The sequence below is a fragment of the Equus asinus genome, chromosome 20, assembly GCF_041296235.1.
Source record: "Equus asinus isolate D_3611 breed Donkey chromosome 20, EquAss-T2T_v2, whole genome shotgun sequence".
Classification (NCBI taxonomy): Eukaryota; Metazoa; Chordata; class Mammalia; order Perissodactyla; family Equidae; genus Equus; species Equus asinus.
Genome location: NC_091809.1, coordinates 53294057 through 53438235, shown reverse-complemented (window position 1 = coordinate 53438235; position 144179 = coordinate 53294057). Strand labels below are relative to the sequence as shown.

Genomic DNA, 144179 nt, shown 5'->3' with positions numbered 1-144179 from the left:
GTTTGTAAGCTCTTGAACCTCTTTCTTTTGCAATCTTATTTTCATCATCTCTTTTTTCATTTTATCGTCTTGCAACAGATTAACCAATACTTACAAATATTTTAGACTTTCCAGTATTTCTGGGGAAATAGTTTTACTACAACCTTCTGTCTCATTTCACCAGTAACTCATTTATTAAAGAAAAGGGATTGGTACAATAGTTAATTGCTACTTCGACACACCTCATTTTCTTTATTTCTCAGAAACAAAAAGCTAATAGACTAGAGCATAGCCTCAACTTTTTGGAAACATGCAACTTTTACGACTTTAAAATATAATTGGTTTCTTTGTTTCCTGCATTAAAAACAAGGAGGAAAAGCTGAAGTCTGCCCAAGCCAGGTGTTTCTTGTTGGCAGCCTGCTCCCTAATGACTCTGCTCTCCAAGAGCAGCTGCCTACTAGTCAGCTTTGTATGGCCTATTGTTGCCGCACACCCCTCGTTAATACACATGCTGCCCCGGGCAGACCCGGAGAATGACATCAACTTGCTTATCTTAGAAACCTACGAACCTGACCGAGTGCTGAGGTTGGCTTGCATCTGCCTGGCCAACTAATTGTGAGCTTTCTGGCCTATGATTGGCTGTTATTCCACTTGGTAATAGGTTAAGCAAAGACATTGCCATTCCATCTGCTCAACCATTCATTGTTCTTCTCGCCTGCCTGGAAGTCTGCAGCTAAAATTGTGTTAAGGAGTTACTGCTGAAGCTGCTACAGAAACCAGTGTCTTTGTATGTTTCTGCTAATGTGAGTATCTGTGCTACCTGGTGCCTCGGAAGGTGAACTTTGCTAAATATTCAGAGTATGAATTTGAACTCTTGTAAAGGATAGAAAGCACCTCAAATGAAAGCCTACATGTTATTACATAGTGCCAAAATATTAGAAAAAATTATTTCTGTAAACTATGTCTGTGAAGCAGATTTTTTACATTTTTATATTCTGGAGTTGCACTTTCAGCTTCATGAACATTTTCGAGGTGTTAGGGCATGGCATGTAATCACGTGGTACTTAAAGATAAGTTGTAACATGTTCTGATATTTTGATAAACAATGAGTTTAGATTTTTATCTTGTCACATTCTTAATGTTTCTTAAGGTGTCACTGTCAGATCTAGTGCTGTAAAATGATAGTAAGATTTGATAGGTTTTTCCATTGTCTTAAAAATCTAGCCTGGGGAGATGGATTGATACGGGTAGGTGTTTGAAACAGCTCGTTTTAAATATGATTAAGCGTTCAGTTGCTTTGTCAGCAGTTTCAATATTCATGCGTATTTTCTAATTTCTTCTCTCCTGCCTTTTTTTCCCTTTGCGTTAGCTTCAGTTATTAGATTGAAGGTGTCATTCCAGGACCTCCTGCTTTCAAGAGTTCTGTAATGGGGGAGGGAGGAGGACACAAAGACTTTCATGTATCTGTTGGGAGGGAAAGAAAGAGCGTAAAGGGTTAAAAAGAGGTTTTCATTTCTACCACATGCCCTATTGTGTGAACATATGCATAAGTCTATTGAAAGTTTTCAGAAGATGGGCAGGCCACCAGTTGCTGGTCTCCTGCAGTTCCAGTAGACATCTGTTGCCCCAGAGCATTAACCAATCTGTTCAAAGGGCCATCCTTCCTTTGTTGGCTAGAGGGATGCAGACAACAGCACTCACTGAAATACAATGGTAATTAAATACACAGAGACTACAGCAGTAGGTATTTATTACATATTCATTATTTTATTTTCATTGTTCTCATAGTATTGCCATTTGGATAACAACCAGAACCCAATTTATGGCATTGTAACTTTACATTACAAACAAATAAGTTGATTTAACAAGTTTATGGTCTAATACTCCTGATTAATATGAGGCTCTTTAGAATATAAAAAATTGTTTTACTTGATTTGGGGTGAAGGATTATCCAGGTCATCTAATGAGAACTTTTAGAAAATCTGCTCACTAAACAGGGGAATTTGTGTGTATGCAACAAATTTCTAGTAAATAGCCATTATATCATAAACCTGCTTTCAGCTAACATAAAGTGTTTTTGCCAGTTAATATAATTAGTTACCATTGATCGTCATCTACAAAATTACCATGAAAATTTAGTTCTTTATCAACAAATAGTATTATTGGATTTTTAACGTATTATGCTTTTAGCAAGAAAAATTGTTTTGGTTTCCAATACAAGAGAGAATCTATAGGTTTGTAAATGTAGAAATCTGTTTCAGATTATATTTTTGCCCAATACTTTTTGTTTTCATGAATATTGTATGTAAAGGCCAATTACAATGGATCCCTGATATAAAGCTTTAAAGTTAAGCCATATTTATTGGAGTTTTTTAATAACTATGGGAGTATAAACACTGACCTACTTTGTGTGTGAAACATTGTCTATGCTGCTGCTTTATGAAATGAGGAAAAAAGTTAATAGTTGATTAAAGATTTATATACATTTGCATCTGAGTCTATGCAAAACTTAAAAGTCTAATAAATGGTTTAGAAATTAGGGAGAAATTATTTTCTACCTTCCATGTAATAAATTTTATGATGTTATTGGAGTCTTTGCTATCTTTTCTGTTTCAAAATTATATTGATCATTTTTAAGGCATAAACAAAAATAAAGATCATATACCATTCTTTGTCCTAAGATTTGTTATAATAATTCCATGTTAAGTTTTACACACTGAATTACATTAACAAGTACTATAAAGAAAATGTTTTATCAGTTTTTAAATCTTAAGACTAGCACTTAATTTTTTATTGAATGATCTCAAGATACTGCCAAATTCTTTTTTTCTTATGTGCCATATTAAGTCAGGGCAACCTTTTACTAATTACAAGTGGGTAAGGAAATATTCTAGAGGTTAAAGTTTTAAAAACCAAATCTTTGCCGTTTGGCTCAATACAAGTAAGGTTATTTCAAATTTGGACTATGTAATTGAGAAAATATATGTGGCGTACATGCCTGGTAGTTGAACCTCTTCATTCTTATTTGTACTATTTCATATTTAGTCTTGTTGATTTCTAGGGACTAAAAATTATTTAATCCCTGCTTGTTTAGTACAAAATGGCATTGGATAACTTTCTCTGAGGTAACCAATGAAATCTGGAAGATGAAGAGCGGCCTGTCACTGTGAAAAAAAGTTCAGTGAGAATATTTTAAAAGAAAAATTATTTTGTCTAACAAAATTAGATGTTAATTTTTTAAAAAGTAGGGTAGATCAAACTTATATTTATTTTTAGTATTAAAAATCATAGTAGCCCAATTATTATAAACTTTTTATTCAAATAGTATATATAAATTATATGAATTATCATAAGTTGAAGGTGTGTGATATTCACTAAATACATTTGTATACAAATGAGTTTTATTAGGTTTAATATCATGAAAAGCAAACAACAGATGATCCCATTTTTTCTCCCTGTTTTATCGTTTAGCCACATAATCACATTGCATAGCAGAGCAGATTTACATCAGCACTTTTTTGTGTTAGACTGAAAGTGATGTAGAAAGGTTTAAATACTTTTTTGGTGTGGATAATTTTCAGTTTAAAAACTTTACACTATCTGGTTTTGTTTCTTTGAAAAATGTGAAAATTAAGAATAATTTTACTTATTCTTTAAACACAATGTTTCATTCTAATACTCTCCACTGGCTGTATTTTTCATAAAGCATTCATCTTGTTTGAAACAGGCCAAAAGAAAAACACTACAGCTCAATATTAAAATAATATTTCCTAGTTCCATTCATGGATTCGGTCAGTCAGTGAGCCATTATCTTGAAGAATTATCTCACAACAGCACTTATGCAAAACCCAAACTTTTCAGGGGAGATCAAAAATGTTGCCCGTTAAATACGCTTCCTGCAGTCAGCGCAGATTGTGGGGTTCACAGAACAATGATGTCGGAGCTTCCAGATTGGTTTGGCAGCTGCATTGTTCTCGGAGGGTAAACCAGACGCACTTAAGTCCCAGTCTCTTTTATAGGCTTTTGTTCATACCAAATTATTCTTTCACCGCTAGCATTCACGATGGCATGTTAAAAGAGTGCAGCTTAGCAACCAGCTTCTGGTTGCCAGGCAGCCCAGCTTCCAATAGGTTTTCCTTGTTTAAGATACTTTTGGTGGGAGCTCTATGAAGGCCACAGTGCAGATTTTTCTTTTAACTGTATCCCTTTATTAGGATGCTGTTGTGATTTGTTACTTGCATTATGGTGTCAGTATATTACAGTAGTTAATAAATCACGGGGTGCAAAGATTTGCTTTCAAAATCCCTTCCTTTAATTCTGAATAATTTGGCTCATGCATATCCATATTAATAGAAAAAAACTGAAATGAATGCAGATTCATAATGGAGCAGATGTATGTAGAGCTCTCCTAAAGAACATTTCTTTTTATCACTTGTGCAATCAGGAACCAGGAGAGTTTGATGGTTCTTAAAAACTAATGAATGCTATATTAGTAGAACAATGGAATTAAAGTTATCTGTCTTCTCAGGAATAAAACCTGAAGAAACTCCTGTGGAAGTGTGTAGGAGTTCTACACTGAAGGAATTTTAAGTGTATCGTTATCAAGCTAAAGATTCCATGTCTCTTCTCTAGTATTTAGCATAGTTAATATAATTTATTTCATTATGTAGAAATACTTCACTCTCTAATAAGTTCACCAAGTATGCATTCAAACGTGTGACTTCCAGAAAATCACTTAGCATTTTCTCTTCACATTTATATAATAGCTCCTTTCTAGTGTAAATAAGATGTTGAAGAGCTTTAGAAGAAAATGTTTTTCCGATTTTCTTTTTTGCGTTATTTAAATAGGTGTTTTATGACAGTCTCAAATTGAGCTACCACTGGCTTACTCGTGTTATCCGTGGATAGATCACTGGAATTGCCTTAATAAGTAAACTACTGCTGTGAATTTAGTTCATACAGTAAAGCATAGGAGAAATAATTTTATTTTGCTAACTTGTTCGTGGTAGAGAAATAACAATTATTCCGAACAGACTTTAAGGAAAATAGTGAAACAGCAAAAGCATTTTAAGCAGTAAAAGCATTCCTGTAGGGAAAGGTAGGAGAAAAGATGACTTGTTAAACAAATGCAAATAATAATCTGATAGGATATAAAAATATTCTCTACTATAAAATTTAAGAAATTAAGATAACATTATTGAATGTACTTGTTTGCTGCTGATTTTATGTGAAATACTTCGTTTCTCTGCTTTCTATAAATGTGCATAGAATAAAAGAGCTTTTTTTTCCCCCTAGAATGAAATAGATGCAGTGTCCCTGGCCCTTAGTAAGGTAGCTTAATGTTAAAATTTGTATTCTGTTTGCGTTCAGTATTCACAAAATAAAGATTATTAGGACAAAACTATTCTTCTTTTAAATGGAATATAATTCACTTTGTAATTATTTTATTCCTTGTTGGCTATTGGAGAATATGTGCTCTTCATCGCAATGCCTAAATTATTTTTGGAACATCTTTAGATTGTTGTTAAGCTTGATCCAAATGAATAATTTTTCAGTTATAAGTTAATGTTTTCCTTTCATTTCACATGACTTTTTCTTTAAAAGAATTTTTACAAATTTGTATGTGTTCTTTTAGAGAAAATGTATAACCTGTCGTAGGGTATCTAAAACAAGCTTTTTGATAATATGCTACGTGTCACTCTAGAACCATAGCAGTGGGAAAGCCTCTTCCGTCAAGGTTTGAGAAGGAGCATGGTATGGTGGGAAAAGCATGAGATTTTTAGTCAGAAAAAAACTGGGTAGAAAAAATCCAGTCTCACTTCTTATTTATTTTGTTGCCTTGGATTACATAGACTACGTGGCCTTTCTTTTTTTTTTTTTTTTTTTTTTTTGAGGCATATTAGCCTTAAGTTAACTGCTACCAATCCTCCTCTTTTTGGTGAGGAAGACTGGCCCTGACCTAAGATCCGTGCCCATCTTCCTCTATTTTATATGTGGGACGCCTTTCACAGTGTGGCTTGCCAAGCAGTGCCATGTCTGCACCTGGGATCCGAACTGGTGAACCCCGGGCCGCCAAAGTGGAGCGTGCAAACTTAACCACTGTGCCACCAGGCTGGCCCCATACTTGGCCTTTCTAATCCCAAGCTGCTTCATCTGAAAAACAGGGCATGATACTGTCTTGGCAAGGGTGTTAGGCAGGATGAGCAGATGTAGACAAAACACAAAGTAGGTATTCAGTAGTTTGGTAATTTCCTTGCAACTTCTCTATTGAAACAGTAAATATGAAATTCTAAATATTTTATATTTTTTCTCTAGGAATACGGGGTGCTTTGCATTCAGGAATACAGAAAAAACAGCAAAGTGGAGTCAAGCACACGTAGCAGCTTCATGGGCTTGAAGGATCATCTGGGGCATGACCGAGGCCACCTTTGTGTGGAGAGCACTGACCCACATTCAAGCACATCTGTACCTTGGTCGATGGTAGAGAAACCAACAATGGATAAAGCTAATTCCGGGAAGGAAGAAAAAGAGGTGTCCGAAGAGAATGTGAGCTCTGGGGACTCTGAAGAAAGCACAAATTCTGATAACGAGTCAGAACAATTGGGTAGCATTTCAGTAGAGCCATGCTTATTAACCAAGACTCACAGGCAGCTCTGTCGGTCTCCCTGTGTAGAGCCTCACGTTCTCAAACGCACTGAAATTTTGCAAGACTTTAAACCCGAAGAGTCCCAGGCTACGCCCAAGGAAGTGAGGAAATCCCCTGACGTGCGAGAATACCAAACAAAACTGGAGTTTGCACTTAAGTTAGGTTATTCTGAAGAACAGGTGCAGCTTGTGCTAAACAAACTTGGTACTGATGCTTTAATCAATGACATTTTGGGAGAACTTGTCAAACTTGGAAATAAAAGTGAGGCTGAACAAACAGTCAGTACAATTAACAGTGTGATGCGGGAAACGTCTTCCCTGGAATCTCAGCGGTCCGAGTCTCCGATGCAAGAGATCGTAACAGATGACGGGCAAAACCTGAGACCCATAGTTATCGATGGCAGCAACGTGGCAATGAGGTGAGTGGGGAAGTCTTCACTAATCCTTGCCAAAATGTCTTGTAAAAGTATTTCCAATTTTGTGACTATTTCTCTCTTCTAACAGCCATTCAAGTCAAGATGATTCTGCATTCCAACATCAGCTTACATATTTCTGTGTGTTTTAGTTTTCCGTCTCTTCGCTTCCAGGGCGGTCAGCCATTCTCACCCCATTCATCCCTAAATAGAGACCCCTTTTCCCCAGATGTCTCTTTTTTTCCTCATCTGGCTAAATTACTGTGGTATAAAAATTAGCGTATGTTCCTGGTTTAGTGTTATCCACTAGTTTTAAATGAAGAGCTTGAGTGTGGTAATATTCAACAATTTTAGTATCTAGTCAGATAAATAGTTTATTTCTACATGAAGTGAAATAACCATAGGGGAAAAAACCCAATTCTTTTAGAAAATAAACTATTTGTATTGGTTTGGGAACAAGTCAAAGCTATGGTTTCAAATTTTTTGTTCCATTTAAGAAATGTAATTCAAAAATAATTATTTAGGGGGCCAGCCTGGTGGCGTAGCGGTTAAGTTTGCGCTCTCCACTTCAGCGGCCCCGAGTTTGCTGGTTCAGGTCCCAGGCGCAGACCTATGCACTGCTCATCAAGCCACACTGTAGCAGGCGTCCCACATATAAAATAGAGGAAGGTGAGCACAGATGCTAGCTCAGGGCCAATCTTCCTCAGCAAAAAGGGAGGATTAGCAACAGATGTTAGCTCAGGGCTAATCTTCCTCAAAAAAATGAAAATAAAAGTAATTATTTAGGAACTGGAGGAAAAAAAAGCAAAAGCAAAACTTCTAATGAAATATTTTCTTATGAGTTTTGATGGCTCAAAATTTAGAGTGCATCTAAATTCAATTAGTATGGCGTTAACTGCCCACGATGTTCAGAACACTGAGGGGATGCGAAGATATATAAAGGCATCAGTTCTTCCTTCAGAAAGCTTAGAATTTGATACATTGTTTCTCAGAAGGTGATCTGAGGATATCTAGCACAGAATCATTTGGGAAACTTGTTAAAAATGCATGTTCTAGAGCAGCACTTTTAAATGGAAATATAATGTATGGCACATATGTCATTTAAAATTTTCCATTATCTACATTAAAAAGTTAAACAGGTAAAATTGATGTGAACAATATATTTTATCTTGGCTAGTATAGCCAAAATGTCATTTCAACATGTAATCGATAAAAAATTTTATTACTCCTTTCATATTGTCTTAAAATTAGGCACCTTACACCTACAGTACATCTCAAATCGGACTAGCCATTCTTCAAGTGCTCAATAGCCACATGTAGCTAGTGGCTACCATATTGGACAGTGTGGTTCTAGAGACCCAGTAAGTCCACACAGAGACCTACTGAGTCCAGATCAAGGTGTAGCCCAGGTATCTCCTTCTGTAACGGTTATGCCTGCTAATGATGATGCATACTGAAATTGGAAAACCAGTGTTTTTAATAGGTGATGGCAATAGGGTAGGAGAAGGACCAATTTGTAATCCTCAAAATAACCTTTTCAGGTGGAAGTAGTATTGTCTTTCTTTCATTTAAAAGCAAATGAGACTTTCAGGATTTAAATTACTTGCCCAAGATAAAACTTAATTCAAACCCCAAAATGTCTGACTTCAAAGTCTATACACTTTCCATCATATAATGAAAGATAAAAAACAAATTGAAAAGGTTCCTGCCAGATCTTACAAGGCCTTGAATGCCAAGCTAGAGAATTCAAACTTGGCTCTGATTTCAAGGTGATTGAAGATTTTTGAGGAGGGGAACGTCTCGAGTAGAGTTGTGCCTTACACTGATAATCCAGCAGTGATGTTTAAAGTGGATTATAGGAGGTAGGAGATCAATTTGGATGCCAACAGCCATTTCTAATAGGATAAAGAGGGCCTTAAATGTCATGGAGGTATGAGGCGTACACGTGGCCTTGAGAAATCCTTCAGTACAGTGACCTCTCTGTTGTTTAATCTTTCCCCAACTTGGCCACAGAGTGATGATTTTTCTTACAATAATCCAGAACTAGTGAAGAGTTACCTTAGCAGAGGGATAATATGTAAGGGCACAACGCCATGAATTCCCCCAGGGAGAGAGTAAAGAAGGAAGGTACGAGGTCCCGGAGGAATGCTTACGACCATAGCCATGTTCCAGAGTCCCCAGAGGGGGCCCTGAAAATACCCCTTCCAGGGTTCTACTCTGGGAGAATCTGATTCTAGGCAGGCTGTGGTAGAACCCAAATGACTATATTTTTTTTTAAAGTGCCAAGGTATTTCTGATGCATCGCCAGTGTTGAGAACGATTCAACACAAAAAGTGTGGGTATCTACAGGTCGGGAGGTAGAAGAAATTGATGATCCAGGGAACGAGTAGTGTGGAAAAACACTAGTGTTAGAAACAACCATAGTGCTTGAAAAACCAAGAAACACACAAATGCCATCAAACCCAGAGAGGAAGAGGCTTTAAGGAAAGAATCTGCTGTGGGTTGTACTGAAAAAAGATCAGAGGACGTGACAGCCAGGAAGTCATTGTCTGCAAGGCTGCCATATGGTATTAAAGACAGAAGCCCAATTGCAGGATGTTAAGAAATGAAGGACTAGAGCCCAAACTATTATTCTAGAAAGTCCACAGAGGAAGGGAAGAAAGAGGAAAAGGAAGAATGGGGAAAGCATTTTGTTTAGTTTTGTTTTTAATCATGAAACAGTATAAGCTAAGAGGATGGGGAAAGAGTCTCCACAGGAGAGGAAAAGAGCAATAGAATGAGTTTTATTTTTGAAGCAAAATTCTGAAGGAGGAGACAAGAAAGGCACAAGTGGAGAATTTCATGTTGGAGGTAAATACACTTTTGGATAGGTAGAAACAGGCCTTGGAGGGGAAAAAGTCAGCATGAGATTTATAAGACCTGGAGCCCATAGAAATGAATTCTTAAGTGGGTATCACTTAGATAAATGATGTCACAGTTGAGTCAGCCTCACATCAACTCCCGTGACTGAAACCCAGTTCCCACTGCAAATGAAAAGCACTTGGATAACTGAAAATTCACACAAAAATTTAAACTTTACTCATTCTACCTGGTGAGAATTAGCCACGGGAAAAATAGATGGCATGATTAAGAGATTTAAAACAATCTATTCTTACATAATTATGAAAACAAACTTCCACCCCTGCACTAGTTTGGCATCATCTGGCCTTTCTTGCTGTAAAGATGGGAGAATGCAGATCCAGTTCTTCTCTCCATCATATATTTTAATCTGACACTTAAACTGAAGTGCTTCAGGCATTTCAGGAGAGAACAAGTTGACAGGAAACTTTTATTATAGCAGCATTATACTGTCAGTCACAATCAAAATTGTACCACATCCATAACTTTGAAAGTACCAGAACTCATGAAAATTCATAGTAAACTTTTACATTCTGCCATTTATAAGATCTACATAAAGTAGCAGTCTTTCAAAATGCATATCTACTTCAGATCCAAAAATCTTAATTTAACAAAAATGCAGAGAGATTTCACCCATTTCATGTTGCATAAAATACAACATGCTTTTACTTTTGAAATTAATTTCCTACTCATGATAAGTTTAGCAAACTTATTATATAGTAAATTTATATGTATAATAATAAATTATAGCTAAATGTGGGGATGAGTTAAGAATATTTTATTTCCTTTCTGATCTCTCAGGTGGATATATTCTCTATATAAGATGAATATGTTTTAGTTTCATTTAAATGCTAGCCATGGAACTGATATAAATGATTCTTTAGATATGAATTAAAAAGCAAAGCGTTTTGGGGCCAGCCCTGTTGGCCTAGTGGTTAAGTTTGGCACACTTCACTTCGCGGCCTGGATTTGGTTCCTGGGCGCAGACCTATGCCACTTGTCTGTCCATGGTGTGGCCATGCTGTGGCATCTGCTCACATACGAAAAAAGAGGAGGATTGGCAACAGATGTTAGCTCAGGGTGAATTTTCCTCAGGGAAAAAAAAAAAGCGTTTTTATTAAAATTACCAAAATAGACTTTAAAAAAAATTTTAATTCTCCACATACTAACTTAGTGATTCTGAGTAAATTGTTTAAACTCTCAAGCCTCAGTTTTCAAAGTTGCAAAAAGGGGAATTATATTATAGGCTTGTTATTAGAATTAGAGATAATACCAAGTGCCTGGCATATAATAGTTGCTCAGTGACTTACAGTTATTATTACATTAAAGAGCTGGAATATAGTAACTAATGTAATGAAAACTTAGTTATCCCAGGTGTTGTATTCAGTATTTAACAAACATAGCAATTTTGCAGTCCATCTTTTTTTTTTTTTTTTTTTTGAGGAAGATTAGCCCTGAGCTAACATCTGCTGCCAACCTCCTCTTTTTGCTGAGGAAGGCTGGCCCTGAGCTAACATCCATACCCCTCTTCCTCTACTTTATATGTGGGATGCCTACCACAGCATGGCTTGCCAAGTGGTGCTGTGTCCACACTCGGGATCTGAACCGGCGAGCCCTGGGCTTCCAAAGCAGAACGTGTGAACTTAACTGCTGCACCACCAGGCTGGCCCCGCAGTCCATCTCATTCTTATGACCTATAGGTATATTTTAATTTTTACTTCCAAGTCTATGTCCTCATTGGTTTTCAGTGATGATTTCTACAGGTTCATAAAGGAGAGTTGGGCCCTTAGATCTGGGTAAGTCCAGAATTGCCCAGGGACGAGCCATGTAACCAGACTGTGAAGTGTAGGCCCCCAAATTGCAGGGGTCATGTGTTCCCTTGGGGGAGCATGCTGCTACTTTCAGCTCTCTAGTATCCTTTTTAAAATGTGCCCCATTGATAGAAGCTCTGGGTAAGTTTGTTGAATGAGCAATTCACCAAAAATTGACAGACAAATACCTGAAAGTTAGTCTAGCATAATTTGTGCCTGCTATTTCACTGCTAGACATAAGTATGCAAAAATAGAAGAGGGGAAACCAAGTTTAGAGAATGCTCTAGACTTTTGCATGTGAAATATTAAGCATTCAAAACATGCTTAGGGGGGCCGGCCCGGTGGTATAGTGGTTAAGTTCACATCTTCCGCTTCAGCAGCCTAAGGTTTGTGGGTTTGGATCCCAGGTGTGGACCCTGACACTGCTCATCAAGCCATGCTGTGGTGGTGTCCCGCATACAAAATAGAGGAAGATTGGCACAGATGGTAGCTCAGGGACAATCTTCAAGCAAAATGAGGAAGATTGGCAATAGATGTTAGCAGCTCAGGACCAGTCTTCCTCACCAAAAAAAAAAAAAAAGAAGAAGAAGAAAGAAAAAGAAAAAGTGCTTGGTTTCTCAAATATGAAAAGAATGAAATTTATATTTAGTGGAGCTGGACTAACAAATCCTGACAAAAAGCTGCAGTTAATTTTAATTCTTTAAAAAAAAAATCTCAGTAATTTGGCAAATTGGTCATTTAGCAAATAGACCTCTGTCGTTTAGCAAATAGACCTCTTTCCTTAATAGGGCAGATACTTGATGATATAGATATACCATGAAATGTATACTCCATACATAAACACAGAAAGAAAGAAGACATAATTAATATCCATATTCCTGAAATGAAATTCTTATGCTACTGCAATTTTTATTTCCTTCAAGTAGCTTTATTCTTCCAAATCTGTGATTCCATTAAACTGGAGGTAGTTCCGCACTGGGGTATGGAATCAGTCTCTATGCACATGTATCCAGTAGTTTAAAGCCATGTTTTTTCTCAAACTAATCCCGTGCTCTTTTAATTTACCTGTGATTCTAGGTCCAGATGATTTGTCACGTCATTAACAAAGTACAATCCTGTGACCATCAGGGACGGGGGTACAAGTTAGTGTCAGACCCCTTTGATTCCCAAAAGTCCTTGCTTTCTTCAGGGTGTTTCCATGACCTAGTCACCCAACTTCGTTAAAGTTAACCGTGTCTCCACATCCTACTTTAGCCTCTACCAGATATTATGTAAACTAAGAGTGGGAATAAGACAAACACCCGGGGCCTCCTCGTGACCGTCCCGTTGTCCTGTAAGTGGACTGTTGAGTGGAGTGGGCACTAAGCACACGGCCTTCTCTCTGTATGGGAACCAACTATTGAAAGAACCCTGCCTGCCCTCCGGCCTCATCGCGAGTCCTCTGTGTTGGTCAGTGAGCCTGGCCTTCTGGGTTTCGATCAGATCTCCTGACTGGGGGGTGGGCCTTTTTGGTGCAGAGTATTAGGATAAATATTTTCTTTGCTAATAATCTCAGCTGGGCCACTTTTAGCCAATGGGATACATGCTTCTATCTCCTCTCTCTTAGTGATAGGGAAGCACCAAAAGAGTTTAAGTGAGGGAAAAGTGGTATATCAATTTGCCTTTGAGAAAGATCACTGTAGAGAAACTGAGGGAAGAATTGGAGCACTAAGATTGGAGACAAGGGGACCTGCTTATACATGAAAATATACGCACAGGTTAAATTGTGAACAACTCCTGGAAAAAGAGATGAACTAAGAATATCATTGCTTTTGCATCCCAATCAAAGGCAGAGAAGAGAGAAATAAAGCAACCATTTACTTGACTATTTACACCCCACCCCAAAAAAGGTTCATGTTAGAAACCAGCTGATGTTAGTACAAATCTGAGTATTAACTGATTAGGGTGTAGAAAAGCATTCCAGGTGGATCGTTGAGGTCCTCTCTTAAAGTTTGAACAGGAGTCAGAGATTTTAGAATCAGAATGTGAACAGAGAAAATGCCTGTTGTGCTAACTTTCCTTTATGCTGAGAACAGTGGGCTAAGCCCAGATATTTATAAATTACAAGCAGAGGTTGGCAGTCTATATAAATAGGATTTAAGCTTCTGGTTAATCTTTTAAAAAGCACAAAGCCTTTCCTGTATCTGACCTGTTTTGTGAAGTTATATGAACTTGAGAGCTCTTTTCAATGTCAGTTTGAGTATCAAAGGCCATCCGGCCTCTAAAATTTACCTGCCCTTGTTTGGTGGGTTTGCTGTCCTATTGGCTGTTTGCCGTGTAAGTCCAGCACTGCCTTTTACTTAGTAAAATCCTCCGAGATGCCTCGTCCATGCATTTCGTTTAGACTGCAAGAGAGACTACAAATTGCCAGAGTTTACTCAGATTTGGTTTTGGTCCCTCACCAAAAGTTTATCAAAATCATGTGCAGTGGACCTGTGTGGTCCAGTACAGTGCCCACCAGCCACACGTGGTGTTAAGCTCCTGAAGTGTGTCTAGTGCAAATTGAGATATTCTCTAGATGTAAAATACATACCAGATTTTGAAAACTTAGTACAAAATACGTGAAATATATCCATAACTTTGATGTTGATTAGGTGTTAAAATAATTTTTGATACATTGAGTTAAATGAAATATATTACTAAAATTAATTCAACTGCTTTTTACTTTTTAAATGTGCTATACTAGATCATTTAAAATTATCCATGTGGTTCACATTATATTGGATAGGCCCTCGGTGGAATGTTTTTAAGCCCCAACTTAGTAGGGGCTTAACACTAATTACAGAGCAGCTTAATTTCCCTCTAGGTGAGTGTCATAGGTATTACTTATGGGTTAGTTGGCAGTGTCCCGTTTCTCTGATTTGAAAGAAACTCTTTAGAGACTACGAGAAGAATCAAAGAATCCGAACTAGTTTTTTCTGTTGTTTAATTACATCAGTGTGGAATCTTCCAAAAACAAATAATAGTTCTCTTCCACTGCCTCTCTTTATAACCCTGCGTGCATAATTCTGGTTGACATCAGTCATGCATTTTAGTAGACTAACGGTCAGTAAACTTTCCTATTGTCTGAAATGTGCTTGTTTAAACCCTAACCTAGGAAACAGCAACGTTAGCAATCCTATTACATGTGAATAAAGTTAATTACAGATCACCTAAGTGATCCAATTATAAGAAATGAGAAGAATTACCCAATTATCAGAAATAGGAAAAAGTGATGAGACCCTATTTTTTTCTACTTTTGGTAATATTGAAGACATTTTTACATCTGCTTAACAGAGATATTCTCTTCAGCATCTTCAGATTAATGACCCACTTGGACCCAGGTTAGCTAGATGTGCTTCCTGTTGTTAATTTTGGCTTCATATTAATGAGAGAAAATCTTTCCCTTTCTCTTTTTACTTACCCTTTTGCATTTTCACCTCTCTCTCAGCAACACTGCTGTTATGTCCATAACCAACTGGAGAGTAATGTTCAACTATTTCACATTAAGACTTCCATTGGAATTTCGGTTTTGAATATTTTCATTGTCCTAAATCAGCAATTCTTCAGACTCTTATTTTCCTTTAAAGTAGTACAATTCTGCAAATCTTGCATGGAAGCCCAGTATTTCAAACAAATAAAAACAGAATTCTGTTTGAATTGGGGGGTATAGGTAGGGCTGTGTTTCCCCCTTGTGCCCTCAAAGGGCCTGTGAGCCACACTGTGGAATTTCTGTCTGGAGTACAACTTGATAAACAGTGGTTAAATGATCTGTAACAAGGGAGCGTGGGTTTAGTTTTCTGGTGGTATGTTCAGTATTTAGCATCCAGTCAACTAGGTTCAAAGTGATCTTGGTTTATTGGAAAAGAGATCAAAGATAATAAAGTTGAGTAGCCATAAGAGTGACAAAATAGGCATCAATCATTCCATCATTATGAGGCTTCAGTATAAAAAAAATTCTAGATGCCCATGAGTCAGCACGTGGAATTAATTGTAGGTTCTCAAATAGAATATGAGCTTGAATTAGACTACAATGATAGGAAGTAAGATGTTCTTTTATTTCCATATTGAAGATGATATCCAGCTGCAGTCCTTTCTCCCTGCTTAAGGAACATAGGATAGGATAGATGTAAGAGAATTTCTTTTTAACAATGATTAAACATTGAAAAATATGTTAGTGAAGAAGGTCTTAAAGTCATTTTGTTAAAAAAAAATTCTTTAAAATCTATTTTCATATGTCCAACATGGTTTATATATAATCAGGCCTAAAAAATGAGGAAAAAAAATAAAATCAAGGGGCTAGCCTGGTGGTGTAATGGTTGAGTTTGCACACTCTGCTTTGGCGGCCCAGGGTTCCCAAGTTCAGATCCCGGGTGTGGACCTACACACTGCTCATCAACCCATGCTGTGGCAGCATCCCACATACAAAATAGAGGAAGATTGACACAGATGTTAGCTCAGTGACAATCTTCCTCAAGCAAAAAGAGGACGATTGGTGACAGAGGTTAGCTCAGGGCCAGTCTTCCTCACCAAAAAAATAAATAAAATAAAATAAAGTCATCAAATATTTGCTGAGCACCTGGGTATATTAATAATTTAGTGTTCAGTAAATATTTATTATATTACTATTATTCTCTGATTAACATCAAGTGCACCCTGACTTTCTGTAATATCATTAAGCTAACTATATCTAAACTTGAAGGACTTTGATATTGAAGATTCGAATATGATTTTTTAGTATAGGAGGATACTTTTTACTCATATTTTCATTGTAGGCACTTTACTGACAAACCTTGCTGACTTGTGTCCTTATCATCATAGTTACTTTGATGTAGTGACTCATTAAAGTCATAGAAGTTTTATAGTCACACTTGAATCTTCCAGTGGAAGGTATAGCAAACTTATAGGTTGAGGTTTTTATTTAAGTGACAGATGATCTATAGAAGCTTATAGGAAAGTCATTGATTGCCTTTTTGAGTCCCCTGATTACCTGAATCTCTTTTTGGTTTCTTTTAAAAACTAAAACTGTTTAGTGATCTCCACACATCAAACTTATTGCTGTAAAAATCACAGTTTACTATCAGTGGTGAGGTTAAAGCTATTAAAGATTGATTTTATTGGTTTCATTTTCATTCCAAAGCAAGCTTTTTTTCATTTTCTAAAAATTAGGACTAAAGGGACATGAGAAAAGTGAAGGAACTAATTTTTGTTGGAGCATCCTGTGTGCCAGGCACTCTGCTGGTGCTCTCTTCATGTTACCGTGTTCAGTTCTTACTACCCTGTAAGGTAGGTGGGGTCATCTCCAACTTAAACAGGAGAAAAGTAAGGTTCAGAATAAGTAACTTGCCCAAGGTCACAGAGAAGAGTGGTAAAGAAGATGCTTAAACTCATGTCTGCTTCCAAAGACAGCGTTGCTTTCACTGTGTTGGCCTACTCATGAAGAACCATCTTTTTTGGTAGTGGTACTAGTTAGTAGTAGTAGTAGTACTCATACTATTCTAATAATCAGTAGTACTAAGTTATTGTTAGTAGTACTAAACATGCCATTCTAGCTATAACTTTATAATTAGGTTTTAGATGAGTTATGGAAAGACTTTAAGAATAGCTTTTCTTTGATCCTATACGTCATACACCTATTACATATATTTTAGAAAATAAGAAAATAAAAATCGTCTATGATTTCCAAGGCCCTTTACAAGCATTATAAGGAATATGCTAGTTCCAAGCAAATACTCAAACTATAGCAAAATCAAATTTGAGGAAATAAAAAGATAATTGAAAAGAGACTCCTTGTTCTCCTTTTTTTTTTTTTCTCAGTTCCATGAAAAGAATCAAAAAGTGGCAGTCCCCTGTAATAGATGCCTCATGCCCTTTTTCGATTTCTCTGTGTGTTTTCTACTCCTTGTGTCTCCCACGGGAAGGTAACAGTTACAATTCTAAAATAGCCCTTCCTGTCTTGTGGTTAACCTAGTTAGTGATATGTGTATATATAACTTAAGAAAGTATAATGTATGAAATTATATTTCCTAGGTATGGCAGATGAAATGGTTGGCCCCTTGTCCCCCTTTCCTAGGTCCTGTATTCAAACTGTGTTAAAATATGTGATTCCCTGAATTTTTCTCAGCATTACAAGATAAACTTTTATAATCTATTAACTATCATAGGTCACTAATTTAATGGCACATTAATAAGCAAGCATACTTCAGTTCTCCAGTGAGAAGTATATATAGTGTTTTTCTAAGATAGCAAATATCATCTTATTTTGACCGCTTGTGGAATTGTCCTTCTGTTGAAGACAGAAAAGTAGAATTTATGTGCTTTTCAAATTTGTTACAGTAGTATATATGAATAAATTAAAGATAATCCCATCAGATATGACACAAAGTGAATTTATGGAATGCAAAGTTACGATAGTGAAAGTCTTGAAGAATATGTTTGTCACGATCAATCTGAGTTCATTTTAGCTCCCCTTGGTTTCCAATTTCTAGTTCACGGGGAGTTGCATATGTCTGAAACTATGAGTGGGAGTCCCTGGATAGGAATAACGGGGCGTCAGTGGCCCCCTCCAAACTTACTGCCCTTTTCACAGCTTGGGCTGCAAGTTAATTTCACCTTACTGTCTGGTATAGGCTCTACAGTGGTTTACAGAAATCTGTTGGGGAAGTTGCAATGACTCTAATATATCAGCAGTTAGTTTCCCATGTGATATATTAGTTGCCATTGATGTTAGAAAGCCTCTCCTCTTCAAAATTTGGCCCATAGCATGGCACACCCCCAGCACATACTTGTTATCAGAATAGATAAACACATATTCATTAACTCAGGTGCCTTGTCTCCCAGGAGCTTCAAAAATACTCGACTTGGAGTACAGAATATGACAGCCCTTAGTTGATACAGCAGGTCTCTTCCCAACAGATTAACAACGTTAAAAGACAAGAGAGAGGACCTCTTTGCTCAGGAACCTCAGAGGAGAAAGAACAGGTTGTCCAAAGATACCCACCACTTGTATGTTTTTCTGGGTCTGGGTGAAACAAGAAAGGTCAGCAGAAATTTCATAATGCCTGGCTCCAGGATCCACAAGAAAGTACAAGGAAAGATTAAGGCGGGAGAAGGAAAGCACATACAGGATTCTCCCAAGCCCAGTTCTGAGGCTCCCCTATGTCAGTTTCACTCATTATTTTGCACCTTTTGCCAATTATTTTGTGTGATTTCCTGGGAGGAAGAGTCTCCTGATGGAGGTGGTAAAGCTTCATAGGTTGCATCCCTCGCATCTTCCTCAGTCTCTTCCAGCGTTCCTTTTTCTGGTGTCCTGGCTTCTTACAGTGGTGACATACTGACTTTTCATTAGGGAGTCCTGTTGTATTTATTGGTAGCCCCAGAAAAGGGTTTGCTCCCTTTGTTAGTAATTCTAACTGGGCAAGTAACACGGCATGCAGTCTTGATTTTCTTTTTGTCTTCTCCTTTCTCCATTTTTTTTTCAAAACTGGATTGCTGTTGCCAATACCTAATAAACTGTATAGCCTTGCCATCCAAATACGTTTTCTCTTACTTGTGCTTGAATTCCAGCAACAAGGCTACCATGTAAGTGGAAAGGATTAAGGGTCTAATTCTGATCTGCCCCCAAATCCATCCCTATTAATTTAGAAAATGCCTCCATGAGTCACTGATGAAAATCAGTGGGAGACTCAGCCATCCAAGGCACTGCTGCTTCTTCCAGGTCACCTTTTGCAGAAAGGTGTCAAAGACTGCCATCAGCAGTGCCTCACAGTGGGTGTCCAACGCGTGAGGAGCAGCCTGAGCAGTTGGAAGAGGTGCCTGAGGCCTCCTGGTGAGGGGGTTATCATTTGCCCCATCATGCTTGTTCCATTTGTCGAGCAGAGTCATCCAGAGGCAACACTCCATGCAGCAGCCAGTCTCCAGCCTCGTGCACAGGGCCGTAGACTGAAGACATGCTGCAGAGCACCTTGGCACATTTTGCAGATCTTTCCTGAGTGCTGGAAAATAACTCTTAAGATAGATAATATCAGGAAAAGAGGGCATTTCTACTCTTACCACGTCTGATCACCCAGCAGTCCTGGGTAACTTCTAAAAGGCGTTTGAGTCCCTGGAGCCCCAAAGGAATAGGGCTGATTTTCTTCATGCTGAGATGAAAAGTAAGTTGGTTTGTATGGCTCTATAGTTTGAATCTCTTACTCTTTAGTAGCCTGACTCTTTTTGTTTCCCTTTTCTTCCAGGTTATCCAGGCAACCATTTGCCAACCTCATGCCTTAATTCTAGGACAGTCTCTTATCCAAGTTTTCAGACTCCTTCTTCCTTCCTCTTAATCATTTCTGCTTCCCTGGCTATGTTTTGTGTGTCAAGTATAGGGGGAGTCTTGGAGGTGGACTCTGAACATTTGATAAGGCTGACAATCCTCCCTCTTCCAAAGGAGAGTCATCCCCAGATCCTAAAGCTATTGGGAACCATCCCTCCAAGAAGTCATCATCTCCTTCTGCTAGGTCTCAAATTGAGGCAAAGAAGGGGGAGGGGGAGTGGAGGGAACAGAAGGAGCAACAGCAGAGAAGGGTTGAGAACCTAGAGAAAGAGACAGGAGCTTTCAGTTTCTTAATCTCTTCCTTCAGTTTCTTAATTCATTCTTTATGGCTGTCCAGTTCATTCCTTCATTTATTTCCTGAGATCCAGAGATACCAATAATCCCTTTATTTTAAATAGGGTTTTCCTAAAAATCTCTGTAGATAAACTCATTTGTCGACTTCCTATGAGCCTTCCTCTGGCCATTGCAAAGCAGGATTTTTATAAGCATGCCTATTCTAAACACGACAGAGTAAAATCAGCCTTTTAAGAAAGACACCTGCTGGCAGGCTTCTTGTATTTTTCTACCATCAAAGCCCATGGTGAATCATACGTGACTTTCGAGCCTGTATTACCCATTTTGCTCACTAGTAACTCAAAATTTGCAGTGAAGGTATGGAATCTTCCTTGGGAACCCAATCCCACTGAGCTAAAGTAGTCAAAGGAACGCTTTTTAGCAAACATTCAGGGTCTCTTACCTCATCAAAGGTGGCCACAGATCTTCTGAGAAATTCACAGGAGAAGAACTCACTTGAGGTATACCATCCTTACAGCCAAACTGCTGAAATAAAAAAGGAATCGAGGCCCAAAGGAACATGCTAATTCATAAATATAAAATTAGCTGTTTTTATTACTGAGAAACAAAACCCTGAATGCATGCAGATATAGCCTATAAGTGGCTACAGAACTATAAGGAATTTTCTTCTGTATTTATATGGAATTAAAGCTACAGTTCTTAATCATCCTACTTTTTTAATCAACACTCAACAGATAGTTAATTTGCACCAGTAACTACATTGTGATTACGCTAACATCCTATTTTTCACAATTTCTTACCAGGCTCATTCTGTTTCTATAATCCTTTATCAGAACCTCCTACAGTTGCCCTTATATTGTATCCAGCACATATAATTAGTCACATCCTTCCACATGCTTCTAAGGTTACATGAAGGTCAGTCTCCCACAATCTCTCCTGCACGGTGGAAGTCCCAGCTGCAGTTGAGAGTCACCTGGTAGTCAGGCTTTAATATTACTAGGGATGATTCTGGGCCTCGTTAGCTGGCAGGGACTTCCAAGACGGCGGCAAGGATTTCCTAGTCAGCATTCATTTCTTTGGCCTGATCGGAAGATTGGCTGGCAAAGTATTGGAGACTCAGGGTCCCACCCTACACATTCCCACTCACCTGCCTTTCCCTCCCCCTGCAGAAGATAAGACAGTAGCCTGCCCCTGTGTGAGATCTAAGGCTGGGCCAAGGATGGAAGCCTGCTGCTAACTGCATTCAATCTGATTTCAAGTCCCTGTGGGGCTTTACTATACCTGGACGTGCAATTACTATGTTTTAGAGAAAGCACGCCTTCGACTTTATAAAGTGTTGCCAAATTGCTCTCCTGAATAGTTATACCAATTCACACTCCCACCTGTAATGTATGAGTTCCTGCTTTCACACATCCTTGGCAACATCTGGTGTTTGCAGACTTTATTCTTTCCAATCTGATGAGTGTAAAGTGGTGTCTAATTTTGGCTTTAATTTGCATTTCTTCACTACTGAGCATCTCTTCATGTGTTTGTTGGTCATTTGGATTTCCTCCTCTGTGTTCACTGTTCATATCATTCGCCTTAAAAAAAGAAAAAAAATGGTTACCCTTCTCGATGTATAGGAATAGTTTATATATTCTGAGTACTAGCCTTTTGATTAGTCCTATATGTTGCACATACCTTCTTCCAGTCTGTGGCATTTTTATTCTGTTTATGGGGTCTTTTGCATAAAGAAGTTCTATGTACTCATAGCACTTTCCCTTGATAACATGTGATTGCGTGTCTCCTTTAAGAAGTATTTTCCTATCCTGATTTGAATACCTCCTATAATTTCTTCTAGAAGTTTTACAGTATTCCTTTTCATATTTAAATCTTTGATCGATCTACACTTTGGTTTTGTGTATAGTATAAGATAAAAATACAGTCTTATTTTTTCATGTAAGTAACCAATTGCCCTAGTACCATTTGTTAAATGGTCTATCTTTTCTTCACTGATTTTTAATGACTCTTTTATCTTTTATACTCACATGTGTGAATGTGTGTGTGTATCACCTTAGGCTCGCTTTTCTATTACGTATTTTCTATTTTTTAATCTTTACCTCTGCCAATATAACACTGACTGGAGGTCTGTAGTCTTGGTTACTAAGCATATTGATAGCTCATGGGGAAGTTCCTACTGTTTTCTTCTTCAAAATTGCTTAACTATTCTTGGCCTTTTGTTTTTCCATATTAGTCTTAGGATCAGCTTCTCAAGTTCCATAAGAAAGCCTTTGAGGATTTTTATTGGAATCGCACTGTACTTACGGACTAATTTGAGAATTGCTTTCGTCAAAAATTGAGTCTTACCAACCGTGACAATGGTGTATTGTTCCTTTCATTTAAATCTTCTCTTGTGTCCTTTAATACGGGTTTTCAATTTTCATTTTCTGTATAAAGCTTTTGCATATCTTTTCTTCTGTAGATTTGTTTAGTTTTGTTCTGACAGATGGGATCATTTTTTAAATTAAAATTTTAAATTGGTTTTTCTGGTGTATAGCAACACTATTGAACTAGAATCTTATATCTTCAATGTAATAACATATTGTCAAAGAAGATTGTTTGTATGATACAGATTCCTGATGTCTGTTGAAATCTGTTCTGTGGCCTAGTGCACACTCAATTTTATAAATCTTCCATGTATAAAATATTTTCTTTAATTTTGTACATAGTTTTGTATATGTTCATTAGATCAAGCTTGTTAACTGATTGTTTCCAGTCATCTATATTCTTACTAAATGTTTTCTGCTTCACCTGTCGGTATAACTTGTCCATTTCTTCTAGTTAATCCTGTGATCTTTTGCATTACTCATATGAAGACTGAGATTACAATTATTGTAGCTTCCTTGTGAATTGTTACCTTTTAACAATTATGTATAACATTTTTATCCCTACTAATGTTTTTGCCTTAAAATATTTTTTCTGATATTAGTAGAGATTTATCAGTTTTCTTTTGGTTTATGGCATGACTAATGTAACAGTTAAGGATGTGTTTAGCTGCAAATAACAGAACCCTTGACTATAGTTTCTTAAACAAATTGGGAGGGTTATATCTTCTCACATAACAAGATCAGAGACAGATGTGGGTCCATCTGCTCGGAAAGTCAGTCTCTTTCTGTGTTTCTATTTACCCTTCACAGCGTGGCACCTTTCGTCCTCCTGCTTGTCTTCTCCCTGTGAGGTTTCCTGTGATGGGAGTTGGGGGGTGTGGGGCGGAGGGGAAGAGGAGGATAATGAGAACAGCCTTTATTGTCAGTATTACATGGGATAATAGCCTGTTTTAGCATCCATAGAATCTTTGTCCCTTGATTGTAAATGGTTTGCTGTTTACACACATTTTCTGAAAGTTCTTTAATTAGAAGATGGAATCTTCTATTTCTACAGGAAAATGTGACAGTTGCCCTTACCAAATGAAATCACCAGGAAGAAAATGCTTATGCAGTCCTCTCTTTAGAGCCAGAAGCAGTTAAATGCTCAAGTCTCAGTAAACCAAATGTCATTAATGACTAGCAAAGCATAATACACTTAGATTTCAAAGCATTCATACAAATTAAAAATATAGTTAGGTTTTAGCAAGTTGAGTTTTTGTATTTAGGAATAGTTGAGATATATATTCTCTCAAGAGATGATACCATCATTTTCTTTGGTTTTTCAGGAGAGTGATTAAATTTCAGTATTCTCCATGAAACCTAACATCACTTTGGATTATTTGCTGGGGCATTAGTGAGGCCATTGGGTAGCCCTTCTTACCTAGAAAATGTGACCTCAAATTCCCCCTTCCCTTATCCCTTTCTTTGAAACTTCCAGGGCATCTGATTTCACCTCTAATCTTGCCCCAGACCATTAGGATGAGTCCATGGAATATAAACAGACTCTGTGGTTTTCCTTTATAGCCTTCAATATCTACAGAGCAAGTTGTTCTATTTTTGTTTTGTCCTTAAAACGATTAACCAGATTTAGATGATTCTAGTGCTTCCTGGGAGACGTCTAGAACAAAACATTAATATACCTAATGTTTTGTGTTAAAAATTAACAAAACAGTTGCTTACCTTATTTCATTCAGCCCTCCTTAGCCCCAAGAAGTAAAAAACATCTATCTCCATCACAGATGAGAAATGGAGTCTTCAGAGCTCAGACTGCAAAAGAACATAATTATTGCAGTCGAAGTAGGAGACTCTTTCTTTAAAGACATTAGAATAAGCGTCATTTTGAATTATTAGGTTAAAGTGCACAAGCAGAGCATGGTACTAGATAAATATTTATTGAATGATTACACTTTCAGCTGAGTATTTTCTTGTAGGCATTAAGACTGCTAATCCAATTTTGAATGCCCTTTTGTCGTCGTTAATCCTTGTCCAACACAATGTTGTTAAACAGAAACCAGGTGTCTTTTTCCCTGAAGGCCATGGAAGCGTTCCTCATGTGAGGTTAAGCCTTGTGAACATATTTTTCCTTTTAGTGCATGTGTGCACATAGTTTACATTGGTCACCTGATAAACCTTGTGCACGATTTCATCACTGGATTGAAATGTACACATGAGAACCTTGAGAAGGAAAAGTTTTTAGAAACTCTTAAGTATTCCATCCCACTGTTTTTACAGGTTTTTTCTGTGTGACTTTTTTTTCCATTTGACTGAAATTATCCTTGCTCTGGTTTAGGCCCCATCCTTTTTTCCCTACTCTGATCAAAAAGAGCTTGTACCTTTCTGACTAGGGTTAACCTTTACAACGTTGCCTTTGAAAACTCACTTCCCTTTCTCCTCCGCACGATAATTATCCCAACTTTTAAGGATTTTTTTCTGGCAGATTTTCAGCTTCTAGGTTATCTTAATATTTCTCTGAGCTGCACAACTCCACCTTAGATTTGAAATCTCCTATCACTGTTGTCATGATGTGATCATTTCAGTTTATAAACTTGAATTCATTAAGTTGCATTTAGGTTTTGTTGTGTTTTAAGTGTTCTAAAATAATTTTTCAGCCATGGAAACAAAGAAGTATTTTCCTGCCGAGGAATAAAATTGGCTGTGGATTGGTTTTTGGAAAGAGGCCACAAAGATGTTACCGTTTTCGTTCCTGCTTGGAGAAAAGAGCAGTCCCGCCCTGATGCTCTCATTACAGGTAAGCCCCGTTAGCTCTTTGTTCTCAGCTTCCATAGACACCTGTGCAGGTTGCTGGCACAGTCAAGCATTTCACTGAACACTCTTACTCTGTTTCTGTCTCCTCAGTCTATGTGACCACCACATTCTCTTGGTTGGGATATTAAAGTTATTTTGGGGTTTAATTATCTGATTATGTTAACTAAACAGTAATCCTTCCTACAGAGGGCACTTTCTCTCTCTTTTTTTTTTTAATTTGGAAACTTTTTACTTCAAATTTTGTAAAATTATGACCTTTAGAGACACAGTAGAAGTCAGGAGACCTAGACTTTCTTTGCCATTTATGAGCCATCAGACTTTGAGCAACACACTGAACCTCTTTGGACCCCAATTTTCTCATCTGCTGTATGAAATTGGACTAGGTGACAATCGAATTTTAATGACTGCAGATCAAAAAAGACCTGTGAGACCTTGGGGGTATGCTATCTGATGTCAAGAAGAAGGAAATGACTCGATCCCAATAAAGTATCTGTATTTTGCATTATTTTGTTTTTGTTTTTTTTGTTTTTTTTTTTGCTTGAGGAAGATTGTCCCTGAGCTAACATCTGTGCCAGTCTTCTTCTGTTTTATATGTGGGTCACTGCCACAGCATGGCCTGATGAGTGGCATGTAGGTCCACGCCTGGGATCTGAACCCACAAACCCTCTACAGCTGAAGCCAAGTGCATGAACTTAACCACTGTGCCAGGAGCTGATTCCTCTTTTGTAATTTTTAAATGGAGGAGTTTCAGGCAAAGACGTCCTCTGTAACTGTTAATTATTGTTGCTGAGCATTTTCTCAAGAGATTCTCCGTCAGCATCCAGCCATTCTCGCCCTTCTCTCCATCTCCAAAATTAACAAAAACTGAGTAATCTGTGAAACTCCAGCACTTTGCAAATCAAAAACAAACGGAGAAACTACCTATCATGTACCCGAAGAGGAGATTATTTTAAGACTTTATTTTTATCTATAACCATTAAAGCATTGAACTAGCATAAGAATAGATAGGCAAGTTACAGTGGAGTCCAGAGCCATGGAATCAGACCCTCACCTATATAAACTAAAGTGGGAGGGGTGGGTATCATTCAACCAGCAGTACCAAGACCTTTCATAACTCTTTGGGAACAATATACATATTTAGATCCTTATCTTAGACCATATAACAATAAATTCCAGATGGCTGAAGAATTAATTGTCAGACTCAAACCATTAGAGACTATAAATAGTCTTTGAATAGCTAGAGAAGACCTTTCTAAATTTAAAATTTTTAGAAGAAATTACGAAGGAAAAGATGGATTTAATTGCATCAAAATGTAAACTTCTGTATTTTGGAAAACTTTCTTGAAAATGAGAAATTTTCTTATTTGCCTGAGAAAAAAATACAACAAATAAGCAAAGAATCCATGTCTTTAACATATAAAGAGCTCATACACAATAAAACAAACACCAAGCTCTCCCAATGTATAAATGGTACCATGGTAGGAACAGGCAGCTCACAGAAGAATGCAGGTGCCTAACGAGAGAGCAAACTGTTCAACCTCATCAGTAATTAAAGAAATGCACATTTGAACAACTTTTATTTTTCACCCATCAAATTGGCAGAGATTAAAAAACTGATCATACTCAATGCTCTTAGGGAGTTCCTCCTACACTGCTGTGGAAACATGAACGGTTACAGCCTTTCTGGAAAATAGTTTGATTTTAAAATGTTAGTACTCAAATTTGCTAGCTCCCCTTCTAGGAATAATTCCCCAGAAGATAAGCAGAGGTATGGGAAAGATTTATGACCACAAAGACAGTCAGCACAGCATTACTCATAATAGAAAAAATGGAAACAAACCATACATTCATCAGAAGGATGACTTAATAAATTAGTATATGTCTATATGATAGAATATGTCTTAAATATTTAGGCAGAATCCTTAGTGATCTGAAGAAGTGCTTTTTTTTTACATAAAAGGCAGGTTTTATTATTGTGTGTGTGTGTATACACACACATACATACATGCATGCATACACACATACATATCAACGATGGAAAGAAAAAAATAACAGAAAATGACTAGAAGTAAATATACCACAATAGGAACAGTAATTGCCTCTGGGTCGTGGTTTCCTCAGGTCTTACTTCTCCCTACTTCTTAGTACTTTTTCTTGCTTCCCTAATTCTGTACAGGGAACATACGATACTTCAAAAGTCAGGGAGAAAAACTGAAAAAGAAAAAACAATCTTTAAATGTGTGAATAACTGGAAAGCTTCTTGAGCGTAAAAGGACTATGAGATCAGGAAGAAGAGAAAATGATAACACCCAGGGTGAGGTGTGGCTGGGTTGGATTTTTAAAATCCCAGCGTGCTGGTCTCTGGAACACGTCAGTGTGGTGCAGGCTACTGTTGTCAGAGGTTGTTAGGTGTTTTCTCCCCGAGCGTAATAATTCTCTTGACCAAAACCCTCAACCAGATAGTACCTGGTAAATTGAAGAATCCAGTGTTTTTTCACTATACCAAAAGAGAAACTTGATAAGAAATATTTTAAAGTTCAAAGGTATAAAGATCAATTTAGTTGCATCAAAATTTAAACTTCTGTATTTGGGGAAACGTTATATCTCAGATATAGATTCAGAGTAGCACTCTTGCCGGTTTTCTGTTGATTTAACAAATATTTTAAAAGCAAGCGCTAAACTGTGTGCCCGGTACTGTGCTAGGAACTGGGGATTCAGTTAACTTACTAGCTATTCTGAACCGATATTTAAATTAGGAGGATGCGTTCTAACTAGTTATCGTTTATTACTTTTCACTAACAATCATCCTAATTAGCGTCCTTTCAACCTCATTAACTGTTAGAGAAATGCACACTCAGCAAGATGACGCTGGCTGGTAATCCCCACACTTGTTCCTCCGGTCACTTGGGTGATGGTCCAGGCATAACATATATGAGTAAACACTCCCACGAGTAAAGGTCATGGATCATTCACGGCACGGTGAATAAACTGGGAGAGCTCCGAATAGACATCTTTAAGTGGCTCGTGTGTTCATTCCACAGGCATTTGTTGAGTTTCTGCTGATGTGCTTCCTGTTCTGGGGGCTGACGAGACAAAGATAAACGAGACGTGGCACCTGCCCTCAAAGCGCTTATCAGGGGAGCACACGACATAATTATAGCATGACAAGTCCTTTAGTTGAGACTGGGCTTTTGATTTTGTCTTGGTTCATCTGTGATTTTTTAAAGGAGATCAACAATTCCACACATCTATTAAACAAAATTTCATGGACGGACACAGGATTTATTGAGAGCGTCCCAGGCTCTGTGCTAGGGGTTTTCCACGTGCTGATCACTCCCGGGTTCCTTAGAGCCTGCCAGCTGTGCTCAAGGACGGGAAGAAACAGGCCTAGTAAAACTGGGATGGCCGTTACAGACAGTGGCCGAACCTGAGATTTCTCTGTGATTTGCTGATTCTAACACCCCCATCTCTTCCACTTCTACTCTGCTGCTTTTCTAAACCGAAGTTCTGTTCTGTATGAACTCATTTGTCGGGAACATCATGAAATCTATGTCCAGTGGTAGAGCTAGCTGACCCATATTGCTCTTCCATTCCCCCTTCCTCGTCCCCTGCTCATACTTCTGTCGTGGCAGTTGCCACCCTTGCTGACCTAGTTTACATGTTTGTCCAATCCAGTAACAGACCTCCTCGAGGAGAAGTCGTTCTTGATCTTGGTGGCCACCGACACTTAGCACAGGACATACTATAGAGTAGGCATGTAGTAATTGTTCGCTGAAGAGATAGATTTGAAAACATTAGTAACTGCAGTTAATAAGCGCTGAGAAGTAGCGAGCCTTTGTTTTTTTTAATCATGACATCCATCAGCTTATCCTTGGCACTCTGTGCCAGAACTTACAATGGTGGGAAGACAGGGAGCCCAGGAGCAAAAGTAGGAAGAAGGAATGGTTGAGAGAGAATTTTTATCATCAATCAAAATATGAACTCTAGCACCATTTTTTTAAAACAACTGAACAGTCAGTAGCGTTACAGAGTGCTGTAAGAATATGCCAACCACAGACGGAATGAGCATCCCTCTGCCTGGGCTTTTTCTCTGTGTGGCTGTTTTCCTCACATGATCACTTCTCATGTCTTCCTCACTCAGTCCAGCCCCCGCAAGAATGCTGGCATTTGTGACCATGTGTTTCATGGGAAAGGACACACAACACCTAATGGCCGTGTCCGCAACAACCGTTCTGACTTCCCTGCCTCCTTTCTCGTGGAACCTTCTGCCCTTTGCTACCTCAACTGTTTCTTCTACTTCTTTTCAAACTCTCCCACCCTCACACCCCTTTATTAGATGCTTGATTAGAACAGCTTTGGGCTAAGAATGGGTGAGAAGCTGTGTTCCTAGTGGTGGTGCTGGCGGCTCCAGCTCCGCGGCAAAAACTTTATGTAGTGAAAATCAGAATTGGCTCAGCCATGTTTAAGTTTTAGACTTTTAAACATTTTAAAATTTCTATGACTTGAAAATTTTAAATTTTTTATGTTTTTTTAACTTCACTTTTTTTGCCTATTTTTAAAGCCTTTGTTATTGAAAATCCTGAAGGGAAAATATTATTGGGAGTTACAAATTTCCTACATGTACAAACTGTTAAGTCGCAATCCTTAATTAAATGATTACATATGTCTAGTTCATGTTATAAAAGCTTGCTTTGTATTCAAGTTGCTAAATGTGTTATGTAGGTATTTATCCCTGAAATTCTACCCTGATTATTCTTGTAGATCAAGAAATTCTACGTAAATTGGAGAAGGAGAAAATCCTGGTGTTCACACCATCCCGGCGAGTCCAGGGGAGGCGAGTGGTGTGCTATGATGACAGGTTCATCGTGAAGCTGGCTTTTGAGTCAGATGGTATAATTGTGTCCAATGATAACTACAGGGATTTGGCTAATGAAAAACCAGAATGGAAGAAGTTCATAGACGAGCGATTATTAATGTATTCATTTGTCAATGACAAGTAAGTAAAACCATTTACTCGCCACTAATACTGCTTCCCTGAAAATCTAACCATCTGGCCGGTGCCACAGAAGCCCTCTCTTTGTGCCACTGACCTGACATAAGACAGGTTTCCTCCAACAACTGATTTCCCCACTAACCCTCAGTGGGAGCCAGAAAAACTGCAGAGTCATTGTGTGAGTGACAGGCCCTGCCCTTCCCTGTAAGTCATCGACAGAGAGAGTCTTCTAGGACTCTGAGCAACTTGTAGTAGCTGACAGAGGGGGAATTTCCATCCTCAGAGAATGCAGATTTTGAGCTATTGACCCTGAGAACACTGCCTTTCAGAATCTACTTAAAGCATTGATAGCTTACTTAAATATATGATGTTTTAAATATGATCTTTTTAAATGTTATACCAATGTAAGACTCTAGTCATGATTAAGTTGATAAATGGATAAATGACATGAACAAGCGAATCTCCTGAGAAATAAGTATATTTACCAATATGGTAATCTACAAGGAGTCTATTTTTTCACCCATTTAATTCACAAAAATGTCTTTGAACAGGGCTTACGCTGTTAAAGATGTAATGAAACTGTTTTACAGTTTGGCATGGTTTAGTGGAAGCCTGAAAAATATGTATACCCTCCCCAGCCAATAATCCCATTTCTTAGAATATATAATAAGGAAAAAAGGAAGACCAGATATGTTCATTTCTATTTAATTTATAATTTCAAGAATTCAAAGGCAACTAACATTACAACAGAAATCAATTAAATTGTGATACATCTCCTAGTGGAATATTATTCAGCTGTTCAGAATTATGATTATGAAGGCTATTAGGAAACATGGAAAATATCTCTGTTAAAAAGACAAATTGTGTTTGTAAAATGATGTATGCATACAGAAAAATGACTAAAATGCAACACATATAGGATTGAGTGACTTCGTCTTCTGTTTTTAAACTTTTAAGGTCGCCACATTGTTTTTATGATAGTAAACACTATAATTGCTAAGTGTTATTACTCATCCATATTGACACTCCCTTAAGAGTACATACATTGTTCACATTTTATGGGTAAATACTTGAGTTATTTCAAGTTCAAACAGTGACGTAACTAGTACTAGAACTCTTCAATCCTAATTTATTTTCATTATACGTGCCATAAATTCTTGCTTCCATTGGACAGTCAATCCAAAATAATAAGTTTATTTCCTTAAGATTTTTTCTATCTTAGTTGAAGAAGCACCTTAGTATAATGGGAAGAGATTGGACTATGGAGTTAGATATAATTGAATCTTGTCTATGCCATGTGAACTTAGATAAAAATTACTTAATTCATCTAAGCCTAAATTAGAAAAACGTAGTAATCTGTAAAGTGGAGCTCATACTTCAAGGGATTATTGTTAGGATGAAATGAAATGCTGTGTGCACGGCGTCTGACACGTAACGGCTGTTTGGTTCGTTTCAGTCTTCCTGTTCCTTTCTGCCACCTCGCACTTCCCTTCCTCAGCTGCTCCTCACTCTTCACAGGGGTGATGTTTCTAAGCTGTCCTAAAACATCGTTGTGATCATTTCCTAAAGTCCTTACAAAATCCCAAGACTGGGAGGAAGGAAGAATTAATTAGAACATACCAGGCTCAAAACTTGTTTGAATTAAAACAAATACACGTTCAGCTTGAAACATTTTAATTTTGTTTTCATTAAGAAAGGAAAGCTTCATGTACTTATATTTTTATCCTGTAAATGTTGAATCAAAATACTTGGATTAAAATTTCAAAAAAATACCTAGAGTAAACAAATCTTTACACTCTGTCTTTATAATTCCATCACCAACCTCCTACTTAGGTACGGTTTTGTGTTACATCCATGACAGGTTCATGCCCCCTGATGATCCTCTTGGCAGACACGGCCCAAGCCTGGATAATTTTCTGAGGAAGAAACCTATTGTTCCTGAACACAAGAAGCAGCCTTGTCCATATGGTAACTTTCTTTACGAGTATTTAATATATACCTTTAGAGCACAATATGTTGTTAAACTTTTGTTAATAAAAATAACATTGTAAATTTTGGATGGCATAGTATGTAGTTCTTTTGATTGCAATTAAATTTAAGAAAAAAATAATTGTTTTTACCTAGTTGGGATCAATGCAGATGCATTTCCCTGAATTAAAACATGGTTCCAAAAACTCAGTTAATTATAATGAAGTTAATTATCAGGTAGGTAAAAATGTAGAGTTCTTATATTTAGATACACATCAGATTAGCATGGTTTGATCACATTATGGCAGTACAATCTGCTCTTCAAAGCAGAATGTCTTATCTGATTGAAAAGTCATATTGGAAGAGAAGAGAAGAGAAGAGCAGGTAGGAGTTGAGGACACTGGGTGTTAAACTCTGGAGGTGATTATTAATCTTTCAACCAACTTTCTTACTGCTCTTGATAGTAGTGAAGCAGAAAGACTGAAAGGTGGCATTTCTCAAAAGCAAGGAGCAGAGGACCACGCAGCATAGCTCCCATTTCTGCCTTTGTTTCTTTCACTAGTTAAAATAATAGTGCCAGACTGAGTTTTCAGAATCTGGTGGTCTGCCCCTTCGCCTAACGAATTTTGCTCTTCACAGGGAAGAAGTGTACCTATGGACACAAGTGCAAATACTATCATCCTGAAAGGGGCAGTCAGCCTCAGCGGTCAGTGGCTGATGAACTTCGTGCCATGTCTAGAAATACAGCAGCCAAAACTGCAAACGAAGGCGGACTGGTGAAAAGCAACAGCGTTCCCTGCAGCACTAAGGCCGATAGCACTTCTGATGTCAAACGAGGTGCTCCAAAGAGGCAATCAGATCCAAGCATCAGGACTCAAGTCTACCAAGACCTAGAGGAAAAGCTTCCTACCAAAAACAAATTGGAAACCAGGTCTGTCCCTTCCTTAGTTAGTATCCCGGCTACTTCTGCAAAACCCCAAAGCACTACATCTTTAAGCAATGGCCTTCCATCTGGAGTTCATTTCCCACCTCAGGATCAAAGACCACAGGGACAATATCCTCCAATGATGATGGCAACCAAAAATCATGGAACGCCAATGCCTTATGAACAGTATCCAAAATGTGACTCGCCTGTTGACATTGGATATTATTCCATGTTGAATGCATATCCAAATCTGAGTATCTCAGGCCCGCGAAGTCCTGAAAGGCGTTTCTCCTTAGACACGGATTATAGGATAAGTTCTGTAGCTTCTGACTGCAGCAGTGAAGGGAGCATGAGCTGTGGGAGCAGTGACTCGTATGTGGGGTACAATGACCGGTCCTACGTCAGTTCTCCTGACCCACAACTCGAAGAGAATTTGAAGTGTCAACACATGCACCCTCACAGCCGCCTTAATTCCCAACCCTTTCTGCAGAATTTCCACGACCCCTTAACCAGAGTGCAAAGTTACAGTCATGAAGAACCAAAGTACCATCACAAGCCTCCTCTTCCACACCTGGCTGTGCATCTGCAGCACCCAGCTGTGGGGGCCCGGTCCAGTTGTCCTGGCGATTACCCCTCTCCTCCAAGTTCAGCACACTCAAAGGCACCACACCTAGGGCGGTCCTTAGTGGCCACAAGAATAGACAGCATTTCTGACTCTCGGCTATATGACAGTTCTCCTTCAAGACAGAGAAAGCCTTACTCCCGCCAGGAAGGGCTGGGAAGCTGGGATAGGCAGAGTTACGGAATTGATGTGTACGGCTATCGGCAGACTTACTCCTTGCCTGATAACTCCACGCAGCCATGTTACGAGCAGTTCACCTTCCAGAGCCTACCTGAACAGCAAGAGCCGACTTGGCGAATACCGTACTGTGGAATGCCACAAGATCCTCCAAGGTACCAAGACAGCCGAGAGAAGATTTATATCAACCTGTGCAACATCTTCCCGCCTGACCTTGTGAGAATCGTCATGAAAAGGAACCCTCACATGACAGACGCCCAGCAGCTGGCTGCAGCCATTTTAGTGGAGAAATCACAGCTGGGTTATTGAAAGATGATGCATCTTTGTGGTGTTTAGTAGTTTTTGTTCAGCTCAAATGCTGAGGGAGGTTTGCTACAATAGCACATGTGATCTCCTTCTCGGCAAGGAGGTTATATAGTATCCATTTATGTGAAATACTGTATCATGGAATCTGTATGTATAGCCCCACATAGTGGAAGTGTCACAGGATTGCTTTACATTCAAACTTTTTTTTAACATTTCCTTTTTAAAGCTATACCCTTGGCTGGAAATTTTTCCAGTGTGATTTGTTAGATGTATCTGTGATCTTTGATATTAATCTTTGGTGCATCAGGGGTTTATATGCAGCACTTTTTATCCTTGTTTCATGTTTTATTAACTTGGTGTTTGTCTGTCAATTGCAAGCAATTACAATACCTTCAGAATGTTGGACATTTGAGTAGACCTAGCAAACTATTTTTTCAAGCCAAGCTTAATTGGAATCTTTTACAGCTTTTTAAGTTATTTTTATTTGGGGGAAGTGGGCTTCTTTGTGCTATAATCATTATTTATAGAAACAAAGTTATACTACAGCACTGACTTTATATTTTAAACAAAATATAAGTTACCAGTTTATGTTGAATTGGGTAACAGTATATTTTAGAATGATTTACAATATGGCACTTTTCATTGTTTTATTTTGGTTTGGATTTTTTTTTCTGTTAAGTAATTAGTTAATTTAATATGGTTGATTTAAAGCAAAGCAGATGCAATCAATGGAAAAAATTGTTTCCATTTTTTTTTTATGAGTAAGGCAAAAGCCGTAACTGTTGCCATTCAGAGCTTTGTCATCCAGCTATGATGTGCTTCTAGACAGTAGAGACGGAATAGAATTCCTAGATTTCCATTACCCTGTACTTTTAACGTGTTGTCTTTTTGTTTGGGGGCACAACAATACTGGATAAAATAACCCTTTCACAGTACTTGCCTGTTTTTAATGAATCTAATTATTCTCAATGCAACTTTTATATTTAATATACTCTGTAGCTTTCCTGCTATTTATCAAGGCTGGCCTGAGGTGGTTCTCTGTGTTGAGGATATGCAACATTTATTGATAATGCACTATGGAAATGGTGACAGAGGAGTTGTAAATGGTAACTTAAAGTTTTTGTAAGATACTGTATATTTTCCATTTTCCTGAAGGTAGTTTTTTGGGGGGCCTGTTATATTATTAAGGCCAGATTCTTGCCACAAATAGTGTAGTTTTAGATACAGACTGAAGTCTGTTCTAGTATTAGTAAGGGATATTTCTGGTTTCAAAGTCATGGGTTTTGCTAGACGTGAATTCATATTTGTCACTTAGAAGATAGTTATTGTGGTCAGTGGCAGACAGTTGTGTGATTGACAGAACTTCGCTGTTGCTCCAGTTTTTGAATTTTGCTTAGTGTAACAGACTCGTTCTGATCTGTTTCTGTGGTCTGCCTAGATGCCCTGGTTATTCTGATTATTCTACATGCTACGGTTTGAAGTAAAGCCCTGAAAAACCAGAAAGTACCTTTTACTGTTGATACAAATTGTATCTTTTTAACTATAAGAACTATTTGATTTGTAGATCTAGTTAAAACACAAGTGTGTAACTATGATTAGACTTTTGGGCAACATTTTATCCCTTATTTAAATACAAATTTTTTTAAGTAAAATTGAAGTCTAGAATAGCGTAGAAAATAAAAGTAACAATTTAGGTAAATAAAAGTGTCTGTCTTAGTTTTATATAATATATTAAAATATATTAAATAAATTTATTGGCATTTTCTTTCTCCTAAAACTTATCTAGTGTGAACTTAACTTAAAATAAAGGTAAAATGCTGCCTGAAAATAATGTCCAAGCACCTTTGACTAGGATAACATTTTCACTACTTGTGTGACACTGTGTGTCGCATGAAGTAGCATTTGGGTATACAGTAAATGCTTCTAAAAGGCATTGTGCATATTGACATATCCAATAATCTGAACCGTGTTCAGCAAACTTAATTCAGGAAAGTGGTGTTCTACACAATTATTGCTGTTGTTTTTGAGGTGAGTGTGGCACTCGTCTCTACCCAGAAATAATTCAGATGGTGCCACACACACCGTTCTGAGTGGCATCTGTCTGAGAGCCCTACCCACTCGTGAAATTGTTCTCCTGATGTCGTCAGTCACTCTCTGTAGAACAAGTTTAAACGTAGAGGCTAAACCAGTGCCAAAATTCGGGTTACAAATGCCTAGGACCTTCTATGTTAGTCGCATTATAAGCCTTTTTTTGTTAGTATGAAATCCTTCTTAAATTGTACTTGTAAGTTTTGCTTCGTTTTTTTATTTCAACATTTTAATTATTTGAAGATTCTGCCAAACTAAGTTTATTTAAAGGAGATCTTAGGTGAAATGTATATCACACCTCTAATCTGGCCTCCTAACGTTTTTAGCTAACTATTTGTCATTGCTTCGTGGATTTTGGACTGGAAAAATAGCATAGCTTGTCGCCACCTGTCCCAAAGTCAGCAGCTCTGAACTATCCACGTGCAAACGCTCCGGTCTAATTAGTAGCGAGTTAAGAAATAGCAGTTTTCTTATGTCAAGAGGACAGTTTGTCCCTCGTTTTCTTTCGAAGCACTGATGTTGCTTTCAGAGCTTAAGAATGAGATATTTGGCAGACTTTTGACACAGCAAGTTCTTAATTATCTAAAGCAATAAGTAAATGGATCCATTATTAAATTAAATCCATAGCTGATCCCAAACCTTCATTTTAGTCAAAACTTTCACCTTGATCATATCTTTTACCAGACTTGCTAATAAGTAGCTGGAGAGAGGTGTGTTAGTAAGTAGTGAAACTGCCGACAGTGGTCAACTGATAGAAGGAAAGGATTCAGATCGGAACATTGTGCCCCTGAAAATTGACAGAGGGCTGTACTTGACACGATAATCAGCCAGTTCGTTGTCTCTGTGTCTTGGTACAGAGGGAATAGTACCCAGCTGGCCAAATACTGGCCCTTAGTATTTCCTCCTTTCTTGCATGTGGTACGTAAATTTTCAGTCTCTTTTTTATGATCTCTCTATCCTAATGGAGTTTGTCATTGACCTAAACATTTGAAAGAAATGCACACCAGTATAAAATATTTGATACTGTTAGAAACTTGAACTTTGTGTTTTTATGAAAATTCATTTATGAGAATATGTAATATAATTAAAAAGAGCATTTTTATATATATCTACATGCATACATATTTGTTATGAAGTATTAAAAATAGGAGAGTGTATGCTTTTGATGGCTAACTTTTCCTTCATTGAACTGTTTCCTTGAGTTGCGGAGGACCAAGTCTGGAGTCTGGATGACCAATGAAAAGATCTAGAACCACTTAAATGGAAAGCAACTCTTCACTGGTTTTATTCCTGGTATTTTTAAAGAATTATTTTGATAATTTTAATCGATTGTGTAATTTTAAAACACACAAAAAAACTTAAAGTAGTAGTGCTTATACAGATAATTATTTAACATGTCTTTTATGGATGTATCTATATGTATATAGACAGTAATATATTTATAAAACAAATATTCTTTGATTATACTGTAGCTGTTAGTTTGTGATAGGTGGGAGGGTGGCTCTGGGGGGGGGTGTGTGTGTGTGTGTGCGCATGTGTTGTGTGCGTGTGCGTTTTGCGGACTCTCTCGAGCTGTTTTTCCCCTGATTTAATGGCACTTACCATAAGGTATATTTGTTTTTTTTTTTTTTTGCTATCCAACTTGCTTTTTCAAGATAAAATAAGATGTACAACTTTCCAGCCATTCTGTTAGTGTATGGCTCGTCTATTGTATTATCCAACTCCTGGAGAATTCCTGGGTGACCTGAAATCAAGCAGGTTATGGCCAGAGAGAATGTTTATGTTCCAAATAGATTACACATGGGAACTCAGCTAGGATGTTGAGCTTCCTAGGTATATACTGACGAATAAAACCCATGAACTACACACATGCATTAGAGTAAGAGAAGGCAGAGTGTTAATCAAAGTACAGAATACATGCCTTATTTTCGATTGGTCTGGGAAACCCGGGTGAGAGTTGACAAACTTGTTCGGTAAGGATCAGATAGTAAATAATTCAGGCTCTGAGAATCCTATGGTTTTCCTAAACTACTCACCTCTGCCCTTACAGCATGAAAGCAGCCCCAGGCAATATGCAAATGAGTGGGTGTGACTGCATGCCAATCAAACTTGACTTACAGAAACAGGCAGCAGGCCAGATTGGGCCTGTGGGCCATAGTTTGCTGCTCCCTGTCCTAGAGGGAGAAAAGCAGGCGTAGTAAGCAGTAAATCCTGATATACGTTAATATAAGACATAATAATTGTATTTCAGTTGACATTCAAAGAAAATCTGTTAGTGATGGTCTTCAAAAGAAGATTGTGAGACAGTCTATTAAAGTATGTTTTTTACCTGGTCACACCCATTATTTATCAGAGATATTTCTTGTGTTCAACCACAAAAAAAAAAGCATTCTGTAGAATGATGTTTTAATAAGTGTTGAAATTTTTTCATGAACTTTGTATTTCTATTGATAAATGGAAATCCTTTTGTTTTTTAAGGGCCTCATGGACCAAAATTCTGTTGTATTTTGAAAATTAGCGTATAATTAGCCACAAAATATTTTAAAGACTGCATTTATCAGTTACATTTTTCTGCTGGTTTTTGACTTCTAAAAAAATGACAGCTCTGCCCTTCTTTAAAAATGGTTTTAAAGAAGATAAATATATTGTAATTTCACATACTATAGCTTTATTCTGTAAGGTTAAAAATTGTAACTAGTGTAATCGTAGCTATAATGTGAGTGCGCTTGCTGTATTGTGACTCTCTTCATAAGAAACAAAGTGTCCCCCTGCTTCCTCTGTCCAGACCTTTAGTGTAGATATTTTTAGACACCTGAGGACTGTCCTTGGTGAATGACATTAACACGATCACATGTGATTCTAAATTCAAACTGTTCGCATGTTCGTTCACAGTGCTTTGTAAATTGTGTTAACGTGATAATAACATCATTTCCATAAGAACATTAAATAGTTTTGAACATTACCATCCACTTAAGTGGTTATACTTCCTTTTAAAATTGGAATACAACTCTAGCTTTTAACAGTGTTTACTGTTCTAAATGGTTATTTAATGTTTTTTCTTTAATGTCGTCTGTTAAGCTGCTTTCTGCTTCTGTTACAATAATAGTGTTATGTTTTAGGAGTGGCTTTTTCCCTAAGGTCCTTAAGTCTTTCAGATTTAAAAACAATTTAAGGTTTTGACCATTTGGCAGTTAAAAAAAATCTATGCATGTTTTAATTTAGTTTTTATAAATTTGTAAAGTGTCACTTTTTAAACCATGTACCAAATTTGCCAATTTTCTGTCCACATGTTTCAGATGAATAACAAATTGTTGTCCATTGTGGCTTTTTGACCCCTTTCTTAAAGCAGCTTATGTCTCAAGGGAAAAGACATTGACGAGCAATGGTTTGTTTTATAAAGAATATGTTTCAGATTTCTTTGGGGTTTGTTGAAATTATAAACGTCCTAGCTAATACAAAATACCCACAAACATACAGACCTCTACAGAGACATAGACATAGCATTGCAAGTGAACCAGGTTACTGATTTTATCTTTTCCTTTAGGTTTTTCCTCCTAAACCATAGTCGTATGCTGATAGTAGAGTTTCCAATTTGGCCCTTCAATCTTTTCTTATAGGAAAATAAAGCAAAGAATCTGTTTCAAACAACCATCTGATAACTGACGTGATGCTGTTTATCCTATGTCTGTTCTGTATGTTTCTGTAATGAAATTTTTACAACTCCACAAAGCAGTATTTTAAACATCCTGGAAATCGTATCAAAACATCTATGTGATTGATTCTGCCACTGAGAAAAAAAATTAAAAAATGCGTTTTTCTTATGGTGGTTTGTTTTCGTTTCATGAAGAAATTGACCTCGTGCAGCAGCACAGATGCTAAATAAATAAAAGCATCCTTCACCAGGCGCACAGCCTGCCTGCATTCAGTGGTTAATAGCGTGCGTCTTCTGTAGGATAAGTGTGTGTTTAGTATCAATAGTTAGTTCATATGAGAACTGGAATTAAATACCAAAGACAACAAGTCATACTTTATTGTGGTATTAATTTTCCTTTGGTGATTAAGCAGTTTCTGGCTTTGCCTGGAGGCTTCTTTATCACCTCTTGTGACTTGATGAGGCGTTCCTTGTATAGATCTTTCTAGTTTTCTGCATCTCTCCTTGCGTGAGTCAAGGTTAGTGTCTTACTAATGCCACCCCCAAGTAGGTTCGTTTCCCTTCTTTTGTGACCTCCTAGGAATTGAAAATGCTCTATTTCAGATACGGCCACAATTCCAAAATGGCCTCCTGATCTTTATGATTTAGTGTATTCATGTTCTGCGTCAGTGTATAAGAAACTATTTTATTTCAGGTAGCAGACTTTTTTCCCTATCACCACTTTTCACACTTTTGCTTTCCTTGTTATTTTTTTCCTAAAATTGCTGTTTGCCATTGACAGGTATTCTCTTTTTTTTTCAATTCAAGCTGTTTAACTGGGATCTTACAGATTTAGGTAATTTATTTCGGTTCCATCAGCAAATTTGATTATTGATGTTCAGCTTTAGTTGGCAGAGAACTCAGCATATCCAAAATAAGTGTTCGGTGGGAGAGGCCAGGCTGAGGATCTAGAATAACATTAGATCAGCCTACAGTGTTGATTAGAGCTGGAATACTTCTCCACCTTGTACCTCTGACTGACGAGAAAGCATTCATACACATTGATGAATCAAGGAATGTTTGGAAAGGGGAGAGTTGTAAAAAGCAACTACAATGGTGAATTTATTCAAAACAAAATACTTATAGTTGGGCCTCTCATTAATGTACTTATTAGCCTTTGAGCCGCAGCCTCAGATGCTGTGTTAGAGTTGATGATGTTCATTTGGTGTTTTTAAAGGCTTTTAAAGGGTTGTTTTTTTTTTAATCTTTCAACATTTTAAAGGTTTTCTTTTTAAGATTTTTAAAGTAACCTTTTAAAAAAATGTATTATTCCTCTCCACGTGCCAGCGTCAGCCTGGGCATTAAGAGCACAGCCTGTGGAGGCTGAAGCCGCCGCACGCGTCCTGCCTGGAGAGACAGGCCAGTTACCGCACACACCACAGAGGCAGTAATTGCCTCACCTCCTGGGGTTTTTGAGACTAAATGAGTTAAACCCTTTGAACAGGCACATCCAGAGTGTGTGACCGGTAAGTGACAGCCCTCGTTATATAAATGCTAGGTGTTCAAATACAGAGGCATTCTCAGAAGGAATCCCTACAGAGCCTTCGTATCTGCAGACACCTCCTGGAAGAGTCTGAGTTCTAACGATCAGTGTAATGCGATACATTCAACGGTGAGGCTATTTTGGGAGTGACATTGTCACCTTTGAAGAGTTCTTCCTGGCACCCCATTTCCTTGCTACCTCCATTGTTAGGCCCTTCTTGGCTTAAGGGTTTTCTATATATCATAATAGGGAAGTAAACGGAATAACAAAAATAGTGATAATAAAACAGAAGGTAAACCTTCCAGAAGCTCCCGGTTCGGCAGGTCATGGACTGCATTGCTGACCCTCTGCGTTCCACTTCCATTGCCGGAGGGGGCACTCAGCACACCTGTCTGCCCCCTGCCCCCCTGACCACAGTGAAGGGGGACGTCAGCCCCTCCCCGGGCACCTGCAGAGCCAAGCTGGACAGGGCACATTTCTGGGCAGACAGCAGATGAAGTTTTTCTCTTTGAGCATTTCCTGCTAGTTTATAACTAAGTGCGGCTCAGAGTCAGAGAGATGGGTCCAGTACTGTAGATAAGTTAGACTAAAATCCTGTGAAATGGGCATTATCCCTATTTTAGAAATGAGAAAACTAGGATTCAGAAAAGTTAAAGCGCTTGCTCAAAGGCAAACCCCTCTACGTGCTTCTAAAATGTTTCTTTTTACTCTTCTGTGCAGTCCTGGGACAGGCCCAGGGTCATCCCGCATGTGGGTGAGTCTAAAACTGTAGGTCTGAGAAATGAACACAGTGACACTAACTGCACATAATAAACAGGCCGTGACTTCACCTGGGAGCAGGGCAACAGGGAAAAATATGAATTAGAACTTCTGTTTGTCTACCTCACTGGACCCACACGCCTACAGCACTGCTTTTACGTATAAATAATGGTGACGAAGATGTCACTTGTATTGGAGGAAAGAGTAACAGAGTTCTGCCTGTCCTGAGGCTCAGGATGATGGCCCTGGCCCAGGACCCAAGCCAGCTGACCAGGGCTCAGTGCACAGGGCCCCCAGGGAAAACCCACATCCCACAGCCTCTCTGAGAAGCAAGACTGGTCAGTGTGTGCTGGAAGGAGGTTATCTTAGCATCTGGACTCCTGTTCCCACTCCTTGGCACCCTTTGTCGTCCTGGAGAGTCAAAGGCATACATTCATTTCTAATGTTTCCCATCAGGTACTGAGCCCTTCTCAGGTGTCTTTTGAGAAGCCCCATTTAGCTTCCAGACTCTTGACAGTGCCCACTGCAAACACGACACCTTTCAGGGCAGCAGCTGCCATTTACATTTCCCATGCTTTCCATTTGCACAGATTCAGCATGAGATAAGAAATAGAAAAGTTAAATTGGGTGGTCGCACGGATTCCCTTCCCAGTTCCCCAGGAGAGCTCAGGGAGGCACAGAATACTGAAAGGAGAGGAAATACAATGTTTAAATGCACCTCCCATTCTCCAGCTCCCCGGCCTTCCCCACCCTTGTCTAGAGGCCTCTGCAGCGTCTCAGTGCACCCCAGTCACCCTTCAGCCCTTGGGGGCCCCACCAGCACCAGACACTCTGGGTCCCAGGGCACAGGCTTTGTCACCATCTCAGCCTTCAAAGCTCTTTCCCCCTTCACTTTCCTAAGATGTAATTATCATTCATTTGAGTAATTGTTTCAAATATGCATGTGAAAAGATTAAGGGAGATGGCAAATACAATTTTCTAACTACGTGAAAAGCTATTCAGTAGACTCCAGAGGAGACTTAATGGGTTTGCTATGTGTGTTACCAATTTAACAAGACTAGGACAAAGCACATCGTGCCCCTGAATGCAATTCACAGTAAAATGCTGCGAATTACAAAGCGGGGAGCAGAGCCCAACGCAGGGTCTACTCCCAACTCTACCTCCCGGACTGCGCTGGGCTCGGGGAGGCAGAGAGCAGTGTGAGGGGCCGTGAGTGGGACTGGAGGAGGCCACCAGCCCTTGGGCAGTGCAGGTTAGGTCCACAGGCCCAGACCCTGACAGACCTCAGGGCAGAGCCCTCCCTGCTTCCGCCTCACTGTCTCTTCCCGGGCCTGAGTCATCCAGAAAGATCAGGATTCTCAACACTGCCCCCTCTCCTTCTCCAGCCAGAAGTGGCCTGGGGACACTGAGATCACCCAAGGGCAGTGATTAGTGGTCCTGGGGGGTGGGGAAAGAGGAAGATGGCAACTGGTTTGAAAGCTGCCGGCATCTCTCTAACAAGAATTTAACATACAGACTTCCCGGTGCCACTTCCCAGATTGGCATGCCCGGGGCGAAAGGGGTGTGCAGGGAACACTGACTCTAGCCACAAGCTCTAGTTATGTTGTAAAAATAGATGTGATTTCAAGGATTGAGCCTCCAGGCTCAAGCGGCCTGAGCAGAGGTCAGAGGAGCATGGTCACCACAGCTCGCATCCTCAGTCCCCAAGGAGCCGAGGGGCTGGGTGCGTTTCCTATCTTGGGGGGTCCATCCCGCAGGTCTGTTTGCTCATCCCCGCAGGGAGCAGTGCCACCAGGCTGCCTTCCTGGGCCTTCTCTGCTCGGGAGGAACAAGCACAGCTTCCCTCAGCCTGCCTCAGGCCCACGTGCATCAGCTTCTCCGCACGCACCCAGGAAACTTTGCCCACACGATCCTCCCCTCCAAGAAACTCAGCGTGGGGAGAAGGTGAGGTAGTGGGGTGCAGCAGAAAGGGCGCGACCTTTGGAGCCAGATGGTCCTGGTTGCTAATCTGGTGCCCCCATTGCCACACCTACGACCTCAAGCAGGGCCTTAATCTTGAAGCTCAGCCACTTGGTCTATTAAAGAAGGGAATCTTTTTACCCACCTTCCAGGCTGTCAGTAGAGTTAAAGAAGATATCTGCGTAGAATGCCCAGCACCAGAGCCCAGAGCACAGGCCATAATAGATGCTGAAAGCCCCAGTTTCCATTCCCACCCAGAGACCTGAGCCCCGCCCCCAGTTCTTTCCCTTTCCTCGCGGTGCACACACAGTGGTTCCCGAGCCCTCCATTCAGCCCTGATCATAGATCTCACCTTCCTTGCCTCCACCCGCCCCTCCCCCCGTCCCCCCACACCACCCCACCCCCCCGCCCCCGCAAGCTCTGACTCAGGCCTCCAGGCAATGCTCACCGGAGCAGTCTCCCTCCTGTGGCAGCTTCCTACTTCCTACCCGGTCTCCCTCAAAGGCTCCTTCCACTCTGGAGCTAGACCGGAGTTAACCTTCTAATGATGCACTTCCTAGAAACCTTTGGACGCCCCACCTGCACCACACCCCCCTACCACACACATACTGCCTGTGTGATGAAGCCAGAATTCCTTAGCATAATATTCAAAGCCCACCCATCACAGTGACATCCAGATGCACCATCTGCCCCCACAGCCACCACAGACTCTAGACCCCTGAGCCTTCCCAAAGCACATATGGCAAGGGTTCTCCTTCCTCCAGGCTGCATCCTGAAGGCCAACCCCCCCCCCCCTCCCCCGCCCCGACCTCCGCCGCCCCACCCTGCGCCGGGATCACCTCCATCTCTGCTTTATCAGCAAAGACAAGATCCTTGGCTCCATGTTAAGTGCTGCCCTCTGCCTACAGCTTTCTGCAGCCTTTCTAACAGAAGTTGGGCTGCCTCTCTTCTAGGGCAGACCTCTGTTGGGTCCTCATGCTGGGTTTAGGAGAGTTGCTTGCTTACCCACCATCGTTCTCTCTTTGTCCAAACCAGGAGTGCCACAAGAGCAGCAGCCGTGTTAGGCTCACTTTTCCTCTTTACTTGATTGATTGCTGATTGACTGATTCAGCAATTGCTAAATCGGCAGTTGCTGAGTTAGGTGCTGAAGAAGAATCTGTGGTGAGAATGAATGGTTCCCACCACCTGCTTCAAGTTCAGGGCTCTGCTCTGCGTGAGCAATTATCTCACGGCTTCGGCCCTCGAGAAGATCACAGTCGAAGGGGAACGAGGGAAGCAGTCCAGGACTCGCGAGCAGTGATAAAGCTGTGGGCAGACAGGAAATTTCACAGAGAAAGTGGCCTTGGACCTGGGTCCCAGAGGTTGATTGTTCTATGGGAGCAGAACACAGAAAAGGTCAGAAGGAGGCAAGGAGGCGTGACAGGGCACCTTCCAAGTTCAGAGAGCGTTAGGGAGGAAGCTGGGAAGTACACCAAGGCCAGACTGCAGATGCCCCTATTTGAGAAGCTCAAGATCTGGGCCTTTAAAGTAAGGATTACAAATACGCAGGGCGCCAGGCTGGTTGGTGACCGGCACATCTCCTCTGGCCAACACAACATCCTGGCTTCTGTTTTCCCTGACTGCCTTTCCCACACACCTCCCCGGGGCGTGCACTCTCTAAGTTGGCCCCGACGCCTGGCCCCATGATTTTGTCATGCCCGGCTCCTGACGATATTTGGGTTTGGGGGTCCCTGCAAACTGGCAATACTGGGGCCAGTAAAAATACTGAAGATTTCTGAACAGGAGCTAAATGGTGGATCCTGCTTTTAGGAGGACGATAAAATGAGAGGCGGGTCAGCAATGGGGAGACAGCTGCACTTGCTCGTGCGTATGGGTATGAGAACAAGACCAGTGCAGTGGGCAAGGAGAAGGGGAGCCGACGGCAGGACACCCCACTGAAGTGGAACCAAGCCCGGCTTGGTACTGAGGTGATGCTGGACGAGTGTTTGCCATGCGGCCATCCATGGCATGCAAAATCCCACGTCTGAGGCAGCTAAACCCCACTCTCAGGTCCTGCTCTGGGCCCAGAGCAGCTGCCCAGCCAACTCAGTTCCCATCCCCACCCTGGCCTGTGAATTACCTCTAATACGAACATTAAGGCCTCATCTTCCCAACTCCACTCTTGCCCACCCAAATCCACTCTCCACAGAGCAACCAGAATGTTCTCTTAAAACTGTAAAGCAAGTCAGTGACTCCCCTGCTGAAAAGCCTCCAGTAGGTCCGGCCCTGGGACGCTTTACCCTTTAGGGCTCTCTACACACTCTGGATGAAAGCTAGCCACTTGCAAAATCGGAGGCCAAATGCGTAGCTTTGCCTTGTCCTTCAGGTCTCGTGTGCCAGCCAGCTTGGCCCACATCCTCTTCCCACAACACGGTCAAGGTTTTCCCCTTAGCCCCAGCTCTGGGCCTGGGCTCGTTCCTCCCCTGCTTCTCCTTTCGGAATGTTCCCCACCCCTCCAGGCCAGCGCCGAGACTGCTCCCCGGAGGAAGCATCCCCCGCTGACAGGCTCTCCCATCCCCCACTTACGGCAGGTCTCATCCTACACTGGTACCCGGCTTCCTCAGGCCACCTCGTGGGACACAAAGAGCCCCAGGATGGCCCTTGTGAAGCAGCACTGCTCTGGCTCTGATCTGTGGGACTCCAGCCCCGTCACTGGGCTTCTTGCAGCATCTTCAACATGCCACACACCCTCCCATCTCAGGGCATCTTCGTTTGTCTTCCCCTCTGCTGGTGTTATCCCCCCAGGTGCCGCATGGACCCTTCCCGCACTTCTCGGGGTCTCTCCTCAAGTGTCACCTTCTCAGTGAGGCCCTCTGCCCACAGGGCTCCCTCTGTGACGTGCCCCATTTTAAATGTCCTCCACAGCACTTTTCACCACCTGATGGGCCATGTTGTTTGTTGGTTGCTCATTTCCCTCTACTGGAATATTAACTCCATGAAGGCAAGGACTTGATTCATTTGGTTGCTCAGTACATATATGATGAACAAATAGGCAAAGGTCCTTTTTGCCACACTCCCCATGTCACCTTGGAGTGTGTCTGGATCCGCCTGGGCGAGCACAGCTTAGGTGGTGGCTGGGCCACAGGCTACACACATTGCACACACCATGCGTGGCTCAGGGCTGTGGGTCCCAACCCTCCTCTAGGCCATGAGCTACTTGAGTTTGGTCCCCTCCCAGGATGCCCGCTGCCCCCTGTCCTGGGTGGGCAGAAGGTCGGGGGCCTAGTGGAGTATGGATGGTGGAGCCTGAGGGCTTGGTTAGGAATGGGGCCATGGCCCTGTGCCCTGTGTTATGACGTGCAGACTTGAAGGGTATTCCCAAAGACAGCAAAGCACAGAGTCAGGACCCGGGCTGTGTAGTCCAGAGCTGAGCTGTCATCTCCCAACAGAGCAAGGACAGGGAGGTGTCCAGGGCCCGGTCACCACACACGCCAGGGGGACATTCACTGGGGCAGAGGCATTTTTAATGAGCTCCACCACCCCCAGCGGCAGCCTGGAGAAGAGGCAGCTTTACTCCCAGACACTGTTAGTCACCTCGGACCCAGGTCCAGGACACACCCGGGAGGCAACTCATGATGATTCAGGTTCAAGTGCTTTGTCATGTGGTCGTGCATACACTCCAGGCCCCCTCCTTGTCCCTCTCAAAGCTCACCTTCTCCCTGCCTGGCTGGCTTCAGGACTAGGCCAGAGCAGAAGGGCAGGTAGACGGCAGGATGAATAAAAGAAAGTTGTTCTCTCAGGTGACTCTGTTCCTCATGGTCACGTGCACTCACTTCTCAGAACTTGTACCAAATCTCTTCATTTCTATCTGTTGGGCACCTTCTGGCATGAGTCCCTCAGGGCTAGGTGAACAGGCTGCCCCAGGATAACAGGATCCATGACTAGCATTGCTGTGTTAAATTAGCCAAAAGGAACCAAAAATGGGTTCTGAGCACCTACAGATTTTATCTATTTGAGGAGAAAAAAATGTGTTATACAAATCAATTCAGTCTTTGACAGGTGTAGAAATTAAAGTCCAGAGAGGTTAAATGAGTTACCCAAAGGCACACAGCAGAAAATGGTAGAGTTGGAATTAGGAGTCTCATTTCAGACCACAGAAGCCAGTCCACTGTGAGGACAGGGACTAGCACTGACTCACTCTTCGGAATTCCGGTTCCCTTCACCTTGGTTCAACCACCACACCAGCAAAAAAGCAGTGCCAAAGAAATATGAGAGCTTCAGGGTCCAAGAGGTCTGGTGTGCACACTTCCAGGCCCAGGGTCCTGCAGAGGCCCCCAAAGTCGGGGTGGCCTGCAGGCAGTGAGGAGTGTGCCAGGGGAGAAGCTCCTCCTGGCTTCTGCCCGCTCTGTGTGAGGCTGGGGAGGGGGTTACGTATACGGTCAGGGCCCTTCTTTCTCTGCCTCACTCCATAACCTGGTTCTTTCTGCACTTCTGCACCGGCAGGGGCCAGGCCACACCCACAGGCCCGCCATGACCCTTTTCCACACAGTTGCGATCTGGTGGGAGTAATACAACATCTGTGCACAAGGAAACAGCCCCTGGACGGCCAGGGTCCCATCACCCCACCATGGACATTGGGGCTGGGTAATTCTTTATTGTGGGGCCGTCCTGTGCCCTGTAGGATGTTTATCAGCATCCCTGTCCTCCACCCACTAGATGAGGGAGCTCACACACCCCAAGTGCTAACAATTGAATGAGGCTCCAGACATCCTCAAATATCTCCTGGGGAGACATTTGTGCCCCTGGCTGAGAAGCAGTGGTGTAAGGAATATAAATACTGGCGAATAAGGCCGAGGAGAGGGAGCACGATGAGTGTCGCGGGGCAAAGGGGGACATAATCTGGCCTTAAGAATGGCGGGTCCTTGCAGTGTGGCAGAGACAGCGATGCTCAGCAAATATTCCCTCGGCTCCCCTCCCTCTCTCAGCCCCCTGTGCCCAAGAGTGTCGTGTATAGTTCTGACGACTGAAATATGAGCAGCGGAGACAAGTGTGGCTCCTGGGCCCCAGGGGGTGGAAAGCCCGTGCCGGGTTCTCCCACCTCAGTTTCCCCCGCGATGGTGCCTAAGAGACCATGTGCTCCGCAGGAAAACCAGATCCCCCGGAACCGCGAGGAGCAAAATGCCCTCAAACGCGCGCAGAGCAAGGGATGGGCGTCTGCCGGGTGAGCGCCGTCTGGGACCGGGCTAGAGGCTGGCCTGTCGTGACCAGTGGAAATGGGCAGATGGGAGAAGGGACGCATTGCTGATGGCGGTGGGGGAAGCCTGAAGGACGACCTGGAGGAGGCGAAGCCCAGCTGTTGACAGCGGCTGTGCTGGAACAGCCGCGCTGTGCACAGAAGGGGGACGAAGTGCGCAGCGGGCAGGTCGCCGCCCGATCACGGAGGCCGAGAGGCGGGCGGGAGCCAGGGCGACGGGGTGGCCGCAGGACAGATTAGGAAAGTGGTCTTTAAGAATTCATGGGTTTGTTAAGTAAAAGAAACCAGGCCGTAGAGAGTGCATGCTGAATGATGGCATTTTTATAAAGTACCAAACAGTCACACATCCCTCTCGCCCTAGAATTCGAGACAGTCCCTACCCTCAGAGGGCGGGGCTAGTAACCGAGAAGAGCACCCGGAAACTTTGGGGGTAAATGTTCTCTTTCTGCTCTTGTGCGAATTGCACCGGTGCGTTCAGTGTGTGAAGATTCTTCCCGCTGTCCACTGATGTGCAAACGTCTGTATTTTATATGTCAATGAGAAGGGTTTAAATGCGTTCTTGAAAAGCCCCAGGGAAATATTTATTTGTGCTCCGCGAGGTTTCGTCAAAGGAAACTACACACGTCTCTTGGATTCTGTTTTTAAATTGGCATTTCAGAGCTGCTTTATGGCTGGCATTGCTTCATCTCGTGTTCTGCTTAGAACAGAAATGAGTTCAATCCATAACCATTTGTTTCTCCCCAAGGCCGTGGGCTACAGGACGATGTGGATCTGTAAGAGTTACTCACACTGACCCAAGAGTCGAGCGGAGGACGCCGGCTGACTCAGCCTTGAGAACATTCAGTTCTGGACACTGAGGGCACCAGTAGATGGAACTCCTTCTCTCAGCCACGCGCTCCCTGGGTCTGGAAGCCTGGTCCCCAGTCAGCAGCCACAGCCTCACCCGGGAACTTATTAGAGAGGCAAATTCTCGGCCGCCCCTGACCTGTGAATTAGGAACTCGGGCAGTGGAGCCCAGCACCTGTGTTTTAACAAGTCCTCTAGGTGGTTCTGATGCACATTAAAGTGAGAACCACTGTGCTGGCTCAATTTCGAACTAAAGAATATGCAAAAGAATACTCAGGTGGGGGCTGGCCCCGTGGCCGAGTGGTTAAGTTCGCGCGCTCCGCTGCAGGCGGCCCAGTGTTTCGTCGGTTCGAATCCTGGGCGCGGACATGGCACTGCTCGTCAGACCACGCTGAGGCAGCGTCCCACATGCCACAACTAGAAGAACCCACAACGAAGAATACACAACTATGTACCGGGGGGCTTTGGGGAGAAAAAGGAAAAAAATAAAATCTTTAAAAAAAAAAAAAAAGAATACTCAGGTGAAGGCCATAGACCCCGTTCATCCGAGATAAAGCTGGTCCTGGGGCATGGGGGCTCACGACTGCGCCAACTGGGCTTCCCGATGATGAACTCCAGATTAGACAGACTTACCCTCTCGCGGGGGAGCTGGGGCCTGCCTCCCTAAAACTAGGGTGTGGAGGAGCAGACATAAGTGTGCTTCTTGAGGACAGCCAGCCCCCTACAGGAAAAGAGGAGAAAAGGACTGGGTACACAGCTCCTCTCCAAACTCACCAGTCAGGCACTCATCCCACCTGCCCAGAAAGGGTTGAGGGTGGGCCAAGAGGGCGGGGGCGCTGTGCTAGAGTTGTGTCTATGCCGAAGGAGGGAAGTGTTCCTCCCGGTGTGTCCTTAAGTGCGGATGTGGGTTATTAGTGGTTGGAAGTGATCTGCTCTTCTCCCTTTGGGTTGCTGTGCCACTGTCAGTTTTGCCTGACCAGGACTGAATCCAACAGTTCACAAGGGCCAGGCACACTCTTCATGCCACTGCCCCATCCGGTGGCTGTGGGTAGTCTGTGGAAAAAAGTGGCTTCTTGTTCTGAGGCTTCAGCTTCCCACCCATGTGCCCCAATGACAAGCATACATGGCAGACTCTCTGCCCTCTGCAGAAGAGACCCCACGAAGAAGTCTGGCCAACAGGATGTGAAAAGTGAGAGCTGAATATGGCTGGGCGGTGCTTGACTTGCCGTGATCTTAATGCATTTCTTAGCACCTGAAAATAAATGATCTTCTTAACTCTCTTCTGCCCTCATTTGCCCATTTTTGCCATCCCATGACCTTCCTCTTTAGCATTAAAAGTATGCTACTCCCTTCCCTTTCTCAAAGGAGGAGAGACTCGAAGAACAGAAAGGATCTTAGAAATCACTTAGTCCAGACACCTGATTTTCCAGCAGATGAATCAGAGGCCCAGAGGGTTAGAGTGACATGTCCAGGGTCTAACCACTAATTAGTGGCAGAGCCACGACCCACGCCCAAGTTTAACACCCACAGGCTGGAAATCCTCATCCTCCACAGCTCCATAAGCAAGCTATGAATGGTGGGGATCCAGCATCATCTATCACGGGGCTTATCTCTTATCGCACTGTAACCAAAAGCAGCCGATAATTTGTCATGGATCATTTTTAATAATTTCCCCCTGTAACACCAGTCCTGGCCAGACAAGTCTATGTGTAGAGAAGGTTTGTCTAGTGGTATTGCACGAGAATTTGCTGTGGAAGGCGGCAGCCCACACTGTGACCTCTTTATCTTTTGACCTCAAGCCTCAGGTTGTCTGATGAATCTATTAAAAGGTGAATGTAAGAACAGACCTGGCCTGATGGTTCTGGTAATTATCTGATCAGTCCTTCAAAGGGCTCAACCAGATGATTTCCTCAAGCGCTCCTGGTCGATATTCTTTTTTTTTTTTTTAAAGATTTTATTTTTTCCTTTTTCTCCCCAAAGCCCCCCGGTACATAGTTGTGTATTCTTCGTTGTGGGTTCCTCTAGTTGTGGCATGTGGGACGCTGCCTCAGCGTGGTCTGACGAGCAGTGCCATGTCCGCGCCCAGGATTCGAACCGACGAAACACTGGGCCGCCTGCAGCGGAGCGCGCGAACTTAACCACTCGGCCACGGGGCCAGCCCCTCGATATTCTTTTAATACATAAAAAGCACTCCTTCAAGAGCTGCCTGCGAACGCCTGCCATGGGACCCCCAGCTTCCCCCTCCGCTGTAGCCCAGGTCTTGTGACTCCAGAGTGGTTTTACACCAACTTCTGCTTATAATCAAGGAGAGGCCTGAGAAGGAGCAATTTGATAAGAAACCACACAAAGTATGTGGTTATCTTTTAAGTTTTATAAAAATGCCTGATAACCAAAGATTTCAAATAAATTATGAGACAATTTGGGAACAAATATTCCTTGCTATTAGATAAACAACATTATTTTTGCCAAATAGAAAGTTTATTTGCCTATGTGTCCCCCTTTAGAAGGATACCATTTCTAAAACAACTAGACTTGGTATCCTTGAACAACATCAGGGACAGGTGGAAAAATCAATATCATGTTGGCATATTTTGTGTGGTTTTTCTGAAAATCTTTAAGGGGTAGCTTTGTGCCCGGCAATAAGTACCTGCGGTGTAATTGCAACACAATACATTCTTGAAGGATGTAAGAGTGACTATGAAAATAGCTGACTCATGTCACGGACTGTCACTCAATCCTCTAAGCTTCAGTCCTTGGACATTCAAGCTGCCTCAGTGCCCGGAACAGTGCCACCTAGTGAATTAGTAATGCTGCTTCACGTCCCAGCCCTGCCCCCATGCTCCTCAACCTTCTTTCTCCAAACACTGGCCAACTCCAAACTAAGACTTTGTGAAATCAGAGAAGATGAGAACCTGAGATGGGGCAGGCAAGCCCCTCTGGTCAGTAGGGCAATTCCTCGAGAATGTGATAGTTACTGCCTGCCATCAGGATGCAGAATCAAGTGGAAAGCAAAGCCCAGGCTGATGTTAGAATATATTTATTGCTACATTTATATACAATTATACAAACAGCCCCAACAGGAAAGGGAATGTTGCACCAGTTTCTCCAGATTCCACAGATGTGTGCAAGTAAACAGAGCTGTACACCACAGAGTTCGCTCTCAGGTCGAAGCCAAAAACAAGTCACATACATTTTTTGAAAAAGTGGAAAATTCCTGGAAATTCTCTCCATATAGCCCTCCTCACAAGCTAGTCATGCAGAAAAAAAGTGGGTTCTCAGAAGCTGATGCCTTCCAGCATCTGTTTGGGGGTGGTGCCAGGAAGATGGGCTGCGGTGGGTGCTGGCCTGGGACTGCAGGGTGCAAGGCAGAATTCCTAAGTCCTGGCCCATCTTTTGAAGGCCTGTCCCAAGGAAAGGAGTCGAGAAGGGTTTGGAGAGAGACAGAATAGCAAGAAAGGGAAAACCAGCAGTAAACTGAGATGTGGAGAAAACCGCCAGCAAGAGCCCTGGTTGAGGGGACACTCATCCGTCCAGCTCAGCTGAGATTCTGGACTTTGGGGGATATACACATTCGGAACATCAGGGGCGTCTGGATACGTTTTTATCCTAAAGCTCACCATGTGTCGGATACCAGGGACCTGCATGAAGACACAGAGAGTAAACAGGAAAGTTAGGCAAGAAAGAAGAAAACGAAACTTAAATATTACTGTAATAGGCTTGAAAAGGGCACGAGCCTGAACCCCCTTCTGCATTCTGTAAGTACCATTTAGCTGTGGTTGAGTTTACTCTTGATTTATGCACAGATTGCACCCAAAAAAAGGAGGTTCCACAGATTCTGCACTCTGACCTCAGCCCAGCTAGAATTATTTTTTGGTCTCAAAGGGAATCTAACATAGTAGATCTTGCAACGTTCAGATCCAGAATTGTGATGCAGATATGAGATCGTGGTTTAAACACACTCCCTTTCATGTCACCATCATATAAACCTCTGTGTCGTGAATCACAAGAGTTGAGCAGCCCATGGGGCAGGTGTGCCCAAGGGATGAATCACTTTACTGACATCAGCTCCATCTTTCCCATTTCTTACCCTTGGGATCCAGGAGAGAGGGTCTTCAATCAGGTCTAGCCTCCTAAGCTAACAGCAGCCTAGTGCCTCAGAGAAAGGACATGACCTGCAGGTTGAGAGAAGAAGCCTGGCGGTCTGCACACACCAGACGGCCAGGGGCCTTTGGGGCTGATTAGTAGCTTGACTACAGCTTGGTACCTGAGGCTGTAGAGCATTCTATCCCAGAAGAAACCAGCAGCCATAGCTGGTCCATGGCTGTAGATGTCACCTCTAATTCCTCCTCATAATCCCATAAGAAGACAGGATGAGAGTTCTGAGGGAGAAACCCTAAGGACAGCGGGCAAAGGACCAGAAAACCACTCAGAAGTCCCTGTCCTTTTCCTTGAGTCACTAACGTTATAATCAGCTATGGAGGCGCCCAGCAGTTCTTTCAAGGCTGCCAACTATGTGACATTTCCAGTTGAAGGATGTGATGGCTGCCAACTCCCTTGATTCTTTAATAAATGCATCTCTGGATAATTCAGAACCTCTGTCATTTGCTCTTGACTTTTCTGGTGAGTCATGCAGAAACTTTCTTTCCCTACTTCTGACGACAACAGCACAGAGTCAAACTCACTGAAAGGATTCGCTCTAAAAAGCAGAAACATTAACGGGTGAAAATCAACGAGGAAAAATTGCAAAACATCAGGCAGATTTTAACCTGGCGGATTTTACCAATCGGCAAATAAAATGGAGAGAGTTACATAAATTCCTACACTGGAAGAAATGGTTCAAAGACAAAGAGCTAAGAAGAGTATCGTTGGTGGCAATCTATGGAACGTTGAGAATGGGTTTGAACCGAGGATTTTCTCTCAGATGTCAGGAATAAGACTAACTGGATTCTGTGAATTCACAATCAGCTACACCCCTTTCAAAATGATGAGAGCAAATGAGGATGGATGTGTCACAAGCCCTTCAGGTGGATTTTGAAGCAATGAAAAGGTTTTGGTGACATCATGACATGTCAGAGATTCTTGCATGACCTTAACTCATTTCAGAGCAGTCCCAAATTCAAAGCCAAAGCAGCAGGTCATTTAAAAAAATTCCTCACCCACCTGAAGTGAACATATATGACCATTTTTTTATGTCACATAAAAAATATAAAAAATAATATTGTTGTACAGGCCATTATTCCACATCTTAAAGTATTATCTGAAATAACTTCACAGATAGCTAGAGTTAGGTTTATAGAATTTTGGGAGGCTTAATCAGCAAGTTGGGGGAACTGAAATGTACCATTCAAGATGTACAAGATAAACTGTATGCTGTGGCTTTATTTAGACATGGGATGGGTCAAAACAGTCTCTGCCAAAGAAATTAATGAATTTTAAAACAATCTGTTGTCATGGTAATCAGGTTGATGAATGATTTTTAAATATTTCCAAATTGAGATCAATGCATAATACTAACCTGGTTTATGAACCAATTCTGGAATTCTTCTACTCAATATGTATTATGGCACTCCATTTTGAAGTAAATCTGATTTTTTTTTAAATAAGAAAAGACTGTCCCCAGCACATAAGTGTCACACACATGAGCTTGCACTTTAACCCTCACTCCACGTCAAGAGGTGCTTTCACAAAGGAAACAGTCTAAAACAGCAAGTGCAGTCAGTTCACCAAGAGTACAGGTAAGATCTCATTTTAATAAAGTCTGACCTCAAAATTACTAAACTGGAGGAAGACGTTCTTGATTGATAAAGAGCCCGAGAGATGCAAACAGTTGAGAAAGCATAAGGAGCAGAAGGAATTAGAGGCAGTGATGATAGGAGTTGCTCCGGGTCAGCTCCTTTGACTGGGAACTCTCTAGCCTGGATTAAAGGCTGTGGGCGGTGGATGAACAGATTTGGGTTTTACGGGTCCCGCCAGCATCCTGGCCGTGGAGAGGTGTGGCAGGTCTAATGGGAGGTGGCCTGGGGGCCCTTGCCGTGGCTGTCAGCTGTACTTACCCAGTGAGGGAGGGCGCCTTCTTCCAGTTACATTTGCTTTATACTGCTTTGGCAAGAACGCATCTGGAACAATGCGTACAGTTTGGGTCCCCACCTTTCAAAAAAGATATCAAGAGGTTAGAAAGCATTTAGCAAAAGAACACAGAAGGCAGCCAAAGGGTACAGAATGCCAGGAGCACCCTTGTCACTCTGGACTCTGTAGAGCTTTCTGGGTTACCAAATTGCCAAAGTAACCTTCTTAATCTTTAACCTCTTTTTTTTTCAGTTTACTTTTGGATTTCCACTATTGCAGTGTGGAAATAAGAATAACTTTAAATCTCCCTTTTAAGTAGATGCTAGAATTCTAATAGTTGCAGCAACTCTATACAAACTAATCAGTTTCACAAGAATAATGGATCTCAAAGCCACACACATCACAGCTTTACAGGTATCAGAGTAATGCTGAAGATCCGATTTTATGTTTTATTTTAGGTTCTCTCTTGATTAATCTAGGCACTATTAAAATGTCTGTCAGGGACCGGCTGGTGGCACAGCGGTTAAGGCCGCAAGTTCCGCTTCAGCGGTCTGGGGTTTGCCAGTTTGGATCCTGGGTGCGGACACGGCACTGCTTGGCAAGCCATGCTGTGGTGGGTGTCCCACATATAAAGTAGAGGAAGAGGGGCATGGATGTTAGCTCAGGGCCAGTCTTCCTCAGCAAAAAGAGGAGGATTGGCAGCAGATGTTAGCTCAGGGCTAATCTTCCTCAAAAAAAAAAAAAAAGTCTTTCAGGCACCAACCACTCTTATGGACCCAAAATACTTTGTGGTGCTTACTTTGAAATCAATACTTGCTGTCTTTGAATAAGCAAATTCTCAATGTACTGTACCTGCTGACTAAAAGACTGGGGTGGCTTAAGACAAACAAACAATAAAAACTACCTCCCCCGCAGCCATGTTGGCAGTGCAGTGGTTAAAGAGGCCAGGTTCAGCCCTACTTTCTGTGGTCTGTCTTCTTCAGCTGACTCACCTGCCATTCTCAGATACGGCCCTTAGAGACACTGAAAACAAAGTCAGGATTAACTCTAAAACGAAACTGCCAAACTAACCAAGCTTCTTCATGCGTCAGTTGTCTGACTGGGGAGAATATTGCTCACGGTTTTTCTATGCCTAAGGGTTATGCAGTTAGCAATGCAATTACTGGCAATGTCTATCTTATAAATGGGTTGGATACCAAAAGGGCATCTGTGGTGGGCTGTTTCCCATGGAAACCATGTTATAGATGGTTAGTTCAGTTTCCAGGCAGTTTAACCCATAATGAAAAAGTCTTGGCAATAAAATACAGTAGAAACCTTAAATTTGTCAAAGCCAGTACGAACACAGAAACAATGAAACTTATAACAGTCATCATTTTTCTTTAATCCTTGAGCTTGGTGTTAAACTGGGCAGAATTAATTAGAAGATGATTAAGTAGTTCTTGAAATTTAAGAACATTTTAAAGGGATTGTTAAGTATTTTCAGGGACTTTGAAGGTTAGCAGAGGTGGCACTTTATCATATCAAATGTCATTTAACAATGTATTGCTGTACTTTTTCCTTAGTCCTCAGCACTACTTTCACTATGATTAAGCATAATTGAGGTAGATTTATACTCACGAAGGAACAAAGGGAGAGAGAAAAAGAGAAGGAAAAGAGAATGATTTGCGTGAGTATAATGAGAAAATTTGGAAGAGCAAAAGAGAGGAGGATGGAGGAGCAAAGTGGATACATTTAAGGTACAAGAAGGAAAACAGAATTGAATGAGGCATTACAAGTGATAACAGGAAACTACATGGCACGTTTCCCTGAGAGAGGCAGTACAGACATCAAGTCAGAAATTTCCAAAGTTTGCCACCAGGTGGCGCCAAAAGCTTAAAATACTTTCGTTGAGACAGCAACCTTCGAAGAGGAATAAGGGGAGAGAGACACAAATCAGAGGGCAGGACATTCATAATACACGTGGCTCTGTATTCACGGAGCGCCAAGCCATAGGACATACATCATATCAAGTTATCCCAGGAATGCAAACTTGGTTTAACATGAGAAAAATCTATCTAATTCTGCATGTTAACAAATAAACAAAAAAAAGCACATACACATATTATCTCAATATGCACAGAAATCGCATTTGATAAATTTTAAATTCTTTTTATTAAAAAAAACTCTTAGCAAAATAGGCATATGTATACAAAAGGAAATTCCATTAACCTGATAAAGGCATGTACCAAAACCTACAACAAACATATGCAGGGCAAAATGTCAGAAAAGTTAGAAGCATCACTCTTAAATCAGAAATGAGGTGCCACTTATGTTCGGCATTGTACTGAAAGTTTCAGTCAAATCACCTCAGTAAGATAAAGGAGTAAAAGTTATATGGATTGAGAAGACAGACTGAGAACACTCATTATTTGCAGAAGACGACTATATGTGTAAAAAGCCCAAAAGACTTCACAAATTACGAAAAACAGTAAGAATTACACAAGGTTCCTGAATATAAGGTCAGCAAACAAAAATGAGGTTCATTTCTATACACCAGCCACAAACAGTTTTAAAATGTAACTCTTAAGAAGGTAGTAAAAATAAGATGCTTTTAATAATAAATCTAACAAAAGAAACACATGATCTTAATGCAAAAATCTAAACAACTTTACTGAAAGGCATTAAGGCAGACATCAGTAAAGGCAGAGAGATAACATATTCGTGACTAGGAATCCTTAATATTATACAGATGTAATTTCTTTCCAAATTAATCTATTAGTACCCTTCTAACCAAAAGGTTTTTTTCCCCATACAATTTAAACTAATTCTAATATTTATGTAGAGGAACAAAGAGTCAAAACTAGTCAGGAGTTTCTTATTAAAACAAGGTGAAGAAACTTTTAAAGAAAACAGGCAAAAAACCAAAACAGCCATTTCAAAGAAGAGGAAAGAGGCCCAAAATACAAGAAACAGGCCCAAAAATACTAGAAAAATTCTCAACTACATTAGTAATCAAGAAAATGAAAGTCAAAAGCACAGTAAGATACCGTTTTAAACCTATCAAATTGGCAGGAATTTAAAAATCTAGTGATATGAAATGTGGTAAAGATGTGGCTACAGCCTTACTTTGGCAACCAATTTGATGGACACACGGTCAAGCCACATACCCTGTAACTGAACAGTTCCCCTCCCAAGGTCTCAGCTCACACTCACGAGGAGACATGTACAAGAACACGTGTGGCTATACCGTTTGTAAGATAAAAAATACCTGAAACAATCCAAAGGTCCATCATTAGGGGAATGGATACATTCTAGTGCATTCATAAAAAATAATACACTCGCAGCACTGAAAACGAATGAACCACAGCTCATTCATCAAAATGGATATGTGTGTGTACTGAAACTATATAAAGTTCATACATGTGCAAAACAATATATTACATTTCTGTGGATACAAATGGTAAAAATTAAAGAAAAGAATGATGTTATAGACGAGGAATACAGAATGCCAAAATTACTGACAATGTGCTATTTTTTAAACTGATACATGACTATTTATTTTATATATATATTCAAATATATAACATTATAATATATAATGTATTATATACTGCATATAATAATATAAATATTCCTTTATTTATATTTCTCTTTCCCTAACACTGTTGTAAAATAGTCTTTAGCTTTTAAGTGTTTAAAAGAGAAACCGATGGAGGAAAAATACTACAACAGATAGGGAAGTTATAAATTTGGTTCCAATTATCTTTGTTCTTTGAGCTGTTAGAATTTTGACGGTCTCAAAGAAATGATCCAGGTGGAAAAGTCAATAGTCACTCTAAGGACACTGAGTAAAAGCAGCAACTGCATTACTCCCACAGTGTCGGGCACCCTCATCTCTAAATCAGTGATTCTCAAAGGGTGACGCCAGAACAGCAGCGGCCTCATCTGTTAAGAATTCAAATTCTTGGGCTCCGCATAAACTTACTGAATCAGAAACTTAGGGGGCGGGGCCCTGCAATCCGCATGTTAACAAACTCTCCAGGTGAGTCTGATATATGCTAGTCTGAGAACCACTGCTGGGAGTCTTTCAAATGTGTAAGGAAACCTCTTCATTACAACAAAAGAAGACCCCCTATGATCCAGTCAAAAATCCAGACAGCTGAGAAAGCCACACCACTGGCCCTTGGAAGAACGTAGTGGTCTTTTAAGTCCTTTAATTCAGAGGTCAGCAAACTATGGCTTGTGGACCAAATCCAGGTCCCCACCCGTTTTGGTAGAGACTATGATTTAAAAGTCAAAAGAAGATTTTATGACAAAAGTTACATGAAATTCAGGTCTCAGTGTCCATAAGTAAAGTTTCATTGGCAGGCAGCCATGCTCATTCATTTACACGTGCCTATAGCTGCTTTTGCACTATGACAGCAGAGCTGTGTAGCTGTGACAGACTATTTGGCTCACAAAGTCAAAAATATTTAATATCTGGACCTTTACAGAAAAAGTTCGCCAACTCCTATTTTAATTCAGCAATTAGCATCTACTAATCTTGAAGCAAAATATAAAGCAATCATAGTGATTTTTTCTTAAAAATACAATTTTCACTTTAATTCTATAGGCAAAAATCTAATAGTTTAAAGAATCATAAGGAAAGTTAAATCGGATTCATTTTTATCCACAAAGTAAATCAAATAACCCACATAGAGCAACTGGAAAATGTTATTAATTACGCTTTCTCTCTTCAAATATTCTGATAAGTGACAAAGAACTGACAGGTGAATTGTAAGGAAATACTCTATCACGTTTAGTTCTGAAGACTAATTCAGCAATCCCCTCCTACAGATCTTGACTCACATCATTCTTTTAAGCTGTCAGCTTGTCTTGAAGGCTGCACGTGGACTTCCTTTCTTAGGCCTCACACTGGGGCCACCTTTCTCCCCGGCTCTTCCCCAGGCTGAAACTCTGCAGGCAAGAGCCTCCTTCAGGACCTCTGATCCTCAACCTCTTGAATTTTTTCTAGATCGAGTTCGGTTCCTGTCACTGAAGTCCTGCTCACTGAGTTCCTGAAATATTTTATTCAATGTCTCTTGGTGGCCCAAAAAGTGTATTTCTATCCATGTCCAACTTCACATCTCAAATTTCATTTTCCTGTAGATTTCTGAGATCCCTTGAACACAGACCCTTCTTTTGATTTTGAAGGCTTCAACACAATAAAAAGGATGCTTTCTCACTTCTACAAGAGTAAATCATACATTTCAACTTTAAATCTTTAAGTTATATTCACCTTCTCTTGAAAAGGAGAGCCCTGAACTCTTGGCGGGTTGGTGTTACTAGCCCACACAAAACAGTTGAATAAGTGGGTCTTCAATTTGATGGGGTTTGATCTTCAGGTCGCTGTTACTGTGTATTCAACTTAATATTTAAAGCATTCTTCTTTGGCCTCTAAACTAATGGATGCATTCACTTTGAGTTAGGCAGACAAGAAAACCCTCCAAAGGGCACTGTGATGTAGGCATCTCTCAACTGGAAAGGTCGTGAGTGTTCTGTAGTCAAAAGGATATGGGCTTCCGTTTCAAAGAAAACCAAAAGCCAAATGCAGACTCTGCCACATGGTTGCCTTTGGGCAGGTCACTGACCTGTAAAATGGAATAATGCACCTACCTTCAAAGACACCGCAGCATTTATGACATCTTTGTTTGGATCCGGAACAGGTGCCCCTTCTTCCAGGCAGGTGCAGCCCCGTGCTGCCCCAGGACACATGCTTGTCGAGTCCACACTCCATCTGCACTTGTGTCCCTGCTCTTCTGTCCCTGTGAGCTCCTTGTGATCTGGATCCCTCCCAGCTTCACCTCCCACACACTCTCCTCCAGGGTCACTCAGCTCTGGACATACTGTCCTCCTTTCTGTTCCTTGAACAGTCAAACCCTTTCTTGCCTCAAGGTCTTTGCATATGCTGTTCCCTCCACCTGAACTGGTTTAAGGCAAAGATTGTAAATTGGTGTCCAGTGGGCCACTTCTGGCAAGCAGAGACATTGTTTGGCTTGCAAAACATTTCCTAAATTTTTTCAAATAGCTGACGTAAAATTTGGGAGATTTCACATAAAATTTACATTTCAACTTAAACATCTAAAGCATTATTCTTTGAATGCTTTTTTTAAAAGCTGTTTTCTCGCTTATCTTAGAAAATCAGAAAGTATAACCACACTGGGTCTACTGCTTCTGAGGGGCTGCTGTCCTCTTCAGACACCGCGTGAGCTTCCCGGATAGACACAGCCCCCAGCAGGCCCAGGACACTCACTTGATCCTGCTGACATTTGCATTCACCACTTTGATTTAAATAAAAGAAGAGGGGGCCGGCTCCGTGGCCGAGTGGTTAAGTTCACGCTCCGCTGCGGCGGCCCAGGGTTCGGATCCTGGGCGCAGACATGGCACTGCTCGTCAGGCCACGTTGAGACGGCATCCCACATCCCACAACTAGAAGGATGTGCAACTAAGGTACACAACTGTGTACAGGGTGGGGTCTGGGGAGATAAAGCAGAAAAAAAAAAAAAAAGATGGGCAACAGTTGTTAGCCCAGGTGCCAATCCTTAAAAAATAAATAAATAAATAAATAGAAGAGAAGCAGCCAGCCTTCTCTTCTTTCAAGTGGCAACTTATGCGCCTCCTCCTCAGAGACTTTTTCTGACCTTCTTATCCCCAAATTATCCCCGCATTTTCCCCAGCTCAGTCCCCTGTTTCTTTCAGAGCATTAAGTTCATATAAATTTGCTGCTGTTATAGGCCAAAGATGGTTGAATATTGGCAATTTCACAATTCAGCCTAATGCAGTTTGTAGCTTTTTAATTATTCTGCTTGTGCTTCATGTCTTTCTATAGAAAGTAAGCCCATTAGGACAAGGATCTAGTCTTAGTCACTAAGATATTCTCAGTGACTGGTATGTACACAGTGCCTGGCAGGTCCCAGGCACTAAAATATTTAGATGAATAAAAGCAAGGACTCCTCCCAGGAAAAGTCCCCCTGCAACTCCAGAACATAAACGAAATCCCTCTGAACCCTTCCTGAGTTCTCCAGAAGCAGCCCAAGTATGAGGGACTTCCTAACCCCCAGCCCAACGCAGTCCTGCCACCACTTAGCAAGCCCCCTACTCAGCTCCGAGCTGCCTTCACTCCCAGACTGCCTCAGCCTCGCTGCTCATAGCTGATGCTCCTGGTTCTAGCACTGAAAGTTACTCTTACGGTGTGATTTTTCCTGGAACCCCTGTGCAAACCAGCATTGAGACCACCACTGGACACCCACTGAGATGTTCCCTCAGCCCTACAAGCAAGCCGCGGGGCAATGGTCCTTGCTCCTGAGGCAACTGCTGACAATTTTAATAACCTCTACACCTTTGGAGATGTTAGCAAGACATTGGTTGCTGGCCAGATCCTTGTATCTCTCATTTACTTGTCTCATTGTCACACTATTTCTTACCTCTTCTGTCTCCTCCTCTAGATTACAAAAGTCTTTAAAAATTATCTATGAATTCTCAGGACCTAACTTCAGGCACTTAATAAATGTTTAACAAATGAATGAAATTATTTGAATGGACTAAGTGCCACGTGGAGCATCCCTAGCAGGTAAACGTGGAAACAGATTTCCACTGACTAGGTGTAATCTCACAGACTCGAGCAGAGGTGTGGGTGGGGATTACTAGGTGTAATTTCATGGACTTGAGCAGGGTCACTGTGGGGTGACCACAGTGTCAGACATCTGGAGTGGACAGAGGACTCTGCTAGAAAGAACATTTTCCTGTTCTATGCATAGGTTTGCGGGAAACACTTTCCAGAAGACACCATACAGTTAAGCTAAGTAAAAAACCATTCTAATTCCAAGGAAATTGCTCTGTTCAATGATTCTATTGCCAAAGCCAGTGTCCATAGTATACGTTTTCAATACTGTAGTAGACCTCTCGTTTTCATACAACGCTAGAGACCACAGCAGCTCTCCAGCTCTGTCCTGCAGTGCCTGTGCAGTCCTCGCTCCAGGGGTGCCTGATGCCCTCTCTCCTGATGCACTCACGTGGCTTGGGCAGTACTTCAGTGCTGGTGCGCACCATGGCCCTGTACCAAACCCAGTTTTTCTCCTGACTCTTTCCCCTTGGGAAATTTCATCTGACATTCCATCAGCATCCAAACTTAAATTGTCCAAGAAATGTCACAGGTACATCCACACTAGCTTCCGCTCATATTTTCTAGTGTTCCATGGCACCACCCTCTGAATCTCGAACTTTATACTTTTCAATACTAACGGGCAGTTCAGGCACACTCTAAGTTTTCTTGTGCCTTGATGTATTTGCCTATATAGTTCCTTCTATCTGGATAGCCGTCCTACCTTTGACCCTGATGAAGAATAACTTGTTCTTAAAGACTTGGCTTAGGGATCATCTCCTCCAGGAAGCCTTCCTTGGAACCCTCTAGCAAGATTAGATACCTCTCTTCTGAGCTCCCAGAATTCATCCATCCCATTCGACACATACTATCGAGCATCTGCCACATGCCAGGCATTGCTTTAGGTGCAGAGCACATATCACCGCACAAAACAATAAATTTCCTGCCCTTACAGAGTTAACATTGCAGTGGAAGAAGACAGTAAACGATACAAATACGTAAAATATACATTATGTTGGATGGTAAGTGCTATAGAGAAAAATGAAAAGAAATGGGAATATCGGGGAAGGTGCACTTTAAATAGGGTGGTAAGAGAAGGCCACACTGAGGTGACATTTAAGCAAAATCCTGGAGGTGGCAAGGAGGTGAATCATAAAAACATCTGGGGAAAAAAGGCATTCCAGGCTGAGGTAACAGGAGTACTGGCTAAAGAACAAGAAAGCCAGCTGCTTTCAACTTAATGAGAGAAGGGAAATCAGCAGATGAGATCTGAGAGCAACAAGGGACCAGATGGTGTCAGACTCTGAATGGCCATTGAGAAGGATAGGCTTTTACTTTGAGATGGGAAAGCTCTGGAGGATTCTGAGCAGTGACAGGGTCTGACTTACCTTTTTAAAGCTGCTGTCTTCACAGACTGTAGAATAGCAAGAGAAGAATCAAGAAATCCCATCCGAAGGCTCTAGCACTAATCCCAGCAATCCTGGTGTATGGAATAAGATGTATGGTCATTTTCGGGATATAGCTGACATTTTGACCACTGGGCGAACAGGGTTGTCGTTGGATTGGATGTGGGTTATTAGAGAAAAAGAAGTCCTATATGCAGTCAAGGTTTTGGCCTGATTCACTGAAAAAATGGACTTGCCACCCACTGACTGAAAAGAGGAAGACTGAGGCAGGACCAAGTCTGAGGGGAGAAGATCTTGAGTTGGTTTGACAAAATAAGTTTGGGATGCTTATCAGATATCAAAGCAGAAATGTCAGGTAGATAGTGGATTTATACATCTGAAGTTCAGGGGAGATTGTTCTGGCTGGAGATTTGAGAGTTTTCAGCATACAGATGGTATTTAAAGCAGTAATACTGGACAAGGTCTCTTAAGAGAGCCAACTGTAGACAGAGAAGGCCTGGGCCTTGGGACACTCCAGTATGAAGAGCTTGAGAAGGGAACCTCACTTATTCATAACACACAAACACGTAAATTATTTACTTTCTCTACTGAGAGTAAACTGTGAACTGTCACTGCTCAGGACAGACCACGTCTCTTTTTATCTCCTCATTCTTAGCACACGGCCTGGCACACTCTCAATAAACATATGCTGAGCAATACCTTCTAAGAGAATCTCAAGTAAAATCCTTAAAAGGCAAACAGAAGACATAAAAAATGGAATCCAGGGACTGGCCCTGTGGCCTAGGGGTTAAGTTTGGCGTGCTCTGCTTTGGCAGCCTGGCTTTGGTTCCCGGGCGCAGACCTACACCACTGGTCAGCGGCCATGCTATAGCAGTGACCCACATACCAAATAGGGGAAGAATGGCACAGATTTCAGCTCAGGGTGAATCTTCCTCAAGCAAAAAGAAGATTAGCAATAGATGTTAGCTCCAGGCAAATCGTCCTCAGCAAAAAAAAAAAAAAGGGAATCCAAATCCAAAGAACTTGGGTACAAATACTAATATCCACAATACTGACAGAGGAACAAAAATATGAAAAACAAAGTAACAGAAGTTACTAGTTATTAACACCTTTCATATACCTGGCTGTAAACAAAGTATTCCACGTATATTATTACAATCAATGTTCACAAGATAAATAGTGTTACTTCCACTTAACAGATGAGGAAACTTGGGCTCAAAATGGCTGAGTGGCTTCTTAAAGTCACACAACCAGTAAGTGAGTGGCCAGGCCAGAATTCAAAGCCAAATGCAATTAACTCTACATGATGCTGCTTCGCATCTATCCCAAGATAACCCAAAACTCTGACAGCCAGTCAGACTGGCTATGTATCGAATGCGCTCTGAACTGATAAAACCTGGATCTAGGTGTCTTCTGTGAAAAAACAAAACGTTTGCTGAAGCAGCAGGAGATTCTGGGGAAGGATGCCTGCCCCGCTAGATTGGGGATAAGCATAGGCTACCGAGTCTGCAATTTGACTGCTGACAGTTTCTGGGCATGCCTGAAAAACTAGGCAGGAAGAGCAGGGATCAGAACTCGGCAGCGCTGGGCAGCTGAAAGAGCAACGGGCAGATGGTGACTACTAGAGGCTACAGACTCAGCCTTTCTGCCTCTCTCTGCTACATCAGCTTAGAATTTAGTGTGGATCTCTGGGAAGGGTGGGTGAAAGGGAGACCGCAAACCACAAAGATCTGTATTTCTTCTCTCTGATGAACATGAACTACCATCAGCACTTTTGAAACAAATCTAGGCTGTACCCTTCAAAGCATTTGGGGCCCAAGAAAATCATTTCAGCTAGGTCAAAGTTTATAGATACAGGAGCAGTATTTGATAGAAAAAACAAGCTCTAAAATCAAAGGACATTTTCTTTTTTTTTTTTTTTTCACCTGGGCTAACAACTGTTGCCAATCTTTTTTTTTTTTTTCTGCTTTATCTCCCCAAACCCCCCCATCCATAGTTGTATACCTTAGTTGTGGGTCCTTCCAGTTGTGGGATGTGGGGCGCCACCTCAACGTGGCCTGACGAGCGGTGCCATGTCTGCGCCCAGGATCCGAACCCTGGGCCGCTGCAGCGGAGCGCAAGAACTTAACCACTGGGGCACGGAGCCGGCCCCAAAGGACATTTTCTTAACTTCAGAAAGATCGAATTAATAATACAAGTCAAGTTTATCTACGTCCTTAAAAACCAAAGAAAACTTGCAGAATCAAATATCTGTGAAACACTTTTGCTGCCGTTTGGTGTTGTGGTTAACTGCCTTATGTCATTAAAATGTTCTGCAATGATCCGAGCTTGTCATTTTCCATTTTAACAAAAGTAGGCAAATGAAAACTCTAAGCACTGAGGAGATGGTGGCAATCAAAGGAAATTAAAATCCAAAAAGCTCCCAAAGTGTATTTAGAAAATCCCATCCTATTTATTTGCTTCTTTTTAAACAATGACATTTTCTGATTATTAAGATTTGCAGAAGTCAGAGAAGTTTTAATTACTGGCAGAACTTTTTCACTTGGGCCCTTAAAAGTGAAATATTAAGACCTTTATGGCTGCGTCATCTTTAAGTAAACCTGTAATACAGAAATTCAATTTATGAAAAAGACCAGTGTCTACTTTTCTCACAAAAGTGCTTCAACAAGGACATATTACTGTTTAAATTTTTTAAAATGTAAGCAGCACACCTATATAAGTAAAAATTTCCTATCCTAAAATATAGGAAACCTTATGTAAACTTACCTCATCCACTGGACTATAACACAATTTCTTAAACAGGATAAAACACAAGCAGTGTTTGCACAAGAATACATGACAAAACTGTTCATAATAGGAAAGAATTGGTAAAAACGTAAATGTGCACTGGAAGTAAGGGCCATGCATACAATTAAATACCAGGGTATTTTTGTACTGATATGCAATGACTTCCAAAATACACCCTTCAGTGAAGAAGCACAAAAGCCGAGTGAAGAATGCTCTAATTCACATAAGCAACACAACCACATAACATGCTCGTGCGTGTGCAGCTCTTCTCCAGGAGGCAGATGACCAACACACGAGTTACTCTGGGGAGGGCAGAAGACAGAGGACAGGGAGAGGCTTACTGTTTTAGAGTTAGCCCAGTGTACCTACTGAATTTTGTTTCATGTTCATGTATCACTGATTTTTAAAAACTGTAATGATTTAACCAAGTTTTTAAAAATGAGGCTTTAACATCAAGTAGCTAAGTATGACCTAAAGCACCTTTAGTATTTAGCAACTTCAACACATGATAATACTGGAAGCCAATGAAAAATATACATTTCCTAAAAACATTTGTAATTTAATACCTACTTTTCTAGTTTTTTAAAAACAATTATCTCTAAGCATAGCTGAAAATTGTTTCATTAAATTAAAAAAGGAGAAAATTTGGCAATAACAATTATTTAAACGCTTAAAAAAAATCCCCCCCCCAAAATCCTTAAATATCTGTTTTCTGATGCTTTTGTTATGATACAAGTTATTGCTACACAAACCTACAAAAATTAACACAATCAGTGTTTGAGAAGGAAATTTTACCAGTACTGCTTGAGGTAATGGATAATCTGATAGTTGTAGAGTAGAAAAATAATTTATAGTCAAGAGTGGTAAAATTACTGTCAAGTTAAACACAGTAGTTAACCTAAAATGCTATATGAAAACTTTAATATTAAATTACATTTCATTATTGGCTATTCTAATATAAACCATTATTATTAAGGTTGCTTATACTCAATAGACTCTACTACAAGAAAACCAGACACATTTGTATTTGATATTAAAGAATATGCAATTCTTACTGGCAGAGAACCAAGTTAACAAATCTAAACTATTAGCTAGCCGACCTAGTGATGGATTTATAACTTTCAATGAGCCCCAGCAGCAATATGAAGAAATGAAGAAAACATTTCTCAACTTTCTTAGTCAAATCACTATCATGCTGCTTGTTTGCTAATAGCACCTAAGTGACCTCTCATTTCTCTAACTTCTGTACATTTTATCTCCATTTTTCTTCTGGTATTTACTTTACTTTCTATACCTTAATTTGAGTCCACGTCTCAACTCTCTGACTTAACTACAATTTCCTACAATAGTCACAAGGTCTCGTCTATCGCCCCTAACTCTAACAGCGCTGTGCATAACCAGCAATTGCTCCATAAATCACTGGAAGAATGAATGCCTCTGTGAGCACACATGTATGTATGGATTAGTCTTATTACTTTATGGGAAAAAAGGAGGAATCTTTCCCATTCAGCATTCCTTTCATAACACCATTAAATTGAAAACTTTTTAAATTCGTAATGGCTAAGAACTAAAGCACAATGGCTCAAAAATAAGAGGTGGCAGATAACATGTTCTTACCTGCATACATCACACCACTAATCTAGAAGACATACTTGCTTCCGGTCTTCCTAATGCTTGAGAATATTCCAAAAATATTAAGGCCAAGAATCTCCTCTAAAGATGGAAATCTACTATTCCAATGGATACATCTTCTTCACAGATTGATGCAAAGCCTTTGATCCAGCCTATGTCCCCCAAATTCATTATCAATATCCTTAAAACATCAGCTAATATGAAATATATGTGGCCCAGCACATTAAACTATACTATAAACTATACAGATGATTAAGTTCTGGGTTCTAATTCCAGGTTTTATACTGTTTGGTACTGTAGTTTTTATAAAATTGAGGTATTTTCTCATGGTATTTTGAGAATGTATATAAACTGCTAAGCAACAGTGATTTTATGTTATTTTGCACCTATCAATGAAAACATTTTTCATACTTATGATCAACTACTTTTAAAAGATGTTAATATTTCTCGGAAAAAAATGATAGTTTAATCAACGTAAAGGTTCTAAGAAACTAAAATGAGCTACTATCATGTACTACATTTGGAAATATTAATGAAACAATTTTTAAAAAGTAAACAGACCACTGAATTATGATTTCCTTTTGCATACATTGATTTTGTCTTTTGATAGAAAGTACTTCTAAAAGACAAATTAAAAAGTTGCAAAATTCTACATTTAATCTACATACCAACAGTAAGTCATCATATTTTAAAGTCAGTGCCAAAAAAGTTAACTTCAAAGTTTTCTTTAAAGGAAAACCATCCACTTGTAATTTAGATTACCAAAGGATTATATTTATCTATACGCAAAAACTTCTATGGCCTAAAAATTGAGAAGTATATTGTATTAGGAATTGTCTGGGGAAAACAAGGAAAAATAATAAGATAAAAAACTAATATCATTTGGGCATAAGCACATGAATCAAATCATTCTTCTAGCAGAAGCTAAACTGAGTACAATCAAACGTGATTCTCAACTTTAAAAACCCTACAGAAATTTCCAGACAAAGTAAGTTGTTCAAAGCTGTCACAGCCAGTGAATAATCGTGTGTGTATACTGAGATAATCTTCACTGAGTTGTGTTTTGGCGAATATAAACCCTTCATAATGATCTGAAAGAACTATTTTTCTAAACCATTAAAACCTGTTTTAAAAAAACACTTCAAGTTTCTTTCAGAAACTACACTATTAGGATCATCTTGGAGCAGAAAGGATATTGATGGAACTGTCATAAACACACTCTGTAATGGTTCTTCAACTAGAAACAAGTATTAATAATTCAAAGTACATGGATATTAACCCTTGGTCAGGCATTACACACTTTTTGGGAAGACAATGCATTGGTATCTCAGTTTCTAGATCTGATTCCACAGAAATACTCTGAAATAGACAATCTGATTCAGAAGTATGAAACTGCTTATAAAAAACAAAGCACAAGTATAAGACCTGAAATTAGAACTCAGAATCGAAGCCATTTGTGCTTGGGTGTCTTTAATTTCTAGTTCTCGTTTTTGTACCACTAAAGAACACAGTCCCAAAACATCATGAATAAAAGAATAAAAACAAAGGTTGAAACTGTCCCAAAAGAGGTCACTTGGAAAATAGGCAGAAGAAAAAAACATTACTACATACAGCAAACATGAGAGCAAATTACATCTAGCTATTTCCTTGAAATGCTCAGAAGGTAGGGCTGTAATTCATTCCCATGCCCACAGCCTTTCTTCAGGCTAATTACAGCACATGTAGTTCCTCTATGAAGCTTTCTGTATCCTCTGCACTTGCTAGTATACTATACATAGCAGCACGAATTTTCCTTCGGAGCAAAGTTTAGTTATTATTCCTTTCCGTGACTGCGTTCCCAAAGGCACCACATGTCTTCAAATCAAATTAAACCAGAAGATTCAAGTCTCCAGAAATCCCTGGCCCGGCTCACTCCAGCTCTCCCATCCCACAGTCAGTGCACAGCGAACCACATTTTCTATTCCAGTCAAGACAGCCTACTTTCCATCTCTCTAGACTCTAACCACTGTACATAACATATGTTCTGCTCTGCTTTTCAGTAATACCATCCTCATCAAAATAATTTTTTCTCTTTAACAAACATGAAGACTAAAAGCACAGGCAACAAAAGGGAAAAATAGATAAATTGGGCTTCATCAAAATTAAAAACTTTTCTGCATCAAAGGACACTATCAACAGAGTGAAAAGACAACCCACAGGAGAAAATTTGCAGCTCATATATCTGATAAGAGATTAATAACAGAATATATAAAGAACTCCTACAACTCAATAATAAAAAACAAACAACTCAATTAAAAAGCAGACAGAATGTGAATAAACAAACACTTTGGCAAAGAAGATATACAAGTGGTCAGCAAGCACATGAAAATATGTTCAACGTCAGAGAGAAAAATACATCATTGGAAAATGCAAATCAAAACTAGAACGAGATACCACTTCATCTACCAGGTGGCTATTATCAAAAACAAACAAAAAATAACAAGTGTTGGTCAGGATGTAGAGAAATTATGCATTATTAATGAAAATGTAAAATGGTGCAGCGGCTAAGAACAATAGTATTGGCAGTTCCTCAAAAAATTAAGCATAGAATTACCACATGATTCAGTAATTCCATTTCTGGGTATGTACCCAAAAGAACTGAAAGAAGAGACTTGAACAGATATTTGTACACCAATGTACAAAGCAGCATTGTTCATAACAGTCAAAATGTGGAAAGAATCCAAACGTCCACTGACCAATGAATGAATAAACAAAATGTGGTATATACATCCAACGGAATATTACTGAGCCTGAAAAAATAATAAAATTCTGATACATGCTGTAACATGGATGAACCTTGAAAACATAGTGCAATAAGTCAGACACAAAAGGGCAAATATTATAGGAGTCCACCTATATGAGGTACCTAAAGTAGTCAATTCAGAGACAGAAAGTAGATTACCAGGGACTGGGAAGAGGGAGGAATGTGGAGCTAGTGTTTAATGCATACAGAGATTCTATCTGGGATGATGAAAAAGTTCTGGAGATGGACAGTGGTGACGGTTGCACAACAAGGTGAACGTACTTAATGTCACTAAACTGTACAGTTGAAAATGGTTAAAATGGTAAATCTTAGGTTATGTATATTTTAACACAAAAAAATGAAGATTCAAATGAAAAGTAACTCCATTAAACTCCTCAATATTTAATATAGTTATAACTAATTACTATACTTAACTGGTTTGTCAGTTGTGTAAAATAAATGAGTCTTCCTAGAAAGTTAGAAAAACTTTTAAAATTAGGCACTTTATTTTTTAGGATATCTTTAAATATTGACCAGTATTTAAAATTTGACCTATAAAATAAAAATTAATTTATCAAAGAACAAGCATACTTGAGAAACTATCCTGTATACTCTTCTTCTCTATCAGTCACTAATTTTCCTCTATCGATCTTACATTGTAGTATTTTCTGTCATCATACAATTGTAGCTTTTATCCAAATGAGCTAAAATTTAAAAGTAAATAATTATATAAACGGAATGACGGCATACAGGTTTCCAATGTTAGACTTGAATTACAGAGACTTTTCAGTATAAACAAAAGGAAAGGGAGGGAGGAGGTATTGCCTTAAGAGTCTAAGGCACACACGCACTGCTAGATCTAAAACAAAAGATAAAACATCTTAAGTTGCAAAAAAGTTGAAAGATATCGTGGTATACATTATAACAGTGCAAGCAGCATTTCATATAATAAATCCATGTGTTATCAAAAGGAACTTTCTCAAGGATCATCACATAAATCTCAGAAATTGTGATCCCATATTACCACTAGGAAGATGGATATTGGCTATATAGACTTAGTAAACGAAAACCAGTATCACTATTTTTAGGAGCAAACTAGATGACATGCATAAATAACAAAGTGAATCTAAATTTTTAAAATAATCATTAAATAAAAGTGAACAATTAGAACAGAGTAATAAAAATAATAAATTACATGGATGGAAGCAACTGACTAGATAAAAGCACGGAAGAATCTGGGCATACAAATAACATGAATCAACCAAATGGTGTTGCCATCATAAAGAAATCTAGTATTGTAACGGATTAATGCAAATGATCTCAGAGCTAAGATAAATTAATATTTGAAGTTCCACATTTTAAGATAAGCCAAAACAAAGAGGTCACAGCCATTCTAATTTTGCTTCTATATCCTAGAACATAGCAGGTGCTTGATAAAAACGTATTGGCTAAATAAGGTCATTAACTAAGAACCTGGAACCATTTAGTGGCTATTGAACTCCGGAGGCAAACATAAACCTGAATTTACAAGATATGCCATAGGGTAATTATCTCAGTAATGATCTTTAACCTTAAAATTTTATGGGAAATAATGATGGATACTTCAACTCCTAAAGTAGTATATACGTAACCTCAAATCAGGAAACTCTTAATCACCAAGTTTAAGGGAGGTTAAAACATTGAGGTGACAAAGCAAGGAGTCATGATCTTTCTAGAGGGAAAATGGCAGTTTTTAAAATCTTGAAAGATGGACAACTAAGAAGCAGGTCCACTAGGAAAAAAACGGGAATTAAGATTATTTAATTGGAAAAGCCAAGGATGGGAATGTGATAAGCTTTGACATAGGACACACTACTATGAGAGAATTTTTCCTTGCTACCAGTGTAGAATGTGAGGAGTCAGTTTGCCTTGACATTTTATGAAGTTAACAAAACATCTGCAGAATCCACTGCGCTTTTGAAACGTACTAGAATACCATCATTCTACATGGTAAACTACATAAGAATATTTGATAACCTTCTGGCTAAAAAAAAGAATGAAGAAATAAGAAAATGCTAAAGTTCTGTTCATTTAGAACATAGTTAAAGATGAAGGGAACCTGTCTACCAGTGTAGTTCCATAGTTAAATGTTTTCCTTTATTCTTTTTTTCCCCCACTGTGGAAGATTGGCCCTGAGCTAACATCTGTTGCTAATCTTCCTGTTTTTTTGCTTGAGGAAGATTAGCCCTGAGCTAACATCTGTGCCAGTCTTCCTCTATTTTGTATGTGGGATGCCACTACAGCATAGCTTGATGAGCAGTGTGTAGGTCAGCACTCAGGATCCAGATCCACGAACCCCAGGCCACGAAAGCAGAGAGTGTGAACTTAACCACCATGCCACCAGGCCAGCCCCTCCCTTGTTCTTAATAAAGATATCTAAGCTTTGGTTTACTAATCAGTTCAGTAAATCAATGCTAAAGGCAGAAATTCTGTATACTTAAGCTTTAGATTTTAAAGATTGTTTTCATCATGTATAGACAGAATGAGATGCTTTTGGACCTAAAAAGTTTTTTTATATTATCTTCATTTCTAAAAACATCACCCATCAACAAGGTAATCAAAACTGAGACAGAAAGTGGTGGGCATTTTTTATTTTTAATCACAATATTAATATTGAAACTCTTTTCTAATGACGATCAGGAGTGAGTTCCAATACAGTCTAAGATAACTTTGTAAGTGGTAATTCTAGCTAAGGAAAAACTGAGATATAAAAGACATATAAGGCAAAATCTTACATAAAATTCCCTTTACTTTTTTGATAGGATCAGAGTAAAGAAAACACTACTTGCCTTTGGGAATAGAAATAATAAAGTGATACGTAAATATTACTATAAACTGAGAAGATACCTGGCTTTTACTATCAGAATAGATTTATCACTTTGTTTAAGAATGATCTTTATGTTAAAAATTAGTAAAAAGCTTTTACAAAGAGAATTAACTTCTAAAATTATGCTAACTGCTCTGTAACGTAGCTTTGAAGTAAGAATACGTATTTAAGTAAATGCACTTAGTATACAGTTCGTTAAAGAACATTAGCATTTTAATAGCAAGATTAATCAAGAACAATGAAACTATTTTCCTTAGGAAAAAGAAACTAAACACTATAAAATAAAAGCAATAATTGGAAATCTTAACTGATTTTATGTTATCAAGAGAGTCAATTTAATTTAATTAATTTTTCCGCAGAACTAACAATCGGTATTACTTCCATACCAAAAGAGATATAATCTGGGGGAAAAGAGTAAATCTATGAAGATTTTGACATTTTCCCTATCCACTTCTCATTTTTAAGATGTGATGATTCATAAGTCTAACAGAGATTATAACTTTCAGGAAATATACAAGAAATCCATGTTAAATAACAACAGTGGACCTCGAAGGCATGAGCTTTTGTCACTTTATTGTTAACCAATGAATGTTATCCAAAATTATAGATGTAATTGTAACTTAATTGTACAACACAAAATTATGCTAATGGTAAAAGCCTGTTGGAATTTACCAAATACTCATTAATATATTTTTACATTGCTATATGAACATGTGCTCTCAATTGCTAATAATAAAAGTTATAATTGGTTTAATCACTATGAAAACCTATATTGCAAATAGTTGTTCCTGTTTAGAAAAATTCACACAGCTTTAAAAATGGATTAAATCCATTTTAATCCTAATCTACAAATAGATTATAAACAGCAAATATAACTGGTAATTTTTCAACACTGATATCACACTGATGTGACAATGGTAGTGCACACAATTCAAAATGAAGAAAATTAATAAAAATCCAACGGAAGTCCAAGTTTTCCCCTTTATGGCAATTGTTTTAACGCTCTGGAAAAGTGAACACAGGCTTGAAAGCATCAACAGCAGCATTCACCCTCTAGTCCTCTAGCATGCTGCAAGCAGAAACATTCTCTTCCACAGTATTTTGAAGCATGTGCACAACCACCGTACAACAGTCACTTCAAAGGTAACCAGTTATCTTTTGTCCTACAAAGTCCAAAAAATATATTAAATGCAACCTTTCCTTTTCATTATGTCTGCCCAGATTAATCCTTTTAAAGTCAGCAAAATCAAAAAAGCACAAGAGATATTTTCAGACACAAGTTGGATCTACTGTGCATGAAAAATGTTTAACAAAATGGCAATTTTAATAGATAAATGTAAATTTGAGTGCATAATACCAAATGGAAAGTAGCTGAACCACCCAGAGAAAACAAGGCTTTCCTTATCTCCAAATCTAGATATTTTACAATAAAGAAAATGTTAGAACACGTGAGTATTAGAACATCTTTCAAACAGGAAAGATTTCCTTGTAAGACATAATTGAGCTTAATATAACCTAACATTATAATTTCTAAAATAGGTTTGAAAAAACAAATTTAAGTATTCTTAGTTAGAGATTGAAAAAAATAAGCACAATGATTTAGAAATCAAATATGCTAAAATGATTATGTAACAATTACATCAGGAAATGAAGGTACAGACATTCTTCACATGCTACAAGGGAAACCTCTCTCCCTCTCTCACACACACACACACACACACACACACACACACACACACACACACACACTCTTACTTCCTCAGGCATACAACACCCCTCCAGGAAGATAGTATACCAGCAAGATCTTACAATTTTAGTACAAAGTCCCACAATTCAGCTCAACAAAAAGGCAGTTAAAAATTTAGCACTCTAAGATATTCTGAAGATAAAAGGAAATCTCAAAAATATTCCTTCATGATTGAAACCATCACTATGTATTATAAAACATACAGCTGACACTCTCTGTTGTGTTTGAACAACCAGTCATCACAGGTGTAGTAGTGAGGTAGTATTTATTGTCCCTTCTCTGGGACTAATGTTTTCATAGGCTGCCCTTCCAGAAAGGTCCAAGTTCTTTTTAATGATTATAATCAATTACCAACAAATGATATTTTCTTTTATTAAATATCTCTTTGTCTAAATCAATCTATGAAAGAACAAAACTTTTAAATCTTTCAAAGATGACTGTTATTTGCAGATAACGTTTCATCAATAAATTTTCCTAGGGACCTACTACCTGCTGTCTACACCTTTGTGAATTGGTAAGTAAAGAAAGCCAAAGGGTGACAGGAGATGAAACACCAATCAATTCAGCTGTCAAAGATGACTGTAATTAAGTAAGCAAACATCAAATATCCAATAATGTAATTAAATTGGGATTTAAAAACTTAGCCACCAGCTGCACACTACACCATTCAACATTCTAATCCTCTTCATGATTGATATCTGTTTTCTCACAATGATCAAACACTGTCCACCCTGTCACCTACCCTCATTTTAAACACTACCAATGATCTGTATGGTGGTATGGCAAGATACAAGGAGACATTGAGAAAATATGAATGAGAAAGAATGTGAAAATATGTGCAGATAAAACATGGGAGGGGCGAGGAAAACCAGAGCGCTCTACCTAAACACTCATTAAGTAACCATCATCCTTTGAAACATACAAAGTGCTTAAATCACACATACACATTGGTCAGACGTGATAATTAGTGTTAATCTTCAACAGAAAAAAAATGGAAAATGAAAATCGTGAAAGGTGATGGAACACTGTTCTCCATTCCCTGGCCCAAAAAAAAAAGGAAAACCAAACATGATATCACACTGCCTTAATGTGGAAGAGTTCCCCTTAGATATGTCTTTTAGTCACCACAGTCAAACTGGTATAAGTGCTTTGGCAAGGTGGGATGCACTCCATCACATCTGCAAAGGCCTGCTTTTCTCTGTTGGTGGTTCAGCTTATGAAGAACACGTATGCAAAATAACAGCTCTCACATTGCTTCAAACTCATCAATACGCTGCTTTGTATTGCCTTGTCGAATCTGTCGCAGAGTCTTGTACTTATCACGGCCTGCTTTAACATTCTCAGCATGAAGAACATCATTTTGTGTTTTCTTTGTTTCATCTCTGGCTTGGGCTAATTCTGAACTTAATGCCTATGTTTAAAAAATAAAAATTATGACTATGATTTTTTTCCTTAGATTTTAAAAACATGAAAAAGTTTAAAGACAAAAACATACATATAACAAATCTGACTTTTTTAGTACATTGAAATTTCCATTGTAAAATCTTTTTCTTTAAAGTGTGTAAGTTTGTTTTACTTTTAGTAATAATAGGGGTAGTGGTTAGGAAGGAATACTCATGGCCTTTCATTTCTACACTCATCAACCATGACAATTTTTTGTATTATTCTAAATTTCCTTAAGTTTCTCCAACAATACTTGAAATGACTTACAAAACGTGCAATGTAGCCATTATAGAATAACGTATAGATAAAAATCTACACCACTAGAAACGCTTTCTCCAAAAGTCTTAATATTTTATTCAACTATCACCTCACTTTCTTTATTAATATTTAAAGATTTCACCAATTAAAAATTATAGAACTTACCTGGAAAGAAAGTTTAATATTAAAATTTCCTATTTTATTCTAATTATGCAAATTTAATAAACTGACCTTTCACCATTATAAAATCTGAACAAATAATTCAGATGATATAATGTCATACAACTAGTGTATTAAATTTTCATTGCCTTTAATATATACTTTACCATTTAAAAATTAAATTCATTTGCTTTGTAAACACAGCATTAAAATATTATCTTTTAACAAGAGTCAAGCTATAGTTAAAGAATAACTTACTGGTTAAGGCCTGATTACACAAGACTAACAAACAAGGGTGTGCTAACAGGATCATACAATAGATGAAATGAAATAATGCAACTGTAGGCCAAGCACCCACAAAGCAATCACAAGACCAGCTAGTGTTCAAGGCTTCCACAAAATCTAATGATCATTTTTAATAAGTGTAACTTAATAAAAAAAGAAAATGTAAACTATATTTTAAACGTGCATACAACTGCAAATTTTAAATACCTGGAGTTGCTTCTTAACACGCTCATTTTTCTGTGTTTCTGTTACACGTTCCTCCTCACTTCTATGGTTCATTACCCCATCATTTGATAATTCAGCGCTAGCCTCAGCATTATTCTCATCATGTTCATCATGTTCATTTTCTGTCGGAGGAATGACCGGTGGTGGTGGAGGTGGAGGGGGGGCAGACATCACAGTTTTTAACTCTTCTTTGGTCTTTTCCAAGTCTTCCTGGGCTGCAAAAGCCTGAATATTATAAAATAAGTTTATCAGCAACTTACTTTGAAAACTTATAATTAAAACAATCATGCTATCCGTCCTTTCTAACAGAAACTATATTGCAGAGTAATGAAAATAGACCCTATTGATGAAAGCTCTATTTTTATAGAAGAATGACAACAGGTAGGAGTGATAGAATTTAAAAACATCACTTTGCACACCCTAATAGAATTATTAATTCTGGCAAGGATTATCAATTGTTGCTAAAATTGTTCTGCAAATAGTCGATGAGAAATGGATATTAGTACAATGCCAAAGAATGCTACACCTAATAGATTACATTTTAGCCACAAAGAGGAAAATGTAACCAGACAGTGGAGGAATCAGACTGTCATTATTCTATTCCAATGATCAATTAAAATCACTAATGGTGGGTTAACTAGATACTGTCTTCTGATATGATACAACAGAAGAATCCAGCATCATTCATTATTTGAGTGACCATATCATGCTGGTTTGCCTGGAAAATCTTGCATTACACTGTTGTCATGATGTCATGATTAATAAAACTCCCTTTCACTCTCAAAAATGTTCTAATTTGGATGATAAACTATATGGAAGTCTTACCTATAAGGCACTGTAGCCAAAAACTTAACTTGAATCATTCAAGGTTTTAGGTCTATCTTCCAATTTACAGGAAATATTAACAATAAAAGGACAAGCTGAATGACATCATGAGGCAGAAAGTAGACAAATATAAGAGGAGGGACAATCTGAAGGTCCTTTCAATTACTTAGTATCCTAAAAAGAACTGGCCTACTTTAAAAGAGATTTAGAGCAAACAGACGCAGTGCAAAGTCCTACTTTGGACACTGGCCTGGCAAATTATCTATAAAGGACTTCTTGGGTCAATTTTGAATATAGTCTGCCCAGAAATATATATATGGACAACTAATTTACGACAAAGTAGCCAAGAATATACAGTGGGAAAAGACAGTCCCTTCCATAAACGGTGTCGGGAAAACTGGACAGCCACACGCAAAAGACTGAAACTGGACCACTATCTTACACCATACACAAAAATCAACTCAAAATGGATGAAAGATGTGAACCTAAGACCTGAAACCACAAAACTCCTGGAAGAAAACTTAGTTGCTCCTTGACGTTGGTCTTGGCAATCATTTTTTGGATTTGACACCAAAAGCAAAGGCCACAAAAGCAAAAAGTAAACATGTGGGACTACAGCAAACCAAAAAGTTTCTGTACAGCAAAGAAAACCATCAATAAAATGAAAAGGCAACCTACCAAATGGGACAAAATATTTGCAAATCATATATCTGATAAGGGGTTAATATCCAAAATATACAAAGAACTCATACAACTCAAAAGCAAAAAAAACAAATAATTCTATTAAAAAATGGGCAGAGGATCTAAATAGACATTTTTCCAAAGAAGACATACAGATGGCCAACAGATACATGAAAAGGTACTCAAAATCACTAATCAGGGGAATGCAAATCAAAACCACAATGAGATATCAACCTCATTCCTGTTAGAATGGTTATTCTCAAAAAGATAAGCATTGGCGAGGATGTGGAGAAAAGGGAACCCTTTTTCTTGTGCATAATTGGCGGGAATATAAATTGGTGAGGCCATTATGGAAAACAGTATGGAGGTACCTCAAAAAATTAAAAAATAGAACTACCATATGATCCAGCAACTCCACTTCTGGGTATTTAACCAAAGAAAAGGAAATCACTAACTCAAAAAAATATATGCACTCCCATGTTCACTGCAGCATTATTTACAATAGCCAAGATATGGAAGAAACCTCTAAGTGTCACAGTGGATGAATTAATAAAGAAAATGTGGTGTATACATACACAATGGAATATTATTTAGCCATAAAAAAGAAGGAAATCTTGCTATTTGCAACAACATGGACGGACCTTGAGGACGTTACATTAAGTGAAATAAGTGAGGGAGAGAAAGATAAATACCATATGATCTCACTTATATGTGGAATCTTTTTTTTTTTTTTAAGGTATGCTTTCTGTTGAGGAAGACTGGCGCTGAGCTAACATCTGTTGCCAATCTTCCTCTTTTTTTCCTCCCCGAAGCCACAGTACATAGTTGGATATCCTAGTTGTAAGTCATTCCAGTTCTTCTAGGGGAGATGCCACCACAGCATGGCTTAATGAGCGGTGTGTAGGTCCACACCCAGGATCTGAACCAGCAAACTCCAAGTCACCAAAGCAGAGCACAAAAACTTAACCACAGCCACAGGGCTGGCCTCTATACATGGAATCATAAAACAAAACAAAACTGAGCTCATGAACACAGAGAACAGATTGGTGGTTACAAGAGGTGGGTATGGGTGAAATGGGTGAAGGAGATTAAAAAGTATATAAACTCCCAGCTATAAAATAAACACGTTCTGGAAATGTAATGTACAGCATGCGGACTAGAGTTAATAATATTGTATTGCATATTTGAAAATTCTTAAGAGAATAAATCTTAAAAGTTTTCATTTCAAGAGAAAAAAATTTTACAACTATGTACGGTGATAGATGCTAACAACTTATTGTGGTGATCATTTTGCAATATATATAAATATTGAATCATTATGTTGTATATCTGAAGCTAACAAAATGTTATGTGTCAATTATATCTAAATAAAAAACTGAATATAGTCTAAAATTAGATAAGATGAAAACTGACTAAAATGGAATAGTATGCACAATATGACCTCACTCTGAACATATAAATGTGTATGCATACACATACGCAAACAGGAAAAGATCATGGAGGGATATGCACTAAGGTGTTAAAATAGTGATCCTAGTTTGTAGGAATGTGATTTTTCTTTTGTGTGCATTTTCTAATTTCTACAGTTCACAAGATTTGCCTCTATGATATGTTATTTTTAAAAGTTTATGTGTTTCAGGGGCTGGTTCCGTGGCCGAGTGGTTAAGTTCACGTGCTTCACATCGGTGGCCCAGGGTTTCACCAGTTCAGATGCTGGGCACAGACCCAGCACTGCTCATCAAGCCATGCTGAGACGGCGTTCCACATGGCAGAAAGAAACACAAGACCCTACAACTAGGATACACAGCTATGTACTGGGGGGCTTTGGAGAGAAGAAGGAGGAAAAGAACGAAGATTGGCAACAGATGCTAGCTGAGGGCCAATCTTTAAAAAGAAAAAAGTTTATTTGTTTCTATAAAATTCTAATAAAGAAAGTAGTGTAACAGTGGGTTAACAGAGTTTTATTCCTTTTGTGGAGTTATATACACATGAATACATAATTCTCAATATATCAAAAACTTACTTATAAAGTTTAAACTGCTATAAAGAAAATTTAAGCTAAGAGTGAAAGAAACCATATTCACATTTTATTTTAGAAAAGTCATATACCTTCGGGTGTACAAAATTATTATTATAGTTCCATTTAAGAGTTAATGTTATTTAAAGTTTGAATTAAACTCTTATGATTTTAAAATCCCCCAGGCCTCCAACTAAAGCCTGATTTTTCACTTGTGTGCTATTTCAGACAACAGTGGTTTCATCTACTTGGAAACTCATATTAGAAATCTCAGTATCATCTTCACTGCATCCCTCTAATTCAACTTTATATCCGATCATTTGGTTGCCACACCCTTTTGAGTTTACCACAAAATGTCTCTCAACAATTCCTGTTCGTCTTTACTCTGTTACATCCTAGCTTTGGGTCTTTAGCTCGTAAGTAATCCTACCCATCATCCCAATCCATCCTTCAAACTGATTGCTAAGTTATTTTTATAAAATCATACCTGATCACACTACAATCCTGTTTTGAAACCTTCAGAGCCCAATGTCTACAAATACTCCCCATAATCTTGCTTAGCAGGGCATTTATTTAAAGCCTTTCACAACCTAATTTCCTCTCTAACTTTCCAGCCACATCTCCCAAAATTTCTGAACCTATAGTCTAAGCTTTGCTCACTTACTGGTTGTCCTCACATCTGTCATACTTCCTATACTCATTCAGTTCCCCTGTCTGGAATGACTGTCTTTTCAGTCTCTAACCACTCCCAATCTTTCCTACCTCAAAATTGAATTTATTTTATTCAAGACCCACCTTTAACTTATAAGGGCTTCCCCAACACCTGCCTCATTCCCACAGAAATTAATCACCTCTTTTGTATTCCCAAAGTACTCAGCTTAAATCAATAGATTAATATTTACTACAATACACACAGATATCTCTTCCCCTCCAAATTGTGACAGTATCTTATACTCAACTCTATAAATTCAGCATACTGCTGGGTACAAAATGGGTATTCAATAAATGACAGTGAATGAACAAACAAATCATTACTTTGTGCTGCCACTCAGTAGCTTCCTCTTCCTTTTTCTTCTTGGCTTCCTCTAGAAGTGCAATCTTGGCAGTGAATTCAGCAAGTTCTGCTGCCTAAAATGAACAAGATAATTACCAACACTAAAAAGCTTAATATATTTCCAATAATTTATATTAAGTCGTCAAAGCTTTAATGTACAATCTTGGGCTGTTTTACATGTTTTTCTTAGACAGACTTCCATTTTAAAAAATGGTAATATTTCTTTAAAATCATAAATATTTACAATAGGTCTAAGGAGCTAATAAGGAGGCAAAGTAAAAGAAAATTATTAATCTACAGACTAGTTATTTCTGTTTCAGTAGGGGGAACTTAAAATGTGCAACTTAGGAGCTACTTTTTAACTTTTATCAATAATATATTTGCTAAAGCCTACAAAAGAAAAAATTGTATTTATATAATGCTTTATAAAGAGCATTTTGTCAAATAATCTCATTTGATTCCCCAACAATCCTATTAGGTGGTATTACTCCTTTTTCAAAAGGGGGGATCTGAGGCACACATCAAGTAAATGCTTGAACCAATATTTAAATCCAGGATCTTCTAAGTGTCATAATACTCATTATTTGCAAGTCCACCAAACAAACAAAAAACCCAATCAATTATGGCCTACAGTTATCTTACAGGAGTTAGAACATATTGTCAATTTATCTAAAGCAAAACACGCCAGTGGCTTATGCAAAGTTTAAGTGAATCAGAATCTTTTGTCAGCAACAGATTCCACTTATCTTTTATTCTGTTTTGCTTTTAGTTTTTTTTTAAAAGGCAGAAATAGAATTTCTAGGTTTATTTCCACCCTTTATTATTAAGTTACTTGTATCTTTGGTTTGCTTTCCAGAAGGTATAATATACTCAGTCTTGCAAGGTTCACTCCATGCTTTTGTCTAAATTATTCTTTTTCTCTAAGGCAGAACTAAGACAGGCGCCTTACTAGCTGCTCCTGATTTTTCATCTGGTCGGCAGCTTGTTTTGCTATAGCAGACTTGGCCTCTTCAGCAGCTCGACGCTCCTTTTCAAGCCTTTCTGCTTCTTCTTTCGCTCGTTTTCGTTCCTGGTCCAGTTCCAGAGCTTTTCGAGTCTGTTCTTCTAGTTCTGTCAAATATATGTATATCCCACAAAACAATGTTTAATTCCAATTATTCTCAATATCAAAAGAAGCCAAAATAGTAGCAAGGAATCTAATCTGTACAGCTTCTAAGAATTAGCACAACTACAAATGAACACTTACCTTGTTTTTAACTTGGCAAAAGCCTAACAATTAAAAAAAATCTATTACATAATTAAATATGAAGAAATGAAAACCCTCTGTAATTCAAGTTATGTCATAAAGCTAGAAGCACATCCTCTATTTTATTTTTTAAAAAATACTCTTTCCAGGCCAGCTGGGTGGCGCAGCGGTTAAGTGCGCAAGTTCTGCTTCAGCGGTCCAGGGTTCACCGATTCGGATGCTGGGTGCGGACCTATGCACCACTTGGCAAGCCATGCTGTGGTACGCATCCCACATATAAAGTAGAGGAAGATGGGGATACATGCTAGCTCAGGGCCAGTCTTCCTCAGCAAAAAGAGGAGGACTGGCAGCATATGTTAGCTCAGAGCTAATCTTCCTCAAAAAAAAAAAAGAAAAAGAAAAAAAAATCTCTTTCCAGAGCCAGCCCTGATGGCCTAGCAGTTAAAGTTCAGTGCGCTCTGCCTTGGCAGCCTGGGTTTCAGTTCCCAGGTGAAGAACCACACCACCTGTCTGTCATTAGCCATGCTGTGGTGGCAGCTCATATGGAAGAACCAAAAGACCTTACAACTATACATGACTATGTACTGGGGCTTTTGGAAGGGCATGGGGAGGAAGAAATAAGGAGAAAGATTGGCAACAGATGTTAGCTTAGGGCGAATCTTCCCCGGGGGGGAAATAAAAATCTCTCCAAAGTTTTATTCTCAACAACTTGCCATCTGTTCCAAAAATCTATAAAATAACACACTTTAAAACTTACATAAGTTTTTACTTATCTTAAACTAAGTATCAGATAAATAAGCTCATGACATTAAGATTGAAAATAATAATTCTAATTCAATATAGGAATTTTGATGTGAATTATATGAATTACTGAAAATTTTGAGTTATTAGTACACAGCCATTCCTCAGGCATGAAGAAAATTAATATCTGCAGATGAATGACACAGATTTTAATCCTTAAGTGTACAGATCACACACACAATTCTCTTTTCTTATTCTAATGAGTTAAATGAGAAAGGAAAATATCACTAGCACAAAGCCAAAAGTTTTTAAATGAGTTTATTTAAATATTATTCTGACAAGTCTTGGTTAATAACAAGGACGTTTTGTGACAGAAGACAATAGAATGCCACCTATTAAGAGGGTACAATGTCTTAGAAAGAATGACTCTCGCTTTCTGCACACTATAGAGAAGAGGAAAAGCAAAATTTGTAAGTCATGAGCTTTGAAAGCTAACTAACATACACACTTCTCCTTACTATTCTTAATTTTGTTGGTCTTGGTCAGAATTAATTTAAATAACTGCAGTTAAGACTTGGGAGGTTTTGAGACAGTTAGGAAGGAAAATGACTCTGGTTAGGCTTTAAATATTGTAAAACTTCTATGAGGCTATTTGACCATAAAGAAGAAACATATATTAACAATGGATGTTACCAGAGCTGAATTCTAGGATTATTCACTTAGAATCTGCCTTCTAAAACTTGGATATCAAGCTAACCTACCAAACTTTTCTTATGGTTCATTTTTTCCATCTAGTTGACTGATATATAAAATAAAGCCCACAAACATAAACTGAAAGCCATGCCTCTGAGAACAGGAACACGACAAGGGTGTCCACTCTCACCACTCTTATTCAACATAGTACTGGAGGTTTTGGCCAGAGCAATTAGGCAGGAAAAAGAAAATAAAAGGAATCCAAATAGGCAATGAAGAAGCAAAACTCTTGCTGTTTGCAGATGACATGATCTTATATATAGAAAACCCTGAAGAATCCACTGGAAAACTATTAGAAATAATCAACAACTACAGCAAAGTTGCAGGGTATAAAATCAACTTACATAAATCAGTAGCATTTCTATACTCTAATAACGAACTAACAGAAAAAGAACTCAAGAACATAATACCATTCACAATCGCAACAAAAAGAATACAATACCTTGGGGTAAATTTAACCAAGGAAGTGATAGACCCATACAACAAAAACTACAAGACCTTCCTGAAAGAAACTGATGACATAAAGAGATGGAAAGACATTCCATGCACATGGATTGGAAGAATAAACATAGTTAAAATGTCCATACTACCTAAAGCAATCTACAGATTCAACGCTATCCCAACCAGAATCCCAATGACATTCTTTACAGAAATAGAACAAGGAATCCTAAAATTCATATGGGGCAACAAAAGACCCCAAATTGCTAAAGCAGTCCTGAGAAAAAAGAACAAAGCTGAAGGCATCACAACTCCTGACTTCAAAACATACTACAAAGCTACAGTAATCAAAACAGCATGGTACTGTACAAAATCAGGTCCACAGATCAATGGAACAGAATTGAAAGCCCAGAAATAAAACCACACATCTATGGACAGCTAATCTTCAACAAAGGAGCTGAGGGCATACAATGGAGAAAAGAAAGTTTCTTCAACAAATGGTGCTGGGAAAACTGGACAGCCACATGTAAAAGAATGAAAATTGACCATTCTTTTTCACCACTCACAAAAATAAACTCAAAATGGATCAAAGACCTAAAGGTAAGACCTGAAACCATAAGGCTTCTAGAAGAAAATATAGGCAGTACACTCTTTGACATCAATATCAAAAGGATCTTTTCGGACACCATGTCTTCTCAGACAAGGGAAACAATAGAAAGAATAAACAAATGGGACTTCATCAGACTAAAGAGCTTCTTCAAGGAAAGGGAAAACAGGATTGAAACAAAAAAACAACCCACCAATTGGGAAAAAAACATTTGCAAGCCAGATATCCGACAAAGGGTTAATCTCCATACTATACAAAGAACTCACACAACTCAATAACAAATAATCAAACAACCTGATCAAAAAATGGGCAGGGGACATAAGAGACATTTCTCCAAAGAAGATACACAGATGGCCAATAGGCACATGAAAAGATGTTCAGCATCACTGATCATCAGGGAAACGCAAATCAAAACTACACTAAGATATCACCTTACACCTATTAGAATGGCAAAAATAACCAAAACAAAAAGTAACAAATGTTGGAGAGGTTGTGGAGAAAAAGGAACCCTCATACACTGCTGGTGGGAATGCAAACTGGTGTAGTCACTATGGAAAACAGTATGGAGATTTCTCAAAAAATTAAAATTAGAAATACCATATGACCCAGCCATCTCACTACTGGGTACCTATCCAAAGAACTTGAAATCAGCAATTTCAAAAGTCCCATGCACCCCTTTGTTCACTGCAGCAATACTCACAAGAGCCAAGACGTGGAAGCAACCTAAGTGCCCATCAACTGATGATTGGATAAAGAAAATATGGTATATATACACAATGGAATACTACTCAGCCACAAAAAAGGATAAAATCGTCCTATTCACAACAACATGGATGGACCTTGAGGGTATTATGTTAAGTGAAATAAGCCAGATAGAGAAAGACAATCTCTGTATGACTCTACTCATATGTGGAAGTTAAACATGTAGACAAAGAGAACAGATTACTGGTTACCAGGAGAAAGGGGGGGTGGGGGCAGGCACAAAGGGTGAAGTGGTGCACCTACAACATGACTGACAAACAATGTACAACTGAAATTTCACAAGGTTGTAAACTATCATAATCTCAATAAAAAATAAAATAGAAAAAGAAAATCACAATGAGTTACCACTTCATACCCATTAGGATGACTATAATCCAAAAGACAAACATCAACAAGTGTTGGTGAGGATATAGAGAAACTATACATTGCTGGTGGGAATGTAAAATGGTACAGTCACTTCAGAAAACAGTTTGGCAGTTCCTCAAAAAGTTAAACATAGAGTTACCATATGACCCAGCAATTCCACTCTCAGGTTTATATCCCAAAGAAATGAAAACATACAAATACACAATAACCAGTACTTAAATGTTCATAGCAGCATATTCACAATAGCCAAACAGTAGAAACAACCCAAATGTCCAACAAAAGATGAATAAGTAAAACGTAGTATATCCACAAAATGGAATATTATTCAGCAATAAAAAAGAATGAAGTGCTTGACACATGCTATAACATGGATGAACCTTGAAACCATTATGCTCAGTGAAAGACAGTCACAAAAGACCACATTTTGCATGATTCCATTCATATGAAATGTTCAGGCAAGCTTAGAGAGAGAGAAAGTAAATCAGGAGTTGCCTAGGGTTGGGGGAGGGACAACTGGGAAGAAATGGGAGTGACTGCCAATGGGTTGGTATTTCTTTTAGGGGTGATGAAATCGTTCTAAAGTTATAGTGATGGTTGCACAACTCTGTGAATTTAATAAAAGCCATTAAATTGTACACTTTAAATGGGTAATTGTGTGGTATGTGAACATCTCAACAAAGCTATTAGAAAAAAATAGGGAAGGGGCCAGCCCGGTAGAATAGGAGTTAAGTTCACACGTTCTCCTTCGGCAGCCCAGGGTTCACAGGTTCAGATCCAGGGTGTGAACCTAAGCACCACTCATCAAGCCATACAGTGGCAAGCATCCCATGTATGGGGTAGAGGAAAATGGGCACGGATGTTCGCTCAGGGCTAATCTTCCTCAAAAAAAAAAAAAGAAAAAGACGACAGAGAAAAAAATAGGCAAGATTAAACTCTATGATGATATAAATCAGAATATAAGTCACATTTGGGGTGAAAGAGTGACTGGGAAGGGACACAAGGGAGACTCCCTAAGTGCAGGTAATGTTCTGTATCCTGTTCTGGGTAGTTACAGGAATAAATTCACTTTGTAAAAATTCATTGAGCCTTACAGCTAAGAGGTACGCACATTACGTATGCTATAGCACAATGGAAAAAAATTTTTTAATGTAACTACAAATTTCAAAAAAATCTCAGAAAACTAAGTTGGAGATTATTTACTTCCATTTGAGAAATTAGGAATCTAAGAAAATCAAGAGGTTAAAATGACTTGCTTATGGTCATATTTTAAGTAAATGACAGAATTAAAACTTGGCTCCTATCTGTAAACAATGTATACCTAAAGAGGACAACCCCTTCCTACTCACAACTACTCCTTTTATCACATTATCATGCTTATTTCCTTCAAAGCTCTTAAAACTACATAAAATGATTTTTATTATATGTTAATTTAATTGCTGTCGTTCCCTAATAAAGTGTAAGCCACCTGACAGCAGGAACCTTATCTGTTCAGCCCAGTACCCCGATACCTAGAACAGAGCCTCGTACACACTAGGTACTTAATAAGTATCCAGAATGAGTGAAATCACCATACCCCAACTCTTTCCTGTGGTGTGTCTGTTTGAAGGTGGGAATTCACTTTGATATCTGTTGGAATAGTAACTGAATGCAAGTCTGGCTGTATTATACTTCAAATACAGTCATTAATATATCTTAAGATGGTTAAAAAATGATAAAGAAAGATAAATAATTTAACAATGATGAATTATGGAAAAGCAAAATGGTAGAATGGTTCTATTTAATGATTTGTGACATTTCAAATAATAATGACTTCAATAAAAGAATTAAAAAATAAAATGACAATAATGAAGTATAGAAAAGTTTCTTCTCAAGAAAAAATTATATGTTCATCTACTAAATATCATGGCTTAGATGGCCAGAGTTACTGCATTTGAATGCAAATTTAGCATAAATTACAAGACAATCATGCAGATTTTAGGACAGCCTGGGAAAGCTTTATTATTAGGGGAAAAAAACAAAAAAACAGATTGTGTCCTCTGCCTTAAGAGGACTGATGTGACACTGTCTTGATAGGGATGCTCTATATTCTGTCTTATGTTCTATCTTCCTTATGTTTTTAAGTGCTTTACTTGAGTAGTTTTCTGTGTGTAAATCATTAATACTTTTATTACACATCCTAAATAAATAAGATTGAAAGATTTAGTAAGTAGCTATTCTCTCAGAAAAGGTATTACGTAAATGAAAAAGTGCTATCATTCAATCTTTTCTTTAAAATCAGACTGTCATAAATTTCTTTAAACTTCCCTTTTTAAAAACACACTTTAGTACATTCCAGATTCTTTTAAAGCCTTCTTCCTATAAAAGTACTGCTTATGCTATTCACACGGCACCTGGTACACATTATCTCCCTTTATTAATATTTATGTATAGATCTTATTTCTGCCAACCACACAGACTTCACTCCCATGCATGCTGTATATTTGTATCCTAAAACTCAGCAAAATAAGCGCTTCAAGAACGTCTGCTTTAATTGATGAAAAAGGCATCTAAAGTGGTAGAAAGAGCATCAGGTTGGGATTCAGGAAACAATTTCTGCCCTTCATGTTGTGGCCTACAAACAAGCCTCTTTACTATCCCTGCGCTTTGAACTAAATACTTTCTAGGTCTTTTCGAGCTCTGAGAAGTGAGGCTTCTAATGAGTTAGAATAAAACCCAGGTTTTTTCCTATTTTTTTCTCTTAGAAATATTATTTACAATCCTCTTAAAATTGGAATGATAAACCAATTTGTGGATTTATAGCAATCTTTGTGACTCCTCTTCTAGTATCATGTGCAAATTATTCTACTGACTGTTAAAGAGCATTGCTCCAACATGGTAAGCTGGTCTAAGAAATGAAAATAAACCTTGAATAAGGTTTATTATTTAATAAACGTTAAGTAGACTAATAACCTTATTCTAATTCCAGCAGAACTAGTAGCTGATTCTACTAGTTGTCAGGAAAGCAGGTATTAATTCTAGTTTTATAAATAGCATAGATTTCATGTTACCCTCAAGATCCTACTGCTTAGGAAGGAGGAAAACATCTTATTTTGCTATCTTTTTTGTTTTGTCTTCTATTTGATGTTTGAAAGTAGAATATTCTAGAGTTAATATAAACGACAATCTCTAAACCCAATGTATTCTTTCTATACACTGTAGCATTTTGGTTTACATACTCTAGGAAATAGGTTCTCCTAAACATATTACCAAAAACAACCAAAAAACCCACAACTCTTCTATATGTTGTGTATTTTTTTAAGATACTGAAATCAAATTTAGAGACTGAGTTTCAAAGGAGTTTATATAGTGAGAATAACTTAAAATGCCTTAAATTACTTAGATGACTTAAAGTACTTAAATATCCATAAAGCACTGCATAAATGCTTTTGTTTAAATGCCAGAAAGTACTGAAAATATATTTTTGTTGATGGAACCCTGAATAGTAGGAGTAAATAAAATAAATACATACAGTGATTTACAATATATAAGAGTGCACATGAAAATATTTGATTATTTAAATGAAAGAGAAAGAACACATAAGCATTGTATAGTTGAATAATGAAACATGTTTATGATCTGAGTCCACTAAGCATTAATTTGACAAATAGATGTAATTATTTTACATAAGACAAATAAGATTTAATAGTGGTTAGGAAATACTATTATCTGACCACAGAGCAACAATTTTGAATCCAATGTCAAAAAGAAATTTACCTTTCTGGGCTTTCATTGTCTGTTCTTCAATTTGCCTTAGACGTTCCATTAGCTCTTCCTTTTCACGTTCTATTCTTTCCTTTTCTTTTTCTGCTATTTCTCTTTTCTTCTTTTCATTTTCTAATTGCGCCCTTAAAAGGAATTGCAAGTGCCATGTTACAAATTAATAAATAGAAATTTTCACATGAAACCTAAGTACTAACTGAATCAACTAAGAAGAAACTAAAGCACAAACATTTTAACAGTTTCATTATATTTAGCTGTGTTCAAAAAATCATACAGTTAAAAATATAGGACTACTCTGTTATATATACATATACTGGATTACAATGTATGTCTTACTGTGGGGTCACAATAAATATAGTCAATGACTGTTAAAAAAATTAATAACAGTCATTTTAGGAAAATTCTCAAAGGACAAATTTAAAAACTGCTAGGAAAGTAAAACTGTCAAACACATCCCTTGTGTGCAAAGCATGTTTCTAAAGCAGACTTGAGTAGGGGGAAAAAAATGGGAGATTTATCACTTGTATAGTCAATGAACTTTGACAATCAATTATACGCTGGCACAAAAGGAATTAACTGCACAGTTGCCATACCCAAGAAAATGCCTTCTTTAGATTAGCAGCAGCCTTCCATTGCGGGAAATAACAAAGGCTTGAAGGGAGCACACAAGGCTGTTTCACTTTAAACAGTAAAATAACCTGAGAGGGCAACAATTTTCAATCATTAACAACAAATTAATACAAGTTTAATTTCTAAGGTAGTACCAATTTATGCTTAGATATAAGTTGGCAAACAGGTTTAATCTCCTTTGACAATTCCATTCGAATGATGGTAGGTATCTAATGCTGTTTAAAAAGATCTTCATGAGAGCTCGGTGGGGAAGACTGCCTCCATCATGTACCTGCATCTTCCATGAGCCTGTGACTGCTTCTTTTAATATAGCCAAATTCATTCATCAAACACCTACCAAGAGCCTACCACAGGTCAGAGTCTATGCTGAGAGCCAGAAATATAAAGATTATAAAGAAAAGAGTTAGAGGAGACACTATGTTAACTATCAGATAATATTGTCTACTTAGGTTTAATCAATATTCAATATTCCCATTACTTTAACAGAAATAAATTTTTTTTTTTAGTAAAAAAAAAAAGCAATATGATTTCATCTATGAAACTTATCTGAGTATATCTAAATGTTGTCAAAAAAGACATCACTGCCATCTGGTGTCAATTCTGAATTTCAGGCACAAAATCACGTAGCTTCTCAACTTCCAGTCTCTAATAAACTTAGTGGCAAAGTTTTATCATCAAAGTTTTTTTTCCTTACCCTATAAACATAAACTTAAAAATTCCTGCAGCTCCTAGATACCTATCTGCCCCCAACACTGAAAGAGAATCCAGCTTTGGGGCAAACCGGTAGGGCTGTGACAAGCCAGCAAGAGGTAAGACAGATAACTGACGGTGTCCTCCAGTGCACTTAAGACAAAACATGAAGTCTAAGGGGCACCACACCTCCCCTACTGGTTTTAGTGAATCTTCAAGCATTTAAGAATCCAGGGCCTGGAGTTCATTCATGCGGGGAGAGCTCTCCCTCTGTTCTGGAGTTCCCTACAAGGTACTTTCTCAACAGCCAGGAGGAAGAGTCAACAACTAACCCCGCCCCCACCTCAAGACTTGGGCTCATTCTGAATGGAGCACCTTCACCTCTTTCTTCCTATCCTATTTCAATCTACAGAGGACATACAGGCAAAGAGATCTAAGGACTTGGGAGCCCCCACCCCTCTAGAAAACATGAGCGATAGAGGCCTAAAAGAATGCTTGAGTTCCTAATTTCCTTGAGCAAAAGGGCCTGGGGGCCGCCACTGAGGCTAGTCCCCTTTCTGCCTTCTTTAGAAAGCTGAAAAAGCAGGCTGTTCATGAAAGCACAAGCACAGTACTTTTCAAGCAATTGGCAGTATGAGCTACTCGTTTCCATGCCAGCCTGCCTGTCACCCCAGACCACTGATTAGCCCACCCGACCACATGCCAGCCTCTGCTCAATCACATCTAGTGCTGCCACAGATCCGCAAGACAGTTAGCTTCCTCTTTCCTTCCCTGAGGCCCTGAGACACTTCACAAAGACTCACACAAACCAGATCTCAAGACCCGAAGGCAAAAATATCCATGAACTCAGAACCTTCCAGGTCCAGCTCTGGCACATATATGGTCCCCTCTGGAGACGGTTGCTGGTTTTATTTAGCTTTTCCCAATTGATGTTTCATTTGTTCTTCCTCAAGGATGGAGGACGTAAGGATATATGGAAGCAGGAAAAAAGACTGAAGGTAACCTGGCCACAAGCAAGTTGGGGGCGGGGGCAGGGAAGGTTAGTCTTCATACTGAAAAATGAAATAAACTTACAGCAGATATTTAACTTGATTACAACATTTAAATCATTTTGCAAAGTTTATTCTGCTGCACTCTTATGAGGCTTGTGTCTCACATCTTATAAGAATTCTCCCCTGACTACAGCCACCACCAACTAACACTCCATTCAATTGACACAAATGCCTTTGGCTCTCCACATCCCTTAGTGGTCCCTAGTTTGGGCAGGCCTGTCTTGTCTCCCTTATGAAACTGGAAGCGCTTGCTCTGCTCCCAACACTGTTCACTCAGGAGGACCAACATGGTTCACTGGCCCCTAGGCATGCTGTGTATATTCTTTCTCTCTACACATTTGCTTATGGTGGCTTCCTCTTCTGAAAGTATCTTCCCCTTCTCTCTAACTCTTAAGCCTATTTCTAACTTCCAAGCCTTAGGAAGGTCCCACTCCCCCCATGAAGCCTCTGGTGATTACTCTAAACCACAGACATAAACATTTTTATGTAGAGTCTGGGTTTGGAAACACTCATTTGACCAAGCTGTTCTATTTCAAGAATGTAAATAACATATTAATAAACTATCAATTATCTGTACAACTCATAAAAAATATTTTACAATATCTTACTTTTTAAAGACTACCAGATGAGCCCAATTACATTTTTCTTAAGTGAAGATCAAAAACTAATTTATACTCAACTTCTATTCAGACTATATTAATAATATTAATAATTATTATAGGGGCCAGCCCGATGGTGTAGTGGTTGGGTTCTGTGCTCCACTTCAGCAGCCCAGAGTTCACAGGTTCGGACCCCGGGCGCAGATCTAGCACCGCTCATCAAGCTACACTGTGGCAGCATCCCACATAAAACAGAGGAAGACTGGCACAGATGTTAGCTCAGCAACAATTTTCCTCAAGCAACAAGAGGAAGACTGGCACCAGATGTTAGCTCAGGGCCAATCTTCCTCACACACACACACAAAAATTATAATAGCTACTATTTATTAAGTACCAGGCACTTCACTAAATGTTTGTGTACCACTGTCATTATTTCTCACAAAAACTCTTGAAGATAGAACTGTTATTTTCATATTAAGAGTAAGCGAAGAGTGGCTCAGAAATTACTTGTTCAACAATGTTAGAAAGAGGATTCAAATCCAGACTTATCTAGTTTCAAAGCCTGTATTCTTTGTGTGGCACCAGCTGTGTCCTAGTGATATAGGCAGCCAGTCATGACACAGAATATCCCACAGCTAACCTACAACTGGCGCGTGGATATCTGACTCTAAATAGTAAATCTGAGGGTCTCAGTTTTTAAATTTGGTAACAATTTTACCCACACAAAAAAATATTTAGGAATTACAGAATGAGTCATTATTCAATTTGGATGTAAATAACTTAAGAGCACAGACTACAGAGACCAACAACCCATGGTATATAATCTCATTTCACTGCAAAAATTCCAAAGTTGTAAGAGCTATGGGGAGAGAATATGGCCACATATACCAAAGTACTGTAGGGCAAGAGGCTTCCTTGCTGCCCCTTCCCAACTACTGTTCTAGCCCCAGAGATTCCAGCAGCACAGACAGCATATCTCTGAGCATTCCCCAAGTATGTCTGCTGGCTACTTTGCCAATGGGCTTGACCAAAACTGTTTCCACATATACAGTTGTCATTTGTCTCTCTGACCTATAACTCAAGGAATAAATGAAGACTTGGCATGCCATTTCTGAAAGATCTGCCAAATCACTCTGTAGCTAGACTAATATAAAACATCCTCTAGGCATGCAAATGAATTAAACAGCTAGCGAATTCCTACTGTGTACAAGACAGCCAATAAATGCTTGCTAATGAAAGGTTCTAAAATTTATCCAAGACAAGAACCACAGCACTGTTATTTGTGTCAAAAAAGAAACTTAAAAGTCTTCCACTTTCATTTAAGCCTTAGAGTAACTCAAATACAGCACCATCACCAAACAGTACTTATTAATCATACTACATATACTAGAAGCCACACAGCACTCCTCTCTGTGTGTGAGAAATAAAGGACAAATAGACAAATATATTTAAGTTAAGAATGTAAATAATATATCAACATTACAGACAAGCAGAACAGTTAGGACATATTATGGAGTGATGAATATGAGAGAGAATTTATCATTTAACTCATGATGGGAGACCTGAAAGACAGGATGGGAAGGGAGAAAGAAGGTGAGGGTGGGAGGAAGGAAAAAAAATCTTTGTCTTTGAGAAGCAGATGGAAAGGCTATGATAGATAAGAATATATAGAAAGTAAAGCCAACAAAGAACTATTTTAAAAAGCACATTAAGACTAGAGCCACAGGGGCCGGCCCCGTGGCCGAGTGGTTAAGTTCATGCACTCCGCTGCGGGAGCCCAGGGTTTCGCCTGTTCGGATCCTGGGCGCGGACATGGCACCGCTCGTCAGGCCACTTTGAGACGGCGTCCCACATGCCACAACTAGAAGGACCTGCAACTAAGATATACAACTATGTACCGGGGAGATAAAGCAGAAAAAAAAATTGTCTTTCCTTGATGAGTGTTGTTCCAAAAAAAAAAGACTAGAGCCACAATGTGATCCTAAGCCACATGAGAGCAGTAAAAAAACGACAGAGCACAAAGTAACAATCCAACTCAGTATCTTTAATGGTGGGGTGAGGAATTACTAGCAAGTTTCATGACTATATAAAAAATGTTTTGTGATGCAGCAAACTTCTCTAAGGCACACAACTTGAGGGAAGCAATCTGAATTAATAAAATATCTGAATTACCTAGAACATTTAAGAAAAAAATACATCATTAAATACAAACGTTACAAATATAGGCAGCAAAATTATATGTAGCAGAGGGTCTATTTAATTATTAGGTTCAAATCATGTTATTTTCCATATGTTTGAAATATGTAAGTTTATAAATGTTTAGAGTTCCTCAATTTTTTTTCTTTAGGATCTATTCTATTTCTTAGATTATCTTGTTATTCTACAAAGATGTTCTCATTAAAGGTTAACTTTAGTTTGGCCTCTTGAATTTTTTCGAAGAAAGTATAAAGTGTAAACTGATCTAGAATCAGATTTGAGAAGTATGTTGCTGGACCCAGTATTCTGGTTCCAGGCTCAACAAGGATTTTATTCAATATCTTTCCATTTCAAAAACTCTCAATTTAATATATTTAACAGTATCTTTTTTCGAAAGTCTAAGTGAACCATGTTTTTTGCTAAAAAGATCAGTGTCCTTGGTAGAGAGTACTGGTATTATTCCACTCTGTACAGTAACTTTTCACTTGAGTTCTATGATGACACTGACACTGTTTCAAAGCAAAATATTCAGCACATTCTTATCCTGAAAAATTAAGAAATACAAGTCACTAGCAAAACACACTTGAAAATTTCAAACTACTACATACAAACCAATGTCTGTGAGTGAAAAGCATGATAAAAGAAAAGCAAATCAGTGAAATCATGAAAATCTACTTTCTCAGAAATATCTGTCAAAGATTTCTAACTTGAAAATTATAGTTATTTTAGAAGAGAACAGTGATAATACTGCCATTCAATTTTAATACAATGAAAATAACGTAAAAATGTAAATTCAAAGTTAAAGAAACTGGGCATTCTTAAATTTTAGATAGCTTACTCCTTTTAAGAATGGAAGGCTGTAAATCCCGTACCTCTCCAGCTGCTTCTGGTGTTTCTCCTCCCTAGCCTGGGCCTTCATCTGTTGTACTTCAATGGTATCAGGCTTCCTTCTTCGCATGTACAGTTCATGGTTTCCCATACATAATGCCAAAATCCGCTTGTTGATTCTCAGACGAGGTGCATAAAAAACAAAATCCTAAACATAAAGTATTCTGAATTTAGTATCTTCCTGAAGGATAGTCTCTCTCACAATAACCTGTACTAAACTTCAATATGTGGTATGAATTCTGTCATATTGCATATAGTTTAGAAATCATAAAGCTTCGTAACTCATAGTGAGTATGCCATGCCTTCACATGACTGGTTCCTCACCTTTTCCTTCCCTACCAGTCTTGTGGAGAGGCTAATGATCTTAACCTAACACATTAAATGTCATTTATTCTTTTTTCTTCTCCAAACTAACGATGAGCATCGGTTCCTTCACCTCAGAGGAAGAACTTCTGTTTGTTTTGCCTTTTGCCATTAATCCCAAAATTGGTTGTTTGTTCAGGGCTGTCAAGTTTTTTAACCTGGAAATGTTCTCCTTATCTTTTTGTCTTTTCAATAACTAATTGAATACTAGAGTATACTTGACACTAGAGGAATCAAAGAATCTATTTAAACAGATTGCTTAAGTTTAAGGCTTCGAGTTACAGAAACACCAAGTTCATAATGCAAAACACTATAAACCATTAATTAGAATAGGGCTACCTCTGATACATTTCTAGTCACCAACAAACAAGTTTTTTTTAATTGCTTCTTAGGGAAATGGTGATTGTTTTCAACCACCTCCTAATAAATATTACCTACTTCGTAAAATAAAACTCTAATATGTTGTAAAAAGTTAATTAAAACCTTGTATTTTTCATAACATTCATTACTTCCTGACTGGGAAAGTTAAACTATGGAAAGAGAATGTTCCTCAGGAGCAATCCAATAAATGAAAAATGCCATTCTTCAAGTGATATCACAGCAAAGTGGCAGAAATTTAGAGTTAATACATAAAACATGTAAAAGAATTTTACTTACAGGTGCCTTTTTGTCGATTGGCTTTATAACAAATTTTTTGTCATTAAATGAAATATTTCTGATTTCACTCCAGGGAAAACCAATTTTAGGTGTTAACCTTAAAAAATAAAAGCATCCCTTTAATTAAAAGCAGGAAACCATAGACAAAATTCATAATAACTTTTTTGGGGCCAATTTAACTGAATGAGTAGTCTTAAAGACTTCCAGACTTTCAGAGTGTATTAACTGACTCCTAACACACTGGTGATCTTATCTTTTAAGGAGAAATTTGATAAATTAAATCACATAAAATAAAGAATAACTAGCCAAAGACTTCATAAATGTGTCATGAACCTTGAAAGCACTATACTTATTTTCCTAAAATTACCTAGAAAAAAAAGGAACTAGAATGTGGGGTTTGCACCAGCTCTATGTAGACTCAAGCTGCTACAACTATCAGTTTAAATATGTTTAAGAAGAGAGGGGAAAAAAGAAAGCCTTTATAAATTTTCATGTGAATTATGGACTAAGTTACTAAGTATAAAAAAATCTTATTTCCTTCCTATGTTCAGTTTTAGTTTCATTATTTCATTATTATTTCAATAATTTTCAAAATAAAGAAAAAGAAGATTTTGTCCACAAAAATTAAAATGTTTGGATATCTGTGAATATAACAAAACACTAAACTTTCAGTATACTTTAAAAGGATTAAATTTATAGTATGTGAATTAAATCTCCATAAAAAAATTTTAAACACTCACATACACAAATGTTTGGATAAATGGTAGAGCTAGAATTTCAACTCTAAGATTATACAACAGTTGTCCCCATTTACCACCCTACAGACAAAGATTTAGGGAATCAGATTGGAACTAGTAGTTTTGTTTCTGTCTTTCACATTATTTTCACCTTTTGTGACTAAATGTGTCACTGTTGTCCAATAACAAGAGTGTGAAATGACTGTGACACCTATGCTGCTCAAAAGACATCTTTTGTCAGTCTTCTGATAACAGAGCATGAATGTCTACCTATTTATAGTCTTTTTAATTCTTAAGCAGACTAGAACCTGCAGCACAGTGAATAATTTTTTCTACAGAAAACATTCTGTACTCAATATGCATGTGTTATACTGCCCTCAAATGGCCACTGAGATAAGTCAAAGTTATCTGTTAAAAAAGAGATTGCTAAAACACAATCTTTTTTCTTTTTTTTTTTAAAGATTTTTTTATTATTTCCTTTTTCTCCGCAAAGCCCCCTGGTACATAGTTGGATATTCTTCGTTGTGGGTCCTTCTAGTTGTGGCATGTGGGACGCTGCCTCAGCGTGGTTCGATGAGCAGTGTCATGTCTGCGCCTAGGATTCGAACTGACGAAACACTGGACCACCTGCAGCGGAGCGCGCGAACTTAACCACTCGGCCATGGGGCCAGCCCCTAAAACACAATCTTTTAAAGATAATAGTACACTATATTTACATGCTACTTTGAAAAATTCTAAAGTAATCTCTTCATATAATTCTCACAACAATCCTAAGAGGTGAGCCTGGCTTCTATGAATTTCAGAGTTAATAACCTGACCAGGGTCACAGAGGGTAATTAGTAGCAGAGCCGATAAGAGAACCAAACTAAGCTTTTAAAGTTGTACTCTACTTTGAATTTTTAAAAAATTGTTTTGGAAATTTAAGTAATAGATAAATACACTCTTATCATAAAAAGAAACTGAACCATTACAGCTAAGACCAAAGTCCCCTTGGTCCACAATCCCCAATCCCTCTCACCCTGAGCCAATTCCCTCTCATCTTCCCCATCTTCACCTGTATCCATATCTATAATGGGTACTCTAATAGAAACAAACTCAAGAATTTTCAAAATAAAGAAAGAGAAAAGATTTTGTCCACAAAAATTAGTCTTGAAGTCATTTTTGCTTTTTAAAAAGTTCAAAATTTTCTCTTCTTAATGATATAGCATTTTCACTTGCTTTGTAACATAAATGAAAAAAGGTATCAGAGCAAAAATCAGTAAAATGCTCTCCTTTGGAGTCATTGTATAGGCTTAGAAATGCGTATTTTATTAGATATATGTAATAATGAAACTAAAATTCTAGAGCCAACCCAGAATAAAGAGAAATACCTCAGGAGAAGGCATTACTGGCATAGACTTGGAATGCTTATGTGATATGGCAAATAAATTAAACAAAGGTATAAAGCAATTGTGGCTATTATTCCTGAAAAGTGCTATAAGAATCTGATGTATTTTATATTAATACAAAAATTAATACCTGGTCAATTTCAAAATAAAATTACACTGTTCAATATGCTTAATACAGGGATATTCTATTTTATTGATGTCTAAAAACATTCAAAACAATTCCTATTAAGATAAATATTCAAAAAAGGTGTTATAAAATACAATAAATTATATATCTATTAATTATATTGTCTCACTGCTCCTGATTTCTTTATATGTTATTTTCAAATTCAACCTACATGCCAGGCATAACATTTAGGGAATTATTCTTCACCTCCTGAGGGAACAAATTTTAATTAAATTACTAGACACAAACTCACAAGAGATCAAGAAGCATGCTTTAAATAAAAGTGAACCATCCCATGTGGTAAATACACTGAGAAGTAAAACTCTGAAACTGCAAGATGTTGAGAAAATGGAAATATGATACCTGAACATTAATTAATCTTTAATTTGAGAATAAGAAAGGAGGAAAGGCAACCAAGCCAAAAAAACTTTTCCAAACAGAACAGAAGATTAAAGCCATAAAGACCACTAGTTCACTATGCAACAAATTTACTTACTTGTCATCATGCTCATAAATATTCAGACCCAAAGCATCAACGCCTAGCCACAATTCAGTTCCCTTTTTGTTTTTTATTTCAAAATAGTTGACTCCATACATTTCTAGATCTTGTGCAATCTTCAAGTATTCCATCATAGAATCTTCCCTGTTGAGATAAAACTTACTGTAATATATTTAAGTGAGTTTCTAATATCAAACAAATTACAAAAATACTTGGGATTAAAATTTAGTGCTTTATGTTGATTCATATAAGTCAAATGATCTTTTGGAGATAATCTGATATATTAATGTTATGAAATAAAAATACTTTAATTTGAGGAAAAATACTTAAGAAAATACCCACTCAAATACCTTAGCATTCCCCTATGTTCTTCATGCCAGTTCTGTATTCTTTCTTCCCACTGTTCTTTTGTCAGTTTGTGTTGTTCCAAAACTCTATAGGAGAAAAAAATCTTTGAAAATGCCTTGATGATTCAAAATCAATACTCTTTTAGAAGTCTAGAATCATTCAGTACCTTGACTGTAGTGGTTGTCATACAAATCTATACACATGATAAAATTGCACAGAACTAACAAATACACACACACAAATGACTACATGTGAAACTGAGGACATCTGAGTAAGGTTGGTGGATTGTATCAACGTCAATGTCTTGGTTGTGATATTGTAGTAAAGTTATGCAAGACGTTACCATTAGGGAAGGTTGGGAGAAGGATACACAGGATCTATTATTTTTTACAATTGCATGTGAATCCACAATTATCTCAAAATAATGTTTCCAAGATCCTGATATTACTTTAAATAACACGTTTTTAAAATAGTTATTAAACAGATAGTTTACGGGAATGCAAATGTTTCAAATGAATAAAACATTAGACCAAAAAATGACTTTCTCATTATTAACAGAAAAATTAAGAGAAGAACAGATCGAAAATCAGAATTCAAAGGCCTTCATTGTTCTTTTACTTTATGTATTTACTTTTCTCAGAGGCTAAGTTGTGTTAAAAGGATACAAGTAAAAAGTCATACTTTTTTCATGACCCCATGCCCTCCAAAACTTATTAGTTTCTTTTGTATCCTTCCAGTGTCCCTTATGCTAAAATAAGCAATATAAGCAAACAAACATTCTTATTTTCTACCACTAACATTTTAACACCAAATCAGCAAATTCAACATGCATATAATTTACCTGCTATGTAAACTATAGATTATGTATTTCTATTCTCTTTGGGTCATATAACAATAACTATCCATCTTTATTGGTGAATCCTCAGATCCTACTTTACTGATAGCAAAAGCTGTGGTGTTAAAATATTATTGTTCTACTATGTAAATATTTTACATGAAACCTAGGGATTTCTTGGCAGTATAAAGGAATCTTAGGATGGAATCTTCCCTTGGACAAGTTACTATTTAGAGTGGATTCCTTAATGGGGTCTCGGACCATTACGTTCCTATTACACACTGCTCCCTTCTCTTTTAGGCTCTTGCTTTTGGGGAGAGGAGTTTTGTCTTTCTCCCTAGAGTACTTATGCTTCCACATTTTTCTTATCTTTATATTCTCTTGCTATATCTTCATATTCTCTCTATACTCTGTGCTCACCAAGAGGAATACAATCAGCTTTGTGGGCCTGATCAGTGCAGCCAACTGCTGGTACCATGATGTTAACCAAACCTGAAAGTATGGGTTAATTAAATTAGATGCCATTAAGATTTATGTTTTAGCTTTTATATCCTGCATTTCAAATCTCATTTATTTGCATTTTGCATAATGTACTTGCATCATTAATCTGCATAACTAGTTTGCAGGTATCCAAAGATTCCCACCCTCTGGTTGTTCTGTCCAGAACAAAGGAGTCCTTCTTCATACCCAAGACTAATTTGTTCAACTTGACTTTAAATCTGTCTATCTGGGCTTTTAAATGACTTCTCTCTCCATTGTCTTAGGATCTTTACTCCATCATTTATGACACGGGACATATTTACTGTCCCCTGCCTACATATCTTATCATATATACTTGTCTGTGTTACAGAGGGCAAAAACCACATCCATGTTGCTTACCACTACACGCCCAGTGCCAGAACTGAAGAGGTACTCAAAAATTTGTAGAGTCAATAAAAAAATTAAAATAAATCCTTTTCCATCTTTTAAAGAACATGCCTATAAACCCATGTTTCCCTACATCTAGGTTTTGTTTTTTTTTCTTTTCCACAGCCAAACTTTAGAGAACTGTCTATATTTACTATCCTTCCTTTCCATAGCTTGCATCCACTGCCCCTTGTCTACCACAATCTGGCTTCAATCATGAACACTCTACTGAAACTGCTCTTACTAAGGTCACTAGCAATCTCCTTATTGTTAAAGCCAACAGATACATTAGTTCTCCACATACTCGACCTCTATGTCCTGTTCGACACTGCTGACCAGTCTCTCCTTGAAGCATTCTTTTATCTTGGTTTCCCATGATGTAACACTCCTCTAGTATTATTCTTGACTCTGGCCATTTTTTCTCAATATACTTTACAGGAACCTCTTCCTCTGTACACAAAAGTTAAGTTTCAACAAGGTCTGTCCTAGGCCTTTTTTCTCATTCTATATGTACTTTCAGGTCCATCTTTTTCATTCCTATGGGTTAATTATCATCTATTTGCTGATTACTCCCAAAACTCTATCTATAGTTCAGACTGCTCTCCAAGATCCAAACTCACATCCACAAATGAATACTAGCTATCTCTCTTGGTTATACTATAGATTTTTCAAACTCAGTACGTTCAAAACTAAAATCTTCCTCCTCTGAAATGTATTCCATCTCCCCATATCTTGGCAAAAAGGTATTACCAACCACCAAGATGCCCAAGTTAGAAATCTGGCACGTAAAAATTTATGTATATCTAGCTCTTTTTAAAGGAGAGAGATACTATCTGGTGAAGCTGATTATCCATATCACTAGAGAGCTGAATTTACTGTAAGAGAACAGACTGCTTATCTGGATTTTTCAATACAAGAATTAAAAGCATCTAGTAAAATCATCAAATTATTGCATCTGATTTATAATCACTAAATAACCTTCTGATTACTAATTTCCCTCCAAATACTTAGATAGTGAGAAAAAGTGTGCCATATATCATTCATGGAATAAATTAATCACTGTGAAGGTATTTTCTCCATTCTAAACCAAAAAATTAGTATTCAGACTTTACGAGTAAGTCTCTTTTATGCGTAGATAGCTGGAATTAGTCCTCAGAGACTATCGACTTGAAGAACACTTGATTGCCTAGACCTCCACAGTTAAAGACCAAATCTTGAAGAACATGGGCTATCTTCCTTTTTAAATAGAGCAAGTTATAGCACACATGTATTCAAAGTAAAGAAGTTAATTGTGCTTACATGTGATCCAGTGTTTAAAAGAGGTTTTTTAATCATACGGACAATTAAATGTAAGCCAATTAATTCATGTGCTGATAGAACACTGAAAGAATATCTATGTTATACTTGTTGAGATAAAGTATGCCTATTCTTTTATGAACAATTAAGAAATTTAAGAGTAATTTATTTTAACATATTACCTTATGTATTGATTTAAAACCTAATCCACTGTGCATTTTACTATATATACATTATACCTCAATTAAAAACAAAAACTAACCCTTATCTGAAATGGAATTTCTACTGAGCCAGTAATCAATTACTCAATCCAGTGCTTAAAAAAATCCTGAGACAAAGAATTTGGGGTTGGAATAATAATTAAAACCCAACATACAGACTAAAAGTATCTCATAATGCTGATTCTTATAGTGAACACACATTATTTTACTCTCTAAGATAACTACTACTGTGCTAAAACAGTCTAACACTTAATGATCAAATATTAAAGCTACTGTACTCAATAGTACCTTAAAAGCATATATCAATACAATTTATTAGCTAAAAATAAATGTTAATGCCTACCACCAAACGAAATTAATAAAAGTCAACATGAAGTAGAACGTCTTTCTTCATATTTCACACCTATGAAAAAGAAACTACATCTAAGAGTTTAAACACTATGAGGAAGTGGTGCATGTAGAACTGAAATTTTAGGTTAATAATATACAGTTTTGCATTTAAATAGAAATTTTAAAATTCAGGAATTTGGACGAAGAACAGTAACAACTTCTTTCCAGGTTCCAAAAGAAAGATCTCCGAGTGCACTCTAAGGTCAGGGACATGTGTGCTACTAAAATCAAGAACTGAGATATTTAAAAGCAATACTTGACGTCATAATTTCTAGATTTCATAAAAAATACGACCAACTAACACATATCACATTTTACAGCTAAAACTGTAAATCATAGAGTTCATGACTGTAAGCATAAACTTTAAGGTAAGCAGACCAGAATTATTATCCCCATTTTGCAGATCCACAGATTTTAGACTGTGCACCTAAGCTCACATAATTAGCAAAGGATAGAATCAGTACTCAAAATCTAGGTCTTCTAATGATTTTTTCCTATGCCATGCTACTTTAAAATAACTGTTACAGAGGCAGCAATATACTGCAGATAAGAACAGAGCACTAGACTAGGAGCCTGAAAATGGAGTTTAAAATGCCTTTTAAAAAGTTAGAAAGTTAATTTTAATTCTGTGGAAAAAACATAGCCTGGCACTCATTATTGTCAAAAGCATTTATTAAGCACCTATCTGCCTGTGTAAGAACTTACCAAGCAGCAACAGTCATATCCTCCCTCAAGCCCAAATTATCTCTACCTCTATTTATTATTGCTTATCTTGTGGAAATGAGGAGAGAAGAGGCAGACAGCTTATGTAATTACAGAGTATATAAACCTATGTAGCTACTAGGCCATGATTTCCAAAAGCCTACTCTCTAATCCAGCTGGAAACCTAAAATCTAAAAAAAAGAAAAATCTATTTACAAACTTCTGAAATGTAATTTTCCAAAGGATATAACATAAAAGCATGTTTCACTTACCTCTGGGGTAGGAGTCTATCATTAGCCAGGTAGCCTGGTTTATGAATCTCTTTATTATAATCTCCATACTTGGCTTGCACAGCATAGGAAGCCAAAAGAACAGCAGTTTCTGGTGGGCAATATATCTCATCATTTAAGATAGCTTCTTTAACTTGCAAGAAGAAAAGTCTCTGGGTTATTTCTTGAATTAATTCCTCAGAAACATCTTCAGGAAAGAATTTAGCTCTAAATTTGAACTGTAAAGGATTCTCTTTTTTAACATCTTGCTGTGTCACCTGAAACAGTAATTTCAAGTATAATCAACAAAAGTCTTAAGTTCACAATAACTGAACCTAGTCGTATCCAATTCTTTTTGGAAGAAAGTAAGATGTGAAACATAAGTAATATTCTAAATCTGTAAGTAACATTCCAGTGTGTAAGATTCAAAACCTATAAAAAATATAACATGTGAGAAAAAAGATTCTACGTTCACAAATGTGAGCTGTAACTCATAGATCCTATCTAATAACCACATTGAAACTTGTCAAGAAGCTTATCCTGCAGATGTTTAAATCAAAGTCAAAGTACTAAGTTACACATAGTATTTCTTATGTGTTCAGTTTTCAAATAGGAAAAGTAAATATTTCTATTTTCTAAGATGCTAAGTTGATGGTGCCTTATGGAATTAAAAGACATGATACCTTGAATGATCCACAGAGATAAGTGGAAAAGAAAGCCTGAAACCATGAGGACCCTGAGCTCTTCTGGCACAAATTCATGATCAGGATAACTTCAAAGTAAGTTAATTATTAGCTAATGGTATCATACATATTTTACCTTTTTATTTAGCTTAAGCCACGTAGAATAACCTTTGCTGTCCACATACTGCAGCCCAAAAAACCAGACCTCACGCAAGCCAACTGTTTTCACCACCTTAAAAAAAAAGTCAATTTCAGTTCAGCATTCACATTATAACTAAATGGCACTACACTTCAAAAGAAGAACAAAACTACAAATGTATTATAGGTATATTCCTTTGTTATAGAGAAAATCTTTCCTAAATTTAACATATTAATTAAAAGAACATTTCTGAAAACTTAAATTCAGGTTTTATATATTAAATTTTGTAGCATCCTTTCAATCCTATTTGTTGATCCACTTTTTTCTACTTCCTTTCCTTTTCATCTCCCATCATGACCCAACAGATAAGAGGAGCCTGGGAAAGAGACACAGAGCTGTCACAATCCTTTCCTATTTCAATTTATCCCCATAGGTAGGCAAGGCAAATAGTATCATCCTGGCGATGAGAGTTTCTGAGGACATTTGCATGCCACACCCCAGGTTCTCCAGCTGGTGATTTCACCCCCAACTCCTGCTTCCCTCCACTCACCATCACAGATTCTATGTTCTTCCCTCAGGGAGCAAGAAGCCGTTCTTGGAACATCCCATAAATTTCACCTTTCTACAGCTTTACTCACACTTTTCCCTCTGCCTAGAATGTCTATTCTGTACTTTTACCACCTGTTGAATAACTTATTCCTCAAGGCCCACCTCAACTAACATGCCTTCTGTGAATGAAGCTCTCCTATCATCAACATAAAATTAATCACTTGTTCCTTGATGTCTCCATAGTACTTATCTATACTGCTATTACAACATTTACTCTATCATAATTAACTATATTATTAGTAGTGTGTCTATTACCCTCCTTGACTGTTTAAAACCAAGGACAGAGATTACTGCCTTATCTTACTATCCATGTCATCTCAAAGAATGATATCCTGTGGTAGGCACTCCAAGTGTCAGAGCAAATGAAGTGGGGAGCCAGGCCCCACGTGAAGGACTGTAATAACGCTTAACAAAAGCATATTGTTTTTCTTTTAATCTATATTTAAAATGAAGGAAATGAGCCAGGGGAGGTGAGAACTTATCACATTTTAAAAGCTTTAGAGAAAGATTAACATTAGTTCTTAAGCAATGAACATTCTTCATTAAAAAAAAATCTAAAAATATGCCAGGCTTTTGGTTTCAAGACGGCAAACTGAACCCTTCAGTTTATTTTCCCTCTCTTGAAAAACTTCACTGAAGTGACACATAAACAAAAAATAAAAATAAGGAAGAACAGGGGCTGGCCACGTGGCCTAGTGGTTAAGTTTGGTGACCTGGGTTCGGTTCCCAGGCGTGGACCGACACCACGCATCAGTGGTCATGCTGTGGCAGTGATCCACATATAAAATTGAGGAAGACTGGCACAGATGTTAGCTCAGGGCACATTTTTCTCAAGTCAAAAAAGAAAGAAAGAATGAAAAAATATTCAGCTGTGCTAAGAAAGGTTATCATCAAAAAACCAAAAGCTGAGAAATTTTTGGATGATAAGGCATGTAAAGATTCATAATGATACAAAAGCGGATCAATGCCAAATAACCAAAACTTGAATGTGGACAAAGGAGATCCCAGATAATTTAACTTTGGCAAAAGATCAGCTGTCCCAGCAGAGCCACAGAAAACATTCCTGTTCAGAGTGGCAGGAGTGGGGAATTTACACGGGTCAAGAGCAACAGAGAGAAGTGTATCAAAGAAAGTGGCCTCAGCTTTTGCCTCCAATCTTTGTGTGGTTCACAATGCTGTCTAAGTCAAAGGAGGGTTTGCCACAATGGGCACAAGGGACAGTACCTTAACTGACTTCAGACTATCACAACACCAGGAAGAATAAAAGAGCTCAGTTTTGAGATTCCTTAAGAGGCCGTATCTCCTAGCAGCTCTTTCCCTACTTTTGGAACTGTTCTCAGAAACTTTCAATCACATAATTTTATAAGTAAAAAAAAATGCTTAGGCATATAACTACCATATATATTTACTTATAAATTATACAAACGCTATCACACTAATACATTATAAAGCATATATTTTTTAAAAAATTTGAAAGAGGAAAGACACAAACATAAACAGACATTTTAACATTTTTTTCTTGCATCCTAACAGATCATGTTGAGCACTCTCTGGGGATATGAATACTCTCTAATCACACAGGTAGAAGCTGGAAGAGGAGGCCAGTAAAGGAAGAGTCAGGAGGGAGCAAACCAAAGAAGCTCCAGCACTCAACCAGAGCCCCCTGCACACAGCAGCTGGCCTCCTGCCAATATCACAATCAGAAGCGAGGCTTTGCTACAGGTGGACTCAGGTGTCTACGTACCCTCATTTGAGGATGACTCCTCTTCCAGCTCTGCTCCTGGCCCGACCCTCAACCTGTCTACCCGCCAGCTCACCCCATATACTCACTACATCCAAGGGAAAACCTGCTTTTAGATGCTCAGATTCAGGCTCAAGAGAAGTGTCAGGAAACAGAACACTGACTAAAGGAATTAACTACTGAGGGAGTCATAACAAATAACAATAGTCCTTAATCTAGACCTTCATTTACAATATGAAATATATGTATGTTGTGTGTATGTACGTATGTATCAAATACTGTTCTATGTACTTTACATGGATGCTCATTTAATTCGCATAACAACCTTCTGAGGGAGTAATGTTATCATCATCCTAATTGTACAAATGAGAAAAATGAGGCAAAGAGAGTAATCTGTCCAAAGTCAAACAGCTAGAGCTGGGACTCAACTGCAGGCAGCACAGCTCCAGAGCCCACACTTCTAAACTGTTATACATTACTGCACTATAGTAAATAAGGTCTCATTTTCCCTGGTATCCAAACTAAAGCAAACCTACTTAATAAAAAACACATACTTCTCTGTATCCAATACCAAAAAGGCCCACTTGCTGATTAGTTTTTGACTACCACAAACATTTCGCTCACTGTAAATAACATTTCAACTTGCTATAAAGTACAATAAATGCTAACTCCATTCACATTTTTATTCAAATAAGTAGGCAATATATTTACAAACAGGAGGTCAAGAAGAATCAAGAGAAGGGGATATTTGTTCACAGGTAAAATATCCATAATGTAGGATCATGTAGCTGCTTATGATTTTGCTTTAAAAATTCGCTCACTCACACAAAAACAGTCTTTCATCCTCCAAAAAAGACCTTATCAGGGCTTTCAAGATCATTAATCACCTAGTCAGGAGATTAAGTATACTACTTTGTCAAAAAAAGAAACAACCCTATTAACTTTTTAAAATTAACAAAATTTTAAAATTTCATTTCATCATATTTTGGATCAGTATATAGACAGAATGACAGCTGATAACACCAAGACATCTAATGGGTTATTTATTGCTGTGATTCTAGGAACTTTCTCTCCCATTCTCTAAGGTCAAGTTAGTCTGACCACAGACCACTGCGCTCCTGCTCATATGTAAGTTATCCTCCTCTAAGACTCCTGCCATGCAAGATACCTCACCTTCCTCCTCTTTGCAATCATCAGTTCACCTTCTTAATCACTTGACTCTGGGCACCAATCTCTTTCCTCCGTTTCTCAATAAAACTTGACTACTTACAACATTACATATAGCATCACCTGGGGAGGTTAAATTAAAAAATACTAATGGTTTAGAGTAGGCCCCAGACACTTAAATCAGAATCTCTGGAGATGGTTTCCAAGCACTGCCTTTCTTTTTTTAAAGCTCCACAGGTGACTCAAACGTGTACTCAAGAATGAGAAAAAACATCAGTAGTCCAAGTTCTTTAACATGACATCAAACTGCTCTTAGGTGCCTACTTTAGCCTATAATTCTGCGCCTTTGCTCCTGCCATCTCCTCTGTCTAGAATCTCCACCCATTCCACCATGTAGATTATCTTTTAATTCCTTTTAGTCTTCATTTCAATGATTTACATAGCAGATGTTACATAAATACCTGCTAATAATTATTTTCAAAAAGTCCTATTCCTCAAATCTAGGAATGAGAAAGAGTAAGAATGTCACTATAGCTGTTAAGATCTCTGAATACCTATGGTGAAAGTTCCTAGTGTTACACTGTTGCATTATTAGTAAAGGTATAGGAAAACACAGAAACAAGTTGCAGTAGCATCCAAATTATGATGTTAAAAGTTGCATACTTTATGTGGCTAAACGATACCTGGTCAAAAAGTTGTTTGCCAGTTGTATTAGGCTGAATGGCAAATTCCAGCTCAGCATCCATTGTGGTTACTCGTACATTGATCTGTAATAAAAACAAAAGGGATAATCAGGAGAGAGATTATACTTACTAAGTATTAGTCATGAGAAAATACCTTCAGCTGATTTATAAAATAAAGTCATATAATATGTAGCCAGTCAAGAGCAACTTCATAATTGTACCTAATATTTTATTAAAGTGATAAAGTTTGATTTTAATTACAGGAAATCTTAAATCTACTTGAAAAACAAAGAGCTTACAAAGTTCTCTTTTAAAAACATTTATTGAATATTTAACATATACTAGGCACAAGACCATGAGCGTTCCATATTCTCATTCAGCCCCTGCAACAATACTAGAAGATGTTCATTTCTATGAAAACTCAGAGTTCCCATTACTTGCCCAAGGACACATGGATATCAAATGGCGGGGCAGACATTTAAACTGAGGTATAACTACAAATTCTTCCAATGTCATTCACTATCTCATATTTCTTTCAACACAAAAATCAGATATTTAGTTTTATTTATACTACAAATGTATTCTTCACCTTATAAAAAGCATTCATCTATTGCCCTTTGTTAGACTCTATCTTAAATTCTAATTTTTTTGTGTAAATACCTTTCCAAATATCTCACCAAAAATTTAACATGCCTTAACCAAAACAATTTTAACTCCAGAGTAGCATCTCCACCTAGCATTCCATGATGTGGTACAAATCTATCTTTTTGATTTTAACTCACAATGTTAGAATTCTAAATCAGACTTCTTACTTCCCCTTAAATGTTTTCCTCATTCTAACAAGCAGAACCTCTACACATGTAGCTTTTGCGGGGGTGAGAGTAGGGGTGGGGAGTGTTGGGGGGGTGGGCGGGGATCAACCCTGAGCTAACATCCACCACCAATCCTCTTCTTTTTGCTGAGGAAGACTGGCCCTGAGCTAACACCTGTGCCCATCTTCCTCTACTATATGTGGGACGCCTGCCACAGCATGGCTTGATAAGCAGTGAGTAGGTCCACACCAAGGATCCCAACCAGTGAACCTCAGGCTGCCAAAGCGGAGCACATGAACTTAACCGGCCCCTGCACATGTAGCTTTTATCTGAAATACTTCTCTAGTCAAATAAATCTTTCAGATCTTTCTTTAAAACAGTTATCTGTTAGGAAATACTGATACACATTAAACAATACATGTAACATACGTAAACAATGAAGCATAATAAAATGAAACCTCCTGGGATACAATAATACGTATTTGATCTTCATCTTGGTTCCTAGCAGAGTTTCTAAAACCCTTGGAGTTTCCTGAATGATAGATGTGAGAGGAGTGTCTTCTGTTATTAATAATAAGCTCCTTTCAACCACAGGTGAGTTTATGCTAATGAGGTAACTCTGGATGGGCCCCGACATAACTCCAGAATGGGGGCTGGTAACCAGAGGAACAAACTACACGATTAGAGCCACCCACACCAACCTCCAGGAAGAGGAGAGAAGATGGGAATTCAGTTAATTACCAATCAGCAATGATTTAATCAATCATGCCTACGTAATGGAACATTCATAAAAACCCTACACAAAAGGGTTCAGAGAACTTCTAAGTTGGTGAATGCATCCACATGCAGAGGATGGTGCACCTCAAACTCTACAAGGACAAAAGCTCCTTTGCTCAGGACCCTTCTGGACTCTTCCTATGTGCCTCCTCTTCATCTGTATCCTTGATTTGTACCCTTAATAAGATCCTTTATATTAAGTGGGAATAGTAAGTAAAGTGTTTCCTTGAGTTTGGTGATCTGTTTATAGCAAATTATAGAGTCTGAGGAGGGGATGAAGGGAATCCTCAGTTTGTAGCCAAGTTAGACAGATGTATGGGTAACCTGGGGACCCACTACTTGTGAGTGGCACCTAAAGTGGGGGGCAGTCTTGTGGAACTGAGCCCTTAACCTGTGGGGTCTGTACCGACTCCAGGTAGTTGGCGTCAGAATGAATTAAATTGCAGGACACACAATTGGTGTCCGCACAGAACTGGAGAACTGCTTTGCGTGGAAAATCCACACATTCTGTGTGAGAAATTTTCTGAGCAAAGAAAAAGTTTTTCTTTATCCATAAATCTACTATCCAACTTAATAACTAGAAATAACAAATAATGTTGCATATATCAGTGTATTTCTTCTTTTTGAATTTCTCTGTCCCCAATCCTCCACAGGTAAGCAATAACCTGAATTTTGTGTTTGTCACTATCTTGTTTTTTTAAAAAAGAATAGTTCTACCACAAATGTAGGTATCTATATGTAAAATATTTAATTTTTCTTGATTGTTAGCTGTATTAAAATTTTATAGTACTTACCAAAAAAGTGCTCTTTCTCGATGTGGGCAATGGTTACATCAGTATATTTATTTTCTGAAAATTCATCAACTACTCACTAATGATGTAGTCTTTTGGATACGTATATTCTATTTCAACAAAAAGTTTAAACAGAAATTGCACTACATTGTAGTTTGTTTATTCACAATTATATTTCTAAGATCCACTCACATTTTTGTGTGTATAGTCATGTGCTGCATGATGACGTTTCAATCAACGAGGGACCGCATATACCACTGTGATCCCATTAAGACTAGTACCACATAGCCTAAATGTGTTGTAGGCTATACCATCTATGATGTTCGCACAAGGACAAGATCACCTGACGACACACTTCTCGGGACATGGTTAAGTGATGCATGACTGTAGTTGTAATTACTGCCATATAATATCTACATGTGACTAAACAATCACGTATTTACCTAATAATGGACATTAAATGTTTCCAACTGTCTGGCTATTAAGAAGAATACTGCTATGAACATTCCTGTAAATGACTCCTAGTGCATGTGTCTGAGTTTCTCTACAAGTATATACTCAGAAGAATTCCGAAGGAATAAAGTATCATTCCTTCAACTTTACCATGTAATGCTGAATTGTCTTCCAACATGATTGAACTTACACTCCCATCAATAGTACGTAAGAATTCCTGCTGATCTATATTTTTACCAAGGGTTGGTATTATCAGATTTTTTAATGTTTGACAATCTACTGGATATAAAACAATATCTCAATATGGTCTTGATGTGCAAATCCCTGATTCCTAATGAGGCTGAGAACATTTTTGTATGTGAGGTAGGCAGAACTCTGAGACAGTCCCCCCAACCCATCATCTCCACCCTCTGGTATTACTCTCATGATTATGCTATGCTACATGACAAAAGGGATTTTGCAGCCATACTTAAGGTTACTAATCAGTTGATCTTAAAAAGATTGTGTGGGTGGGCCTAAGCTAATCATGAGTCTTTTAAAATCAAAGCATTTTCTTGACTGGTTGCAGAAGTCAGAGAGATTGAAAGTGCGAGACAAATTTGACACAAAAGAGGTTCTCCATTTCTAAAATGGAGGGGCTATGGGGCAAGGACCTGACATCAGCCTAAAGCAGCTAAGAGTGAGCCCTCGCCAACAGCTAGCAAGAACACCAGAGACTTCATTCTCCAGTAAAGAAGGATGGATCATTTCGCAAGGAAATGAATTCTGCGTTGAGAGCCTGAGCAGAGAACCCAGATACATCATTCTATATTTCTAACCTATAAAACTGTGAGATAATAGACGGATGTTGTTTTAAGGTACTAAATTTGTTATGGAGCAACAGAAAACGATGTTTATTGACCATTCAGTCTCCTTATCTTTGAAATCCTTTTTCATGCCTATAGCTTATTTTTCTATTGGGGTGTCTTTTTCTTACTCCTATGTTGGAGCATATTCTAGACATTAATCCTTTGTCAGTTATTTGTGTTACAAAAAAATCTTCTCCCAGTTTGCAGCCTGTCATTTACTTCATGAAGTGCCCTTTACGGTAAACACATTCTTAATCTTAATGTTGAATTTATTAATGTTTTACATACAAGTAGCATTTTTTGCCATCCTTAACAAATCCCTCCCTACTATGGAGTCATACAGATAGTCTTATATTTCCTAGCAAGTTTTATTTTTCATAATTTGTCTTGAGTGATTTTTGCTAATGATTTGAGGTAGAGGTCCAATTTCATTTTTTAATCCCCATAAGGATAATGATATGGAGATTTAAAATTTCAAAATGATCTATATTATTAGTTAATTTGCTCTTGAAAGACTACTCTGTCACAAATCAAATGTCAATAGGTATGAGTCTGATTTTGTGCTCTCTATTCTGTTGCATTGGTCAATTTAACTATTCTGCCAATACCATACCATCTTAATTACAGTTACACTTTACATAAGTCTTGATATCTGGCAGGGCAAGTCTCCTCTCATTATCTTCAGGACTGTTTTGACTATTCTTGGCTCTTTGTTCTTGCTCTTGGCTCATACAAAGTTGCAAACTTATCAAAATACCACAATTATGATTTAAACTGGAACTACACTAAACTTAGTCTCTTAGGGTAAGAAACGACAACTTTTCAATATTGACTCTCCCTAGCCATGACTACAGCTCTGTGCACTAACTTAGGTCTTCTTTAATATCTTCCAAAAAAGTGTTTACAATTTTCTCCATAAAAATCATATCGATCATTTGTTAGATATCTTTCCCTTAGATCATTATGGTTTTGCAGCTCTTATAAATACAGGTCCATAATCCCTTAACATCCTAAAAGCACTGAAAACTGAAGTTTAGCAATTTCTAGCAAAAATTTGACATGAAGTGATGTGAGATTATCTGGTGAATTAACTTATCCTACTTCAAATGAACATTCAGCTTATAGAATTATGTTTCTGAGGTGATGCAACAGATCTTGATTAAAGTTTCACTATATAATGACATATGCACATAATATACAGCATATTCATCTTTCTACAATCCCAAAAATTTCAAATACTAAAAACTCATCTAACTGAAAGGGTATCAAATACAGGATTTTGAACCTAATAAAATAGTTTTCCAAAATTTTTCCTGGTTTTGCTTCTGGTAGAAATGCAATTAATTTTTATACTGATCCTTTTATCAGTTCCCTTGCCAACTGTTATAATGAGCCTGCCAATCTTTGTGTTTATATAAACCACAGATTAGAAAACTTTTTCTGTAAAGGGCCAAACAGTAACAATTTTAGCCTTTGCAGATCATACAGTCTGTTGCATCTACTCAACAATGATACTATGGCAACAAAGCAGTTACAGATAATGAACGATGAGCATACTGTATTCCAATAAAACTTTATAGGCACTGCAATTTGTATTCACACAATTCTCACATGTGAAATATTCTTTTAAATTTTTTTCAACCACTGAAAATGTAAAAACCACTCTTAGCTTGCAGACTGTACAAAAACAGGTGGTGGGCTGGATTTGGCATATAGGCCATAATTTGCCAACCATTGATATAAACAAAGAATCTTAACATCTTCAAATAGTGTTTCTTCCTTTCCAGTCCTTGAGCTTCGACTTCCTTTCCTGTGCAGATTTCCCTGTTCAATGCTGAACAGAGCAGTGATAGTATCTTTTGTTTATGATTTTTTTAAAGAAAGGTTTCCACTGTTAACACATTAAGAACAGCTTTTGCTGTAGGTTTTCCTCTATACCTAGCTTAAGAGGTGTTGGTTTTTATTTTTCAAATCATGAATAGTTGTTCAATTCTAGTAACTGATCTTTCTGAATTTATCACATGATTTTTCTCCTTTAAACTAACCATATGATTGTGGCAGAGACTGCTTATTGTTTGACGGCCAAAATTTTATAGAATTATAGCTGGACATATGACTACTGAGCCACAGAACATTTCTCAGTATCTCTTGCAATTAGGTACGGCTATATGACTAAGCTCTCACCAACAGAACATGAGCAGAAAAGACAGAGGCCACTTCAGCGCCTAGGCATAAAGTAGTGAGCCTGCCTCCCCATGCTGTTTCTTCCATTTCTGCTGGCTGGAGCTCAGACATTGCAATAACTCACCTTTATAGAGACAGTAATAATAGCCTAGGCCAGAAGTTCTCAAACTTTTTGGGCTCAGGATCTATTTACAGTCTTAAAAATTATTAAGCATCCCAAAAAGCTTTTGTTTATGTGGGGTGTCTATCAACGCTACCACATTAGAAATTAAAACTGAAAACATTTTAAGCTATTAACTCATTTAAATATAACAAGAATAACTCTATTAGATGTTAACATAAATAACATTATGAAAAATACAAATATTACTTACAAGTATGTTTAACAAAAAAGCACTATAAGGCAACTTTTAACGCCTTTTCATTTGATCCTAATAGTAATTCTCTGAGGTAATCAAAGCACTTATTAAATCAACTTTATTTTACAAGTAAAAAAAAAGTCTATAGAAGTTGTGACTTGACCAAGATTACACATCTACTAAGTATAAAATGGGGCCAACACAATCAGTGTAAAACATGGAGATCAAATGAAATTTCTCTAAGCTTTGTGTTTTGAAAAATTAGACTTTCTCTTTTTTATTTTGTAGGAGTTTGGAGGTGGCTAATTATACTCTCACCTTAAAAGTTTAAAGGAAAAAAAATCTAACACTATTAATATCTTAAAATCTTTTCTTCCAGAATTTTTTGCATTAACACCACATAATTTATATCAAACTGTATATACAATTTTGAATCCTTACTCCAAGGAATAATAAGTGTTCTCCACTCAATTATACTAATAGCTTACAAAGCAGTTGTAAACTTTTACATTCCTCCCAGAAATATATTCGTTACAGCTGATCCACATCCTTACCAAAACTTGATATTATCAGTCTTTATTTTTTTTTTATTTTTTATTTTTTTAAAGATTTTATTTTTTCCTTTTTCTCCCCAAAGCCCCCCGGTACATAGTTGTGTATTCTTTGTTGTGGGTTCTTCCAGCTGTGGCATGCGGGACGCCGCCTCAGCGTGGTCTGATGAGCAGTGCCATGTCCGCGCCCAGGATTCGAACCAACGAAACACTGGGCCGCCTGCAGCGGAGTGCGCGAACTTAACCACTCGGCCACGGGGCCAGCCCCCATATCAGTCTTTATTTTAAGCCCTTCTAGTGAGTATAAAGTGGTGTCTCCCTGTAGTTTTAATTCATGTTTCCCTGCTAACTAAAGACACTGAGGATCTTTTTTTTTTTTTTTGAGGAAGATTAGCCCTAAGCTAACATCCACGGCCAATCCTCCTGTTTTTGCTGAGGAAGATTCATCCCATCTTTCTCTATTTTATGTGTGGGACGCCTACCACAGCATGGCTTGATAAGCAGTGCTTAGGTCCATGCCTGGGACCAAACCGGTGAACCCTGGGGCCACCAAAGCAGAGTGGGTGAACTTAACCAGTACGCCACAGGACAGACCCCAACACTAAGGATCTTTTCATGTGGTTGTTGGCTATTAATGTGCGTTCTTTTGTGAAGCATCTGTTCAAAGTTTTTGCCCATTTTTTAAGGACTAGGCTGTCTTAGTGAGTTCTAAAAGAACTTTATATCTCAATTATTTTCTCCCATTCTGTCTTGCCTTTTCATTTTCTTATTGCTATCTTTCAAACAGAAAAAGTTTTTGTTTGGTTGGTTGGTTTTTGCTGAGGAAGATTCACCCTAAGCTAACATCTGTTGCCAATCTTGCTCTTTTTGTATGTGAGCCGCTATCAGAGCATGGCCACATACAAAAAAGGTAAGCACCTGGGAACCAGGCCCAGGCCACCAAAGCAGAGCACACCGAACTTAATCACTAGGCCACTGGGGCTGGCCCAAGCAAAAGTTTTTAATTTTGATGAAATCCAATTTTTCTTCTTAGATCAAACTTTCTGTATTACCTAAGAAAGTTTGCCTATCCTAAAGTTGTAAAAATGTTTTATCTTTTCTTCTAGCAGTTTTATAGTTTGGGCTTTTGTATTTAGGGCTATGATCCTTTTGGAGTTAATTTTTTGGATAAATTGCAATATAAGGGTCAATGTTCAAGTTTTTCCATATGGATAACTGTTCCAACATCATTTGTTGGAAAGAATTTAATTTCCCCATTGAACTGTGTAATACCTCTGTTGAAATTCTAATGAAGATAAGTGTGTAGGTATATTTCTATTCCACTGATCCTATTATCTATCTTTTCACCAATACCACATTGTCTTCTTTTCTCCGCTGAGGAAGATTAGCCCTGAGCTAACATCTGTACCAAGGTTCCTCTACTTTATATGTGGGTTGCTGCCACAGCATGGCTGAGAAGAGGGGCAGGCCTGCGCCTGGGATCTGAAGCTGTGAAGTGGAGCACACCAAACTTAACCCCTATGCCACAGGGCCAGCCCCCACACTGTCTCATTTTCATAGCTTGTGAGTAAGTCTTGAAATCCAGGAGTGAAGGTTTTCTAACTTTGTTCGTTAGCCAAAGCAGCCTGCTGGGACTTAGCTGACTGGAATTGCATTCAATCCACCATTATGTCTTGGGAGAACTGACATCTTAATATTTTCTACATATATCTATGAACAATGTATATTTTTCTGTATATTTCAGTCTTTAATTTCTCACAAGTTTTCAGTGTAGAGCTCTTGTGCAGGTTCTGTAAATTTATTCCTAAGAATTTTATGTCTTTAATGCTGTTATGAATGAAATTTTTTTTACGTCCTTTTTCAAATTTTGCTGCTAGTATATTTGGAAGACAACTGATTTTTACAAATACAACTTTGTGTTCAACAATCTTACTAAATTCAGTTATTAGTCCTGGTAGTTGTTTTGTAGATTCCTGAGGATTTTCTACATAAACAATCATGTCACCTACAAACAGAAAAATTTACTTCTTCCTTTCTGATGTTTATGCCTTTCCTTTCTTTTTATTCTTCTCTCCCTCCAACCATGCACACCTTGTTACTTGCTGAGTCTTTAAATTCCAAAGTGATATCCATACCAGAAAATTCCAATAACTATAACCAATGATTTTCTTAAAAAGATAATTGGCCAAAAGAAACATTATTGAAAAAACACCCTAGTTTTGTTAGATGAAGAATATTTATCCTAAGACAAAAGGAATAAACCTTAGTCAAGAACTATATAATTATAAAACTAAGCAAAATGATCACACATGTACCCTTAAACAAAAAATCTAAGACTATACAACATCAGCATCGGTATCACTAGCACCAAAGCTAGAATTATGAGAACATTAATAATGCACGGATCCTTCCAACTTCTCGTTAATTCTTCCTATTTAACAATAAGTTACCACTTAGTGAGCACTGAATGTGTACCAAGATCTTCTAATTCTCACCATACTCCCTTAAGTAAGTAACTAATTATATGTCCATTTCATATATGAGGAAATTAAGAATTGAAGAGACAGCACTAATCTAACAAAAGTCACTCAAATTAAGTGGCAGGGCCAGGATAAGAACTAACACAGTTTGATCCCAGAACCCATGAATTTTAATCTTAACCAGAATGTGACCTACACCTCTTCTTCACTGGCCCACAACACTGTGCTCTAGACATGTTAATCGAAAACAAGTAACAGTAATAGCAACGCCTTTTTCTTCCCAAAAGCTCTACCATAGCACTTTGCCTTGCTCCAAAAAGAACTCAATACTATTGACATTTTATTAAGTAAATAGTGGCAAAAATAAAATACACTTACTGGTTTCGGCATTTTCCTTCTCTTTGTGTCACCTTTAAAAATTCTTCACTTTTATGAATCCTGTTGTCACTTTCTGTTAAAGAAAAAGAAAGCATAATTGACCTATTCTATTTTTATATAATGCTTTTATTTTAACATGATTTATATAGGATAAAATAAATATTAAAACATTTTAAAATGAGTTTAAAGTAACAGAGCTCTCATTTTAATTTCCAATGTCTTCTACTATCATTTCACATTCTCTAAAAACATTCACAGATGTGACTTAAAACAGCACACATCTCAAGTCACACAATATAAACATACTGATCACTAACTACAAGTTTTAATTTAATTAGTGACAGCACATAGCAAAGAAACAAGATTGCTCAGGGCTCAAATGCTGTCTCTGAGTCAGGTTCACCCTTACATCAGCATGGAGTAGACAGAAGGAAAGTAACAGTGAAGAGAGATGGATTCAGATTCTAAAGAGAGAAACTCAAGAACGCTTTCCAACCTTTTTTCTGAACTGCCAAAGACAAAAGGAAATTCTGATTAATGTAAACTATAAAAAGATAACTTTTTAAAGAAAATTATTTTTTCTTCTGGAGAGCTTAAAAATCCAAGTAGAGAAAAACATGTAAAAAGTAGCTTATTCACCTAAGGTGTATAAAACGGCCATAGTCTCCTCACTAACAAGCTGCAAGCTACTTAGTAGCAGGCTAGTTGCCTTAACTGAAACTTAGAATTGTCCTCAAGACCAACGTTAAATTGTATCTTCTCCCCCAAAAGCAACTGAAGGGAATCCTAATCTAGGAAAACCGTCATGCTGTCTTTGGGTAAATGTTCTTACAAACATCTAACAAAATTGGTTTTTCCTCTTACAAACCTAACCAAAATATCTAACATTCTTAATCATTATTAGTTGTCCTGAAAAAGTGATTATCATTCCAATCTGAAAATCTATAGCGGGAAGCGTATTAGATAAATTATTACTTTAAAATCAGCTTACATTGGTAATATCTCTGCCAAGAAACCTTATTCACTATACTAGCGTCAACTAAATTAATACAATGTTTTACATTTAATACTACATTATCAATTGTTTCTTAAGATGCTATAATCAACAAAATTGAAAATTCTCCAAATCAAAATAAAAATGAAGCATCAAAGTAAGTCCACTTCCCTAAATTTTATTCAATCACATGCCAATAAAACTTTCTATAGAAGGAACTTCCTCCTGAGATATTTTTTATCTCATACACTGAGCTATGAAATTCAGTTGGTAAGTATTAAACTCCTCATTTCCTCTTATTTCCTTAACAATTATCTAGGAAATGAGAGACCAACATTCCCTTCCCGCAGTCATCTACTTTCATGAACCCAAATGTACTTCCATCCTATCTTATAATTCTGTATTCTCTTTTCATCCCACTACTATGGTCTTAGTTCAGACCCATATCATCTCAGGTCTTAAGAGCCTCCAAATCGACCTGCTTTTCACATCATTTATAAGCCAGTAACTCCCAAATCTGTGCCTCCAGAACTTGCTTGGCTAACTTGACCTGCTCAATATCTAAAAATTATCTCAAACATAACATGGTCAAAACTCTTAAGTCCCTACTCCAGAGCCAAGTCTGCTTTTCTACGAGTCTTGGTGACATATTTCTAGAAAGTCAGTCATAGTATTATTCTCTCATGATTTTTTTATATCTCTACTACATCTGCAGTTATAATCCTCTTTTCATTCCTAATGCTGTTAATTTTTGCTTTCACTTTTGCTTGATTAATCTTGCCGGAAGTTTGCTTAGCTTATTGGTCTAAAAGCCAGCTTTCAGTTTTGTTGATCTTCTGTTTCTTTTATTTTTCTCTTTTACTAATTTCTGTCCTTTTCCTCATCATTTTTCTTTCTCACTAGTTGGCTTTACTCTGTGGCTCATTTTCTAATCCCTGAAGTTGAAAGTTTACCTAAGTAATTTCCAATCTTTTTTCTTTTCTAATATGTGTATTAAGGTCATAAACTAAATATGTCTAAGTATTAGGCAACTCCAAATATAAAGTCATCCCCCTATTTTGCAAGTAAGAATATTTAAAAATAATTTTGTATCATTTGAATATGTAAAATAACCAAATATGTATTTAGACTATTTATTAGTATACTTAAATATCAAAAACACATGATCTGGGGCCAGTGCCATGCCGAGTGGTTAAGTTCGCATGCTCCGCTTTGGTGGCCCAGGGTTTCACTGGTTCGGATCCTGGGCTCGGACATGGCACCACTCATCAGGCCATGCTGAGGTGGCATCCCACATGCCACAACCAGAAGGACCACAATCACAGTATACAACTACATACTGGGGAGCTTCGAGGGAAAAGAAGAAGGGGAAAAAAAAAGAAGATTGGCAACAGATGTTAGCTCAGGTGCCAAACTTTAAAAAAAAAACCTATAGGGGCTGGCCCCGTGGCCGAGTGGTTAAGTTTAAGCGCTCCGCTGCAGGCGGCCCAGTGTTTCGTTGGTTCGAATCCTGGGCGCGGACATGGCACTGCTCATCAGACCACGCTGAGGCGGCATCCCACATGCCACAGCTAGAAGAACCCACAACGAAGAATACACAACTATGTACCGGGGGGCTTTGGGGAGAAAAAGGAAAAAATAAAAATCTTTAATAAAAAAAAAAAATTAAAAAAAAGAAACCTATAAAATATTGATTCAGAACATTGTTTGCTTTATCTCATATTTCATAGAACAGTTCTCTTCAAACTCCTCACACACATGAGACATGAGGGCTTTATATCAGAACTTTTTGAATTACAGTAAATTTTTCAGATTACACAAGCACTTTTTGAATTAGTCTATTATACTATCACTAAAATTTTTATCCCAAGCCACAACTACCCATTTATATAAAACATTAGGAATTTTTTCCCTAGTTGTACTGTTGGAATATATTTTAATATCTACAGTGTAACCGCTGTATTCTTTTTTAAGTGATTTTTTTAACCATATCTGCTCTAGATTTCTTTACCTCTTTATGTTTAAATCACTTATCAGATGAGCTCTGTGAGCTTTCCAAACTCACCTGCACTAAGGCATTTCAGGTCAGCGGGCCTGGCCTAAACAGCACTTGTCTGCTCAAGAGAGAGAACATCTCGCAATGTGAGAGCTCCTAGGAACACAAATATAAATCTCCTTTTCTGGGGCATAGTTTTTGAGAAAATTGTCTTGCCTTCTATTTGAAACCACACCATTTTCCTAAGCATCACTTTAGTAGTTTCCCACACAGGTTTTTATACGTGGTTTTTTCATAATTGTTAGCTCTGTTTTAATTTCCAGTTACAATTTCTAATCACTACTAAGAAATTTTTTTAAGGTTTCAAATGGAATGGTTAGAGGCCTGGGGCCGAGTGCTGTCTTTTTATTATTTATTTCTAAGTTTATTATACTATAACCAAAGAATTCATTAAAACTTCCTATTTAGTACTTGGTCAGTTTAGCTTCTTTTTTGATGTTCCAGATATAAATGAAAATAATGTCTTTTCTGCATTTGATAAATTAGATCAAGCTAGACCAAGTACTTAAATGTTTTGTTTACAGTCTCTCCACTATCACCCATTTTAACCCATTTTAGTCTTCTTAATCAATTTGAGAAAAAAATGTATTAAATTTTCCCAACTACGATTGTCAATGTTAATTTCTTCCTGTATACTGCCACTTTCTTATTTATATGCTTTTAGGCTATGTTATTGAGTATAAGTTTACAATTGCTGTATCTTCCCTGTGAATACTTCCTTTTTCTCATTAAGTAATAGTTTAGCTGCACACAAAATTCTAAATTGACCGTGTTCCCTCAGCATTTGGAAGATATTTTCTTCTGGCATCTGCTGCTGCTGCTGACAAGTCTGTTGTCAATCTAACTCATTCCTCTGAGGTAATCTGCCTCTTTTTAAGATTTTCTTTTTTGGTGTTCTTCAGATTTACTTTTATTTATCTTGTTCAGGATTTGGTAAGCTTCCTTATTCTGAAGACTCACACTTTTCTGAAATTCTGTAAAATTATTAGCCATCGTCTCTTTCCATTCAACAATTCTTATTAGATACATACCAGATATCTTATTCTTTAATCTATGCCTACTTTTTCATATTTTCCAACTCTTTATCTCTCTGTGCAACATGCCTTTAGTCCTTAATTCTCTCTAGTTGTTTTTAATGTTTTATCTCTCCACTAGTTTAAAATTTCAGTGATTATTTTTATTTCTAGAAATTCCTTTTCGGATTTTTAAAAAATGCTTTTTAATAATGCCATGCTATTTTATAATGCGTTTTAATTCTTCTTTTATACCTATGTTTATTTTATGTCATTATAAAATTATTCTACTATTTTCATTTCATTAGGGCTTATTTCTTAATGAAGTTTCTAATTCTGGACAGAAAGTTCATGTCCTAACCCACTCCCCGACGTGGGAATCCTGCAAGGCCTGATTTGTATATGTATCCCTACAGAGGTGTTTCAAGTTCGCTCCTACCAGAGCACTAGGGATTTAATTGTCCTAGACTCAAGTTTTACATTAACTCCTTGATTTAGCATCCATTACCATCTCAGACCCATGGCCACACCCTAGAGAAGTTAACAGATACTCAAGAGAGCTTCCTCATCTACCGATCATGTTATTTATTAAACCATATGGCTGTTGTGCCCTTCCTGTGCAACCTCTCACCAATAACGAAGATCAAAGGAAAGAAAGTGAGCATTAATTACATGCCAGACTATAAACTAAGTTAAAGCACTCAAATTATAGAAAAAGTATCAAACACGAGGCCAGCTAAGCAGGTAAATAAATATCAAGTATGCAGGTTTATAGAATTTCTGAAGTTACGTATTAATCAAATACTGAAACTAAATGAAGGCAGAGTTTTTTTCTTTTCCTTTAAAAAGTAATTTACCCATATTTTCAATTCTTAGAGTTATTTCAAGTTATACTCTACAGAAAAGGACCTTTCAAGCAAAATAATCCATACTAAAGTTTCAGGTTTAATAAGAGAGCTCTGCTGACATAAAAGTATTAATATATCATAGGCCAAGATATACAAAAATCAGGTTGTTAAGCAAGCTAATTAAGCTTTTAAAATCTCCAAAAGCCTAAGTGATCTATATGAACTGTGGGGAAGTGGGGGGTGGGGGTGGGGGGTCCCTAACAAAAAGCCTTTGCAAATAAGGATACAGCTGACTTCTAAAAGAAGCTTCTAAACACATATTTTCAGACCAGTGTTCTCTCTTAAAAATCAAGTTAGTCTTCACCCTGTTTTATTTCAGTTAATTATAAATTATCTGAGAAGAATTTACTAAAGCTCTACATCCTTATTTACCAACTGAAAGTAAACTGATTACTTAACAATGACTTATATTTATAGAATACTTCACAGTTGTATGTTCCTATACATTATTTAATTTTCTTCTAACAAAAAACTGAGGAGACAAACAAGACAGGTCACATTATGACTACTTTACAGTTGAAGAAACAAGGTCCACTGCATAAAAGTGACTTGTCCTAAGTTACAGAGGTAATAAATGGCTAAGAGATCTTTTGACACTTATAGTCCAATGTTCTCCCATATACTAAACTGTCTTCCTATTTTTGATATTTAAAAAGTGCTAAATAATTTCAATTGCGGAAATTTACCTGAAGAAAACAATAACGAATGTATACAATGTTATAACTACAAAGATTCTAGTTATAGTGCTGTTTATAAAAGTATATGTCATACTGAGAAGTCAGTTAAGTGAACCATGCATGGTACACTTGTAGGCTCTGCTAGACCACAATGCAGCCAATCAAAATGGTAGAGAAAAATATTAAATGACACGGCAAAATAAAACTACTACGTAAAAAGGCAAGTTATAAAACCATACATACAGTATTATCACATTTCTTTCTAAAAAGTATCAACAAAGAGAAAAGACCAGAATAATTATACTCCAAAATGAGTGTCTAGGAATTAGAATGAATCTGTAAATTTCTAAAATGAAAATATAGAGCTTTTGTAATAAGAAAAACAATATAGAGCTTTTGTAATAAGAAAGAACATCATAATTCTAAGAAAACAAACTGAAGTTGGACCTATAACTTCACCGTAACATTTAATAAAATCTAAGTAATTTAATCTTTTTTCAAAAAGAGAGACAAAAAAAATTCTAGCTTTGGAGGAAAAATATGACTAAGGAAGATAGATAGGTTATGATGAAAACAGATTAATGTTTTATTTAAAATTCCTACATAGGTAGAATAAAATAAGTATCAAAACAAAAGCAACAGAGTAGAAAAACATGCAACAGCCATAACAAAAAGTTACTATGGAAAGTAAAGAAATAACTAAATATATAAAGATATCATTCAGACTCCACATAGTAAATAGTTAAATGAGAAACTCTTTACAAACAAATCTTACATTAAAAAAAAATGCCCCACTGTGCTGATTAAAACTACAAATCAAAACAGCTTTAAGGTATTACTGATTACATACTCATTAAACTAGCAAAATAATTATTAATTACACATGCCAGTACTGAGGAGACTGTGTTAGTAAACAAGTAGATAAATACTGCTTTCACACCATAAACTGGCTCTGTATTTCTAGAAAGTGAGTTGTCAATATATAACAAAAGCTACAAGCTTTTCTAATCAGCAAATTCTGCTTCTGGAATATACCCAGAGAAAGAAAAAATACAAAAGAAAGTAATCTGTGCCAAGATATTCTCAGCAATCATTATAACAGCCAATAATTAAAATCACAAGTAAAGTAATGTTGAACTACGTGATAACATGATGGACCATTACAGGGTTTTTTGTATATTATGACAAATTCTGTCAACTTTTACACAAGGATAAGGGAAAAGGCAGAATAGCCACGCATTGTAACTAGATAGAAACACAGGTATCCTTACAAATGATCTTTGGCTATGTAGAACTGAACACTTAATACTAATCAGGGTCTTATTTTTGTTCAGTTCCTCATTTCAAAAATTAGATGAGAACCTCAAAAACATATTTCACTAAATTGTTTATGCATCAATTTACTAGCTGACATAATATGATATACGTAAGAATTGTCCCTTAAATTTTTTAGGATTAAGCTGTCTATAAATGTAATTAAAACCTAAGTGTTCAACCAAGTTGATAATTATTGAAAAATATTTATATGATGATATTATTTAACTTCAATAGCACATTTCCAGTCCTTCTATGATTGTATTAATGTTTTTTCTTAAAACTGGCATCTGTCAGTAGCAGAATCGACAATTTAATAAAGTGTCACAAGAAAAGCCAAGATACCTGGATAGATGACCAGGAATTACATCTCTGATTCATCTTGAAAACTAACTTTGACTTTCAGTGTCTTCTTTTCTTTCTTCTCTAAAAAAACTATTATAATCACTTAAACCATTGTATATCAAAAATAAATAATAGAAATCAACTCTTCTCCTCTCTACCCTCATAATACACGATCACTGAAAAAACATTTTCTCCCTCCCCTCCACTCTTCCTAAATTACTTAGTGGTCTTACCCTACACCTCTTTTCCATACCGACTACCCCAGAGGCAAGGAACGCAATCATGGCAGCAAAATACCAACATATCCAGAAAGTAGTGTTAAGAGACGCTACCAGCATACACATCTCTCATTTCCAGAAAATTACGTGTATGAATACGTACTCAAACAAGGTGCTACATTTTAGAGACAAAACACTCATATAAAACATTCCCTTCTTTGTTCTTTAACTTTGAGAGTGACCAAAACAGCCTCCTCTCTACTTCATACAACGGAAAAGCACAGCCTCATGCTTAACACCTTGAGCTCTATTAAGTCAGGGCACAACAACAGACTCTTCCCACCTGCCAGGTGGTAAAACAGGTGTTAGGTCTAGTCCACACTGAGCCTACACGGAAGCTTCAATAATTTATACCAGGCTGCCTAATTTTACTCTTACGATATTATTTTCCCTAAGCCTAATTGTATATTTTTTTCTGTCTTTTGAGACACAGAAGCAATCTCTGAACATAACTGTGGTCTCTCCACAGACCAAAAAATTACAAAAGAATTCCTCTGCCAATTTACCAGGGATTGAGAAACAGTGTAACCAGGAGAAGTATAAACTAAATAAGGTAACTCTGGCAGTCAAATCAACATAATAACATCAATCTACAAAAAAGTTCTTAATCGTTTTTTTCCCCGCATGAGCCCCTCTGGTGAAGCCTATGAATTGCTTCCTAAAAAAGTAATAAATGCACAAAATAAAATACATAAAAGACCAATTACATTGGAATACAATTATCAAAATATAAAAAGCACAAATTTATGATATAATAATATATGTACTTCTTTATTAATCTTTAAATAACAATACCCACCAGTGGATCTAACAATTAAACTTCTAAGCAATGCTGAGTATAAATGCTATTTTGAGATATCTGCAACACTAGTAATGTATTACGCAAATATCTGCAATTTCTACCGGAAATAGTCTCTGCTACTGCTATTGCTGCCCACATTCATAATGGAGGAAAACGTGTAAATAAAGATGTAACTTTTTTCCCTATCCAAGTTCACAGACCCACAGGCTAAAAACCTCTAATATATACAGAACTATGCTTATTATATTTTTAGTTCAGTGTTAATATTGAATTTAATAGCAATAATAATTCAGTTTTACCTACAGATAAAATGTCACGCAATTCACCAAGTGAAGCAAAGAGGACAAGAATTCTTAGTCCATTTTGCAAATAAAGAACTAAAGCCAAAAGCAAGGACAGGGAAGTGCCTGGAGAAAGTATCTGTAGAATGTGCACTCTTCAGCCACTTCACCTCCATTATCTAATCTTCACGATAACTGCCCTCGCTCCCTCTGCCCTTGATAGGTATCACAATCCCTCATTCTTCTAAAAAGGAAATTAAGATTCAGATAAGTGACTTGCCCAAAGTAATAACGCTAGTTAACAAAGTCAGAAGTCCTTCCAAATTCTACTTCTGGGCTCTTTTGGCTCTTATTCTGCCTTTTTCTGACATTTTCTAGACAAGCAAATCCTAAACAATTACAAGAGCTTTTCAAGTTAAAGCTCTCTCCTCTGTAGTTTTCAGGTCAAGAGACTAAAGACATCCGTGCACACTAATACTGGTATAACACATCTGTAAATGGATTTCCTGTAACAGTGATGCGCAGTTCTATTTAAGGTATTAAGCACTTGCCTATGTAAAAACTGATTTTTGTTCAAAGGCATTTTCAAGGAAATGAAATATTCAACATTTTTGAGCAATATATACATGTTACTGAAAATGCAAATTTCTAGAACTTAAATATAAAGCAGAATTGCAAAATTAAAAACAAAGTTTTATATTGAACTTAGATTCTCTTTTAAAAGAATTTTGTAAATTTAAAAGAAACACCACATCTGTATTGCTCCCAAAGTAGGTAGAAAACAAATAATACGTTACCATTTGCAATGATTAATTTTAAATGCTAAAAGGTAAGGAAAGCTAAATCTAGTTCAATTTCTTCATTTTACATTTATGGAAATATCAAAAATTCATATAATAAATGTTTAAAAAGGGAAAAACAAAGAGGTTCATGTAAGTCACCTCTAACGCAGGAAAAAAGCAGTCTCAAACTAACCTGAAGACTTCTCACAAACAATTCTACACCTTATATGTTCTGAAACACCAGATAGTACAGTAGCTCATTTTCAAAACAGAATAAATTCAGTATGTTTCTTAAATATCTTTGTTTCTTAAATATCTTTATAACTACACAATATTCTCTCATGCAGACAATAAGGCTATATGGCAGTTCTATCATGAAGCTTCTAATTTTTGAGATATTCAATCCCCGTGTTCAGAAACTGGAATGGTGCCTGGCTCACAGTAGAGCCTCAGATGTTTGCTAACTTTGTTGGTGAATTAAGTTTACATACAATATTCATTCGAATTTTTCTATTGATTATTGCCAAGGGAAGTATTTTCCTTTCAATTTTATGTTGTAAAAATGACTGAGCTAATAAGCAACATGCTACAAGAGACAGCACACATGAATGTAGGAAAAAAAACTCCTCCCAACTAGGTCTCCCAAATTCAGGCCTTTATCATCTCTAGTCAAGACTCTTTCAGTAATCTCAATAATTTGACAATCAAATTAAATGTAAAGGCTGGATAATTTGACATTTAGTAACTATAATTATCACACTGCCTGTTGGTTAGATGAAAGTAGTAAGCTCTTCACGTATATATACACCAACTTTACTTAGTAACCAAACTAAGTTTTTACAGTTTCTCTAAGTCTAGATTCTATGAACAGCTTAAATATCAATCAAATATCAAATACCTCATGGTGGCTAACAAAGTTTAATCCATCCCACACACTCAATAAAAGCCAAAGGGTTCCAGATTCAATTAACGATGGCTGAGACTTCCTATGCCCTCATTCTCCCTTTTATTAAGATTCTTCTCTGTTGTACTCATGTGCCCACATCAATCCACGTACTAACCAGGGATTTTTGGTTCCAAACAACACCTACTCTGGTTAACTTACTGAAAGCTTACTAGTTAATGAAAAAAAAAAAAGTAGGAAGCAAGAGACACCCAGAAGTCTCCTCACAGAAGACTCGGCTTAGAACACTGTTGCACTGAATATTAACTCCAGTTTATACAGATAAGAGCACTTAACACACTTTATGGTATACAATATGGCAGATCTAGATTCCTATTAGAGGGTGACCTGTTCAGTGTCTTACTCATCAAATGCAAAGAGTATTTGGCATATGATTATACATGTCTGAATGCAGGAATGATATCTTCTACCAAGGGTCCGCAAACCTTTTCTGCAAAGGGCCTGGTGAGTAAACTTTTTAGGTTTTGTGGGCCACATGGTCTTTGCTCCAACTTCCCAGCTGTTGCAGCACAAAAGCAGCCACAGACAATACATAAACAAATGAGCTATCCTATGTTCAAATAAAACTATTTACAAAAACAGGCAGTAGGTTGGATTTAGCTCGTGGGCCATAGTTTGTCAACCCCTGCCTCAAAAAGTATTTTAGCAGGACTCAAGACCTTTCACTCCATAAGTTAAATAAATTTGGTACCCAAGAAGATATGAACTCATATATTCATGCTAGACTACATATGACAGACCAATCTTGGACTTGATTTTGGGAGGGGGTAAGAAAGAACCCAAGACATTTGACATATGAATAGGAAAATAATCTAATGGGAACAGAGCTGGAAGAAAGGGCAATTCCATTACCCTTGCCCGTGACTGGTTAGGTATGGAATGTGCCCCAATCCTGGCCAAAGAGACTGAGAAGACATCTGATGGGGGCTTCTGGAAAAGAAATAGTCCTTCTCATTCTTTTGGATACTGCTGTGTCTAGTTGGGACACTCGTTCTGCTGCAGCCAAACTGGGGCAAAGGGAAAGCAGTCCTACTATGAAGCTAATGGGGAAAACTACAGGGCACTAAATTGGAAAGAGAATGAGTCCTCAATGTCATTACTGAGTCACTCTTGAGCCTCTGGACTTTATCATGTAAGATAATAAATTTTCTCATTATTTAAGCCAGTTTGAGAATCTTCTATTATTGCAGCCAAAGCATCTTAAACAATGTAATGACTGGAAAGTGAAGATTGCTCACTTCACAATTTCACCTGCAGCCAGTCTTATTTAACTTCAACTTTTCAGAAATAAATTAAAAGAAACATTTAAGGTCCTAAAAGCCCATAAAGATTAACTACAACTCAGGCAAAGTTATATCAAACACTGATACTGAAATTCAGAACTTTATAAATTCCCTAATTCTGGAGGAAAAAAACATGCAGTACCTCCTTCTTTGATACTGTATCAAAAACATTCCTTCAACAGGATTTCTTTTCTCTAAATCAGGGGTTGGCAAACGTTTTCTGTAAAAGGCCAGACACTAAATACTTCAGGTTTTGCAAAAAATATGGACTCAGTAAATACTTCATGTTTTGCAAAAAATATGGACTCTTGAGTCATTTTAGCTCAAAAGCATCCATACATAATATGTAAATGAATGGGCAATTTGGTGTTCCAATAAAACTTTATTGACAAAAACAGGCAAGCAAGCTTGATTTGGCCTGCAAACCAGTTTGCTGACCTCCTCTCTAAACGGTTAACAGTAAAGAGAATATCTTTCTCAAACAAATCAACTTTATGTGAACTCAAAAATAGCTTATTTCAAATGTACATAAATTATGTAGAAAAGTAACCAGCATTTCTCAAGCATTCTATTCATATACATTAGATCACTTGACATAAAAAAAAAGTTCACTTATTTATATATATAACTAACCCCAATAAAATTAATTTCAAATTCTATTGTTAAAATGTAACTGATATTACAACAGGAAAAAAATACAAAACTTACTCATATGCAAATTTATAACATGTACCTGTTTAGCAAAACTAAGGTTTGTTTTTGTGGGGGTTTTTTGGTGAGGAAGAATGGCTCTTAGCTACCATCTGTGCCAACCTTCCTCTATTTTATATGTGGGATGCCACCACAGCATGGCTCGATGAACAGTGTGTAGGTACACGCCTGGGATGCAAACCCATGAACCCCAGGCCACTGAACCAGAGCGTGTGAATTAATCACTATGCCACCTGGCTGGCCTCTAAAACTAAGTATTTTAAATTAGTGAATTTGCAAAGATTTCTATACATACTGGCTATACAAAGAAAAAAAACAACACCCCTACTTAACTCCTAACCCAAATGTACCCCTCTCTTCTAGGAAGCTGAAGATAGAGTACACTATTAAATGGAATGAAGAAATAAAGAAGTGAATCACACCGACTATATTTCCTTTCCAAACAGTTCCCAGGTACAAAGAAACACATTATATGGACACTTCACTACCCAAAATCATAAACCCTTTTTTAAAGGACATCATTTTTCACTGTCAATTATATAACCATACTTTAGGAAGAAAACAAAAAATGAACTTCACCTTCAATCACTAATCAAGAAAATTTGCACACGTACATAAACATACTTTCAGGAATTATTATAGGAAATTCAATTGTGATTTCATTCAAATGATGCAAATCTGAAAAACATTACTCAATGTGTAACACAGTAATAAATCAAATACCCTTTCAATGTTTGTTACAAAATAACCTTATTTTTATAGAATTTAAAATCACAAATAAGGTATATAAAGTATATGTTTATCCTTGCATAAGTATTGGCATTTTCTATATACAAAGAATTGCTAATAGCAATTACCTATGAAAAACAGGACTGGGAAAGAGGTGGGGAGTTCAAGGGAGTGAGAAGGACTTTTACTTTTCCCCTTACATCTTTCTGGGTTTAACTTTGTCATAAAATCTATTACTTTTATTGTCTTTAAAAATGATTTAAAATATATGTTCAATATAAATTAATATTGAGAAATATACCAGGAACTAAAATGAATAGGAAAGGCAGGATTTCTCTGAAAGAGGCTGGAAACTGAGGAGCTTTCTGGGGTCAGGCTGGCCACTTCTACCACTGAAGAGGTGAGGAGATACTGGCTTTGGAAGTTAGGGAGGTTCCCCCAATGGCCTTTAGCCATCAGGAACACGGTGATGGTTAAAATAACCCTGTAAGGGTGGAGTCTACAGCAACCCAATCCAGCTCCACTGAACCCAGTACCTCAGGGGTAATATCAGAGTAGCTAAAAGAAGTGCCTGTTACCTCTTGGTTTGCAGGAGGTCCAAGCCATCCAAGAAAAGGTGACTTCCTTGACCTCCCAGATTTACAGCAATAGCATGATTATATTAACTACACCCTAGTGGGTATGCTCCACCAACATAGCTCAGTCTTCACAACCTTAATAGAACACATTTTTTTTTAGGCTTTGGTCTTTGGAAAATATTGGTTAAAATTTGCCATTTTTAAATGACGGAAGTCAAAAAGCATTAAGTTAAAAACTGATGAAAAAACAAACTCCCACCACGATTCAACATTTCAGATTCTATTAGAATCTATAGTGGATTATATTAAAAGACTGAGAATTGAAATTAAGATAAAAATACATAAAAGACTTTCATTTCAACAGCCTGCCAAAGATAAACATGAATAAGAAAATCCAATTCTGCTCTTGGGAATGGAGAAGCAATAAAGAAACAACCCTTGTTACCCTCCCTGAGACTACTGAGAGTTAGCAAGAGAGAGTACAGCAAAGCCTGTCATTTCTTACCACCACAGGAAAAAGAATAATCAATTTAATTTCCAGTTAAGCAGTAACAATGTCCAAAACAAAGGACAGACTCAACATACTTTCCCCACACTGAAATTAATTACATTTAATTTCTGAGCCTCTCCTACATGCTCTTCCATGCGTGGGGATACAGGAGTCAACAAAACAATGTATAATCCACAAGGGCAAGAATTTAACATTTCTAAATGCCATAATCAAATTTTGCCTCATTTAAATAAAACTGTAAAGAATGCCAATGCACATCTATTCATTCCTTACTAATAATATATTAACTGTTTATTAAATTCCATCCTATATAAAAAAGAGATTAAGCAAAGAAACAAAATTCAGTACAATCCTTGTGACAGCATACTATTAACTTCAAAACAAGTGTTCTATATTTTGCCACATTTGAGGTAAACTGTTAGTTTCTGGAAGATAAAGCACAATGGTGAAAGCAATGGAAACCTGAAAACAAACAAAAAAAGTGCAATCCTGAATATTAGCCTCTCTTTTCAAATCTAATAATGCTGTTTTGGCAAATGGATTAAGCCATTATTTATCCAGCAAAATGAATGGGCAATTGTTCATTCAGAGCTCCGTTCGAAATATAAAAGGGTATTTAGTGTTCTAAAAAATGTATGCTCCGTAAACAATAGATTGCAATGTCTATGCCCAAGTACTCGTTTATCAAATAAACTCTTATTATCTCAGGCTTTTACATTTACATCAGGCCAGTCTTGGCGCCATAGGACTCATTAAAACGTCTTCTACAAAACCTCAACTGTATTTAAAATATATTTTTGATGAAGTTGACTTTTAACACATTTCTAACCTCATTAATAATCACTCCTTAAGGGGGGTGGGAAACCCCAAATATTGGAAATAATCAATCCATATCTGGATAGGAAGTGACGTGCTCTATTTAAACCGAAATACTAATGTAGTGCCCCCCGTTTCAAAGTTAGCCCGGGAATTAAGTTTAGAACTCTTTAAAGGAAGGGGGGACTGCAAAGTGCTCAATTCGTCTGAGGGGGTCTAACACAGCAATCGGGCTGCCTCGAGGGCCGGAGCAAGTTGCCAGGTCCGCAGCCGCAGCCGCAGGCAGAGCGGAGCGGCGGCCCTCGCTGCGCGGGTGCGGCTGGCAGCGGCTCCGCGCCCCAAGCCCCGTCGTGCAACATCCCTTTAGCCACTAGGGCGGAACGCACGCTCTCTAGTAATTCAACACCCTCACTTTCAAACGGGAGGCCGGGGAGAAGTTGTTCTCATGAATTCCCTCCCGACACTGCAAAACGTAATGCTCCCCGCGCTTCATAACTGCATTTCAAACTACCCAGACAGGACGCGCCAGGCCGAGCCCGGGGCGGCGCCCAGGCGGCGGGAAGCCGACCGTCCCGCAGGCCGCAGGGGGGTCCGCGGCCGACGCCGAAGGCGGACCCCGCGCCCGGGAGGAGGAGAGACGCGCGACGGCGTGTTCCGGCCACGACTCAGGCCGGGCCTCGCGGCGCCCTCCCCGGGAGCGGCCTGGCCGGCCGGGCCGTGTGGCAGCAGCGCCGCGGCCCGCGGGGCGCGAAGGGAGGCGCGCGAGGCCCTGGCGGCGCCGCCAGCGGCAGCGCGGCCCCCGCCACTCCTCGCCGCCACCTCAGCGTCTCCGGCGGAGCCTGCGAGCGCGCGGTGGGGGAAGGGAGGGCGCCGGCGGCTTACCCCGAGAGCGAGCGGCTCCTTCCCGCCCGGAGGCTGGCTGGGGCGCTGCGCGGGGGCGCCGGGCGTCGCGGCTGCGGCGGGGAGAGAGACGCGGTGGTCGAGCGCGGGACCGCGGGAGAAGAGAGGCGCCGCCGCCACCGCAGACAGCTCCGCAATATGGCCGCCCGGCGGCTCCTCGGGGGAAAGGCGGGGCTGCCCCGCGCCCCCCGCCCCCCGCCTCCCCCTGCCGGCCGGCCGGCCTCGCGCCGCGGCCTGAGCTCCCGAGCCGCGGCCGGGGCCGCCCGCGCCCCGCCCCTGCCGCCCCGCCCCTCGCGCCCCCACCCGCCGCGCGGGGCGTGGCCGGGGGGGTCGCCCTCCGGGGCGGACCCCCAAGGGAGCGGGGCCAGCGCTGAGGAGGGGGTTCTCCTTCCAGGGAGCGCCGGGCTGGAGCGAAGCCCGCAGGGGAAGGAAGTGGAGACGCCCGAGCCGAAGCTCCGAGCGGGCCCGCCGCCTCCCGCCGCGCGTGGAAACTTGAAACTCCCGCTGGTGCCAGAAAACTCACCGAGGGCGTTGCCGTCGCCCCCACGGAGGACTTCTTCCCCGAGGGAATCGGAGCCGAGTCGAGCGTGGTCCTTGGCTGTTCAGCTTGAAAATCCTGGACCGGGAGAGACAGGCCTACGTTAGAGAGTTTATATATGCGACAAGGAACGTTTACATTAATTTGGCAGGTTTTACTCCACTAGAAAAACATGCTTTTGCAGGGGCAGTTTTTCAACTCCACCAAAACCTCGATGGATTATGGCCCCAATCGAGAGTGCAGATTTTCATCCAGGCGAGGATGTTTGATAATTTTTTATTACCACCGCATTCTTTGGCATTTGGAGTCGGTTAAGAAGAAAATGTTGGAAGTGGAACCCCAAAGAGCAGCCAAACCTGAATTATCCTGGATTTACAGAAAGTGGGACATTTGATCATAGCCTAACTCGAGCCCACTCACTTTAGTTAGTGGCTGGGACTAGAAAGACTTGTAGTCAGTGTCGTATCATCTACGCCCTGCTCCCTCTCCTCGGTATTTTCTGCTGAGATTCAAAGAGCAAAACTTGTATATATAAGTATACAAGCGGCAAGCGCACAAAATCAGATTAGCCTAGCTTGCCCTATTTGCAATGCTTTATATAGTTTACCTTTTATGAACAAACTTTAGATTGAAATAACAAAACTTCACAAGTGTACTTAACTTTCATGGAACAAATAATCCATATCCTTCCTGCCTTAGCATTTTCCCTTCTCTGAGACAGTAGCTTTTCCAGGAACTCTCCCCAGATCATTTTCACTAAGCTTACTCTTCAGTAAGTTTCCACGGTTGCCCTTTGAGACCACTCCAAACAATTAAAAGCCCCAAGAGTTAAAACTCAAAGGCCTTTAGATTGCAAATTCCTCAAGGATGGGAACCAGGTGTGTATGTGTGTGTGTGGTTTTAACTAAAAGATTGCTCCCTGACTTTCTCCCTGGGATGCAAGAACTTTCCAGGTAATTGTTCAGCCTTCCACAACAAGCTGCACACATAAAGTCAAGGTGTTATGTAAATTCCTGGATGGTACCCTAATCAAACAAAAGTGTATAACATACTTTTACAATGGAAAATGAAGCATTAGCTGTTGTCATGTGCCAGGCACTGGTGTAAAATGCTTTTAGGTGACTCTTTTAATAATTATAGCAACCTTGTGTTTGGGGTAAGTATCATTAATGGCTTTTTTTTTAAGTGATGAATAAACAGAGCCTCAAAGGAGTGAAGTAATTTGCTCAATGTAACACAGCTAGGAAGTGGCAGAGCTATGAACAAACCCAGTAATATTTGACTTCAAAGCCTTGATTTTATCCTATACTCTGCAACAGCAAACAGACCAGAAATTTTAACATTTCAATTGGCTATCATATTAGTAAATATTTAAGTAAAAGATAGTATTCAAGGCTGGTCAGATAACAAAGGTACTCCAGACATTGTGAGTGGGAGTGTAAACTGAAACAACTTGTTTAGAAAGCAGTTTGGCACTGTGATTCAACCTATAAAAATGTTCATACTCTTGAAACCCGTAATCCCATATCTGGGATTCTTTCTGAATGAAATAATCTGAAATAGAGCAAAAGCTTTATTCATAAACTCTACATCACAATATTTATTCATAAGATGCAAAAGTAAAAATTATGGATACTAAATGTCTTCATAGTAACTGTGTCTACTCTGTCGCATTTTAGGGTAACAATTTTAAATGTTTGTGTAATGTATATAACATCACGGCAAGTGTTTTGTTAATAGTATAAAGCGGGGGAAAAAAGTTTTGAAGCTCTCCATGCAGTATGATCACATCTATGTTGTGAAAGAACTATGAGGTGTTAGAAAGATTGATTGCTGGCCAGCCCCTGTGGCCTAGTGGTTAAGTTTGGTGCCCTCCGCTTTGGCAGACCGGGTACGGTTCCTGGGTGTGGACCAACACCACTCTTCTGTCAGTGGCCACACTGTGGCAGCAGCTCACATACAAAAAAAAGAAGAAAAAAAAGAGGAAAAGTGGCAACAGATGTTAGCTCAGGGTACATCTTCCTCAGGGGGAAAAAAAAAGATTGAACCCAGAGTTGTCTGGATAGTGTTTCTATGGGCATTTTTTTGTCCTTTATTCTATTCTTCAGTATTTTCTGTAATTGTTTTGCAGTGTAAAAAAAACCCAATTTATGTAAGTTGGGTTTTACTGCAATATGGACCATCAATTACATAAAAGCAGCAAAGCCACTGTTTCCTAAGTGTGAGGTTGTTCTGTGAAGAATTGTGATGAACTGAGCTGACAGAATTTTATAGTCACATGTCAGGTCTACTGTTGATTGTAAATGTAATCTGCACACACCATTATTTTATTTTGTTCCTTACATTAAATATAGGCACCTTTAAATGAAATATTAAGATTTAATTAAAAATTTTCTTTCTCAGTTTATCTAATATTTCAGATTTCAGGGGGAAAAAATCATGCATATTTGCTGAAACTACTTTTTTCAGAAAAAAAATATGATGTCAGTAGTTACAAAAATTTTTTTATATATGGCACATAATAGGCATAAAAAAGAAACACCAAAACTAAATCTATTGCAGTCTATTACTAAGGCTTCTATGCTACAATCCTCCTCTACTCCACCACAATATATTGGCTAATTCTGAATTCTGGAATTCCAGTAATAGTTGCAAAGCTTTTATCTCACTAGCACATATAAAAGTCTTTCTGGAAAAGGAAGAAAATTCATTTTTGCACGTATGGTTTATAAATGGAAGTTTTTCAATCTAGAATAAACATTGCGTTCTAGCCCTCTGGTAGTTTGAATAAGACTTCGTCCCTGCCCTCTAATTTCAGTAATGGGAAAGGCAAACAAACAGCTCTGTGCTCTCTGAGCTGTAATAAAGGTAGACACATAGTGTCAAGGGAGACAGAAAAAATGGCATTCCACTCTGCCTAGAGAAGAAAAAGCCACATGGGAGGGGTGAGTTAAGGGATGGGTACAAGTTCCCTAAGAGGAGGAGTGGGGAAAGGCAATCAGCTTTGGAGACTGAGTAGCAAGATGGGGTTGATGTTTAGACATCAGGGTGTTGGTAACCAGAAGTTTCAGAAAGGTTAGTTGAGATCCCTTTGGGAAGTTCAGAATTTGTCTTTCATCCCTGAGGTAACTGGAAGCCATAAGAGGTATTAAGAAGAGGCATTATGTGATCTGATTCACGCTGGTAAAGTAACTGGCAGCCATGTGGATTGCTTGGGACAGAGGTTCAGTGACAGAGTGAATGGTGAAATCATCAGGGATGCCTTAGATAAACAATTTTGCTATAAAGGCTCAGGCAAGAGGATGAGAGACTACACTTCGGAGGGTGTGAGGATGAAGAAGAGGAAATAGAATCTTTTAAAAGATTTGGAGTGAGAGAAAAGGAGATGTGAAAATGATTTCGGAGTTTCCAATGGGTACCAGTGAGATAAATGGGGAGTATAAAAGAAGTAGAACTGAGAGATCGAGGTAATCAGGCCTGTTAGGAAGATGCTGACTTTTAAGTGTCTGTGGGCAATCTAGGAACAAATGTATATTCAGTAACTGGAAATATATGAACTATAAGAACTATGGCAAATGAGACATCCAATAAATACTTGTTAAATAAATGAACATTGATATACTAAAACAGGCCTTTCTTTTCCAACTATGTCTTTGGAAAGTATAGTCTTGTTTAAGCCAAGGATTTTAGTACAAAATTAGATATTAAATTAATCTGAAGCATCATAATATACTAAAATGTTTTTCCATCAAAAATTTTTATTCACTATTTTTACTATAAAAATGTAAAATCACAACTATTTTTAAAAGCTATACATAGAAAAATACAAAAGAAAATTTCCTTTTATAAATCGTGATATTTCATTCTTTTCACACCATCTTGCATATTTAAGTACATATTCAATAGTAGAAAAGCCCTCAGTAAAAATAGACAAAGTAAATAAAACAATCTTATCATCTGCTCTGTATGCCTAGTAAGCCATACAAATTTAATTGCTGATATAAGCTATAAAATTTCAGTACAGTCAATAGAGGTTTGGTGCCTAATATGCCTAAACTAAGAGTCAGGAAACCACAAGTCTATTCCTACCTTTATTCTCTCCCTATCTAAGATCAAATTACATAAGTACATAATTCATAATGTGTTCACAGATATGAGCATATTAGTCTTAACAAAGACAAGGTAGAAGTTATTACTTAATCCTCTCTGCTTATATAATAAAGCCAATTTAGTTTGTGATAAACGGCAATAAAATTTCAGAGGTAAGTAATAAACTGAGTGGAAAGAGTCTAAATGAGGGAATCTATAATCTTGGCTTTGTTCCCAGTTCCTACAAACAAGTTGCTAAGTGACCTTGAAAGATCCAATGGACTATTCAGTAACTTACTTGCAAACAATGTTAAAAGAGGGAGAGTCTTACGCCTCTTGTGCCTTTCCCAGAGATCGTTTTAAGACCTCATAGATTTTCAGGACTGGAAGAGGACCTCAAAGAGCCTTGAAGCCCCTCTCCAACGTTATTCTGAAATGGCCAGCCAATCAAAAGTGGCTTCCTGCCACTTGTGAGAGCTCTAGGAAAATCTTTTTGTTAAATGAACTCTCAATTTTCTCAACTGTTAAACAAGAGAGCTGGATTAAACAGACCATCTGTAAGTTTTTTTCAAGCTCTAAAATTCTTCAACTCTGACTCTGATTCACACATGAAATATTTGATTCTCATACATAACAATGTGTAACTTCTAGAATTAATTATGTATTTTCCAACATATGCAGAACATTTTCGTACATATACAGAGAATCACTTACCATATTTCATACTTTTTGACCCAAATGTCCATTAGTTTATGACTCAAAAGCTTTATACATTGTTAGACTGTCCTTGCCTCATTACAGAGATAAATAAATAAATGAATAAATATTTGTCCTGAAGTTAAGCACTAAGTATTCTAGGCAGCTGTTTTCTAGTTTATAACACTTTCATTTTATTTTAATTTAGTTGACTCTATACAACAGTGTTATTTACTATCAAGGAAAAGTGCCCAGCAATTTTCAAAGTGTCAAGTGTATAAAATTTAAACTTTCCTGTGGTAGTTTTAAAA

General features: G+C 38.2%; 2 protein-coding genes across 6 annotated transcripts in view; one reads left to right on the top strand and one right to left on the bottom strand.

The window, feature by feature from the left end:
• ZC3H12C (zinc finger CCCH-type containing 12C) overlaps positions 1 to 40443 on the top strand; it is a 69081-nt gene extending 28638 nt beyond the window's left edge. For 3 of the 4 annotated variants that reach the window (XM_044752234.2, XM_070490327.1, XM_014844393.3), the window contains exons 2-6: positions 6295 to 7043; positions 25387 to 25526; positions 30305 to 30539; positions 32398 to 32504; positions 33144 to 40443. In XM_044752234.2, coding sequence (XP_044608169.1) covers positions 6295 to 7043; positions 25387 to 25526; positions 30305 to 30539; positions 32398 to 32504; positions 33144 to 34537 — 2625 coding nt within the window. In that variant the 3' untranslated portion in view covers positions 34538 to 40443. Of the gene's footprint in view, positions 783 to 6294; positions 7044 to 25386; positions 25527 to 30304; positions 30540 to 32397; positions 32505 to 33143 lie in introns of all 4 variants that reach the window. The other variant, XM_044752239.2, reaches the window with a different exon arrangement.
• Positions 40444 to 53613: 13170 nt separating this feature from the next.
• Positions 53614 to 138823, bottom strand: RDX (radixin). 2 transcript variants are annotated; one of them, XM_044751941.2, is made up of 16 exons: positions 138528 to 138823; positions 122604 to 122676; positions 112971 to 113054; positions 108768 to 108863; positions 107952 to 108226; positions 103332 to 103415; positions 102979 to 103125; positions 100192 to 100288; positions 99156 to 99319; positions 93111 to 93241; positions 85394 to 85554; positions 84426 to 84518; positions 79850 to 80092; positions 78748 to 78908; positions 56647 to 56740; positions 53614 to 54231 (listed from the first exon to the last, which is right to left on the bottom strand). In XM_044751941.2, the coding sequence occupies exons 2-15, from the start codon at positions 122613 to 122615 to the stop codon at positions 56674 to 56676; spliced, it is 1815 nt and encodes a 604-aa protein (XP_044607876.1). In that variant the 5' UTR covers positions 122616 to 122676; positions 138528 to 138823; the 3' UTR covers positions 53614 to 54231; positions 56647 to 56673. The 2 variants fall into 2 exon arrangements, with proteins under 2 accessions (XP_044607876.1, XP_044607875.1); XM_044751940.2 differs by lacking the exons at positions 53614 to 54231; positions 56647 to 56740 and having other exon boundaries at positions 76307 to 78908.
• Between the last annotated feature and the right edge of the window lie 5356 nt (positions 138824 to 144179).

What these genes read in the sequence shown, in the direction of transcription:
- RDX (XM_044751941.2), bottom strand. An exon ending in GACAATGAAAGCCCAGAAAG is followed by an intron (nt 85,555 to 93,110) that starts GTAAATTTCTTT and finishes TATATTTGACAG; the next exon opens with AACTAGAAGAACAGACTCGA. An exon ending in CTACTGAGTGGCAGCACAAA is followed by an intron (nt 80,093 to 84,425) that starts GTAATGATTTGT and finishes TATAATATTCAG; the next exon opens with GCTTTTGCAGCCCAGGAAGA.